The 144,179-nt window shown below is 44.4% G+C and overlaps 1 protein-coding gene and 1 pseudogene across 2 annotated transcripts; one reads left to right on the forward strand and one right to left on the reverse strand.

The window, feature by feature from the left end:
• Nucleotides 1-6,174: 6,174 nt before the first annotated feature.
• On the reverse strand, nucleotides 6,175-88,584 carry Glra1 (glycine receptor alpha 1). 2 transcript variants are annotated; one of them, XM_027426210.1, is made up of 9 exons: nucleotides 88,529-88,584; nucleotides 56,676-56,803; nucleotides 48,265-48,332; nucleotides 23,619-23,842; nucleotides 21,239-21,321; nucleotides 19,428-19,565; nucleotides 16,782-16,996; nucleotides 10,508-10,654; nucleotides 6,175-6,462 (listed from the first exon to the last, which is right to left on the reverse strand). In XM_027426210.1, exons 1-9 carry the CDS (start codon nucleotides 88,582-88,584, stop codon nucleotides 6,175-6,177), a joined length of 1,347 nt encoding a protein of 448 aa, XP_027282011.1. The 2 variants fall into 2 exon arrangements, with proteins under 2 accessions (XP_027282011.1, XP_027282010.1); XM_027426209.1 differs by having other exon boundaries at nucleotides 6,175-6,486.
• A 53,861-nt stretch (nucleotides 88,585-142,445) lies between these two features.
• On the forward strand, nucleotides 142,446-143,820 carry LOC100761726 (annotated as a pseudogene).
• Nucleotides 143,821-144,179: the final 359 nt, after the last annotated feature.

Raw genomic sequence — 144,179 nt, forward strand, 5'->3', positions numbered from 1 at the left:
TAACAGAGAAATGGATTGCCTGGGGTGTTGTGCACTTCAAGTTGTCTAGAGGACAGTTAGGCAGGAACAAGGGGATCCAGAGACAAGCATCTAACTTTGTGCTTAGGGATTTTGTTTTGCGGTGAGAGGGGAATAGAGGGAAATTGACTATCTACTTGTTTTCTCTTGTAATTCCATTTCCCCCTTTCATTTCTACATCTGGGATGAGAGTGAAGAGCTACTGGACACCCTTCTTTTCTGGAACACTGGTCAGTATTTCCATTTCAGTTGGCTCTTATTTGAAGACGGTTCCTTTTTACTTTAACACTGGCTTGGGAGAAGTAGCTGGGCAGCTGCCCTACAGGGTTAAACCATTTAACTTCTTAACAGGTAGATGAGACCACCAAATAGTGAATGGTTGCCATGGACATAGTCTTTCAAATGTGGGCTCAAATATGCTATGCACCAGAACCCTGGAGCATCCCAAGAGTGAGATGCTGTCATCACCATCTCTGCATCTCTCCCTGTTTTATTCACAGTCACACCAGGTCTCAACCTGCTCCATTTCAAGGTCAGCCCTTAGAAGTGATGCTTATCTTTGGCTCCAGTGCCTTTCATTGTTCTTCACCTTGAGTGGATGTTAAAGGAATTTTAGACTTTGGAGAGCCTCTGGAAAGGTCTTGTCCTAACTCTCCACTCCAGCCAAGTTTAAACCTTTCTGGCACAAGCATTCCCTCTTCTGCAGGATCACAAGAAAGGCATGTTGTCCACATCCTCCAGACACCACTGGTTCTCATCTGCCCTCTAGCTCACTCCTCTTTGTCTTTAAACTTCAGTAGCCACTCAGTGGCTCCATCTCAGCCAAGTCCCCGGTGTAGCAAACTGTATCAGTAGATTAGTAATCTCCAAGATGGGTTAGTGAATTTATGTTGTTTATGACTACATTTTGAGATAAGGAAGAGTGAGCATTGGTTTTTTTGTTTGCTTGTTTGGTTTTCAAGACAGGGTTACTCTGTGTAGCTCTAGCTGTCCTGGAACTTGATTTGTAGACCAGGCTGGCCTTTAACTCAGAGAGATCTGCCTGCCTCTGCCTTCTGAGTACTGGGATTCAAGGTGTGCATCACCACCTCCAAACCTTGGCTTTTGATCAAGATCTTTGATTTTTAATCTAGTTAAGGATGGTATTCACCAATATTTGAGAGGTAACTAGGATGTCAAACGATCATATACTAGGATGATCTTAAACAAAAAGATCCAAACTTCTGACTTTGCAGCTATCAACTTCATTTTAGCGCAATATTTCATCTATATTCTACTTTTAGTAACAAAACCATTGATCATTTCATTTTCTCAATTTTATGCTCATTAACAATTTGGGAAGTTAGGGTTCCTTCAAGATCATGGAAGGTGAAATAATTTGTCAAAGATTAAAAACCATTGACAGGGAAGAGGTAAATGGGCACAAGCCAGTCTCAGAACTCAGTTCCCTATCCTCTTAGGGACCTGGATACTCTCTATCAGGATTTGTCTTGGGCTAGTTATCTTTGGCTCCCATGACTCTCACTGTATGCTGTGGGTACTTTATCTTGAGTGGATGTTAAAAGAACTCTAGGCTTTTGAGTTACAATGCTTAGGGAAAACATAATTAGGTTTAGAGAGCTTCCAAAGGGTGATGGGTGAGGCCCCTTCCCTTTTTCTGCCAGGTAAGTACTCCAGCCTCCTATACTAGACCCCTCCTCAGAAAGCTTTTCTCCCCAATAAAAATCTACACTGTTGCCAGTCCCTAATCCCTTTTGTCTGTCTCTCTTTTTCACCAGGCAAGTACTCTTCCAACAGAGTTCTTTATTTCTCTGTAATTTTTGACCCACTCAAGGGTGTCCTCTCTGTCACCGGGATGTCAGAGCCCAGCAGACCAAACCCTTGCCAGGATGTGTGTTTTCCTTGCACAGACAGAGTTCTCACGGTTGAGTCATTGAAGCAAGGCACATTGTTGACTCCTCTCTTGTCATAGACTCCGGTTACTGTTTCCTAGAACTGGAGGAAAAGAAGGCGGCTCTTGCTTCAAACTTCTGAAGTAAAAACACAATTCATATTTTCTATTTTGAGAATGTGCCTCCTGCTTGCTTGCATATTTTGTTCTGGTTGATTCAAAGGGTAGAAGTCATTCACAGACTCGCTGGCCATGTATCAATCCAAAAAACAAACAAACAAACAACAACAACAACAAAAAACAACAAAAAACCCCAGCCTGGGCAGAATTAAGGGTGGAGGGTGGGTGGAAAGGGCTGAAGATGTTCCTGAAACAGATATTGATGACTTCCAGCATGGTGTTCATTTTTCTGGACTGGACTTCAGCCTGGCTGGGAAAGAGCTGTGACTCTCAGAGCCCTGAAGAAGATACGCTCTGTTTGTCATCTTCTCCAAAGGATTCAGTTGTTGCCGGAGTAGTGATAACCCCCTTTGGGTTCAGCACATTGCAATTAGGTAAGACAGAAGTCAATTATTAGTGGCAATAACAACGCTACTGGAGTGCCAACCTGCCCTGTAGTCTTGCTTGCATCATGGCGCCTCGAAAGACATTACTTCTTTTTATGACACTTGTAAAGGTGCACATGTTGGAGTAAGCGAACCAGTCTTCTTGTTTATTTGTCTTCCAAGTATGAAAAAAAAAGGCTATGGAAAATATTGGTATGTTTCTGAAATGAATTACTTTTCTATTTGTTGATAGTTAGAAAAGGAAATAATCGGGGTGAAACTTCCTTCTTTTTTCTAGAGTTAATAGAAAAATAGTTCTCTGTCTCTCTCTCTTACACACACACACACACACACATACACACACACACACACACACACACACTCCCACTGGAGCCTTTGTCAGGAAGGGTCTTGCAGGTGCTAGGAAGGTCCACCAGAGGGCAGAGTGGAGCTGTTTACGTCCGAAACCAGTGGGATCCCAGAAGCTAACAGGGTGAGTAGCAGTTGGTGTCCCCTCCTGGCTCCTAGAATAAGCTGCAGCTTTGGAGGTGAGTTGAAGTCATCTACTTCTCCATGCTCCTTTCCAAGTTTCACACTATGCATGAGCACCAGTCTGTACCAAAGAAGAGCTTCAAAACCAGTAGAACATTCTCTGCATGAACATCAGATTTCCATATACTGAACCATCCATTTTTTACACCTGCAATCCCAGGGCATAGGGCCCTTTGTGCTCATCCTAAAGGGGAAATCAGGAAAGCCTTGCCCTGTTCATTGTGTGTGTATGGGGGTCACCTAGAAGCTTTGGCCTAAATTACCTAGTTTAAAATCCTTCCTTCCTTCCTTCCTTCCTTCCTTCCTTCCTTCCTTCCTTCCTTCCTTCCTTCCTTCCTTTCTTCCTCCCTCCCTTCCTTCCCTCCCCTCCCCTTCTTCCTTTCTCCCCCTCCTCTCTCTTTCTTCCTCTCTTTTTGGGTTTTGATTACAAGTGGTACAAGAGGAAAAGCAAATTCGCAAATTTTCTGGAGAAGCAACAGGAATTGTGTGGGTCAGTGCACCTGTGCATAAGTCTACATGCTTGCACGGAGCCCTGAGAAATCAAAACAACGGTAAGCTTTGACTTGTGCAAAGTTGCTCAGTGTAAGCACAGATTCACAGCAGGTAGAGCCAGGGAGAGTTCAGATACTATCCCAGTCTCTCCACAGTACATTCAGAGAGACCAAAGCTTGCACAGTTACCCAAGAGCATTCTGTGTATTAACCGCAGGCTTGATTCAGGTTGTCTCTTTGCTTGTGGTCTGCAGGGCTTCAGTGACATTCCCCAGTATGTCTCAAGGATGTGAGTCCATTGCTTGCTGGATTTTTTCACCTAGGTCAGGCAGCTCATAATGGACCATTCCAAAATGATGACATGGGGACCTAGGAGCCCAGTTGAGACTGGGCAAATGGTCCATTGATTGTCTCAGGGTGATTCCAGATGCTTCCTGTGGAGACCATTTTGGAAGGTTCTGGGTGGTTTTGTGTGAGCGAGAGGTGTGACTCAGGACAGATTCTGATGCCTCTTGTGGTCGCTCCGTTCACCTGGACTTGAGTCAGTCTAAGTTCAGTAAGGAGAGGGTTCCATTGATTATTTTCCGTTACAAATGTTTATTACCTAAATGCAGAGAATAAAGTGCCACTAGAAAGGACTGATTGCAGCCTCTCCTAAGATGCGTAGCCCTGGAGCAACAAGATCCCTCCTCTTGTGCCTAGGAAGGGCCTCACAGCTCCACACACTAGCATTTTCATCCTGGATGCTGGCTCCTCAAGACCATCTTCACTTTTCCTGCTTTGAGCATTTTTATGGTGGGAAAAGACAAATGTTAGATGAGAGTCACCCACCCGTAAGCAAAGGTCATGTGCCCCCTCACCCAGAGCCAAAACGTGGATTGTCTTTTTGAATTTTACAGTTCAAGAGGAGGGAAGGCACAGGCTGGCTGACCTTGGACCTGACAGACTAGCAGCAGTTCAGTCTCATCCTGCTGGCTGCATAGTACATCTTCTTTATTCAGAGCTCTTGGTCTTTGTCTTGGCTTCATCTGTTTTAGACCCATCTAGACGTTAGCTTCCGTGCCACAGGGAAAGGAGGAAAACTCCCCAGGGAAAGTGCATGGCAGGAGACAGGGAAGTATCACCTCTTCATTCCACTCCTCCATCCTGCCCCTGAGCTCCCTAGCTTGAGACAAGGGTACAAACAAAGCTCCCAACTGATTGTCAGTGATGGATTACCATCCTACTTCTAACTCTGACCCAAGGCCAGGACAGTAAAGTGCTAGGACAGAAGTGCCACTCCTGTGTTCTAGCCATGGGATGCAGGACTGGGACAGGCTTCATGCCATGGTTCTGTGCATATCCCTATCTTACAGCTCAGCTCATCCAAGTCCCTGTCGCTTTCCCTGGAGTGCCCTGGCAGTCTGGGATCATTCTGGCACTTCAGAGTTAGAAGGAAAGAGAAATATTTGTCTAACTTTCCTACATGTTAAAGCTGTGCAAAGCATCTTAAAAAAAAAAGACTTACAAAAATATAATGGGGTCATTTCCCCTAAACTTTCCATGTTATGATATATGAAATGTCAAAATATAATGAGCAGACTTTCTAAATATCACTCTCTTCCCACCCGCAAACAGAATAAATACGCAGCAGCAGCACTGGCGACTTCCTCAAACTGGATTCTTGCCTGGTGTTTGGGACCTGTTTCAGCCAGGTCCATCTTCCCATAATGCACCTACTTGCAGTTCCAAAGAGACTCTCCAAAAAAAAAAAAAAAATAGACATTTGGAAAGAAGTTCATGGGTTTGCACTCAGTCTCTCCCCATATTATTTCTTGAGATTATTACTTTTTTAAACAATAAAAAAGATTGCATATTGGAAATACAACGAGAAGACCATGATGGCCATAGAGCTGGCGCTGAATTGGGCTGGCACTGAAGCACAGAAGCAAGAGGAGCAAGCTTGGTGCCCTGTGGGGGTTCCTGGATTCTCCATCCTCAGGCTTCTGCAATTAGTCATTCTCCTCAGTCACTTCCTGTTGTTGGTCCACCTTTATCCATCTCCATGACCCACGCCCGTCTCACGGGACCCTCTGGAAGCAGAGGCGGAATGGCTTTTTGGCATGTGTCGACGGGGGTCAGTTTGAAGATAGACATGGCATTTGTAAGGGTGTGATGTGGGCACATACCACAGCGAGCTTATTAGTGACCATTTCTACTCTGGGAAAAGTTGTCCATCACATTGGGGACTTTAAAAGTTTAAGCAGTTACTAGGCTGATTTAAGAGACGCATCTTTTGTTCTCGTGGGTTTTGCATTAATGGTAAGCATGGTTATATGTCCTATATTACACTGCTTTCCTGCTCTGGGGCAGGTGGCACTGACCTCCAAACAGGAGACCCCTGATCAAACCAATGGACTTGAATTTTGAAAGCTGTGATTCCCCAATCCCCCTCCCTGACCCCACCCCACCCCTCATGGTCCTCAGTTGCTGTATTCGAAAAGGCCTCCCACCACCTCATGCCCTTGGAGGCTAGATGAATATTGCCATACCCTGGAAGTATCCACCCCTGTGGTTTCTATTGCACTTGGTAGAGGGAGATGGGTGTGCGCTCCCCCTTTCTCCCTCCTCCCCTGGCTCCCAGCCTCTGTGTTCCTCCCACCACCCTCTCCCAACCCCCCACCCCACCCCTGAGCCTTCACTTGTTGTGGACATCCTCTCTTCGGACGATCTTGTAGATGATCCAGTAGAACATGTTGAAGATTAGGAAGGCCATGGGGAAACCGATGCGTGATATCTTGTCAATCTTCTTGGCTCTCTGGATGAAGAGTTTCCGCATCTCCTCCGGGGACTTGGATGGTGCAGGAGCGGGGTTAGTGGTATTATTGTTGTTGGCACCCTTGACAGAGATGCCATCCTTGGCCTGTAGACAGGCTGGGCCCATCCCATAGGCGAAGTTGAAACGGCCTTCTCCGCCATCATCATCCTGAAACAGATTCAGCATGGGGCTCTACTTAAAATAAGACAAGGGCTGGGCACCCTCCCTGCAAGGCACTCCCCTTGGGGGCCAGGCCATGCCATCTGATCCTCCCTGTCTCTCAGGCTTTGTGTCCCCAGTTGCTGGCGGCGGTCTGGCTGGCTGGGGAGTTCAGCCTTATAGAGGGGCGCCACTCACATGCTGAAACAGATGCAAGCCAGGGGATGGGAATGGGTACAGATTCTGAGGCCTGAGCGCCAGGCCAGGTTGTGGGTCTTTGCCATTTACTGAGGTCTGTGACCTCAGACCGGTAACTTCCTTCCTAGTGCCTGAGAATTATTTCAAGTTTTCTTCTCAAGGCTTTTTAACCTTTGGAGGCCTCACTGAATAGGAGACTCCAGGCTGGCCTGGGATTTGGTCAGAGTTTTGGAGGGTGGTTTGGAGACATCCCCTGCTTTGCCTCTGTTGCATCCTTCCCATCTTCCCCACCCTGTGATGGCCTGGGAAGGAGCAGAAAGTTCCTGGCTTTCCCATGTTATGAGTCAGGGAAGCCATCGCTTCTTCCTGCCTTATGTTCCCACACCATCACCTCCAACAGTCTTCCGTTTTCCATAAGTTTGTCAAAGGTTCTTTGTCATTTGGCTCCAACTTACCTTCCCAGCCCCCCCCCCCCCACTTCCCTTGTGATCTTCACTGCTGCTGGCTTTGTTGGCCTTCTCCTTCTTGGTAAAATGCTTGACCACTGATCCTAGAGGTACCTCCCTCTCCCAGTCAGTTCCATCTTGCCCTGGTTAGTCTCCTCTACCACCAGGCACATACACACATACAGGCAAAATACTCATAGACATAAAATAAAAATAAATAAATAAACTTTAAAAAATTTAAAAATGAATAAAACAGGTATGGGCTGATAAGATGGCTCAGTGGGTAAAAGTGCTTGCTGCTAAGCCTGAAAACCCGAGTTCAATCCTCCGGACCCATACAATAGAAGAAGAGAACAGATTCTTACAAGTTGTTCTCTGATCTCCATATTTCTGCACATATAGCCATACATGGACAATACATGGATACTTGTGAGTGTACACACACACACACACACACACACACACACACACACACACACACACACACGTTCAAGGCCATCCTGGCTACAAGAGACTGTCTCAAAAAGCAAATAAATAAAAGGAAAAACTTAGAAAGACCCTGTAGCACCTCATGTACATAGTTAACCTTCTCTAGACAAATGGGAGCACCGCTACAACATGGATCCCCAATGTATATAATGAGCTCTATTGGTATGGGAAACACCACATTAGCTTTCCTAGACCTTTTGGGAGGTTATACTCCACCCTCCTAATCTATTACACATTAGCAGGGAAAGAGGTTTGGGCCCATCTAGCTAGACAGTGGCCCCTTGTATCCTGGAGAAAGAAAATGTCTAAGGAATGATAGAAAAGGCTTGCTATTCCAACTATAACCAGCAGGTGACAGGACAAGTGTATTCATCTGCCTGGAGATGCTTGGTGATGGAGCTAGAAACTGGGACATAGACTATGGAACCCACCAGAGGGATCTGAGCTCCTGCTGAGTCTGGGCCCCACAGAAGCTTCCTAATGATCCTTCTAATGAGGGAGGCCAGGGACTTGGAAGACTGGATGCTTTCTGCCCAGCAAATGAGGCAACATTTGAAAACATGGAAAAACAGTGGGAGTTAGGGAGCCTGGCCCAGATCATTGGCCGAGAGAAATCCAGGCCAGAGCTGGTTCCTTGCCACTCCACTCACCATCAAGAGCTCCAAAACTTGCTTAGGCTTCTTACTCATGGGAGGTTTCTGCAGCCCAAATCTGCAGGACTCCAGTTAAGCCTTACCCAGATGCCAATGGGAGGTCTTCCATAGTGTGGGCCCAGGTAACCAACCTTGACTTCTGATGCTTGGAGCCAGTGCAGAGCCCTTGTGAATGAGGTCACATTAATTCAGCTGTGTACAGTGGGAGTGATGAAGCGAGCTGGAATTGTGGTGAGCTGGAGAATGTGTGCTCTGCCTAAGGGCAGCTCCCTTGTACAGAGACATATGGGGGGATGGGTACTCAGTTTGGCTGAAAGAGGCAAGTGTTTCAGGTGATGTCAGGAGTTCATGGTTCAAGAGGCTTTCTGTATAATTTTATTTTTTAAAAATATTTATTTTAGGGGCTGGTGAGATAACTCAGCTGTTTAAGAGCACTGACTGCTTTTCCAGAGCACCTGGGTTCAATTCCTAACACCCACATGACAGCTAGCAACTGTCTGTAACTCCAAGATCTGACACCCTCACACAGACACACATGCAGGCAAAACACTAATGCACATAAATAAAAATAAATACATTTTTAAGAATTATTTTATGTGTATGTGTGAATGTCTGCAACTATGTGTGTACCTATCGTCCTCTGAGGTCAGAAGAAGGCATTGAATCTCCTGGAGTTACCAGTGGTTATAAACTAACATGTGAACCCTCAGAACCAAACCTGTCTGAACCTGTCCTCTGCAGAAACAGCCTGTGTTCCTTTTTCTTCTCTCTCTCTCTCTCTCTCTCTCTCTCTCTCTCTCTCTCTCTCTGTTTCTCCCGAGTGCTGTTAAAGGCATGCACCACCACCATCTAGCTCAACCTGTGTTCCTAACCACTGAGCCATCTTTATCTTTATTTCTCTCCCTTTATCTCTTCCTCCCCCTTTCTATTTCTCCCCTCTCTCCTTTCTTTCTTTGTAGCCAAGGTTAGCCTTGGAATATCTACCTCAACAATGATTTTATTGGGCTTACAGAGCTTGAAGGGTAATTCATAGGAACATGGGGGAGTCCAAAGCAGCCACAGTGGGAAATCTTCACCCTAGAGGGTTTCCCTTCTTCAGTTAACCTTTCCTAGCTTTTAACCTTGAACTTTTTTGATCCTCCTGCCTCAGCTTTCAGAGTGCTGGGATTAAGGCAGAAATCACTGCATCTCATTTTATTTTAGATTTTTTTTTTTTTTTTGAGGAATGGTCTCATGTAGCTCAAGCTTCCCTTGAACTTGATACAGCAAAGGATGACTTTGAACTTCTGACTCTTCTACCTCGACCTCTAAGGGCTGGGATTATAAATGTGGTCTAATGTCTGGATTTATGCAGTGTGAGACATGGAACCGGGGGCTTCACAAAGCTAGGTGAGCTCTCTACCATTAGAGGTACATCCCTAGCCTTGGTTTTCTGTTTGTTTGTTTTTTGAGACAGACTCTTATGCTGTAGTCCGGGCTGACCTCGAACTCCCGATCCTCCTGCCTCTGCCCACCACACCTGAGTACTGGAATTGTAAATATGCACTACAGTACCTACAGATGATTACTATTTCAAAGGAGGGACCTAGTGCCTAAAGGGCAGTAGGAAAGGCTAAATGTCTAGGAGGCTCCAACTAGCCTGCTACATCTTTTCCAGTCCAAGCATAGAAAGACCTTGCTGTCTGCAACCCAAGATAGTCCTGTGGTAGATTTCTAACAGTTAAATACCATACTAATGGGAGCTGTGTGTTTGTGTGTGTGTGTGTGTGTGTGTGTGTGTGTGTGTGTGTGTGTGTGTATGTGTGTGTGTTAGTTTTATTCCTTGACACAGGTGTGACAGGGACAAAGTTTAAAGCTTCCTTGGAACCTCTGACTGACTTCATCCTCAGCAATCTTAACACCAAGCCAGTCTTTGTAGATGATGAATAAATTGAGCCCAGAGACAGGCCAGTTTGAGGTCAAACTGCAGAAAACAAGCAGCAAGCCTGTCCCAGCCTGCCCTGTCTGCAGGATAAAGCTGGTTATCATCATGACTATGGGCACTTGCTTCCTGGTGTCACAGCACTGCTGCTGTGGTTAAAGAGAGGCTCCATGTGACCAACTAAGTCATTATTCACAAGGGAAAAGTCAAGCTTTTCAGGATTCGATCTCTGACTCTTACTTGCCTTACCCACGGGGATAGCCCAATGAAGCAAGGGTCACTAGACTGCTCAAAGCTCTTCCTTTGTCCACGGGCTGCCCCTCCCTAGGCCATGCCCGAAGGCCTACCTTGTGATGTCGCCTCTTCCTCCTAAATCGAAGCAGCTCCTTGTGTTGTCGAGACACGAAGTTCACGGCCGCATATTCCAGCAGGGCCGAGAACACGAAGAGCAGACAAACAGCCATCCAAATGTCGATAGCTTTCACATAGGACACCTAGAGTGAGGGTGGGAGAGAGCATGGGGAGGTGAGTAGAGAGGAAAAGGTCCTGAAATATTGCATGGAAGATTCCAGAAATAAGCACTTTGTAAATTTTAAGCCATATAATGTTCTGAACAGTGTGATGAACTCTTGCGTCATACTTCTCCATCCTGCAAATAACAGAGGCGTATCCACTCTGTGTACACTACCCTTCTACCAGTCATGGAGTAGCCATGCGCATTATCAGATTGACTGTGGCCAAAGCTCAATTCACTTGATAATGGCTCAAAGCACAAAAACAGTGATGTTGGGGATTTGGATAAGACAAGAAAAGCTACAAAAGGCTGCTTTTAAGCAAAACTGTGAAGTTCTCAATTTAATATGGAAAGAAAAATATACTTTGCTGATATTGCTAAGATCTACATCCTCAACAAATTTTTATTTAAAGAAAATTTTAACTGTTTTATTTTACATGTTTGTTTTTTATTTTATATATTTACATAAAGGTGTTTGACCCGCGTGTATGTCTGTGCACCACATGCTTGAAGTTCCTGAAGAGGGCAGAGAAGGCACAGGATCCCTTGGAACTGCAGTTACAGATAGTTATGAGCTACCTTTGGGTGCTGGGAATTGAACCTGGGTTGTCCACAAAAGCAGCCAGTGCTTTTAACTGCTGAGTCATCTCTCTAGCCTAAGAATACATTTTTTAAAAAAGATTTATTTTTAAATTATATGTCTGTATGTATATTTGCATGTGAGTGTAGTATCTGCAGAGACCAGATGAGGTCATCAGATCCTCTGGAGCTGGAGTTAGATAATTATTAGCTGCCCAGTGTGGTGCTGGGAACCGAACTTGGTCCTCTGCAAGAGCAGCAAGCGCTCTTAACCACTGAGCCATCTGTCCAGCTCCACAGCAGAACACATGTGTCTACAAAATTATGGTACCTATAGGAAAAGATTATGGCATATAGGGTTTGGTACCACTGCCATTTTATGCAGTTGCCAAAAGGAGAGGATAGTGGTATGTCCCTAGAATATGATCCCTGTGGATAAGAGGAGCTTGTTGTATTGAGTATGGATGGGACATTGCTTGCTCTTCAGTAACTTTCCCCAATGCCCACCGCTCATCAGCTGGGATGTTTGGATGGGAGGAGCAGAGGAAGCTAGAAAAAACACATTGAACAAGCTGGGCAGACTATCAGGGAAAAGATGTGATGCTTACGGGAGAAGGGATGAGAGGAGGATGGTGCACCTCCATCGCCTCTGTTTGTGGAAAGGAGCATTGTATTTAGGTTTGAGAGGATGCTGGACTGAGCATGAAAGGATGTTGTTAGCAAACAGCACCATCAGAACCCTCGGGAACTGTCACTTCACAGAATCATTGACTACACTCACTGGCAGAAACTGCTACAGTCACATTACCTAGAAATCTGATGATTAACTACAGAGAGAATTAATTCAAGAAAAGCAGTTGATGGCTGAGCGATGGCTCTGTGGGAAAGGGCACCTGATGACAAGCCTGATAACCTGAGTTCAAACCCATGTGGTGGAAGCAAAGAACCAACTCTCCCTAGTTGTTCTCTGACCTCCACATAGACCCCTGTTTCTTACATGTGCCCACACACACACACACACACACACACACACACACACACACACACACACACACACACACACACCCACCCACACCCACACACACACACACACCCCAAATGAACAAAAAGTAATTAACAACAATAACAATAAAAGCAACTGGATTTTGGAGAGACTAGCAAGTTCATGGCATTGTTTTAAAACTGTTGAAAGCTGGTATCTTTTACCTATCACTTCTCTACTTCCCTAACCCAGAAGATCAACTAATCCATTTCATGTTTCTGCTGTGGCTTCTCTGTTCTGAACATTGCAGAATTCCACTATGAGATAATATTACAACCTGTCTCCTTCTATGCCTGGCTTCTCCCACTTATAATATTTCTGAGGTTCATCTTATTGCTGCATGCAACAACAGCAGTTTATTTACTTTTAAAGGTTTATTTTATATTTATTTATGTGTATGTGCATGCATTTGTATATGTAGATGTACATGTGTGCAGGGCCTGTGGAGGCCAGAAGAGGTCATCAGTTGCTCCTAGAGCTGGTGGTTGTGCACTACCCTACATGGGTGGTGGGAACCCAATGGCAGTCCTCAGCAAGAGAAGCAAGTGCTCTTAACCGCTGAGCTGTCTCTCTAACCCCAGCAGTTTATTTTTATGGCTTAATAATATCCTATTGTATGGACACACAGCACTGTTTTTGTCTGTTCATTGGACAGTGGATATCAATCATCTCCACCTTTTGGTGAAACAAAGAGTGATGCTGTGATCCACTGGGTAGAGTGGCTGCATACACGAATTCATTTCCCTGGGGCTTTGGGAGCTTTAACTTGCTCTGCTCCTATCCTCACCCTCTAGACCACAGTAACCTTGAAAGTCAGAAGCTGGAAAAGCACAGCAATAACTAACCACCAGGCAGCCACTGGAGAGGGCAGAGGAGCCACTTCAAGCTGGTTCCCAGGGCCCTGCCCTCCTCCTCTGGCCTCTCTAGCTGTTCCCTTAGAACTCCTACACACACGCTGCCTTTATTTGACCTGATTTGGAGTGGGCCCATTGGGAACAGTTTTCATTTGATTCTTTTTAATCTGGGGGACATTTGTTGAAAACAATTAGTGGCAATTGCTATCAGAGGCACTGAGGCAAAACAGCAGGTTAATCAAAAAACTAAAGAAGGGTCTGGGGATGTAGCTCAGTAGTGGGGCACTTGCCTGGCAAGCTCAAGGGCCTGGGTTCAAGCCTTGGCCATGTTAAATGAAAAGTCAGGAAAGTGAACTGTGTCATGAGATGTCACAGTAGGCTAATCTGTGAGTGCCCAGGGACAACCCAGGACTTCCTGACCGCTGAGCAGGAAGTAAAGGCTGAAGGCAAGCTGTAAACTGCCTGGCTAATACTGACTCTAACAGACTCTCTCAGGAGGAGATGGGGCCATTCATAGGATCTGGACATTCCATAAAAATCTGTGTGGTTTTTGGTGTGGCCACCAGGCTGAGTGAACCAGACTTCAATAGTTGACATAACAGAGAATACAAGGTTCACAGAACCAGTTCAGACAAAGTTAAGAACAAACATCAACAACAAGTCCTTAGGGGGTAGAACCAGAGTTCCAAAAATTGCCCTGTTGTATTATGTAATATGAGCAATTTATAAGGTGTGCAAAACAAACAACCAACTCAAAATAAAAAATAACTCCCCCACCAGAAAAATATGATCTGGTTACAGGAAATAAGGTAGGTAAAAGAGGTGGCACCTGAGGAAACCAGACCTCAGACTTACCAGAGACTTAATTATTTTATTTTACTTTTAGTTATGTGTATGCATTATGTCTGTGTATGGCACGTGCACAAGAGGCTAGAGACACTGGATCCTCTGGGGTTGGATTCATAGGAGGAAGCTAGAAATTGAACTCAGGCCCTCCAGAAAGAGCAGTGAGAGCTTTTAATCTCTAAACCATCTCTCTAGTCCCTTTATTTTGTTACTTTTGAAGATAGGATACCATATAACTGGCCTTGAACTTGCTGTATGGCTGAGGATGATTTAGAACTCCTGATGCTCCTGTCTCTGCCTCTAGAGGGCATGTGTGCCACTATCATACAGAGAAGAAAAGACATTAAATTAGCTGTTTTAAATGCATTCAAGCAATTGAAAGAAACTACACAGGAATCTGAGCATAGTGGCACACACCTGTAGTCCCAGAACTAAGGAGGAGGCTGAGGGTGGAGGATCACCCATGTATTCAAGGCCAGCCTGGGCTACAGAGTGGACTCTGTCTCAAATAAAATGAAACAACACAAAGAAACTAAAGGGAAGGTTGAGAACACTCTCTTGTCAAACAGAAGATGTTACTATAAAGGTAGAAATTGTAAGAGAACCAAATGAATACTCTGAAGTTGAAAGTAAGTAATTAAGATGAGAATTTCACTAGAGGAGACAACAATGAATGTGAGGAGTAGAAGAAAGCACCAGAGAACTTGGAGAAGAGTCAGAAACTTTGAGATCATGAATCTGAGGGGAAGAATGCGGGGAGAAGAGCAGAGCCACAGAGACTCATGGGAAACTGCCAAAGCCACCAACACGTGATGACCAGAGCCTCAGAAAAGACAAAAAGAGATAGAAAATTTGATCAGTTACCTACCCTATGCCTATAATCTATTTATTAATCATCTATCAATATATTAATAACCTATCATCTACCTATATATCATTGATCTTCTATAATTTCTTCCAACTGTCTACTCATCTGTCTATCCTATCTATCTATCTAAATATCTATCTATCTATCTATCTATCTATCTATCAATCATGTATGTGTGTATCATCTACCTGTCTTATCTATCTATCTATCTATCTATCTATCTATCTATCTATCTATCTATCTATCTATCTATGTAAACAAAACAAATGTGGCTAAGTACTAATAATTTGTGAATGTGGGTGAAGGTCATGGAGCGTGTCTTGGATACTCTTTCAGTGTTCCTGTGTTAAATCAGAGGTAATGTGTGGTCCTGACTGGAAACAGTACTGTGTTATTCACCAGCATGGGCCTGGCATGAATAGCAGAATACAATGCTGTGTCTGGTGCTAGTGGACAGAGTGGGAAGTGCCTTGGACAGTTAGAGTGAATGTAGCAGATGTTGGACCTGGCATTAGTGAAAAGCAGAGCAGGACAAAGCAGCAATTCACAGCAATGGGGGAGCAGCGTGGTATTTCACAGGAGGGTGTCAGGGAGTAGGGGCATGGTGGTAGTCTTATTCCTCACGAAGGGTTGTGGAGGGGTAGCAGTATGGGGAACAAAACATTATGTCTAGTGTTAAGGGTGAATTAAGCAGAGTCTGTGTTGAGTCTGGTGGGAGGACTGATGAAACAGAATGCTGAATCAGGCAAGCATGGAATAGCTTAGCAACCTGGGACTCCACGCACCCTTCTCCAAACAATGCATCTAGCAACCCAGGGCCCTGCCTGCATCATGCTGCATGCTCACTGTGGACAATGTATCCATGAAGAACTTCCCTTTTGTGGATCGTTTCTATCAAATATCTTCCTGGATGTATCTGGGTACTGGAAGGAGGGGGCTGATTCAGTCTAATTGGTTTTGGAAGTATGAGCAGTAAGGCATATTTTGTCCTCTGAACAAACTTGTAGGAAGAATTCTTTATTTACCATCTTTTGTTGTTTGTTCCTTTTTTGAGACAGTGCCTCACATTCTAGTCCTGGCCAGTTGGGAACTCACTATGTAGAACAGGTTGGTGTGACTCAGAGATCTTCCTGCCTCTGCTTGCTAAGTGCTGGGATTAAAGGCATGTGGGCCACATCTTGACCATTATTTACTGTTTTATACCTATGCGCAATTGGGTGTGCACATAATTAAAACCAGATGCATTATGGGAAAAACATGCACAGTAAAGTTTATATAACTCAAATCTGTCAATCACAATAGAGAACCACCCAGATCATATTCTTTTTTTTTTTTTAAAGATTATTTATTTATTTATTATGTAGACAACATTCTGTTTCCACGTATATCTGCACACCAGAAGAGGGCACCAGATCTCATAACAGATGGTTGTGAGCCACCATGTGGTTGCTGGGAATTGAACTCAGGACCTCTGGAAGAACAGTCAGTGCTCTTAACCTCTGAGCCATCTCTCCAGCCCCCCAGCTCATACTCTTTAGCCATCTGTGCCTCCTTCCTTCTGTCTCTATAAAAGGAGGTTCCAAACAGTAACCAGACCTTTGAGTCCTCTCTTGCTCAAGTGATCTGCTGCTGTTCTCTTTGGCAGTGTGCCTGATTTATACTCTTGATTTGCTTAGGAATAAAGTTTTCTTGCTAATTTGGAAACTGTATGCATCTTCCCTCACCCCCTTACCCCCGGTCTTTGAATAAGATGCCAAGAACCTAGAAACTGGTCCCGACAGCAACTTCTGGAAACAATACTTCATGCAATATGATTACTCACGGTGACACACTATGCTCCCCATGTCTTAAGCAGGGATGAGGGATGCTGGATTCTTCTCTGTTTGGGGGTTCAGTACTCCCCAATGGTGCTACTCACCTTGGGTAGGGAGGCTCGGGAGCCAGAGCTCTGTGTAGTCATGGTGAGCACAGTGGTGATGCCCAGACCCACACGAGCTGGTGCAGCATCCATGTTGATCCAGAAGGAGATCCAGGACAGGATGACGATGAGCAGGCTGGGAATGTACATCTGGATCAGGTAGTAGCCCATCTGCCGTTCCAGGTGGAATCGAGCCTCAATGCAGGTGAATTTACCTGCAAGGAAAGACAGCAAAGGAGCCATGGAGCATGCTAGAAAGTAGCAACGCGGTTAGGGTCAGCTTGAATGGAGTCCTGGTCCAACCCATGCTATCTGTGCTCATAGTCAAGCTCTTGAACTGTTTGTTCTGTGTCTCAGTTTCCTCAGCTAGAGCAAATGGGGCAACACAGTTTTGACCCTCCATTTGCATGGGGTCTACATCCATGATTTTAGTTAAGTGTAAGTAGAAATGTTCGGAAGTTCATCTCCCCTGATCACATAAGGCTTTGTTCCTGTCATCACACCCCAGACAATAGGTGAACATTTGTCTACATAGCATTTACACTGAGTTAGGTATTGTCAGTCATCCTGAGATAATGCATGCAGAAGGATGTGTGTATGTCACATACAAGCACTGCCCCACTCTACCAAAGGGACTTGAGCATCTTTGGCATCTTTGCATCTAGGTATCTGAGGGTGTCCTGGAGACAATCTCTTGGGAATACTGAAGGATGACAGAAATGAAACACACACACACACACACACACACACACACACACACACACACACTGCATATGGTTACTCTTTTTTTTAAATACATTTATTTATTCATTTGGTGTGTGTGTGTGTGTGTGTGTGTGTGTGTACAACTGGACATGTCATACCATGGCCCTTGTGTGGAGGACAGAGAACAATTTGTGAGAGTGGGTTTATCCTTCTACCGTTTGGGTCCTGAGGATCAACCTGTGGTTGTCAGGCTTGGTGGCAAGGACCTCTACCGTTTGAGTCCTCTTGCCGGCTCTCATATAAGTAGCTCTTAGGGTTTTTGTGGGTGATATGAGATGGTGCTTATGACAGTCCCCACACATTGTGAGTACTCAGCAGCATCATTTGCCATCAAGCCAATTATCATGATCATAATTATCATCACTAACTTCATTATCACTATCATCTCTATCACCATTTCAATCTCATTTCTATTATCATTGCCACAATCTTTGACATCAGCATCATTACCATCTTCATCAACACCACCATCACCATCACCATCATTCTAATTATCTTCATGATCATTGCTACTTTCACCACCACCACCACCACCACCACCACCACCACCACCACCACCACCACCACCACCACCACCACCACCACATTTGCTAAGAAAGAGGACTGGTAGAGTTTCCAGACCTTTTCCTCTGGTGTCCCCAAATGTGACTTGATTCTATCACTTCTTGTAAACCTTTTGTTTGATGACTTTTATTTGAGATGTTCACACCCACACTCTTGGACTTCTTTCTTCCCAAGCGTTTCCCTTTCTCTTAACTCTTGGGTTTAAAAATGACTGAATCACTCTGCTTAAGAATCCTTTTGTTCGGTCCTTCTTATTTATATGAAGCATTTCCTATTCTCTACAGGAAAGTTTCAACTCTCTAGACGTCCTACCCAATTGACCTCTGACCTGTTTTTCTAACAACTTCCCTCTTTAATTACCCTAATGGTTTCCCTCTGTCCCCTGTCCTTCTCTGAGCATGCTTATCTCTTCACCCTTCTGAGTTTTGATCTTGCCAGTGTCTAAGCTGGGAGGCCCCTCTTCCTTCCCACAGCCCAGGAAATGCCTTTCCTCATGCAGGGCAGCTTATTCACAACTGGCTGTGGCTTGGGAGGATCTCCTGTGATATTTGGATCCACAGTCAAGTGGTTGCTTGTTGGGAGTACTGTTGTCTCAGAATCAGCATGCTCAGGGGTGAAGTGCATCTTCAGACATTCAGAGACTTCTCTGTGGTGACACAGAAAGTTGTAGTTGTCCCAGGCAGACCAGAGCCCAGGCTCCCTGTCTCTCCCAGGGCCTTCCGCTTAACAGTGTCTTCTCTTGCCCCTCCCACCAGGGCTCACGTGAGCTGGCTTCCCATCTGAGATGGGCATATATGGGTTTATGGTCTAACTCCACTTCCTTCCTGAATTCAGCCTCTCCTAGCAAAGGCTAGACTAGTCATGGATGACAGAGAGCTGATCAAGCATTGGGGCTTCCCCTTCATCCACCATGGCTCCCAAGAATGGGCAGATTTTTTAAAGGTTAGTAATTACCAATTAGAACCATGGTCTCCCAGCTCCCTCTTGCTTGGGTCCATGGCAAGCACTTTACTTCTGCGCTATCAGAAACACAAGTTTCTGTGTGGCAGAGCCCACTCTCCATCTATCAACTTTCCCTCCTTGCCTCAGCAGCAGCAAGGGAATATTTACTGGCTTCCCTTGTAATTAGGTGTGGCTGAAGCTTAGGTCAACATACCAGGACTCACAGAAAGAACATCTCAGTGGCACTTTTTTTCCCTTTGTTCCAAACCTATTCCATTAACCACTGTGTAGTAAACACAAACTATGTAGTTCTGTGGCTGAATGATGTCTGCAGGGACTGGGGTCATGGAGAGCATGATGGCCACTTGCACCCACCTGTGTTGTAGTGCTTGGTGCAGTATCTCAGGTCCTTCTCCTCTTTCAGGATAAACTGAGGCAGGGTGAGTCCATCTGCCACCTGCACAGCTCCCTGTTCCTGCCACTCAAAGATGAGGTCATTCATGGTGTATCCAACTGGGAGGGATTGGAAGAAGGAATGGTTAGTAAGGCCTCTGCATTATACTTAGGGTTGGGGGCTGGTCAAATCCCCAGATCATGGTGGAGGTCAGGGGACCCCATTGTGTTTTCTTCTCTATCCTCCGTTTAAGGAGATGAAACTTGGGAAATTGTTGAAATTCGTTCCCCAGCCCTCCTTCCTAGGAGGTTTGTCCTGGGGCCCTGCCCCTCACCTCATGACGAAGGGTGATTGACACCAGCACTTCTTGCACATGCCAATCCCCAAAACCTTCCCCTTTTGTTCTCTAAAGGTTTTCCTCTGGGAGTGAATCGAGATCACCTGTGGTAGGTGGGAAATGGTTGCCCAATCAAGGCAATCAGATTTCTGCTTCAGGACCAACTCTTTTATTTTCTTGAGACATGATCTCATGTAGCCCAGGCTAACTTCACACTCACTATGCAGCTAGATCTATTTTCAAACTCCCAATTCTTCTGCCTCAGCCTCCTGTGGCATATACTACCTAGCTATGACCTACTTTGTGTGTGTGTGGTGTAACGTGTGTGTACTCATGTGGTTATGTGAATATGTGTGTGTAGGTCAGAGTTGATAATGTCATCAGTTGCTCTCAATATCATGTATTTTTAGAAAATATTTTATCGTTATTTTAAAATTGTGTGTGCGTGTGTTTGTGTGTGCGAGCACACACTCACGCATGTGTATGTGCGAGTGTCACGCGTGCAGATGGTCTCAGAGGCCAGAGGTGGTAGATTCTCCTGGAGCTTGGTTTTCAGGTGCTTGTGAGATGACCAGTATGGGAGCTGGAAACATTGCAAGAGCAATATGTGTTCTTCTTTTAAGAATGTTTTATTTATTTTTATTTCATGTGGATTGGTGTTTGGCCCGTGCACGTGTGTATGTCTATATGAGGGTGTTGGATCCACAGGAACTGGAGTTACAGACAGTTGTGAGCTGCCATTTAGGTGTTAGGAATCCAGGTCCTCTGGAAGAACAGGCTCTTAACCACAGAGCCATCTCTCCAGCAACTACCTTATATTTTGAGATATGGTTTCTCACTGAACATGGGACTCATTGATTTAGTTGGGTTGGCTGGCCAGTGAGTTCCAGAGATCTGCCCATCTCTGCACCCCTGGCCACGACTGGCTTTTACATGGGGGTAGTGATCCAAACTTAGGTTCTGATGCTTATGTGGCAGGCACTTGATTGTCTGAGCCTTTCCCGTGGCTCTGTTTCCTGCTTCCAACAATACGCTCCACTAGTTCCTTCCCCTTTGCTAGAGTGACTTGTGCAGTCAGTTGTCTGCCTCCCCCGCTGAAGTGAGCATCCTCAGACCATCATTTCTCTAGGCTATGTATGTCTCTTCCTTTCTAGCAGGCACATTCACAAGGGACTTGGCATCATGTTTCCTCCTGGGAGGATGCAGCTGACGACAAAGTCTGTGCTCCAGTGAGACAGAGCTGGGGAAGTTATATTTCTAGTGCATATTCTCAAAGGGAAGCCCCCCTCCCCAATTTGGCACTTTGAATTCTGAAAGTACTCTCCCGGGGTCCAGGGATTAGGGAATTTCTTCCTGGCAATGGGTAATAGGAGCCTGGCTCCTAAAAAAAAAAAAAAAAAAAAAAAAAAAAAGCAAGCAAGCAAACAAACAAAACGATTCAGGCAAGGGACTCACAGCTTTCCAGTTGCATGATACATGTCTGTACATCCATCGGGAAATTCTTCAGGTCCATTGGGCAGGCCAGAGTCAGGGTGATTCTGAGAAGAGAAGGGACTGGGTTGATACGGGGATTACATTCAGGGAGTGTGTGTCTCCATGCTTTTGCCAGTTGAAGTCATTGTTTTAGGTGGGGTCTGGAGACCAGGGGATCAGTGCTTATAGAATAAGTGTGTGCACATTTCCAAATTCCTGGGATGGCAGAGGAGGCTGGGTGACAGAAAGGAGGTGGCCCAAAGCCATCCGTCAGAAGGACTTCCGGATTTCTCTGGAACTAGGGACCGCTTTTTAGTGGGTTGCTAGGGTGCCAGGTGCTGTCCCAATGCCAACTCTTTCCTCAGGTAGATTCCAGGTTTTTCCATTGAGTTCTAGCCTCAGGTACTCCCGTGTTTCAGCAGAAAGTGCTGCACATGGATCTTGGCTGCTTCTATTCACACAGCAGGCCTGTCAGAAGTAAGTTCAGCCTCCTCCCCCCCCCCAACCCGGACTGCTGGCTATTCCCCCACAGCTGACTCACATCTGTGAGCTCAGGCAGGGATAAGTGGAGATCAGTGGGCCAGTTATTTATTTTGGGGCATTCAGCCTTTATAAAGGCTACAGCCCCAGAGCCAGAGGGAGCCCCCTGTAATGCCCCAGGCTGGTAGCTGAGGATCGGTGGAGTAGGCTCTGGGACTGGCTGACATGCTCCCTGCTGTCCCAAGGCCAGTCCCACTTCTTTGAGGTACCGAGGTGGAGATGTCTCCATAGAACATAGCTACTGCCATCTCAAATGCACACCTAATCCTTTGTGAACTTCCCTTCCAGCTCATACCACAGGTGTGTGTGTGTGTGTGTGTGTGTGTGTGTGTGTGTGTGTGTGTGTTCTCCTCTAAGGACATCATAAAAGCAGGGGGAGGTGGGAAGAGGGAGGAGAAGGGAGGCAGGGAAGGGGTGGGAGGAGTGAAGAGAAAACGAGCGAGCGAGGCCCATTTCTGAAGATAAAAGCTCTGAAGTGGGGCAGCTGTCAGGCTGGGTTAATTCCCAGATGTGAATGACCTTGGGACCATCACTTTCTGCTGACCTGTCCTTCTGTCAGGTTGCACTGGGACTCTGCTTCCCAGAGACATGAAACTGTCCTGGCAGCAGTGAATTCCAGGCAGAGGTGACCCTCCTTCCAGCAGCCCACCAGGGCCTTGGACCCATGTCATTCTTCATCTAGATGTGGCTGGTAGGGCGAGCTCAGTCAGCAGAGCTTCTGCTGCCCTTCAGTGGTGAGGGTCCCATGTTCCTTCCTCACAGCCTGTGGGGATTGAGTCCAGTCCCCTCTGAGGGTTAGGATCAGTGCAGCCTCTCCCCTTTCCACCCGGCCCCATCCCTGATAATTAAAGGTCCTTTCTGAATGGGAGATCAGACCTCTCTCCTACTGAGAACTGAAGGAGGGAGGGGTGGTCGGTCACTTAACACTCTGAAGCTCCTTTAAATCACAACTCATTCATTCATTATCATGTATTGATGTGCAGATGTAAGGAGATGGCCAGTGGCCACTCTGATTCTCCAGAAGTCCTGGGACCCAAGCGGATAGCTGTGGTTCTTTGATTCTCCAGAATCATTGGCACTAGTACCCCATCAGAACCTACTTTATGACATGAAAGTACTTTCCCATGAAAATTGGGAAAGTTTCCTAAATTCCCACACCCATACTTTTTGGATGTTCATAACAGGGATCATCAAACCTGGTTCATGATATAATGCATATAATGATATAATACATGAAAAGTGTTCACGTCATCTGCTCTCCAAATTGCTGATGTTGTGAGTGTGAGCCTATTTCTCCACTTGCATTGTCCATTATTCCTGTGCCCCGGGGTAGGAGATTTTGTGTGCGTGCGTGCGTGCGTGCGCGCGCGTGTGTGTGTGTGTGTGTGTGTGTGTGTGTGTGTGTGTGTGTGTGTGTGTGTGTGTATAGAACTGTGTCACATGCCACTCTGAAAGCTTAGCACCTAACTATTGTCTACAGGCTACAGGACTGGGGAGGGGTCCTGCCTCCCAAGGCTTAATACCAGGCAAGTGGGATTCAAAGTGGGGAGGCAGCAACCCTGGCTCATCCTCTCCGACTGTGCCATTTACCTGGTGGTCTCATTTACCACCAAGATGCTGTGTCTTGGCAAGTTTTGTTCCTCTACGCTTGCTAGTGATCATGTACGAGAAATCTATTTTTGTGGACTCCATTATAATCGTCCAGTACACAGGGTGACTTGAATTCCACCTTCCCTTGCAAGCCTTTCCCACACTCTCTCTGAGCTTGTGATGAAACCCATTCCTAGGACTCCCTGACCTTGTTGTTGGCTCTGGAACTCACCTGATGCTGTAGAGGACATTGCCATTACGGGAGATTCTCAGCAGTTTGTTGTCAGTGGTGATCTCATGGAAGTGGGCTCCCTTCTCATTGGCAAAGAACAGGTCAGGCTTCCAGATGGAATCCAACATGGACGGGTCGAGGTCCAGGGAGTCGTCAGGGTATTCATTGTAGGCCAGACGGGGGTCATTCCACTGTTGCCTCAGGAAGATGTTGACCCTGTAGTCCTGCAGCCCCGAGACAGCATGGGGGTGGGGTTAGGCACCCAGAGCCAATTCCCAGAGGACTCTGGTGCTTATGGCTCATGGACCCCAAAACTTATCCTGGAGGAGGCTGAGTGTGGCTGCCTCCCCTGGTGTGCCTGGGCACCAGAGGACCAACAATCCCTCCTCTCTATCCTCAGCTAAGTATACTCAAATCTGAACTTTAGAAGAAATGTTTTGTTTTGAAGGAATTTTAACTAGGCGTGGTAGCTCATGCCTGTAATTCCAGCATAGGAGGTTGAGGCAGCAGTACTACCATGAATTTGAGACCAGCCTAAGTTACATAGCAAATACAGGGCAGAGCACAGCCCTGCCTTAAAACAATAAACAAACAAAACAAAATAAAAAAATTAAAAATAAATTTCAAAGGCTAATGTAATAGATCTGTTTTCTTTTTCTTTAAAATTAAAAAGCTCTCTTTCCTTCCTTCCCTTCTTTTCCTTCCTTCCTTCATTTCTTTCTTTCTTTCTTTCTTTCTTTCTTTCTTTCTTTCTTTCTTTCTTTCTTTCTTTCTTTCTTTCTTTTGTGTGTGCAGCATACATGTGATGGTCAGAGGACAACTTGTGGGTCCAGGGGATTGAACTCGGGTCATCAGGCTTGATGGCAAGCACTTTACCTGCTGAGCCATCTCTCCGCAGTCCCCTGTTTTTATCTTCCTGCTAACATTTTGTTATATTTACTTGCTGTTTTGTTTTGTTTTGTTTTAGACAGGATTTCTCTGCATAGCATTGGCTGCCCTGGAACTCACTCTGTAGATCAGGCTGGCCTCTGAACTTTAGAGATCTGCCTGCCTCTGCCTCCTGAGTGCTGGGATTAAAGGTGTGTATTGATACATCCACCTTACTTCTCTACATTGTAAATAAGTAAGTGTAAAAAGAGAAGTTCATGGTCATTCATAGCTGTATAGTTTGAGGGCTTGCTGGGATACAAGAGACTCACTCTTTTGAGCCAGGCTTTTGTTCAGGCTGCTCTCACTGAATGTAGAGTTACACAGAGGCTATTTTATTTCCATTCACACTTGGGAAAGCTGTCCCAAGACACTGGGCAGATGTAGCTAAGGAATATTCCATAAAAACAATATTTCAGTAGGAAGTCTTTTACATGCTGGAGAGAGGGCTCAGTGGTTAAGAGCACTTGCTGCTCTTCCAGAGGACCCAGGTTCAATTCCCAGTGACCACATTGCATCTCACCTGTGACTCCAGCTTTAGGGCAATCTGACACCTTCTTCTGGCTTCTACCAGCACTGCACACACCCAATCATACACACACAAACACATATAAAAACAAAATAAAACTTAAAAAAAGGCAAGTGTTTAAATTTTGCTGGCGAGGTACTGTTAACTTGGGGGTGCATGAAATGTAGTAGCATTGTAGATAGAATTTGGGGTACATTTGTGTTTCCCAAGGCGGAAAGGCATATCATCAGTGTTGGGCCCCACAAAGGGCATGACTTTCCCACAGTTAATGACCCCAAGTCTGACTTTTGGTACCAACCTTCAAGAAAAAATAGACACACACATATATACAAACATAGATACACATACACACACACACATACCCATGCATACGCCCACATGTGTACATACACACATATACCCCTATACCCATGCACACACACCCACACCCATGCACCCACCCACTCACCCCCACATACCCCCACACTCATGCACATCCATATGCATGTGTGTACATACACACATGCACACACCCATGTGTGTACACACTCACACAACACACACACACACCCATGCACATCCCCCCATACTCATGCACCACCCACTCACCCACGCATACACCCACACCCATGTTTGTGCTCCAGCACACACACACACACACACACACACACACACACACACTCATGCGCACACTCAGTATATCACCCTTTCCCCGAGGGTGCCATAAAAATGAGGCCACACTGTATTTTTTTTTGGGGTGCTGCTTCTGAGCCCTCATTAGTCTTGATCAATCACTGGTAGGGATGAATGAAAACAAATGGTCTTCCCATGCTCACTCCACGCCTGTCCACTGCCTCTCACGTGCTTCATTCTGGTGGAAATATCAATAGCTTCATAAAACGTTTCAAAGCATTTTATAGGATTTTCCTATAATTTAACTGCAGCCTGTCCCTCAAGGCCCATAGAAAATGACATTTGGTCTCATAATCTCAGGTCTTATGAGTCCCATGATGGGGGCTAGCGCTGGATATTGTTTAAAAACTCCAGTTCCAGGGGATCTGACACCTCTTCTAGCCCCCGAAGGCACTGCATGAACAGATATATGAGGTGAAATACTTATACATATCAAATAAAAATAAAGACAAATAGAACATTTCTAACTGTATTTGTGTAGTCTCTCCATGTTTGTATGTGTTCATACACAAGCGTATAAGCGAAGATGTGGAGGTCAGAGGACAACTTTCAGAGGCAAATTCTTTCCTTCCCCTATGTAGGATTCTGGTCTCCATCGAACTCTGGTTGTTAGGCTTAGTGGCCAGTACCTTTACCCACTGAGCCATCTCACCAATGCTGGATGTTGGGTTTTGTTTTTCGTGCATTGGTGGTGGCATCTCTGAAGGTAGCCCCTGCTCCTTTTCCTTTGGAGCATACACAGACAGTGTGTGTTAGGATGGGTTCTTGGAAACTCACCTGCAAGTGAACAGACTATGAATGGTTGGGTAGAAAAAGCCTCCAGTCCCCAAATCCCAGTCATACTTTTGATGTTCTTGCTAGTGACATGTCAAGACTGTGCATATAGCTTCGAGGAAGAAAAGGAAGTGACATTTCTTAAAATGTTTTCCATACTGTCACACACATTTAATTCTCAAAAAAGCTCTGCAAACAAACACCCAGATTGCTACAACAAGGGAGAGAAATGGGCTTGGAAAGGCTGAGAGATGTGTCCAAGAACAGGGTTTATGGGTTGGAGAATCTAGGGCTGCTAGTCAGTGAACACTTGACTTGGATGGAAGAAGTTTGTTCTTGCTTTGGATGCTCTGACCCTTGTTGCCTGGCAAATTCTGGGAACTCAACTTAAGCCCCAGCCACTTTAGGAGCTAGATGCACTAGGTATGCCCTGGTTTTCTTGCTGAGCTCTCAGTACAATGGAATCTTCAGAAACACCCATCTGAGTGCTTCCTTGAGAGTGGCTCCTCTCCCAAGTGTGATTGACAACATTTGGAAAGCTGAACTAGTGTTTTTCCTGCAGCATCTCTTGCTTCCCCTAATAGCCCTCTCCTATTTTCATGTCTTATTTTTTCTTTTTGCAGAAGTAATGCATGCAAACAAATAGAATGGTGAATCATTTGAAAGAAGCAAAGAGACCCCATAGGATCTCATTATAAAACGACTAATGAGAGTCAGAGCAAGAGACTGGGACAGCCTATTGTAGAGTCCCCGATGCCTGACTTCTTCTCTGGCCCCTGGCCTCCAGCTCCTGACAGCTTTCCTGGCTCCTGAGTTCTCCCCATGACCATTGGCTCCTCTTGGAATCTGTTTCTCAGACATGTTCTCATTATGGAGTTTTTCTCCGAGGATTGGTAAACGGTTGGGAATGAAGCTCCGAAGGGATCAAAATGAGTGATTCAGTGGGCTGAAAGCCAAATGCTTCTTCAGCTTCTTAGCCTTACACTTTGCTGGCTTGGTGTTTGACATATGTGGAGTCCACGTGCAAGTTCAAGAGCCAGACAGGCAACAGTGGAATTCTCCAACCAAGGACTTAAGGACCTACTTTCTCAACGGCAACTCAAACCCCCCAAAGTGGGGCACTCAGATAGTTCAACTATATTCAGCATCAACTCACCCATCCATCCGTCCGTCCGTCTGTCTGTCTGTCTATCCATCCATCCCATCATTCATCCATCCATCAGGTATTCAATATCTGTCCATTTATCCATCCATCCACCATCCATACATCATCCATCTGTCCATCCATCCCATCATTCATCCATCCATCCATCATCTATCCATCCATTTATCCCTCCATACACCTATCCATTCATTCATCCGTCCATAACTAAACATGTGAGAGTTTCCTATTTGTCACTTATAGTTGGATTTCTCCTTCTTTCCTTCCTATGGCATCTAATTTAACATTCTAATATCTAATAAGCCCCTTTAAATTTATAATTGGGGTGAAATGGAAGCTCAAAAAGTTTGAACAGGAAAGATCTCAGAGCTCGGAAGGGTGTGTTATTGGAAAGGAGATGTGGAAGACAAGAGGCCCACTTGCTGTTGTCAGAAGCAAGAGACACGGCAATAAGGGGTAGATGCAAATCATGTTCTTATTTTTCTTTTAATGTGTAGCCCAGGCTGTCCTCAAACTCTCCATCCTCCTGCTCCAGCCTCCTGAGTGCTGAATTGTGTGTGCCATCATACTTGACTCATGCACTTTTTAAAAAGCAGTGGTTTATTACTTTTTTGGGGGTGTGTATGTGATTGTATGTGTGTGCACATGCTATGGCATGGGTGCCGAGGTCAGAAAACAACTTGCAGGAGTAGGTTTTCTCCTTCTGTTTTGTAGGTTCTGGGACTCTAACTCAGTTTGTGAGGTGTTGTGGCATTTGCTTTTACCAGTTGAGCCATCTGCAGGCCCCTGAGCACATTTTGAAGTCTTAGCTTCCAGCTCTCAAGGAGAGTTTGTTCAATTCAAATAGACTCAGCATTGATGGGGCTGCATTGGATACAGACAAGCAGAAGCAGAAGCAGAGGCAGAAGGTTTTGGTTTCTGGACTTGGGGAACTCAGATTATCTAGCACACAAGGCAAGCTGTGGTCACCAATATCCACTATAGAAAACTCAGAGTTATCAGTGGTCTTGGGATATACTAACAAACTGTTATCAGATGCAGCCCTTAAACCACAGGGGCTTGCTTCCAGCAAGGTTAGATGAGAAGGTGACACCTGGGATGCCCATTTCAGTTTGTCTTTCCTCCTGAAGCTAGCATCCCAGAGCAGCTTTTGCACGGAGATACAGACAGCAACTGCTTATGGTATCTGCTTAGCTGGGAAAGGAGCCAACAGTGTGTGAGGACAGAGGTGATGTGTGAATGCTTAGAGCAGCCATGAGGAATGGGGGCATAGCTTCAGGTGTTTAAAATTAGAATGAGGAGAGTCAGGGGTAAAAATAGTCCCATGTAGAAAAAACCCAGCACAGACAGATCTGTGTAGGCAGGGGCATTCGTGTTTACTCAGCCTAGCATAACAACAGCTTCCCCTTACCGAGCACCTACTGTGAGCCAGGCATTGTGCCTAAGTGTGCCACACAACTTGGCCTTTTCTTTTCCTCCTTTTTATCTTGAGAATCGTCCCATGGTATATTCTTCAATCTGATTTTAAAAAAGTGTGTACATATTGGTGTATGTGTTTATGGGTGCATATGTGTGGTTATTTGGATGACAATCATCCTCCACAGACTCTTGTGTTTAAACACCTGGTCCCCAGCTGGTGGTGCTCTCTGGGAAGGTTATGGAACCTTTAGGAGGAGAGACCTTGCTGGAAAAAGTGTATCACTGGGCTTTGAGGGTTTATAGCCTGACTTTACTTCCTGTTTTCTCTGATGAGTATGGATCTACTATTAGCATCCAGCTTCCTGACCTTGCTACCATACCTTCCCCTCTGTGATGGACTCCATATCTCTAGAACTGTGGGCCAAGATACATTTTTCTCTCTTAAATTGCTTCTAGTCAGGTTATTTTTGTCACAGCAACAGAAAAGAAACTAATACTGTGTGTGTGTGTGTGTGTGTGTGTGTGTGTGTGTGTGTGTGTGTGTGTAAGAGCAACTGTGTGTGGAAGCCAAAGACAACTACCATGTATGTGGAATATTAGTTTAAGATGTGTTACATTTGTTTAGGCTGTGGAATATTTGTTTAATGATGCCAAAATGTGTTGCTTCTTTTATGTTGCATTTGCTTAACTCTGTGAAGCTGTGTTACTTTGCTTGCCTAAAACACTTGATTGATTTAATAAAGAGCTGAATGGCCAGTAGCTAGGCAGAAGAGAAATATAGGCATGTCTGGAAGGCAGAGAGAATAAATAGGAGGAGAAATATAGGATCTAGAGCAGAGCAAGGAGCAAGAAAAGGAGAAGGAGGGGAAGATGCCAAGGGACAGCCACACAGCCAGCCATGGAGTAATAAGAAAAGAAATATATATATATATATATATATATATATATATATATATATATATATCCCAGAGACAAAATGTAGTTAAAGATAGAGGGGTTAATTAAGTTAGAAAAGCTGGCTAGAACAAACCAGAACAGTTGTTAAGTATGATCAAAACAAACACAATGGTTGACACCACCATCTCTTTGGTAGTTGAGTTGGTGACTCCTCCCTGTCATTTGCATTGACAATGTATCATTGTCAACTTCTCTACAATCACAGTATTCCCAATTGGCTCAAATACAATTTGAAATGACAATTATACTTCAACAAAAACAAGCCTTCTCCAACAAGAAAAAAATAAATCATTCAAAAGTGGAAAAAAAAAAAGAAAAGCTGACTAGAACAAGTCAAGCTAAGGCTGGGCATTCATAAGTAAGACTAAGTCTCCATGTATTTATTTGGGAGCTGGGTGGCAGGCCCTCAAAGTGCAAAAAGAAAGATCCTTCCAAAACAAAAATCTCAACAACAGCCATGTTGATCCTTAGGTGTTATCCACATCTCTCTCTCTCTCTCTCTCTCTCTCTCTCTCTCTCTCTCTCTCTCTCTCTCTCTCTTTCTCTCTCTGTGTATGTGTGTATGCATGTTTGTCTCCTTATCTCTCCTCTGTCCTTCTATCCCAATCTTTTACATTCTTTGAGACAGGATCTCTCACTGGTCTAGGCCAGGTTGGCTTACCAGTAAGTCCTAGGGATTCACCTGTCTCTGTTTCTGGCTTGCAAAATGTGTTCTGGGGACCACACTCAGGTCTATGCTTGTAATGCAAACACTCTGCCAAGTGATCCATCTTAGCCCTCAATCTGATTTCAAAGACAGAGAATACTCAAGGAGATAAGTATGCTCAAATCACATGGTTGATAAAGAAGGGTTGAGGGGTTGGAGTTTGAACCTAATTTGTCTATAAAATTCACATTCTCATTGGACAAGAGAAAGAAATACAAGGCATAAGAATTAGAAAGTTCAATTGTGCCTGTTTGCAGATGATGTGATTCTATATATGAAAAACTAAAAAATGCCAACAAAGGTTATTGGAGGTGATAAATGAATTCAGTACCAGGATACAAAAGTACCAGAATGAAAAACCACTAGTTTTCCTATGTAGTAATATTGAATTTGAGAAAAAAAATCAGGACAGCATCATATTCACAATAGCTATAAAACAAAACAAAACAAAAAACATAACCTGGGAGCTGGGGAAGTAACTCAGCAGACTGCTTGCCTAGCATACATGAAGCTCTGGGTTCCATTTTCGCACCATATAAACCAGGTATGGTGGGCACAGCTCTAATTTCAGCACTAAGGAGACAGGGGCAGGATGATCAGCAGTTCAAGGTTGGAGAGATGGCTCAGGAGTTCAGAGCACTGACTGATCATGTAGAGGATTCCCGGAACCTGCAGGGTGGGTAGCAATGGGCTACCACTGGTTACGGGGTTCTGATGCTCTCTTCTGACCTCCTAGGGTACAGCACACATGTGATGCCTAGACATACCTTTGACAAACATAAAATGAATTAATCATACAATAAAATAAATTAATTAAAAATCCAAAGAATTTCAAGGTCATCTTTGCTACATATAGAGTTTGATGACAGTCTGGGCTGTATGAGACCCTGTCTCAAATATAAAACCTGCCCCCATAAACTTAATTAAGGACGTGAAAGAACTCCTCAATGAAAATTACACAACTTTAAAGAAGATCTGAGGATACTGAGAGGTGCAAGGACCTTCCATGTTCACAGATCAAAAATAACTATTGTTAAAAGACTCCCACCACACAAAGCCTTCATAGATGCAATGTAGCCTTCATGGGAGACACGCTCCACAGAACTAAAAAAAACCCCCAAATTTATATGGAAACATGATTGTCCAAACATCTTGAGTGGAAAGGACAAAGCTGGAGAGTAATGGCACCTGATTTCAAGACATCCTGCTGAGCAATAGTTAAAAATGGTGCAATACAAGAACAGATGCTCAGATCTGTGAGGTAGAACACAGTACCAGAAATAAGTTCAGCATCTCCAGCCAACTGCATTTGAAGGTGCCAAAAACATACACTGGAGAAAAGACAGCTTCATCACCAAATAGTGCCAGGAAATACTGGACATTCAGATACAGAAGATTAAAATCTCATTGTCTATCTCTCACCCTGCCCCCCCCCCCCAAATTAGCTCAAAATAGGAAAGAGACCTTAATGTAAACCCTGAAACTTTGAAACTACTGGAGGAATTGGGGGAATATGTTGAGAAGGTGGCACAGGATGTGATTTCCTGAACAACTCCAAAAACTCAGGAAACAAAAGCAAGATCTGACAAACTATTAAAATAAAAAGGCTTCTGCACAGCAAGAAAAGTGCCAACAGAATGAAGAGACAGCCACAGCATGGGAAGCGCCATTGCTAACCACTGAGCAACCTCTCAAGCTCTTGGAGATCTTTAAAAACCATCGCCATCATTTGCACACACGTCACTGCTAGAAAGAGCTGTAGAGACTCCAGTTTCAACTACATATTACACATAGTCCTGGGAAGCTAAGCAGATCTCCCAGGATGCCAAGCCATTCCATGACTAAGGCAAGGCTTCCACCATGTGATGGTTAGTGTTAATTGTTATCTGGACAGAATCTAGAATCATTTGAGAGAGGGGCCTCTGGACTTGCCTGTTGGGTATCATCGTGATGTGTTAATTGAGTGGGGAAGACCTTCCCACCGTGGGTGGCACCATTCTCTGGGGAGAGCATCCTTGACTGTATTAAGTGGAGAAAAGGGTCTGAGCAGCAGCTTGCTTTCACTGCTCTCTGCTGCTGCTTCTGTTTGTGATTATTTATTTTTAATGTGTATGCATATGTGCCTGTGCGTGTATCTGTATATGCACCATGTGTGTGCAGGTGCCCATGGAGGCCAGGAGAGGGCATCAGATCCCTTGGAACTAGGTTTACAGGTGGTTATGAACTTCCATGTAGGTACTGGGAGCCGAGCCTGGGTCCTCTGTAGGGCCAGTAAGTTCTCTTAACTACTGAGTCATCTCTGTAGCCCCCCTTTCTTTCTTTCTTTCTTTCTTTCTTTCTTTCTTTCTTTCTTTCTTTCTTTCTTTCTTTCTTCCTTCCTTCCTTCCTTCCTCCCTCCCTCCTCCCTCCTTCCTTCCTTCCTTCCTTCCTTCCTTCCTTTCTTTCTTTCTTTCTTTCTTTCTTTCTTTCTTTCTTTCTTTCTTTCTTTCTTTCTTTCTTAATTATGTATACAGTGTTCTGCCTGCATGTATGCCTGCATGCCAGAAGAGGACACTAGATCTCATTACAAATGGTTGTGAGCCACCATGTGGTTGCTAGGAATTGAACTCAGGACCTCTGGAAGAGCAGCCAGTGCTCTTAACTGCTGAGCCAGCTCTTGAGTCCCCCTTTTCTGCTTCATGACTGTGGCTGTATTGTGACTAGGTGTTTCAAGCTCTTATTGCCTTCGTTTCCCCACCATAGCAGACTGCACTTTTGAAGTGTGATCCAGAATAGACCCTTTCTTTCTCCCTTAAGTTGTTTCTGCCAGAGTATTTTATCATAGCAATGAGAAAGTAGCTAAGATACACGGCCATTTGGCTTCCACCTCACTTCATTTCCTTCTTTGTGTTGTGTAACATTAGAAGTTGTCTCATGGTCAGCAGAGCTTGTTCCAGTCAGTGGCAGGGTTGGTATTTGAACCCAGGAAGTTAGCGCCATCCAAGCATTTAACCAGGCTCTCTCTGAGTTCAATGGCAGGAAAGTGACACAGAGTTCCCTGTCCTGACTCTTAGTGTTCACTTTCTGATTTGGTGGAAGAACCTGGCCCATCCCGTGAGCTTCCTTCAAGTCTAGAGCTGGTGGGTGCCCCATCCTTTCCTGGTTTCACTTAGCCTTCTGGATAGTGTACATTCAAGAGTGTTAGAGGCACATCCCACTGTTGTGTCTTGTGCTATCTCCCTTTTGGATGCCCTTTGTGAACCTTAACCTTCCCTGGGTGCTATCGTAGTGGGATAGCACACACTCAGCATTACTTTTTCTGTCAAGAGCCAAGAGGGTGGTTTGGATAAGTTGAGCTAAGGATCCTTGCTTGTCTCTATGGGATCAAGAAATCCTGGTATGACTCCAACAATCATATAAAAATGCTGACAGCATGTACTTTGATTGGATGTTGAATATTTGTTAGAACTTTAGATGATACCCATTTCACAGGGAAGAAACAAATCCATTGGATTAAAGCAGAGGTCAAGTTCTTATCTATTTTTTAAAAATACTTATTTGTGTGTGTGTGTGTGTGTGTGTGTGTGTGTGTGTGTGTATTTACATGTGTGTGAGCATTTGTGTGACACAGCACATATGTGGATGCCAGAGGACAACTTGGGAGTTGATTCTCTTTTTCTGCCACATGGGTTTAGGAGATTGAACTCAGCCTGTCAGACTTACCTGCAGACACCTTGAGCCATCTCACCATCATGAGGTCAGGTTCTTACCTGAAGCCACACAGCTGGTAAGCACTAGGCTGTATATATGGGGTTTGAGATTTTTGGTTTTCAGTTCCACACTATTTTGATAATTGTATAATGTATTTTAATTTCTGTTTCATAAAAGTAAAATTGCCAGGCATGGTGGCACATATTTTTAAAACCAGCATTTGGGCTACACGATAAGACCTTATCTCCAAAATATTTTTTAAAAATGGCTTTTCAAGACAGAGTTTCTCTTTGTAGCCCTGGCTGTCCTGGAACTCACTCTGTTTAGACCAGGCTGGCCTCAAACTCACAGTGATCCACCTGCCTTTGCCTCCCCAGTGTTGGGATTAAAGGCATGTGACACTACTGCCTGGCTCCCAAACAGTTTTTTAAAGCCAAAAAGTTCCATCTACTTTATCTTAAGTCTATTTTCAATATTGATTATTACATTAAAAACATTTAAGTGTTTTAAAATTAAATATTTGCTATTTAAATATTAAATATCCTGTTCAATATTTTAAAATGTTACTCAATATGAAATGGATGTAAATTTTTTTTTTAAATTCTCTGCCAGAAATGAAGGAGGGAGAGGAGTAGGCAGGACCGATCAAGACCCCGCTGAGCTGTGTCAAAGTTGGGACACAGTGTCTGATTGTCAGTGTCAGGACTCTGGTTTGGGAGATAATTGAAAATATGGGTGAATTCCTAGCTGGCTGTTGAAGGGTTTAGACTGAAGGATTGTTAACCTTGAAAGACAGCCCACAATGGCAAGACGTGCCACTGAAGTGCTTGGAAAGGCAATCACCAAGAAGACTGAATGGAGGCTGGGGAGGTTGCTCGGTAGGTAGGGTGCTTGCTTCACAAGCATGAAGACTTAAATTTGGGTGCTCAGCATCCATGTAAAAGCCAGGCACTATGGTGTACATCTACAAGCCTAAGGTTGGAAGGGTGGAGACAGAAAGATTCTGGGGACTCACTGACCAGCAAGTCTAATTCTACTGGCAAGTTACAAGGGCAGTAAGAGATCCTGTCTCAAAAAAAAGTGGAGTGGAATAGAGGAAGACGCCTGGTCACCTGTGGTGATCTCTGAACTTCACAGGCACTCACACCAGTGAGCACACATGTGGGTGCTGCCCATTCCTCAAAGGCAGACCAGAAATGTCTAGCATTCTTCTCTTCTATGAAGAAGGACCAAGACATATTTGCTTTTGTAAGAAGGAACACTGGAATGAAGCAGGGGACCAATTAGTCTTGAGAGCCATGGAAACTCAGGTTGACAGTCTAGAGAGGTGGTAACAATGCCCTGTGACCCTGGTTTCTCAGCCAGGGTTAGCTTGGAGCCAGGGGGAAGCCATGGTGCAGGGCCACAGCCAGCAGATCTCTAGAAGTGGCTCCTAGCTACAGGGGAGCTTTGGACCACAGTCCTCAGCTTTGAGGTTAGTTTAGGGAGCTCCTGGAGTCTATGCACAGCACAGCCTCCCTTGGGCTTGAGCTGCTATGTTCCAGCATCATATTGAAAATGGAGCCACTATTATGTGTGCCTCCACTGTGACAACACCTCTCCATTCCCAAGGCTCCACCAGTATCCCACTATGCTCACACAGAATCTGCCAGACAGGCCCAAGAGGATATTTGTGACTGTGGAACTCAAGCCTATATGACACTGCACTTTCCAATAGACAGGTGGTCCAGTCCAGCACCAACACTCTCACAAGACTGTGGAATCTCTATATCCAAGGTCTGAGGCCCACTTCAGCTAGCTGCTCCCACTCCCAACAGAGCTGCACAGCAATGCCCCCAGTCATCTGGAGCCCAGGCTCTTGAAGAACTCACAAATCTCAGTTATTCTTTGTGTTGTTTTGAGACAAAATAATGTTGCTCGGGCTTGAATCCAACTGGTTGTGTAGCTGATGATAATTCCATAGTACAAGAAAAGGAAGGTCATGGAGCAGGGATTTGGCAGTTAGTGATGCTGTATCATCTGAGGGTCAGGGTTTCCATGTCCCAATGGATACTGACTTATGTATGTTTACAATGAATATATGTGTGTACATGTTCACGAGGGTACATGCATGTAGATGTGCACCTGTGTAACCATGTATGAGGAGGCATGAGGTTGGCATCTGGTGTCTGTAGGCCTCGGCTTTCAGCAGGATCTGTGGCTTCCCCTGGCCTCAGTGGCTGTAAAGTCACGTCTCTTTCAGTGGTTGAGGCCACAAGGCAGTACACTCTCTAAGCTAAGCGCAGCCGCCTTTGTGACCTCTCTCCACTGCTGCCACCATCTTGCCTGACCAACCGCTGCCAAAAACCGTGCAGACTAAGTGAATGCCTACGCCACCTGCTGGTCTAAGATAGTTACTGCATCTGGAGTAGAAATCAGGTAAAATCATGGCAGAATATTAATCATTTGCTAAAATTGGTAATATTTTTGCTTATTACATGAATTCAATGTTTGAGGAGGATGCTAATCTGCAAATTACCAGTCTATATGCAGTAATGGCAGTTAGCTTGCTGGTACAAATAACATTCCTAGCCAGAGACCTCAGGAACAGGGACAAAGATAACCTCACTACCTGCTTGCAGGAAATAACAGCTTTATGCAATGAGGTTTTGAAGAACAGATTAGGTCAGGCCACAATTGTGCAGCAAGTGGAACAGAAATTGGATGATAAGCTTGGCTCTGTGTCCAATATGCTAAAGACAGAGCTGTCTGTTACCCAAGATGAGATGCAGCATATTTATGATAAGATAAACACAGAGAGATCCTCCATGTCTGAGGCATTAGAGGCTAGGCTGTCAGAAGACCATGATAAACTAAAGAATATCTGTAGCCAGTTAGAAACTCAGATAGGCTCTGTGACCCAGAAACTAGATGGAAAGGTGCAAAATACCCAGGATAGGGTTGAATAATTGGACAATGCCATTCAAGCAATTATTGAAGCATCTAAGGTAGCAGATCACAAATTTGAGTCTAGATTCAAATGTTTGGAAGATAATTTATAGAACAGGGCTGACAGATTAAATAGGTCCATATGGTCAGTTGCTGAGGACTCAAAATCAGCAAATCATGACCTCGAATCTAGACTCCAATACCTAGAAGGCAGTTTCCATACCATCCAGATGCTATCTAAAGATGAGAGTATTAAAGACCTAGAAAAACGTATAGAGGAGCAGTTAGAGCAATTTACAGATTCACTAATATGCTTGGAATCTTTTATGATGCAGGAAATTGAAACTTTTCATGAGGATATCATTACTAGGCTTAAAGATCATTGGGATGCCTCAGAGGCAGAATCACTCCTATCCGAGGCACCGACTCCACCCAGGTATCATGACTATTCTTCTAAGGTTGTTACTCGAACACCATTAGTCTACCCAGCTACCATGGTAGAAAAGCCATCTTCTAAGAAACACCCTCAGGGACAGATGGCTTATGTACGGCAACCTATACAGCTGATGGATCTTAAGAATATTAAAGAATCACTTGTCTCATATGGTCTCCATAGCCCATACGTAAAACAGCTATTACATTCATGGGCAACCTTTAACAGGGTGATGCCCACAGATTGGGAACTATTGGTGGCAGCTGTACTTGAGAATTCATGCCAAATCCAGTGGAAGGCATTGGTCAGGGAGGAAGCGAAGCTCCTTGAGCATCAAGGCATAAAGGAAGGTTATAAAGCCCCCCTAGATAAGATTCTTGGTGAGGGTATTTATGCTAACCCACAGACTCAGGTTGAATATGACGACCATATACTGTCCCTATGGAGGAAAGCAACATTAAATGCCTGGGATAAGGTTCTTGAGCCAGGAGAACACCTAAAAGCTTATACCAGAATAGAACAGGGACCTACAGAACAGTTCCAGGACTTCTTACAAAGGTTAACTAGGGCAGTAGAATTACAGGTAACAGATCCAGAAACAAGACAATCAATTATACATACAATAGCTTATGAAAATGCAAACCCAATATGCAAAAGAATACTTTTGCCTTTAAAGATCAGCTCAGCTCAGCTAGAAGAATGGGTTTTGCATGCAGCCAATATTGACTATAATGTGTAAGATACTGGAGACTGGGTAGGAGAAGCCATCTGGATAGGTTTAAAAAGGCAACAGGAGATTAAAAGTTCTAGAGGTGAGGACACAAGGGCTTGGGAAGGAGAAGCACCTTACAGAGGTCAACATAGGTACCAAGAGGCTAGAGGTTACTACTACTATGAACCAGAACCTTGGGTAGGAAGAGCCTTCCCCAGGAGACCACTAAGGTGCCAGGAACCTAGATGTTTCAGCTGTGGTAGAATGGGACATACCAAGAGAAATTTTAGACAAACAAGTTCTAACAATGCTTCATAGGAAGGCCACTGCCTTCTGGATTGTGTAGAAGATGTGGTAAAGGCAGACACTGGACCAATGAATGTAGATCCACCAGGGACATGCAAGGAAACCCGTTAAGGCCGGAAAACCCCAAGGCGGGGACTCAAGAAGTCCCCCGCATCAAGAAAGGTCCAGTCATTCCCAGTAGCAGTGGAAGACAATCTCTCACAGTAAGAATAGATAGTTCTTTGCCTATTGTGAAAAATGATACTGCTATAGATGGCAGTTTGAATAGTGATGAAGAATCAAATGTGACAGGACAAAATGAGAAACGCATATTTTGGCAAACTTCTATTAATGATAAAAGGCCTCAGTGAAAATTAATAATAAAGTTATTACTGGCTTAGTAGACACTGGGGCAAATGTGAGTATTATTACCCAAAAGTCTTGGTCTAAGAAATGTCCTCTTAGAGAGGCGAATGTACAATTTTTAGGAATTGGAACTCTATCTAGAGTTTGACAGAGTGTTAACTTGGTGGTCTGCATTGGACTGGAAGGACAGAAAGGGAGACTGAAACCATACGTGGCAGATATAGCTATAAATCTCTGGGGTCGTGATCTCTTACAGCAATGGAATACTCAGATTAATATTCCTCCAGTGTGGGATACAAATTATGTACAATCTTTAGATAGTAGAAAAGATCTGGTAAGACGCAATGGAAAACAGTTACCAACCATCCAGGCTGTACAGAAAGTAGGTACAAATGATAGACCTTCGGAGGAGCCAAAGGCCCTGCCATTGAAGTGGCTTACAGATGAACCTGTTTGGTAGGACAATGGCCTATGACCTCTGAGAAGCTAGAGGCTTTAGAAAAGTTAGTTAAGGAACAGCTAGAGGCTGGACACATAGAGGAATCTACCAGCACTTAGAATTCTCCTGTATTTGTTATCAAAAAGAAGTCAGGTAAGTGGAGAATGCTGACAGATCTGAAAGTCATAAATAAGGTAATTCAACCAATGGACTCTCTGCAACCTGGAATGCCGTTGCCTTCCTTGATACCTAAAGGATGGCCAATCATAGTCATTGATCTGAAAGACTGTTTTTTCACAATAATGTTACAGGAAAATGATAGAGAAAAATTTGCATTTACTGTACCAACTCTTAATAACTCACAGCCAGTTAGGAGATATCAGTGGAGGGTTTTGCCACAAGGAATGCTAAGTAGTCCTACTTTGTGTCAGCACTTTGTACAGCAACCTTTGGAAGTAATTCATAAGAAATTTTCACAATCTTTTGTTTATCATTACATGGATGACATTCTTTTATCAGATTCTAATAAGAAACTTTGAAATGTATGTTTGAAATGGTGAAGGAAGTTCTGCCTCATTGGGGGTTACAGATTGCCCCAGAAAAAATACAAAGAGGAGATTCTATTAACTATTTAGGTTACAAGATAGCCTTACAAAAAATCAGACCTCAAAAGGTACAAATTAGAAGGGATTGTTATTAAACTCTTAATTCTCTTCAGAAATTATTAGGGGAAAATTTTCAACTACAGACTATTATTGGTGTAGAAGGACAAGACTTAAAGCATTTAAAAATGGCCCTTAAAGGTGATAAGGACCTAAAAAGTCTGAGAATATTATCCGCTGAGGCAGAAAAAGAATTACAATGCATAGAAAACAGAATATTGGATGCACATGTAGATAGGATAAACCTTGATTTAGATTGTATTCTGGTTATCTTGCCATCCAGAGAATACCCTTCTGGGATTCTGATGCAGAGGGAAGACACAATATTGGAGTGGATATTTCTGCCACATAAACAGAATAAAAAGTTAAAGACATATATAGAAAAGATTTCTGATTTGATTTTAAAGGGCAAATTAAGACTTCATCAACTGACTGGAAAAGATCCAGCAGAAATGATAGTACCTTTAACTAATGAAGAAATTTCATCTTTATGGAAGGATAATGAATATTGGCAAACAGCTCTTACTAACTTTTTGGGAACAATTAGCAACAATTATCCCCAAACTGACAGAATTAAATTCATAAAAAGACAGTCTGGATTTTTCCACGTATTGTAAGACAAACTCCCATTTCTAGAGTTCTTACCTTCTACATTGATGTCAACAAATCAGGTAAGGCAGGTTATAAAGCAGGTGAGGTAAGTAAAGTACCATATACATCTGTACCATATACCATATTCAAAGTACATATACATCTGTACAGAAGGCAGAATTATATGCAGTTCTCATGGTACTTATGGATTTTACAGAACCTTTTAATATAGTTACTGATTCTCAATATGCAGAGAGAGAGTCGTGTTACACATTGAGACTGCAGAGTTCGTTCCTGATAATACAGAATTAACTTCTCTGTTTATACAATTACAGGAAACTATCAGAAACAGAAGTAATCCTGTATACAGTACACATATCAGATCCGATACGGGTCTGCCAGGCCCACTAGCACAAGGCAATGATGAGACTGATTGTTTATTAATTGGAAGTATGCAAGAAGCCTCACAATTTCATAAGAAACATCATGTAAATAGCAAAGGTTTGAAAAAAGAGTTCTCCATCACTTGGCAACAAGCCAAGGAGATAGTGAGAAACTGTCCTACTTGTTCCTTTTATAATCAAACTCCATTGGCAGCAGGTTGTAATCCTAAGGGCATTCAGAGAAATGAGGTTTGGCAGATGGATGTCTTTCACTTTGCAGAATTTGGAAATATGAAATATGTGCATCATACTATAGACACATTCTCAGGGTTCCAATGGGCTACTGCTCTTAACTCTGAAAAAGCTGATTCTGTTATTACACACCTGCTAGAGGTGATGGCAGTTATGGGTGTACCTGCACAAATAAAAACTGACAATGCTCCAGCATATGTCTCCACAAAAACAGTTTTTCAAATATTATAACATAAAGCATGTCACCGGTATACCACACAATCCTACGGGACAAGCAGTGGTTGAGAGATCTAATAGAACACTTAAGGAGATGCTCCACAGACAGGCTTGGAAAACAAAACCCCCAAACAGAGGTTGCATAATGCTTTATTAACACTCAACTTTCTTAATGCCAATGAGAAAGGACAAACAGCCACAGAAAGACACTGGACTATGGAAAAAATTGCTGAACTGAATTAGCTGGTATACTTCAAAGATGTACTAACCTCTGTATGGAAACCAGGACATGTGTTACGTTGGGGTAGGGGTTTTGCATTGGTTTCTACAGGAGAAGAAAAACTTTGGATAACATCAAAGTTGATCAAGATTCGAGTTGAAAAGGAAAAACCTCTCGATGAGGAGAAATGACAGGTATTCTACTAAGGTACATCTTATAAACTAAGTAGAAACCTCTCAAAGGAAAGGGAAGTGTTTTGCTTTTATCTTCATAGGAAAACTCGTCTTCAGAAGGCAAAGGATACTACATGGGTAGATACTTAAGAAGAGAAGGTAGCTATAACCATCAAACAAAAGGAACGTGCCATACGGTAAACATTTCAGCTGTCTCTCAGAGAACTCTATTTCTCTTTATTTCCTAGTCCCTATTCAATTAAACCAATGCTGGATTTAGAGGTGGATTTGGCTTTCCTCCTCTAAAATTCAAGCACGTTGTTTAACTGAACTTTAGAGTTTCTGTATTGTATCAAGAAGCCAATTGATGTAATACAGAATAAGAGAAGAATTTGGGGACTGTCTTTGTCTTTTCTTGGCTCTTTCTTTCAAGGTATACACTCTCTCATAATCATTATTCTCCCATGGTTGCCTTTTCTAGTATGCATACTTACACAAGCAAACATTTCTCTGCTAACATTTATGTTTGAGTCCTACACAGCCAATGAAGACCTGCCTGACAGCAATCCCTGGACACCCCAGAAAGAAAATGGGCCACACCTACTTGACTGCCCTGGATCCAACTTGCTCCATTTCAACTGACACTCCAGCCAGAGCTTCGAGTACTGACTTCAATTAAGTTGAGGATTCCAACCTAGATCTTCAATCAAGTGGATCCCATCTAACATGGACTGGATACAATTCATTCAAGACTTTCACTATACTAACATTTTCTTCCTACAGGACCCCATGAGGCTATCATCGTCCCATTTCAGCAGGAAGTAACTTGGAGGATGTTATGCCTCCTTTCCCCCATTGTTGTCACTTAGGATAGTATGTATACCTAGTTAGGGATAGCTTCCTATTGTTTATGGTTGGGATTGGAAGGAGGTGTTCAGGCTTAGACACCTCTTTCAGATGACTTTAGGGTTTAGTTAAAATAGATAGTTAGGATGTGACATAAGCAGATTGTTGTATCTTCTTATATCTCACCTTTATGATTGTTAATTTCGGATACTTTACACTGTTAAGTTTTAATCCTCTTTTAGACTAAACTGGAATTGTAGGGGATGTTGTAGCCATACCTGCTTAGGGGCTGGCTACAGGTGTGCCTGACCACGCCTGTGAGGACGTGGTCAAGGTGATGTAGGGAGGTGGAAGAGTGAGGGCTGCTCACGTGGCGGCCCTGCTTTCGCTTTCATCTTCGGCTTGCTGTACTTACTGCTGCCCACCGGCTGGCTAGGTCACTCTGTAAGTAAGGCCTTTCCCTATTAAATTCCCTTGTATTTTTACCTGGCTCCACATTGCTAATTTCCCACATTAGGTGTCTTTCTTGGTTGCTCTCCACCTTATCATTTTGAGACAGTGTCTCTTACTGAGACCTGAGACTTCCCAACTAGCTGGCCAACAAGTCTCAGGGATCCTCCTATGACCACCTAAACAGTACTGGGATTATAGGTGTGTTATATCTATCTTTTTATGTGGATGCTGAGGATTGGAACTCAAGTCAACATGCTTACAAAGCAAGCATTTTACCTACTGTCTCCATACACTTATTCGTTTATTTTCATGTGTATGTGCATGTGCTTGCATGAGTTCATGTGCTGATATCACGCATGTGCCTGGTGTCCCCAGAGACCAGAAAAAGGGTATAGGATTACATGGAACCACAATGCAGGCAGTTGTGAGCTGCCATGTGGGTGTTTGGAATTGAACCTGGGTCCTTTAGAAGATTGGCCAGGGCTTTTAACCATGGAGCCATCTCTCCTTTTAGTCATTGGAAAAGCATGGTAATGCATGTGTGTGCATGCTCTCTCTATCTCATACACACATTCATACACAGTCACTAAATAAATAATGTAATAAAGTTTCCTAAAAGGGAAGGAGACACTGGCTGACTCTCTTTCATTCCCTTCCTCTCTCACTCTGTAAAGGCAAGGCCTGAGAGGATGCTGTAGAAGATAGCTTTGTCTACAAGCCAGGAAGCCTGTCTCACTGGAAACCAATCCTGACAGCACCTTGACCTTAGATTCTAGTTTCCAGAATTGTGATGAAGTCAATTGTTAACGTTTGGGCAGCCCACTCTGCTGAGGAATACAGCAATGCTCAGCCTTGCAATGCATCACATCTCCCTGGCTACATGTGTTGATATGGAAACCGAGTGCTGAGCTGGTATTCGAGGACCAGAGCCCTGGAGAACCCTCTGCTTCACAGCAGAGTCTGGATGAGGGAGAAATGCACCTTTTTTGTTGGAAGACACATTGTTAGCTTCCTCATCCTGGGGAAGTCTAACCTAAGAGAAGTCAAGCAGAACCAGTCAGAGCCCTAGAGCTCCATGTCACATTTAGCATACACAGGGCTATAAATAGGGGGGAAAGAACACAGAAGGCCAGATCAGCAAACAAAAATAAGCAGGAAGGCATCCTCTTGTGCTTCTGTGTTGGAGTCCTTGGTTGATAGCTCAGTGGTTAATGAGTCTTGTACTTCTGTAGCAGTCAGAGAAGGCTCACATGTGTGAGCCTGTGCCTCTTGTAGAATATTGTTTTAACTAGGCAAATATGTGTTATATTTGCTTATGCTGCAGAATATTACTTTAACTGTGTAAAGGTGTGTTGCATTTGTTTATGCCATACCTGCTTAACAATACAAGGATGTGTTACACTTGTCTGTGCTGCCTTAGTTCAATTATGAAAAGGTGTGTTGCATTTGTTTCACCTTGCCTGCCTAAGGCACCTGATTGGTCTAATGAAAAGCTGAATGGCCAGGGAAAGGATAGGCAGGGCTGGCAGGCACAGAGAATGAATAGGAGGAGAAATGTAGAAAGAGAGGAAAGGAAAAGAAATGAGAGACAAAGAAGGAGCAGAGAACGAGGGAGACACCTGGTGCCAGAAGCAAGGCAGATGCCAGTCAGCCATAGAGAAGCAATGAAAGTAAGATATACAGAAGTAAGAAAGGTAATTATCCCCGAGGCAAAGGTAGACAAGCAGCTTAATTTAATTTTAAAGAGCTAGGCCGAACATTCAAAACTAATAATAAGTCCCTGTGTCATGAATTGGGAGCTGGTGGGTAGCCTGTGAACAAAACCAGGTCCCCTGAGGGAAGAAAAGGGAGAAGGAGGGAGGAACAGAGGGAAAGGAGGGAGGGAAGGGATGGCTTAACCAATTGCTTCTAGGGCTACAATAGTCTCCTGTTGTTCTGCAGAACCAACAGAGCCTGAAAAAGTTCTGACAGGGTGACTTCGTCTATACTGCTATAACCCCTTGGTGCCCAGGCAGCTCTTTGTGTGGAGCCATGGGGATCTGTGGTCAAGAACAGATGTGGCCTCTTTCTGCCCCCCCCCCCATTCATTGCCTGTCAGTCAGTGAGCTTCCTCTCAGCACAGATGCCCTTAATGAAACAAGACAAGCAAGTCTGGATGATCCCAAAAGCATAGGAAGGTTGAGAACTGCCGTTAAAAGGGAGAAGAAAGTCCAATGAGACAAGCTTTGGTTACTGTACAGAAATCCTTCTGGGTTTCTGGAACACTGTTTTGTGCCATGTGACCTTGCCTAAGTATACTCAAACTCACAGAGATCCTCCTGCCTCTGCCTCCAAAGTGCTGGGACTAAAGGTGTGTACTACCATGGTAAGTAATTTCTACATTTTTTCCCTCTAGGTCTGAGATTTTAGATTTCTTTCAAAGTCATATACAAAGTAAATTAGGCAAATATATATAGGAAGATAATGAAAACATGTCATAGTATCTTAGAGTATGTGGGCTGGAAGTGGGCTGCCTCTGTTCTGCTTGACAGGCAGCAAAGCCTGTGTCCTATAGGTCTTCCCAAGGGAAATGTATTGTTAGTCCTTCATTCTCTGAAAATTGACATTTCCTTGGACTCTTCCTGTGGGCTGTCCCCAGAGTCATCATCTGCTGTTTCCCCCTTAGGTACTCCGAGCTTGGTGCTATGGTTGGGTTTCCACCTTGCACCTGGGCTCCAGGGACCTGCTTGTCTCCACTTCCTCCACACTGAGATGTGTGTGCTAACATGCCCAGTTTTTAATGTGGGCTTTGGGGAACTGAATTCAGGTCCTCATGTTTGTGTGGCCAACATTTTTACCAGCTGAGCCACAGTCTCCCCACACTACACCTTGGCCCTGTCAAGATAAGTTTCTTTGCAAGGGGACAGATTTTGGTCTCTTTGCCCCAAGAAGAGTTTAGTGATTTTGCAAGTCAACAATGGGAGGAATAGGTCCAGTGTGTGTAAATGTTGAGGACCAAGCAACAGCTGGGCTCAGTGAGCAGTGCATCTGCTTTGGCTTGTTTATTTAATAGAATGATTGAGTTTCTGCAGCTGCATCGCTGTTTTGGCTGCTGAGGTTGGGCACTTCAGGAAACGAGACAAGACTTCAGCTGGCCATGAACTCCCAGTACAGTTCTGGGAGGGACAAACAAATAGACTGGTACAGTGATAAGTGTGACTGGGAACTGTACCAGAGTAGAGATCTGAGACTCCAGTGAGGGGCTCCTTGAGGTGCTTGGCTGGCTTTGAACCTGCTATGTAGCCAAGGATGACCTTGGACTTCTGATCTTCTTGCCTCCATCTCCTAAGTTCTGGAATTAGAGGTATGAAATGGCACACACAGTTTATGTGGTGCTGGGGGATCAAATCCAGGGCATCTTACATGCTAGATAGGCACTGCACCAATTAAATTGTATCTTTAGCCCCACATACAAAGTTTTCTAGTCCTGCAGACATTCATGGTGTAATTGAAGAAAATGAAGACAGTATTTTCTACTATAATTTTTGAGTGTGCATATTTCAAATCAGTATCTTTGTGTTGCACTCTGTTGGAATGTTTGATTTTGCAAATTGCTATTTAGACTGCTGAATTGAGTTTCATTAAAAAAACAATTGAATGTGTTTTGGTTTGGGATTAGGGCAGAATTTCCAACAATTTCTCAAAATGTTTTAAACACACACCTGCCACTTTGGTACTGTGTGTTGGTGTGATGTATATTGATGGCTTCTGGCACTGATGGTTCTGAATCACAATATTGACCTACTCTGGAAAATGCTGACAGTGCCTTGTATCCTACAGTGTAAAGTATCTGGTCAGAATTAAGTTTTGGGGGCTGGGGAAGAGTGATTCCCGTGCAAGCATGGCCTTTAAGTCATTATCCCCCTGCCTCAGTTTCTTGAGGATTACAACTTGCTATCATTACAGGTGTGCATTTCCACAGCTGAACATATTTTCCTTTAATCTAGACACCCTGTTGTTTGCTCTCTGTGTGCGTGTGTGTGTGTGTGTGTGTGTGTGTGTGTGTATGTGTGTGTGTAAATATGTGCATGTATTTGCATACACTCACACAAGTGTATGGAGGCAAGAGGTCAACCCTGGGTGTTGTTTCAGAGCCATCCAGCTTATTCTTGAGACAGACTCACAAGAACCTGGTGCTCCCCGTTAGGCTAGTCTGGCTGGCCAGCATGCCCCAGGCATCCATCTGCCTGTCTCCACGCTCTTGGTTGTCAGTGCTGGGATTAGAAGTCTATGTCACCACACCATCCTTTTATTTCTTTAAGTGGATTCTGGGGATTGAACTCAGGTCTTTATGGCCGAGCGGCAAACACTTCAATGACTGATCCACTTCCTGAGCCTTGTTGTTTAATTTTTTTTTTTCGAGACAGGATTTCTCTGTGGCTTTGGAGGCTGTTCTGGAACTAGCTCTTGTAGAGCAGGGTGGCCTGGAACTCACAGAGGTCTGCCTGCCTCTACCTCCTGAGTGCTGGGATTAAAGGCGTGTGCCACCAACATCCGGCCAGTTTTTTTTTTTTTTTAACTTTTAAAACTTTTTTGTGTAATTTTTTTTTTTTGTTGTTTTGAGATAGGGTCTGGATGGTCTTGAACTTACTCCATAGAGTAGGCTGGCCTCAAACTCATAGAGATCACCCTGCCTCTGCCTCCTGAGCCTGGGATTGTTGGCATGTACCACCATGCACAGCTTCCATTGTGACATTTTCATACACACAGATATAAGGTACTTCTTGTGGCAGCGATACACAGAGTAGAGGAGAAACATTCTCAGGGCAGCGACACCTACTGCAGGAACAGTAGTTGCTATAACGTACTCACCATGGTTGTCTCAGCAATGGAGCCAAAGCTGTTGATGAAGATGTTGCAACTCACGTTCACAGGGGGACCTGACAATCAAGAGAGAGAGAGTCCCACTGAGTTTCAGGCTGCAGAGAAACTAAAATCAAGGGTAGCCTCATGACAGGGTCTAGGAGCACCCTGCTTGTTCTCTACCCCACCCCTAAGTGCCTGGGATCCCCAGCTTGCATTTAGCATCTCTGCCAGACTAGACTCCCCAGCTTCCAGGTGAGGGCCAGGTACACCTCAGAGGAGGCTGAGCCAAGCTGTGCATTCATTAACACGGTGTGATTCATCATTCTTCCATCTGGCTGAAATCCCTTCCCCAAGCCCCATCGGTGCCTTCTAATCTGTGTCTGAGATATATTTATGGCTACAGCATTTGGAGGCCATCTCAGGAATTGCAAGGGACAGCAGGTTCTTTGCCTTGAACTTGTGAACTGAGGATGAAGGGGTGGTGATGGGGATTACCAGGTGAGGGATCTGGAGGGAGCCTGACAGACAGTCCACAAGCCTTTGTTAAGTACTTTGTGGACAAGTTGTTTTTCTTTTTCAGTCTTGCTATGTCCAGAAAAGAAGGAAGGGAATGCTGCTGCCTTGGTACTTGTTTCTGGGTGACACTCTTCCTGGCTGAAGCTGGGGCTTTTCATTTTCACACTGTGAATGACAGTAGTTACCAACCTCTGAGCTGCTTCAGTAGACCTTGACTGTAATGGTCTCACCGTGTCCTCCCAATGGCTCGGTGAGAAGGCTGCAATGTTATCACCTACATTGTGCAGAGTAGGAAACTGAGGGCCAGAGAGGCCAAATTATTCATCTCTGGCCACACTGCTTGAGAATGATGGAACTAGGGTTCCAGTTATGATTTGACTAATTCTTAACAGCAGGTTGAGGGGAGGAAGAAGCGGGGTTATGTAGCCAGAGGCAGAATCTCTCTCTCTCCCTCTCTCCCTCTCTCTCTCTCTTTCTCTCTCTCTCTCTCTCTCTCTCTCTCTCTCTCTCTCTCTCTCTCTCTCTGTGTGTGTGTGTGTGTGTGTGTGTGTGTGTGTGGTGTGTGTGTGTGTGTATGTGTGTACATGCACAGATGGAGGTCAGATTGCCATCTGGGCAGTACACACTCATTATTTCTTAGGTACCACCCACCTTGCTTTTGGGGATAGAGTCCCTCAATGTATTAGCCACTTTTCTGTTGCTTTGATGGAACACCATGATCAAAAGCAACTTTAGGATAAAAGAGCTTTTTAAGGCTTATGGTTCCAGTCACATAAGAGTCCAACATGGCAGAGGGGACATGGCATCAAGGGGTAAGCATGACAGCATGGGAGCAGGAGCAGAAAAGCCAAAAGATCACATCTTTAACCTCAAGTATGAAGACAGAGAGACAGGGAGAGAGAGAGAGAGAGAGAGAGAGAGAGAGAGAGAGAGAGAGAGAGAGAGAGAAAGCTAGGAGTAGGGCAAGACTATATGCTCTTAAAGTTGTCTCCCAGTGACACACTTCAACAAGGCTCAACTTCCTACACCTTCCCAAACAGCACCACCCACTATGTTAAAGCCCTACGGCGGGGGGGGGGGTTCTCATTCAAACCACCAAAGTAGGCTAGGCTAGCTGGCCATCAGGCTCCAAGGACCCACCTGCCTCTACCTTCTAGCATTAGAATGATGTAATCTGACTGGTTTTCACCCTGGTTCTGGGAATTGAACTCAGGTCCTCAGGCTTGCAAGGCAAGTACTTTACCAATTTAGTTATCTACCCAGCTTTCCCCACCACCTTTATGGCACAAGTCTTATCCTGTAGCCCAGGCTGATGTGGAACTACTGTGATCCTCTGCCTCTCCCTTCTGAGGGCTAGGATTTCCAGGCATGTTCTATCATGTCTGGAAGAATATAGGAGATTAAACATGGGGTTTCCATATAAGCAAGCATAAAACAGCTAGAGAAAGGCATAGCACCATGAGCAAGAGGGGTCAAAGGAAGAGAGCCCAGCTGAGAAAGGGTCTGAAGACAAAGACAAGAAGACTTCAGAGAGGAGGTGACCTTAGTTTGACCTTGAAGGTGCTTAGGACTCAGATAGATCTTAGACCTTCACTTGAAGGGTAATAATTGTGAATGTCTCCAGGGCTTATCTCTTGTTGATCCCAGGAGGTGCTGAGGCACCAAGAGCATAATTGTCCCCACTTCTCAAAGGTACACAGGGGTTTTAGTCACTTATCTGGGCTCACTGGGTAGAAGGCAATTAGAGCCAGGACTTGAACCGAAGTTTTCTGATTGTGGAAAGAAGAGAGTGGACAGCTTTATGTCCTCTGGTTCCCAATCCATCATGTCCATCTTCAAAAGGTAACCCATAGCTTGCACATAAACTTAGCTAAGATTCTCTTTCTCTTGGAAGGCTTGGTGGATAGGAGGAAGCCTTCTCTTGGGGTGAGAATCCAGGTCTTCCCTCAAAGCAGTGAGTGTCAACCTCTGGGGTATGCGTGCTGAAGGGACCAGCTCCCTATTTCAGCAGCCATAACAGCTGAACATGTGCTTGCCTGACCTTGTCTTGGTCACTAGGAGGTCAGATGCCTGCCCATTTCGGCATCCATGACAGTAACACGTGCTTGTCTGACCTTGCCTTGGTCACTAGGAGGTCAGATGCCTGCCTCATGGCAAGGAACCAATCAGAAGTTAGCTGGTGGTGCTATGCTTTACAGCTCTGGGTGTGCTTTACGGACAAGTGCACAGCAATGATGCACAGAGCATAGCAACCACCCTGGGAGGGCCTATGGGCCATAACAACCAGTTGACCAATCAACACAGGGCAAACCCTCCAAGCCTGGAGGCACACCAATCCTGAGCCTGTGCGTACCCCTAGACACTCCCCTTACGCTGCCCTATAAAATCTCTATGCAGTAACTTCGAAGTGTCTTTCCTAGCCACCTGCCATGGTGGATGGGTGAAAGGCCTGAGCTAACATGGGGTTAGCTCGTTAAACAACTACAATAAAGCCTCTTGCTGTTTGCATCAAGTTTCTGTCTCTTCATGGTGATTGGGGTGGCCGAGGTCCTGGGCTGAGATCCTGGGGTCCTGAGCCTCTGGGGGTCTTACAGTACAACCCCAGCCTCACCTGCTCTTGGGGAAAAGGACAGACTCTTCTATTTTCTGAATCTCAGTGCCCCCAACAGTTTGGAGGGAAGGCTGGACATTATTATTAAAATCATTATTAATTATCATTATCTTTCTCATTGTCCTCCTAATCTTCTTTTTTGGAAGCAAATTTATTCAACACTGGTTTAGAGGAATATTAAGGAAATCTGCATCTCAAATATCTATCTTCAAGGGCTCAGGGAGTATCAAGAGCTTTTAGGGATACAGGGGTTTCGGTTAGACAGTGGGTGGGAAATCCCACAAGTGGGTGAGTATTTATCATTGAAGGGCCTCCCTTCTCCTCCTACTTCTCCTTTCCCCTGATACCCAGTGCTGAGGATGGAACTCAGTAAAATAGCCCATGCTAGGCAAGAACTCTGCCACTGAGCAGCCTGGACCCCCCCCCCCCAACTTCTTCTTGAAGAGGCCTCTGGCCTCCTGGGACATCTGCATTTCCTTTTTAGATGAACCAGTTGGTAAGAAGAAGAAAAGGCCTGGGAGTGTGTGTGGGGGGAGGAGGGCATTCCAGAGAATATTATATATGAAGGACGGACAGGACAGTTAAAGGATAAGGGAGGGGTGGTAATGAAAGGGTCAGTGGACAGCCTGTGTGAGGCAGAAATTGGTGAGGGAAGCTAGCTGGCCTGTCTTATCTCTAATGGTTTAGCATCCTCTCAGGGAAGCTAGCCTATAGTCTAGATTATGGGTTAGTGGGACCCCGGTTCTTTCCATCACTTCACCAATTGCTTTCCAGACTTGTGTGTGGCTGAGGCCATCTGAAAAATTTTAATGGCAGATCCCTTGAGTTGTGGTGGCCCATGCCTGTAATCTTAACACCCTAGAGGCTGATACAGGAAGGCCTGAAATCTGAGGTCAGCATGGGCTCCAGAGTAAGACTCCTGTCTCAAAAAAACCCAAACCAAATCAAAACAGAACAAAAATTGCAAGGCCCTTGGCTCAGACCTTAGTGGTGCCTCTTAACCGAAGGTCTATTGTCTAACAAGCCACCTGGGTGATTCAAATGCATAGCTAGCTTTGGGGGTTGCTGGGAAGGATCACACCTCCCCCCATTCAAAACCCAGTGCCTTCATCACTGGATAGCTCTGCATATTAAAAGTATTGTTTGCCTGTGCTGGGCGACAATTTGTGGTTTGTTAGGGTCACATAAACAGAGGCTTGTTTCCCTCAGCCATTTAGCCCCAGATCCAGGTTTTTCTTTTTATTTAGCCTTGTATCGTTTAGATGCCCCAAAGAGTTACTGCTCATGCCTTGAGGTGACGCACATAGTGCTGCGAGCATCCAGCACTGTGACTTCCATATAAATGAGATGCTGATGTATGAGTGTGAGAGGGCACCAGCCAAAAAGACCCCATGGGGAGGTTTGGTTCATGGATATAAATCTGAAATTAAATTATTTTGAGAAAATTACAATCCGGTTGCCATTGGCAGCAGGATAATGTATATATTTCATTAAATATTAAAGTTTAATTTTGCTTTTGTGTATGTGTTTGCATTGGGCTATGCCCCTGGTCCTGGAAGTCACTGCAGCATACAGAACCTTAGTCCAGGCAAAGCCTCAGAGCTGGGAGGGTCTGGTTCTTCTCTTTGCATTCCTCTTTGGATGCTAAGACAGAGGCTCAGGCCCAAGAAGGGATCTCTCAGGGTTGGGGGGTGCTGGGGGGGTGGGGGTGTATGGGGTGGGGGGGGTGGGGTGGGTAGATGGGTGGGAACATAGGCTGGATAAGTAGTCTTAGTGTTATTTACATCCATATTAGAGTATGAATTGACTTTGGGCTCTGCAGACCAAGTGTCTGTAGTTCTTGGCCACCTCAGACTTCAGGCTGGCCAGAGAAGTTTGCTCATGTTGTATAGGAAAGCTGCAGAGGGAATAACTACTAAGGCTTCAAACTGTGTGTGTGCATTCGAGCACGTGTGTGTGTGTGTGTGTGTGTGTGTGTGCGTGCGTGCGTGTGTGTGTGTGTGTGTGTGTGTGTGTGTGTGTGTGTGTGTGTGTGTGTGGGCTTTGGACTCTGAGCTGCAAGGTCATTTTAGGAAGGCTGGGGTTTTTCTGGGCTTTGGAAGTCTTGTTTGAGTCTGAAGTGAGATAAGGAGAGGAGGTGGGTGCAGTAGGTTTACCTTTCTGCTTTAGTCTTAAAGGGAGGAGCAAAACCCTACTCCTAGCTCCTGGGTTAGAGCTGCACCTGAGATGACCTTGCTTCTAGCCAGCATGGGCTGAAGGGGGAGCCAGTGGGGAGGAGGAAGATGGCGAAGAGATTATGTAGCCCTATAGATTTGGGACTCAAATGTTCTAAGTAAGATTTTCAGAGGGACACAGAGGTGCATGCTGTAATCTCAGCACTCAGGCCTCTGAGGCAGGAGGATTTTGACTTTGAGCTCAGCTTAGGCTACACAAGCTTTTTGAGGGCCTTCTGTGTGTGAAGTATGGTTGCATGCACAAAGAATAGCCCTTGAACCTCGGAGGTAACTCTTTGGAGCATCTGTATAGTATGAGGCTCAATGCAGGAGGAAAATAAGCTCCTGTTTAGGTGACCCTACCATTCCGACAAAATGAATCCTTGACAGACAAGTCCTTGATATGGTGAAGTTCTGAAAGAATCCACCAGGGGGCGTTGTGGACTGAATTCCTAAAAACATCTAGCTAGGGGCAATTGGTGCCACCTTGGTGGCTAAGGTCGGTACTCTCCTCTGCCAGAATTGGTTTGGCTTAGTCAATGGTATTATTAAAAGATGTTATTTAGTGTCAGTTTCAGGGATTTTGACATAGAACCTCAGACTTAAGTCCTTCTTACCACAGTTTTTACTCCTTCCTGGAAGCCCCGAGCAAGAACTGAGGAGGACTGGATCTTGGAGGGACTCGTGTTTTCTATATTTTAATTATTTATTTGGATGAAGAGAAGACAGAAGGGAGAGGTAGAGGTTGGATATCTCTAACTATTGCTCTAAACCTTATCTTTTGAGGCAAGTTCTCTCACAGAACCCAAATCTCATCAATGGAGTGCTGGGGGGCCAGAGACCTGCCTGTGTCTGCTTTCCCGGTGTTACAGTCATGTGTGGATATGCCTGGCTTTTACGTTGGTGATGGAAATCTGAACTGCAGGTACTTTTAACTCACTGAACTGTCTCTCTAGCCCCCAAGTTCTCTCTATTTTTCTTATCTTCATCCTGTTCCAGCTGTATAGCTGATCTGCCCCTCCAGACATCTGAGATTTTAACTTGGGGAAGTACTCCAGCCAACTCTACTAACAAGTGTCCTGCTCCTAGGAGAACCAGGGTGTGCAGGCTAGTTGTCTGTCAACTTGACACAAGCTAGAGACATTTGGTGACTTCAGTTGAGAAAATGCCCCCACCAGATTGGCCTGCGATGTACTTTCCTAATTAGTCATTGATGTAGCTGGGCCTAGCTCACTGTGGGTGATGCTACCTTTGGAATGTAGTTTTGGGATGTTTAAGAAAGCAAACTGAGCAAGCCAGTAAGCAGCATCCCTCCCTGGCCTCTGCATCAGTTTCTGTTTCTAGGTTCCTTCCTGGAGTTCTGTTCAACTCTTTCTTCACTGATGGACTATGATGTGAAAGTGTAAGCTAAACCAAATTCCTTTCCCTCCAAGTGTTTTTTTTTTTTTTTTTTTTTTTTTTTTGGTTATAGTGTTTATCACAGCAACAGAAACTCCAAGAAACAAGGCTGTGCTAATGCTGATGGAAGGGTGGTGGGGGGACCAATGAAGGTGCTGGTAGGGAACCAAGGCTAGGAGGTAGGCATCCACACAACTCCCCAGGCATCTCCCAGATCACTTTCTGTCTGCAGAGACTTGTGAACAAAGTGGTCAGAGATGGGGTATAGGGAATGGAATGGGTGGGTGTGTGGGTATGTGGAGGTAATATAAGAGCAGTCAGAGGAGGGGGTGTGGGGAATGGGATGGGGTGGCATGTGGAGGCAATATAGGCACTCAATAGATAACTGTTCCCAGATGTCAAATCCATCTTTGCTCTTGGACTTGAGCCACACGAGTGACCAGAAGAAACACCCAGAACCAAGGATTGATCTTACTATTGCTGTCTCTTAGAATAAGATTTTTATAGGGTGCTGTGTAGAAGATGTGGGTACATGGGGTCCTAAGAGGTTTTTAAGGCCATGTCTGCAGATTCAGGTTACTTAAGACAGCATTCAAAGTTGTCAGAGAACACAGAGCCCTGATCTCCTCTTGTTAGTGGTAGTAAGGTTCCAATGGGACTATGATTGAAGAGAACTTTGTCCAGCTGCCTGGACCAGCATGTATACTTTGGCAGTGATGGACCCTGAACATGTTTTGTTTGAATTTACATGATTTAAGAATGAGAAATTTCTTGTAGGGCTCAGTTTTGGGTCTTTCTGGACTATTGGCTCATCTGGCCACATGGGGCTCACATTCCCACAGGGGACCTACTGTCATTCATAGGATCCTGTGACTCTTTTTATCCACTGTATCTACCTGGTGGTGCCTGACCTTTGGCTGGAAAGACCCATCCTGAATGTGGGCAGCCCCATGTCATGGGCTTCCATCCTGGACTGAACAAAGAGGAGAAAGGGAGATGAATCACAGAGATCAACCTTGCTTCTGGGTCTTCACCACCAGATGGACTGTGTCTCCCCAGACTATGAGCCAAAACACCCCCTTCTTCCTCAGGTTGCTTTGTGTCACAGCAAGAAGGGAAATCAGAACTCTCCCAGCTTCATGAGGCATGTGAAATGGTGAGTCTCATTTAGACAAGGAACTTGCAGAATTGTTTGTTAGTCTGTGGAGCCTCCTGCAGGTGGGTTTGAGCAGGACAAACAGAAGTGGTGCTCTTTGGGTGAAGGCTGAGGTGGACCCAGTCCTCACCCATGCCTTCTCAGGACTCCTGGTGGAAACCTAAAACCCCAAGAATCCTGCCTCACGACTATACATGCAACCAAGTTTGCATTGCAGAAATGTGAAAACTGAGACCCAGCTCACAGAGGGTCTTGTGCTTCAGCCAAAACTTGACCCACATTCCTTGTTCTACTGTCTATGATACTAGACAGTAAAATAGACCTTAATTCACTTACTGACTCCCAGAAACCAGATATACTATTGAGTTGAATTCTCTGAGGCTCTGTCTGGACTTGTTGGGAAAAGAGATTGCATCGATTAGCAATGTCTGCCTTGGGTGGAGAAGGAAGTGTGTGTGGGGTCACAGCATGTGTAGATCATGGGAGAATTTTTCCTGTGACTCTGAAAGAAATGTTTTCTTACCTTTAAAGTTGGGCCTGATCCTGGCATCATATCCAGAAGTCCTCCCCATGAGCTTATCCAGGAAGTCCGATGGTGACATAGGCTTGGGTGCAGAGCGTGCAGCTTCAGCCTCCTTGGAAGCAGCAAGGCTAAGAAGAGAGAAAGAAGCACAAGGTTGATACTGGCTCTTCTCCATGCTCTGATCAGACACCAGCCTTGTCCATCCATGTAAGACCCCGGTAGTGTTTTGAACTTGAGCTGATCTGGAAGGCACAGGCCATACTGTTTACGCAGCTCCAGTGAAAGCCAGCCTGGAGCCTGGCAGACAGCCAGTATCTGACAGCTTGAGAAGTCTCGGACTCCTCACAGTGTCTGAGATCATGAGTCATCACAGTGGCTGCTGGGTCTCCTTGAGAGAGGAGGCTAAGGGGTTGGGTCTGTGTCTCCATTAAGGAGGAGTGTGAGGGGGTCAGTCTGGCTGGCTCAGCTCTGCTTTGGGTACCTGAGCTCTCACAGGTGTGTGGGCAGTTAAAGGATTTCAGAAATAACATAACCATTTCCTTTCAAGTCCTTCTCAGAATCCGCTATTGTAAAAACAAGTAAATAGATAAATAAAAGTTGCTACAGTCAAATGCATATGGAAATACAAATTCAACAAGCTTGATATACTTCTGCACATGGGTGCAGAAGAAATCCACCATTAGAAACTGGAGTTGGTTCATATCTGTAACCCCAGCACTCCAGAGTCTGAGGCAAGAGGATTACTGTAAGTTTGAAACCAACCTGTGCTACGTAGCAAACACTACCCCCAAACCCCCAAAGTCAAAGAAAAAATGTGATTTCATGGACGTCTTTCCTTCTGAGCACTTCTCTTTTTCTTAACCCTGTGCTTAAAGTCTGTACCAAAATATCTTCAATGACTCACAACACTGCTTACAAAAAGGGGGTAGGGTGGGCAAAGTTGAGGCAGGGTAGTGGAAGGTGCAACACAGGTACCAGAGTTGATCAATTAATGCTGGGGACCAAGAGTTGGGAGGTTGGAAACCAAGTGTCTGGTGGTGTTCTAAGGTATTGCTGTCAGGTCTCTTTTTCCCTAATAAGGTAGGTTAGTAATGTTTAAGCAAAGTCCCAAAGGTGCCCAGATTTCAATGCAAGTCACAGTTGGAGGCCTAAGAGTTGAAGAGCAATCACTTGGGTTGCTCTGGGTCCCTAAGAGGCCTGAAGTCTACAGCTATACTCAGATGGAGGAATCCATGTGCTGCCCTGGCAGAATCATGTGGGTCTTCAAAGATGAAGGAAACAGAAACAGAGTGAGGTGTGTGTGTGTGTGTATGTGTGTGTGTGTGTGTGTGTGTGTGTGTGTGTGTGTGTGTACGCACGTGTGCGTGCACATGATAGCCATGTGTACCCCAAGGGTCCGTACTGAACTTGACTCCTTCTGTGCTTGCCTTCTTTCTTGAACCTTTGTCTTCATTGATGGAGACTGACCCCAGGGTTCTGCATACATTAGGTAGGCATTCCATCACTGACCAATTCATGCCTTACCCTTGCTCAACTCCTTCTCTATTGGCATCTTTGCTAATTGTCTAATGATCTGCTGTAATGGCTGCTCAACTCTGCACCTCACCAAGTCAGGGCATGTACCTTTTCCTTCATGTCCCGCTGCAGCCCAAGTTTACCCACCAAATTCCAGGCCACTGATTCCTTCCAGACCCTACCAATATCCCTGCTTCCTAGGACTTCCAGTCAGTGTCTCCTGTGTTCCCATCTTCTTCTCTCCCTCACTCTCCATGTCCTGTTAATCCATGAGACGGCTGGTATACTTTTATTTGTGGGGTTGTTTCTTGTCTCAGTTTTCTGTATGACAGGATCTCAGATGTGCACAGTTACACTGACTTTAAAATTTTTAAATTACATCTGTCTGTCTGTCTGTCTGTCTGCCTGTCTGTGTGTGTATGTATGTGCATATATACATGCATGATGATCAGAGAACAACTCAAAGGATTCATTTTTTTGTCTGTCCACTGTGTGGGTCCTGGGGATCAAACTCAGGCTATCACTCTTGATGGCCAGCACCTTTACCCAGCGAACCACTTGCCAGTCCCAACTGTTTGTTTTTGAAGCTGTATCTGTTTATATCCCAGGGCAGGGATCATATAATTTTCTTTTATTTATTCCCTATTTGTTCTCTAATCCCCCAGGTGTCTACCCTGCTGTCTCAAACTTAATTGGTGCTCAGCCATTGTGTGGTGACTGAATGATGATCAAGCCACTCATTAATTAATCAAGTATACCGGCTAATAGGAAGTGTTCGTAAATATTGGTACATGGGTTAACAATTTAACAATAATTAGACTATTATACACAGTAATAAAAACACAGACACAGTCTGGTGTTTCTTAGGAGATTTGTAAGGTATGCTGGGATTTCCTGGATGTCCTTGCTCAGGCTCTAAGAATGCCCTATTTATGTCTCAAGGAGCTGTACTGGACTGATGAAGGACATTGCCGTTGTATATGGCTAGTGGTGTAGCTGGGGTCCTGTGATGGGATGGGCTTCTGCATATATTGATGGGGGTGTCTTGTATCCCAAAGGAGGGTGTGTAACAGCTGGGCACAGAGACTAGAGCGTGGATATGGAGCAGATAATGTCACAGAGATTGGTGTGTACAAACATGAGGGTGCCTGTATCTGTGGCAGGTCAGGGCCATTTATAGTTAAGTGGGGTGTAATGTGTACAGGGATGGATGAATGCTGACAACTATTTATGTATTTATTATACATGTTTGTTTGCTATGCATTGTAACACATAGTGTAGCAATGGCTCCCATTGGTATTGCCTGTGTCATCCCACTAGGGAGAGGAAAGAACTGAGGGAGAGCCACAGAAGAACAATGCTTAGTGGCTTGCTCCCCATGGCTTGATCAGTTTACTTTCTTATACACTCCAGGACCATCTGCCTAGGGGTTGCACTGCCTATCGTGTGCTGGACCCTCCCATATCAATCATTAAGCAAGAAAACGTCCCACAGGCTTGCTTACAGGCCAATCTGAGGGAGGCAATGCCTCAGGTGAGATTCTCTCTTATTGAGTGACTCTAGGTTGTGTCAAGTTGACAATGAGACCTAACCGGGATAGGGACCATATCAGCCAGTATAATGACAACTAGATGTAAAGGGAGAGCTTCGTGCACCAGTGCCTCTGCTGTTTGTCAGTGTCTACAGCCTGAGGTTGTTCTCACGGATGGGGAAAGAGCTGTGTTGGAAACATTATAGATACACTCAGACTTAGTGATGACTGTCTCTGAGACGAGGAGGGCAGCTGAGACAGAACTGATTCAACAATGATTCAAGCTGGGGATGGTGGTATATGCCTACTATCTCTGGACTTGAGTGGCTGAGGCAGGGGGATTGTTACAAGTTTGGGTCCAGTTTGGGATACATAGTGATATCCTTTCTGGGGAAAAAATAGAATGGGGGCTAGAGCTGGCTCAGCAGTTAAAGCAATTTACTGCTCTATCAGAGGGCCTAAGTTCAGATACTAACGTCCACATCAGGTGTCTCACAACTGCCTGTAACTCCAACTCCTAGGGATCTAACATCCTCTACTGGCCTCTGTGGACACACATACAAGTAAAATAAATCTTGAAAATCTGCTTTCTCCCAAAACAAAAAAGACACACACAAACAAACCAACAAACCCTAAATTCAACATTATTGTGTATGTTCAACAACAACATCCAAATCTCCAAGGTTTCCTAATAGTCTCCAGAAACAAAGGCTCCATCTTGATGTCAAAGTGGCCATTTTCCTGCACCTGACAATTCTCATTCATTTCTGCCTCTGTTTGGACGGTGCGCTTTGTACAGGATTATTTTAAGCCTCTCCCCCATCTTCAGTGGATCTGTGCTCTGGGCATCTGTGGACAGTAAACACACTATATTATATTTGGCGTCACTGCCCCTGGGGACTTTACAGATGCTGAATGAGTCTGGAAATGAGGTACCTGGCCATGTATAAGTACTAGGAAGCAAGGCAAATTACTTCACTTAAAAGAAGGATTTATTTTATTTTAGATTGTGTGTGTGTGTGTGTGTGTGTGTGTGTGAGAGAGAGAGAGAGAGAGAGAGAGAGAGAGAGAGAGAGAGAGAGAGAGAGAGAGCACAGGTGTCCATGGAATCCAGAAGAGGATGTTGGATCCCCTAGAGCTAGGGTTATAGGCTTTGAGATGCCTGACAGGGTTCTTGAAACTGAACTAGGGTCCTCTTCGAGAGCAGTAAGTGCTTTTTAACTCTGAGCCATCTCTCCAGCCCCCAGATAGATTTGATGAATACTAATTGACAGGAGGTGAGGGGACCTCTGTCCCATGGAAGGTTTTTGGCAGTAGATGCATCTTTGAACAGTACATGGAGAATCTATCATCTTTTGCTAAGGGCATGTATCCCACCAGGGGTCTTAAGGAACCTTAGGGCTGGACATCAGTTGTGCATGCCTTTAATCCCAGCACTCGGGAGGCAGGGGCAGGTGGATCTCTGTGAGTTCCAGGCTAGCCTGGTCTCCAGAGTGAGTGCCAGGATAGGCTCCAAAGCTACACAGAGAAACCCTGTCTCGAAAAATCAAAAAAAAAAAAAAAAAAAAAGAAGGAACCTTAGTTATGACTCTGAATAGCAGATATCATGGGCATCTGTTTGGTTTGTTTTTGTCAACTTCACACAAACCAGAGTCAACCGAAGAAAGAGAATCTTTTTTTTTCTTCAGATTTTTTTAATTTGAATTAGAAACAAGATTGATTTACATGACAATCCCATCCCCCCCCCAAACTAAAATTCTACCTATCAAATATCCTTTCTGCTCCCCCTGGATGGTAATGCCTTCCATAGGGTGTTATCAGAGTCTATCATAACCTTTGGGATAGGGCCTAGGCCCACCTGGTGTGTCTTGGCTCAGGGAGTATTTTGAGTATTCCTCTATATGGAATGGGCTCCCAAAGTCCACACCTATGCTAGGGATAAGTACTGAACTACTACAGGAGGTCCTGTAGATTTCCAAGGTTGAGGAAAGAGAATCTTAATTGAGGAATTGCCTCTCTCATATTGGCCTGTAGGCATGTTTGTGGGGGCGTTTTCTTGATTAATGATTAATGTGGGAGGGCCCAGCTTATTGTGGGTAGTGCCACATCTGGGCAGATGATCCTGGGTTGTGTAAGAAAGCAGGCTGAGACAGTCAGAGGGAATAAGCCATTAAGTGTTCCTCTATGGGCCCTGCTTCAATTCTTGCCTCCATGTTCCTGCCTTGAGTGCCGCCCTGGTTTCCCTTGCTGATAGACTGTAATTTTGTAAGTCAAATAAGTCATTTCTTTTCTCAAATTAATTATGGTCATAGTTGTTTATCACAGCAGCAGAAAGAAAACTAGGACCTCAACACTGAACTGAACTGGAATCTAGTTGCAGAGAAGGAGGAGTGATGAGCAAACGGGTCCATACCAGGCTGGTGAAACCCACAGAAACAGCAGACCTGAACAACGGGGGAACTCTTGGTTCCCAGACTGATAGCTGGGAAACCAGCATGGGACTGATCCAGACCCCATGAACATGGTGTCAGTGAGGAGACCTCGGAAATCTATGGGGCCTTTTGTGGTAGATCAGTACTTATCCCTAGCATAGGAATATGCTTTGGGAGCCCATTCCACATAGAGGGACATTCCCTGAGCCTAAACACAAGGGGGTGGGCCTAGGCCCTATCTCAAAGGATATGACAGACCCGGAAGCCTCCCTATGGAAAGCCTCATACTCTCTAGGGAGCAGAAAGGGTATGGGATAGGTAGGGTGTTAGTTGCAGCGGTGGGTGGGGGGCAGGGGAGGAGGGGAAGCAGAGGGAACTGGGATTGACATGTAATATAATCTTGTTTCTAATTTAAATAAAAATGGAGAGAAAGAAAAAAAAGAAAACTAGGCCCTCATGGAAAGGGTTGGGCACAGTGTTCAAGCTGCAAGGCAGGGCAATGGGAAAACATGGGGACTGTGGGACCTTGGGTGAGTTACTTCTCCTGGTTTTCAGGTCCCCATGATCTGAAATGAGTGGCTTGGTATAATCTGAGAGGAGCCTGGAGCCCAAAAGCACCTTGCAACTGGTCCTAGGTGGGAGCTGGTCCTGACTCCTTTGGGGGATGCACACATACTTGTCCTGGTTCTTTCCTATTCAGTGTCAAGATGTCTGCTCAGTGAGCCAACTCATTTCTTGGGGATTTTTTTTATGAGAAAGGCTGGACTGATGTCCAGAATCTCATTCTCCAGGCATAGGGAATAAAGAGTATGGCTCTGCATTTTAGATAAGCCAGGGTTGGTTAGGACATGGCAACCTCCACTACATCATATGTAGCACCACGCCACCAAGAACCACTCAGGATTAGTGTGTGTGTGGGGTCCTCACAGGGCTCCATGTGTTCCACTCTTCTAACTCACTATAGGCAGAGGAAGCCTAGTGGTAAGGACAGGCAAAGTGATAAGGATGAGAGATAGTGCAGGAAGTAGCTTAGAGGGGGATTCTGGGAACTAGAGGAGAAAAGGGAAGCAGGAAGGGTGCAAAGAAGAGGAGAGCCCAAGGGAGGAAGCATTTGAGGGTGATTAATGGCTGCTATCAAGGGACTGGCTAATGTAGAGGAGTGGTTCTCAACCTTCCTTCCTAATGCTGGGACCCTTTAACACAGTTCCTCTTGTTGTGGTGACTCCCAACCATAAAATTACTTTGTTGCTACTTCATAACTGTGATTTTGCTACTGTTGTGAATCATAATAAAAATACCCATGTTTTCTGATGGTCTTAGGTGACCCTTGTGAAAGGGCAGTTTGACCTCAGGGCTGGTGATCTACAGGTTGAGAAACACTGGTGTAGAGGTTGAACACACAATGAAATTGTTGGAGTTGGGGCAGGCAAGAGGGAGTGTAGATGGAATGACATGTGTGCTCAAACTCCTAGGCGGGTGTGGGGCTGCCCTGAAGACACAGGGGAGGAAGAGTGTGGGCAGAAGGATCAGCTTATTTAAAGTCTAGAGGAGAGAGAGAACTTGAGAAACAGAAAGAAGTTTTTTTTTTTTTTTGTGTGTGTATGTGAGAAAGAGAGGGGAGATAAAGAGAGGGAGAAAAAGAGAAAGCATAGTGGCAAGAGGATAAGAGATATGAGGGCGGAACACAACACGGGTTGGAGTTGCATGGATGGGATCTATGGTCTCTGTCCTTATGGTGGCTCTAAAGTTAAGGGACGTGGGGGCTGGGGATATGGCTCAGTGGGTAAAGTGCTTGCTATGCAAAGATGAGGACCTGAGTTGGAATTCCTAGAACTTGTGGAAATCAGGACACATAAGCCAGGCATGGTGGAGCATACCTTCGATCTCAGCACTTGGGAGGCAGAGGCAGAGGCAGAGGCAGAGGCAGAGGCAGAGGCAGAGGCAGAGGCAGAGGCAGAGGCAGAGGCAGAGGCAGAGGCAGAGGCAGAGGCAGAGGCAGAGGCAGAGGCAGATGGATCTCTATGAATTGGAAGCGAGCTTGGTTTACCTTCTGGTTTACTAGTACATACTCACTGTATGCATTAGGTATGCGCTTGTGGTGTGTGCAAATAAAAATGTTAGTGCCAACCAGAATAATTTCCAATATGGATGTCTCCTTCAGTTCCTGGCACAAAGCAATGGCCCTTTGTCACCAAATGGAACAGACTTTGCCTTCTGTTTTTGTTTGTGTGTGTGTGTGTGTGTGTGTGGGGGTACATGCGCACATGTGTCCATGGGTATATGCAAACCCAGCATTGCTGTCATCCTCAATTGCTCTGCACTTGTTCTTTTGAGACAGGGTCTCTCACTAGTGAACTTAGAGCTCATTAATGAGGCTATCATGATTGGCCAGTGAGCCTCAAGTATCTTCCAGTCTCCTCTTACCCTGGGATTATAGTTGTATATCTCCACTCTCAACTTTTTAGTGTGACTTCTGGGGATTGGACTCAGGCTTGCAATGCAAACACTTTAACCACTGAACCATCTCTCCAGCGTGGCTTTTGTCTATTGATTGCTCAAAGAACAGAACTGGTGTAGCTTTTAGTAGAGGAAGTTGCCATCTGGCTTAGATGGCACCATCAGACCCCTGTGGCAGGCTGGAAGAGGAAGGCAGTATTTGGATGATCAGAGACACTGTCTGAGTTTTTAGCCATTTGAACCTCTGTGCACTTTTAGAAAGACCCGACAGACATCTGCCACTGAACAAGCTGTGCTTTTGAATGAAGGGTATGGCAGATGGTAGGGAGGTGCTGTCTCCAGAACTCTGGGAAAGAGGTGCCCGAGCCAAGCTGGTGTTCTTAACTTGATGGACTGAACTGATTTCTGTTCCTGCTTTTGGCCCTAGCAGGTTTGAAGGTTGTCATAAGCAAGGGTATGACTGGTCACCCTCAGCTTCTCCTGAGTTGCATCATCAGGTCAACATCTGGCTTCCCCTGGCCAGCTGTGCAGTTCTGATTTTATTTGATTGCAGTAAGGGGCTTAAGCTGGTGGGGGAGAGCCTGACATTTTATTACTTTCACTTCGTGATCTGCTAAGCAGTTCCAGGGAGCAGAATGCTATAGTCATGTGCATTAAGTTCCTCTCCCCAGGGTCTTAGGGAACAAGATGCCCTTGCTGCATCCTGATTTCCATGGCTGCTTGTGGGAAAGAAGCACACTTATTTCAACGTGATTCTCTTCTGCTATCGAGATAAAAGTCTATGCCCAGGGAGATGCAAAGAACATCGGAATCCTTCTGGTTCTGGTCATGCTCTCTGTTGTCAATTCTAGTCTGGTGCGCTCACTAGCATTTCCCAGCCTTTCCTTCTTTCTTTCAGTGTCTGCACAGAGAAGGACCAGCCACAGAATGGTTCAATGAGAGGGCTAGCAAAATTTAAGGGGGGTCTTCTTCTCAGGGTTGTGGAAGTGCCAGGCTTTGACTGGCAGGGACCTCAGAAAGAAAGTGCCTCATTGCTCACCTCACCCTCATCCTGGCATTTTGTAGCATATTGGATCCTCCATCCTGGTCTACTCAGGTCTTCATTTCTTGTCCACTGTCGAGTGTATTCACCTGAAGAGTGTGTGTCTGTCTCTCAAATTCCATCTGATTTTCAGAAAGCTTCTCTTGGCGGCAGGAAACATCATGAGCCGAACCCTGATTGTAACCAACATGCACCCTGGACATACTATATCTTATTTTGTAGAAAAGTCCATTTCATTTTACACAGGAGGAAACTGAGGCTTAAACATGTGACTTGATCAGCCCAGCTTGTGACCCTCCATTGGGGATTTGCTAAACAATGTTCATGCTTTTCCTTTATTCTCAACTCCTCCCACCTCACAGGCACGTGTCAAGGCTTGGAGCAGGGAAGTCCTCATTCTTTGGTGGTTGGAGACCGACCCTCAGCTCCATAGCTTTCCTTCCCTGAGGAAAAGGAACAATTGGGTCTTGTGCAGAAAGACTCAGAATAGTCTCACAGGTTAGTGGACATGGCTTTCATGAAACAGAGAGCGTAGTGCATGGAAAGGGCCCCAGTGATACTTGTTAAAAGAACAGTATGCACTTGAGATCCTGGATAAAGCTCAATTTACCTGTGTAGTCCTATTTCATTAGGGATTCAATCAGTCTGAAATCCCCAAACCTCTAGGTTCATGGCTGTAATTCCAGCACTTGGGAGACTGAGGCAGGAAGATTGCTATGAATTTGGGGCTTCATAGTGGGTTTGAGGCCCATCTAGGTGACAGAGTGACACACTGTCTCAAACTAATCAACCAACCCATGCCCAAATTCTGGCCTTGGTGTATTTAATCAGACCCTTGGGAAGATTCTTTGTGTGTGTTTGTGTGCATGTGTGTATTTGTGTACATGTAGAGGCTGAAGGTTAATAATGAGTGTCTTCTTCAATTGCTTTCCACCCTATTTTTGAGACAGGGTCTCTCACTGAACTTGGAGCTCATTACTTTGCCTAGAATGACTGGATTCTCCTGTGTCTGCCTCCCTGTCATTGGGGTTACAAGGGTGTGCCATAGCATTTGGGATTTCTCATGGGTGCTGGGAGTCAAATTCAGACTCTTACTCTTTCGTGTCAAGTACATTACCACCAAGTCATCTCTGCAGTCCAAATTCTTTATGTTCTCTGGGAGGATCCAGGGCAATGAAGTAGAAGCCATTTCTTTTTATTTCTGGAACATTCATGAACAGTCCATGGAATGACAGGGCAGTTTGCCATGGTCAAACCCATGTCTGTGCATAGGCCCCATATTCCTGATACCTTTTGTCACTAACCACAATTCTACATCAACTACTTCTCTTGGCTCTGACTTTCCCTGTGTATCTCACTGGATGGGGGTGGGGTGTGGTACTGGGTGGGGTGGGTGTTAACTTCTCCTGGATGAGACAGGGACAAGGGGATTCAGGGAACTCTTTAGAGGCTTTTGTGTTGGGGCACAGATCTGGTGTGTTGCTGTAGCAGAGTCCAAGCTCTCAGCAGGCCTGGTATCATCAGCATGCATACCACGAGTCAGCCTCAGCCGGGAGAGAGGACGGCTCTTATTACCTTCAGTGCGGCTTTCTGTTTAATCAGATAAATCTCACTGGAGAGATGTGTGTGTGTGTGTGTGTGTGTGTGTGCAGAGAATGGAGCTCAGGGCTTCTGAATAGAAAGTTTAGGGAAAAAAGATTGAACAGATGGGTAGAGATTGGTCATTTGAGGTCACAGGTGGAGGAATATAAACATAGAGGACAAATAAGACTGAAATGAAGATGTGGTTTGAAGAGCTTGGGATGGTGGTGGCTCCTATTCACTAGGCACTTTGCATATATTAGCATATTCAGTCTCCTTAATGACCCTACAAAGATGACATCATCACCCCATTTTATTGAGGCAGAAGCTGACACATTCCCTTTTAGATATTTAGCCAAGATTGCACCTATAGTGAACAGCAAGCCTAGGAGCACAGTCACCTCTTCTACCCACACTGTGATGTCCATGCTTCTGATAACAGTGGCTTCTTTCTTTCTTTCTTTCTTTCTTTCTTCCTTCCTTCCTTCCTTCCTTCCTTTCTTCTCTCTCTCTCTTTCAAAAGATGTATTTATTTATTATGAATACAACATTCTGCCTCTATATATGCCTACACACCAGGAGAGGGCGCCATATCTCATTACAGATGGTTGTGAGCCACCATGTGGTTGCTGGGAATTGAACTCAGGACCTCTGGAAAAACAGCCAGTGCTCTTAACCTCTGAGCCATCTCTCCAGCCCATGGCTACTCTTTCATGTTAAGCTTTCCACAACTCTTTGGAACTGTAGGTGAGAACCTGAGATACTTGACATTGAAAAACATGGTTTGAGAACAACATGGACACATTCTTGACCCATGACCACTTTGGATTCCCATAGCAGCATCACCAGCAAAGAGGCTTGTTCATGGCCCTAGATAGTAGGGCTGTAAGGCACTGAAGGGTCCCTGGATCTGATGTGGGACGTTTGAAGATTTGCTCATTCTCAAAAGATAGTAAAGGGATGGATGAAATTTTTCTTCATTACTCATGAAATAATCTCTACCAAAACTTGTCTCAAGTAAATCAGCAGTGGGTGGGCGTGGTGGTGGGGTTGGAATTCACTGTAATCCCAGATCTTGGCATGTGGAGACAAGAAGATTGTGAGTTCAAGGCCAGCAGGAGCTACAGAGTGAGAGCCTTTCTCAAAATGCCAAGGGCCAGACATGGGGTTCAGTAGTAGAGTGCCTTTTTGGCATATGCAGAAAAGAAAAATAATCAAGACAGCCTTCCCCTCATCTTTGCTATTCATCTTACCCCTTCCATCCAGTTCACTCACTGTCAATGGTCTGTTCCCTTTACAAACTCTAGCTCTTGAATGGTGAAAGGGCCCAGTTTTTTTTTTTTTTTTTTTTTTAACCAATGTTGTGGAAACAAATGTTAATTTCTTAGATTAGTCAAGGGTTTTCTTTATTAGGCACTTCAAGTTAATAATCATCAAATTTGAGATAGTGTCAAGTTCATTAGTTCATTTATTTACTTACTGAAAATAATTACAGAATACTTATTACATGTCTGAATACTCCTTGTTGGAGCAGAGTTTAAAAACAACAATATCCGCTAGTCCTTATTGAGTGGTTATAAAATACCAGACATGAAATTAATTATGTTCTAGCTGGAGAGATGACTCAGGGAGTAGAAGTACTTGCTGTACTGGTGTGAGAACCCACACGAAGCTAAGCATGGTTGAGCTCATCTGGGACATGAGTGCCCCTGTCACAGAATGGGAGGTGGAGACAGGAGACTCCCTGGAAGCATGTGGGCCAGTTGGTCTGGTGCAAGAAGTAGCAAAACAGAAAGAGGCTGTCTCAAGCAAGGTAGAAGGCAAGGACCAACACTTGAGGTTGTCCTCTGACCTTCACACATGCTCTGTAGCAAGTCTGTGCCGGCACTCCACACACTAGAACAAGTCCATGAATGTATACATTGCACACACACACACACACACACACACACACACACACACACACACACACACACTTGTTGAAGACAACATAATATGCTACAAATAAAAGCTAGTTTTCGAGTAGAACACACTTTATTTCTCTTACTGCTTCTGTCTTTCATCCTCTAGAGCTATGAAAACCAAATGCGTATTGTGTAAGTATGCAGCTCGGGGTACTTTGTTATAGCAGTTCAAGGTGACTAACATACCATAGGTAGACCATGATCTCTCCCACCCCTCATGAGTGTGGTATGTATACTTGCTGTTAACTGGGGTGGGTTTTACAGAACAAATAATCTTTTTACATCTCACATTATCGTTATTAGAGTGTTCCTGTGTTGTCAGTATTAAATAGCTTTCATTGACTCAGAGTTGGTTGATCTGGGCTCTGTGATGGTGAAGCATGGAGGACCTTCTAGAAATTTCTGGAAGCTTTTCTTTTCTTTTTTTTTTACACTGGGATCTACTAGGGCAACTCATACTTCCATCTAGAAGTATCATGCATCTCTCAGGCGATTATTCTGCCACACTCTTAGTAATTTCTCTATAGTAAATTAATAGCCTTGCATTAGCATTTTGATAAAAAGAACTAGGATTTGATGGTAAGAGGGCAGTCATTGTACCCACACAGATGGATGCTCTCCAGTGGCAAAAATGTCTAGCCACTAGCTGGCTGCTGGCCTTCAGACAAGAGCTGTGTAGCACTCTAAAAAAACAACATTTTCTCCCAGTGATGGAGGCAATAGATGCAGATTGGAAAAGTCCAATGAGGATTCAGTAAAGATGAAAGCCATCAGCATCCCGTTACTCGGATCCTATCAGGAATCCTTTTGCTCTTTTGATGAAATACTGATCAAGTTTCTTCTAGGGTTTTTATTTATTTTGAGACAGGGTTTTTCTGTGTAACACTCCTGGCTGTCCTGGAACTCATTTTGTAGACCAGGCTGGCCTTGAACTCACAATAGAGACCTGTCTGCTTCTGTCTTAGGTAGTTTTGTTTCTTCGGTTTTTGTGGAGGATTCTGAATAAGCATTTTTTCCCTCATTATTAAATTTTTAGAAACATGGTTTTAACTGACAGCACATGCCAGTGTGTTTGTTTTCACCCAGTAGCCCTTCGGTGGATGGACATGGACAGTGGTTCCCAGGGCCACTCCATTTTGTAAAGCGCTTCCATTTTGGATAAGCTGTGACAATTCCTGTAGCTATCCTAATGACTTAGGTTTTTAGTTAGAGTAAGTTGTTTCTCTGGATTCTTGCCTCCCTTGGCCTGTGGACTCCCAGTAATGGTAAGCTGGGAAAGATGCCTGTCAGTCATCTGACTGTCTTTAACTGACTGCTTATTGGTTAACCTCGGCAATGGCTGATGTGGGCTAAAGAGGGAGAGTTCAACCTACTCCCCCTCCCCTTTTCTCTAAAGTGTACCTACAGGAAGGGACCCCCCCTCTGTCATATGGACCTGGGCTCACCTCAGAGCCCCCACCATGCTGCTATTGTCTGTCCATCCACAGCTTTAATGACTTTTGACAAACCTGTTACTCAAATATACACCTGCCTCAATATCCCCCCTTGAACTGCAAACCAAAACCTTCTTGGCAGTAATTTCAACTTTGTCCTAAGTCATGCTGAAAGTTCCCCTGTGACAAATCTCTGCTCCTGTCATAGAAGTAAAAGCTGCCAAGTCCAAGGCTGGGAATGTTTCTGAGGTAGATGGCTGTGACAGGCTGTGACAGTGAGAAGGAACCCCCTACCCCATCTGACCTGTTACAGGACCATCACCACAGAAAAACAGAAATGACATCTTTATAATGCAGGGTGTGAGCAGCTGACAAGTAGGGAAATGGTCCCCTACCTTCCATTCTCTGGCACTGGCTCCCACTGCCCAGGTAGCCACAGTCACTGACGCATGCTGGTGGGAGCTGGATGGCCTCTGAGGCAGATGGTTCGGATGCCCATGTGGTGTGGCACATTGTATTGCTTTCTCTACTGAATCACTCTGCTTGTGTTTGTTGTCATTTTCATCCTGACAGTCATCGTGTCCTTGGATGCTTAAGACACAGGAAGATCATGGGCAGAACCCAACACAGATCCTGCCTTTTATCACCCAGTGACCTTGGGCAAGTTCCTTGAGTCTCATAGGACTGTTTATTAGGAGTAAAAGAAAGATGCTAGCAGAGCACCCTCCAGGATTGCTGGGGTTAATAAGAAAAGACATCTGAGGTGCTGACTGCACTGCCCAGCACAGGCACAGAGAACTTGTTTTGTATGATAGCCATCAAAACAAGTTCAGATTCCTGCAGAAGGTATAGGTGGCCTTCATGGCAATTTGATTCCAGTCTAGATTAAGACTCTTCATTCTTCGAACCCAGAAGACTCTAAAGCCTGTAAGAGGCAGGGAGGGCAAGGACTGGGGGATGTGGGCTGCACTTCAAACCTTGGCTAATTTATTGTGTTCGGTTGTAGGCCCTGCATTTTAAGAGGGATATTAGCATCTGGACCAGGTCCAGAAAGGAACAACTGGGCTGGTAAACAAACTTGAAATTGACCTATAAGGAATAATTAAGGACTCTGGGTGTTTGGCTGAGAGAAGATTTCGGCAAAAGGGACCAGTGTGCTGGGCTGTTGTGGGGAGACAGGGACCTGACTTAATGAAACAATGGTCTGGAAATCTTTTTCTATTTTTCCAGGCACTGAGCTAAGCCGTTTGCAAATATTAGCTATTTTTCTTCTGCAAAATGCTCCGTGAGGTATGTATTTTGTATTCCTCTTATAGAAAGGAGGTGGCTAAGCTTCAGGAGGCAGAAGTGATGTGTCAGGAAGTTACATGGCCTGTAGGTGGCAGGGTAGGAGCAGGACCAGATGTGTGTGTGTGTGTGTGTGTGTGTGTGTGTGTGTGTGCGCGCGCGCGCGCGCGCGTGCGTGCATGTGCCCGCACGCGTGCATGTGTGTGTTTTCTCATGATAGTATTTGTTTATGTGTATGTTTCACATGTAGGTGTAAGTTCACATGTGTGTGGAGGCCAGAGGTCAGCCTCAGTCACCGAGCCTCAGGCACTATCTACTTTTTTTTTTTTTTTTTTTGGGACAAGGTCTTATTGGCTTGGAGTTGAACCAGTAGGTAAGGCTAGCTGGCCAGTGAGCCCTAGGGATCTGCTTTTCCCAGCATCTTCAGTGCTGGAATTACAAGTTTGTGCCATTACACCAGGCTTTTTATACGGATTGTCTGTATCACACTCTAGGCCCCTATGCTTTGTAGGCACTTTACTGACTGTGCTGTTTCCCCAACCCTGAGTTTTCTGCTTCTGTAGTTTTGTAGGCTTGTTTCAAGCAACCAGGCAAAGTGAGTAGGGCTTTCAGAGTGTGGCTGCTCTGTGTACATGAGGATGGGCTATTCTGACCATCAGAGCTTTCTTGTAATGGAAGAGGCTGCCTGAGGCAGGATGAGTTCCTGGCCAATGTTCAAGTAGAAGTTGGACTTTTACTTGGCCCTGTGATCTACAGGGCACAGCTGGGATGGTGGGTGCTGGGACCAGGACTCTATTATGCACTTGTGTATTTTTCTAATAAATCAATTAAAAGTTACTTCTTGAGGGGCTGGAGAGATGGTTTTGTGGTTAGAGGTGCTTACTGCTTTTCCAGGGGACCCAACTTCAACTTCCAGAAGCCACATGGTGTCTTCTTACAACTGCCTGCAATTCCAGTTCCAGGGAGCCACCCACCTCTGACCTCCTCAACTACCCACACTCATGTGCTCATACTGTCTCCCCCTAAATATGCATAATTAGGAATGAAGTAAATCTTTTAAAAATATAAACTGAAGAATAGGTTTTGAGACAGAGGCTCAGGTAGCTCATCCTGGCTTCAGACACGCTATGTAGCTAAGGATGACCTTGAGCATTTGACCCTCTTTTTTTACCTCCCCAGTATTGGGGTTATAGGTACTTGGTCTATGTGGTGCTGGGGATCCAACCCAGGGACCTTTGTATGCTGGGAAAGCACTCTACCAACTGAGCCACGTCATCGACCCTCCTTTATTTTTTTATGAGTTTTTTTAAAATAAAATTTTATTTGATATGTGTGTTTTGCTTGCATGTATATCTGTGCACCATGTGCATAACTAGTGCCCAGGGAGGCCAGAAGAGGGCACTGTGTCCCTTGGAACTGGAGGTACAGATGGATGAGAGCTGCTATGTGGGTGAAGGGAACTTAACCTTGTGGAGCTATTATAAAGAGGAAAACTGGACTGTGTTGCAGCAGGATTGGTTGTGGGGGAAAGTCTGTCACCTCCTTCCTTTCCCTACAGACAAGTCTGTGATTTGGGGTGAGCCATTTACCTTTCTTCTTCAGGGTCTTTCCCTTCTTCCATCCTGCATATGAAGAAACACCAGATTCTGAAGGAAAATGGCTGTTCCACATGAACACTTAGAATTTGGATTAGGCAAGATGACCTTAAGGAGTCTCATGTTGGTTAAGATCCCAGCTTTAGGCTCTGCACCCAAAAAATGGGGGTGATCGTGGTACCTACTTCATGGGGTTGCTATTGAATCAAATAGTTGTATACCCAGACTTCTTATCTTTTTAGGGGACAAGGAATTGAACCCAGGGCTTTGCAATGCCTAGTTAGGTGCTCTATCACCTAATTGCACCTGTATCTCTTCATGTGGAACATTTAAAAATTTCCTGACATATGGCAGGCTGTGAGCACGTGTTATTTGCTAATGCTACTAATTATGAGAATTCTTATTCAGAGGAATTCTTGTCCATAAGGCAAAGTTGTCATTCTAGAGTGAAATTTGTGATGATGAAAACAAAATTATCCCATACCTTTGCTATTTATCTGCACGCCACCAGCAGAAACCTCATTCGATGCTGGGGAATGTTTTCATGGGAATGAGCCATGGAGTTCTAGGCTCTAATCTGGTCTGGACACTAATCTATTGTGACTTTGGAGAAAGCTCTTTTCCTGTGGCCTCAGTTCTCCTTTGGAAATGGAATCACTAGGCTAGAGAATTCCTTCCGTCTCCATTCAGTTTTCATTCTACTCCCAGTCTCCCCTCTTTTTGACAGTTTTCTGAAATAGCCCTCCATCTAGGGTAAGACTCCAGTTGCCCTGTTGAAAATGTGTCTCGGCCATCACTTTCTTCTAAAATATCAAGTCAGTCTAGTGTTGGGGAGATGGCTGAGTTGGTAATGTGCTTGTCGTGCAGGTATGGGGACTGGAGTTGGACTCCAGAACCTATACCAAAAAAAGATGGCTGTTCTGGCATGTGCTTGTCATCATAGCCCTGGGGAAGTGAGGCAGGAGGATCCCTGGGGCTCTGTAGCCAGCCAGCCTAGCCTAATTGGGTAGTCCAAGGTAGATGAGAGAATCTGTCTCAGATTCCCATAGGCCCTGAGGAACTACAACTAAGGTTGTCCTCTGGCTTCCACATACGTGCACAGACATATGCACACATATTCTCCCCTACCCCACTCATATGTACACATCTACACTAACACATAAAATAAACAAATTAAAAATCTAAGTCTACAGTTTAACTCTGGCCTTCCATCTTCCAATGACTTTGTACTTCCAGCGTAATGATTTCAATGGGGGAAAACATCTTCTAGTTGCTCAGAAAATCCCAGAAAACATACCAAAGGGTCTCAACCTTTAGGCTTATTTATTCCAGGGTAAAATGCAGTCAGCTCAACCATCAGCATTTTGCATCTACCTTTCCCCTATGTGGCTCAGGGTGTCTTGTCCCTCATAAGGTGGGCTCCCACCTTTATCATGCTTCTCTAAGCTTGTACTCCCTGGCATTGTCTTCCTTTAAAAACATTTTATTTTCACACTTAAAAGGGCTTTGTATTATTGTGAAACATCCAAGAATTGCAGAACCATTTAATGCCAGAAATAAGAGTCCCCCACAGTCTCATTCTCAAGAGATGGTGACTATAAACAGTTTTGGGTCCATATTTCTGCACTCCCTTCCCCCATCACATGAGAACACTTATCCACATTAAAAAATGAAATTGTTTTCTACCAAATACATGTCTTTGGTGCTTGAGTTTCCCTAACCCATTCAATCTCATCATTTACCTTGGATATTAAAAGATGTTCTCATTATATTTCATTTGTTTATGTGTGCATGGAGGCATGTATAGAGATCAGAGGGTAACTTGTGGAATCAGTTTTCTCCTTCCACCATATGGGTCCTGAGGATCAAACTCATATGGGCGGGCTTGGCATCAAGTGTCTTTACTCACAGAGCCATCTCATTGGTCCCTAACTTGGATATTTTTGACTTTCCTCCATGGAATAGGATCACTTTGTGCCTCTTTCTGGTCATATAACACTGGTAACTTAGAACAATGACTGGCCTCAGTGGGAACTGGTATTTTTTGCAGAGTGAAGAACTGACCCACTTTAAGCTGAATAGAAGGTCACTGGGAGGGGATAGGCAGAGTGTGAGCAGGCTGAGCCTGGGTGACAAGACCTAGAACTGTCCATCCTTGTCCTTGGGCTCAGGGTCATTCTTTTCCTTTTATTTGCCCCACTCTCTCTATAGCCATTGGTCCCTGTGAATTAGTCATTTCCTGTGACCCAGTTTAATTATCCTGCATCTCATGAAACTGTCTTCATCTCCAGACCGCCAGTCCGGCTCCTCTATGCTCTGCCTTCCCTTGGCACCCAGCCCTCTTTAAATGGCCATTGTGATGACTTTCTTGCTTTGCATGATGTCTAGGTACCAAAGGCAGTACTTACACTATGCTAGCCACCTGTCATTCAACATAAATGGTGACCTGTCAGGGAAGGATTATTACTATTTCCATGTCACAGAGGAGGACAATGGTGGCTTCAGAATCCTCCAAACAATCTTGCTCTAAGGCTTACATCTAACACATGGCATTACCAGGATTCCAGAAAAATGAGATTCCAACCCCAAGATCTCCTGCTAACCGGCTTAAATGAAGCCTTATGCATGGCAGCTGGAAGCACCATCATCTTTATGTAGTCCCATCTCATCCTAGACATGGAAAACCTGAGACTCACTTACAACCCTCTGTGAAGCAGAGGGATGGCGAGATAGATGGCTCAGTAGGCAGAGTGTTTGCCTCACAACATGAAGACCTGAATTTCATCCTGAGAACCCACGTTAAGAAAAAGTGGGGTGTGGTGGCCTGTGCTTATAATCCTATCACTGAGGAGGTGGAGATAGGAGGATCCCTGGCCAGCTAGTCTAGTCTACTTGTTGAGTTCCTATCGCATGAGAGACCCTGTCTTCAAGAGAGGATAGACCCCAGCTTTTACACACACACACACACACACACACACACACACACACACACACACACACACACACACACCAGATCTTGCTGGTGGAGGAAGACCTGGCTAGCTCTGAATTCCAGTTTATGCAACCTGACAGAGTGTGGGACATCCCATCTTTTACTTGCTTTGTTATAATCTTTCAGGAGGTATAGCTTTTTATGTGTTGAAACCAACAAAGGCTCTTTCCAGACTTGTGACCCTTCTCATTGAGAAGTTGGTTTTTTTTTTCCTAGTAGCACAGAGAAAGTCACCTCCAAATGAAGTCCATGCCTTCTTCACAAATAAAACCATTTCTGATGAGGTCACATGGCTTCAGGGTAGTATGGCCATAGGAAAAAAACCACCTTAGAAAATTTGTCTTATTCCAGCCAGGCAGTGGTGGTGGTGCACGCCTTTAAGTCCAGCAACTTGGGAGGCAGAGGCAGGAAAATCTCTGTGAGTTAGAGGCCAGCCTGGTCTACAGAGTGAGCTCCAGGACAGCCAGGACTGTTACACAGAGAAATGCTGTCTTGAAAAACCGAGAGAGAGAGAGAGAGAGAGAGAGAGAGAGAGAGAGAGAGAGAGAGAGAGAGAGAAAAGAAAAAGAAAATTTATCCTATTTCATGGAAGGGACTTTACTGCAGGCCTGGTGGCATGCTGGGAAGCATCCTTATCTTATCTGCAATGGCTCATATATTTGGGGAGGCCCAGAGCTCAGACATGCCCTGGCAGGCTGTGTGGATAAGGCTGAGCGACTTCCCGCAGCTGTGTCAGAGCCAGGACAGAGCCACCACTTTTAAGTCATGCTCTTCCTGTGACTTATTTATTGGAGCAGAAAGGGGTCATGGTGAGACACAGCAGTGCTTCAGGCTTGGTTGGGCGGAATCCTCTAGGATTCCTGGGCTTCTGCATAGCCAGTGACAGGAGGCTGTGAACAGGCATACAGGGACAGAGCAACAAACACTGTGTTCAGTGTACCTGAAGCACAAGGATAGTACAGCTTGTGAAGGGCAAGAAGGGCTGGTTGAAACCTTGGGAGGCACCAAGGGAGACAGCTTGACTTTTGAGGGCTTTATAGTCCAGTGAGGGAGCTAGAAGGCTCTGTGTGCAGGTAAGCCACTTTGCTCAATCTGAGGGCTGAGGGTGAAGCCAACATTTCCAAGGACTTTAGAAAAAAGATTTATTTCTATTTTTTACTTTTATTATTTTTCATTAAGTGTTTTTGTCACTGTGTGTTGGGGTATTCACAGAAGCCAAAGCATCAGGTCCCCCTGGTTACAGGTGACTATGAAACCCTTGATCTGGGTGCTGGGTCCTGAACTCAAGTCCTTTGGAGAAGTGGTGTGTGCCCTTCCAACAAGCTAAGCTATCTCTCCAGCCTGAAAGGAGACTTTGAAAGGAGAATTCAGGCTCAGTTGGTGGTAGGGATAGTGCTTACCCAAGGGATGCTCTTGAAAGAAGTGAAGCTAGAGTTGGGACTGGAGATGTGTGTAGGATCTCAGCTGTGGAGAGGGAATTACTGTCTGTTAAGGGTTTGTATTCTCCCATGTAAAGGAGTTTAAAGTGTGGACCTCAGTCCCTCTTCCTAGATTTAAAACTTGTTTTTGAGATAGTGTCTCATGAAGCTCAGTCTGTTCTGGAACTCATCATGTAGCCCAGGATGACTTTGAACTCCTGATCTTCCTGCCTCTACTTCCTGAGTGCTGGGATGACAAGTTTGGGCTCCAAGGCCAGGTTTGTGCAGTGCTGGGATCAAACTCAGAGCTTTGTTATGGCGGGCGGACACTCGACCAATTGAACTACATCCCCCAGCTCTTTAAAGACAGGTCTCTTGAGATGGAGAAAGGCTGAGAAGGTCCTTCAACAGGGAAAGCAGGGTCCAAACAGATGCACTCTAGCACAGAGATGGCTAGTTCTGAGTGTCTCTGAGGTGGGTGCAGTTCCCAGCTTTGTGAGGGAGGTCGGGTGCCACCGACAGTACATAGCAGGGACTCATGGACACCTTTGGCTTGGGATTTGGATTGTGTGATGTAAAGGAGATAGAAATAGAGGTGGGGGCTTCATGGGGGAAAGCTGGGAGGTTAAATGTCAGGCCAAGACATGGTGTGCTCAAGAGAAAGCCAGCATAGCTGCTGGAACCATGGTGGTCCTATACATCACTGACTGGGCTTGAGACTAACCCCATCACTGGCACAAATAGCATCACCATAGCAGGAAAAGGGTTTCTGAAGGCAGACCACTTCCATCCATGTCTAATATTGCCTGGTCCAGATTGGGTGGTCCTAGGAAGACTCTTTATGCTCATCCATACAATGGGATGAATAAATAACAGGTTTTGCTTAACACCATATGTCTGAGGAGCCCACACACTTACTTATATTCATCATTGAGAATAAGGCCAGGTACAAATGCACTAAATTTTAGTGACTGTTATGGTATAAAATTCATCTGAAAGGATGGATATCAAACTGCTAAATGACTCACCCTAGGGAATAAGATGCCTGTGTGTTTTGGCCCTGAATGTTTCTTCTTATGTTGCTTAACTCAAGTCAATTATAATGTTTATAACATAAAGAGATAAAGGAAATGAAAGGAACCCAGTAACAGGTCTGTCTCAAAAGTGGATTGCCAGAGACTTGGTGTTTAATGACTTTTTTCCCTCTACTGGCATTGGCCTGCTAGAGGCACATGGGGGATGTCTCTGTGTCACTTGGAGAAATGCTGAGAACAGGTGGCAGAACAAAGGTGACTCAGGAATGTCACCCATGGCACCTGGTCATCCAGCATCCCAGTCTAGAGAGGCTCTGAGGAGATTTTCCCCTCTGTTTCCTGGCAGCACTGTGGGAGGCATGAGGTGAGGGGGCCAGTGCCTGAGACAGAACTTCCTCTCCAAACTCTCATACAGAAGGTAAAGGTATATATACTAAGACACCCATGCTGGGGTGAGACTGTGTGACTGCACAGTCAGTTGGTACAGGGGACCAATAGTTCTAATATTCTGTCCCTGGACCAGAGTGTGTACTGCCCTGCACAACCAGGAATGTGCTCTCATCATCTAGATAGCTCTTCCACTCAGATGCTTTGGGGACAAACAAGAAAAAGTGCAGTGGGGAAAGCGAAAGAACTATAGCCTTAGTCCTTCATGTGAAGCCAGAGGGTAGCCAGCTTGCCCCTGTGGAAGAGATGAAGGTTGGAAACTCGTGTGTGTGTGTGTGTGTGTGTGTGTGTGTGTGTGTGTGTGTGTGTGTGTGTGTGTGTAACGGCCCTGACTATCTACATCCACCTTCTAGTAATTATCTCTTGATTCTTTTGAGAGATAAACTTGCCTCCTCCATATTCTCATCTGCTTCAGTGTCTCCTTGTGAGTGTGGGAGGATCAAAGGTAGTATAATAATTCTGAGGGCCTCCTCTCCTCTCCTCTCCTCTCCTCTCCTCTCCTCTCCTCTCCTCTCCTCTCCTCTCTCCTCTCCTCTCCTCTCCTCTCCTCTCCTCTCTCTCTCTCTCTCTCCTCTCCTCTCCTCTCCTCCCCCTCCTCTCTTTTCCTCTCCTTTCCTCCTCTTTCTTTTTCTCACCTTTTCCTCCCCTCTTCTTTTTCTCACCTTTTCCTCCCCTCTTCTTTTTCTCACCTTTTCCTCTTCTCTCCCTCTACACCCTAGGCTGTCCTGGAACTCACTATGTAGTCCAGGGTGGACTACACATTTCATGGTAATGCTCCTGCCTCAGCTTTCCAAATGCTGGGATTACAGGCTTTCTCTCTTGTGGTTCCTGGTAGAGAGGAAAGGCTGCTAGCTTGATAACCACAACAGCTCCCCAGGGATGTGACTTTGAGAGATTAAAAAGTCACTGTGGTGATTTATAAGCAAGGAGAGCTGGCTTCTCCCTGGTATTAGAATGTCTAAAAAAGAGAATGTGTGCATATATCATATGATTAAAATGATTAAGAGGGTCCAGTGAGATGGCTGAGGTAGTGAAAGTGCTCACCACCAAACCTGGAAACTTGAGTCTGATCCATGAGACCCACATGGTGTATGGAGAGAACAAATTCTTGCAAGTTGTCCTACAACCTCTACACCCTGTTCTGTGGCATATGCACATTTGCATACATGTATGTGCACACAAAATGGTTTTGAACTCATGTCACTTCTTTTTCAGCCTCCCCAGTGCTGAGATTATAGACATACATCACAGAACCTGGCTTTCACAGAATGGAAGGACTACCAGCTTGATACCATCTTGGAGATGTGAACCAGTGAGGTGACTTAGCAGCTAGGGGTTGAACCTCGGCTTTATCCTGTGATTATCAGCCGGGTTTCTTGCATCACCCAAAGACTCACAGTATTTTTCCTCTAAGCCTCAGTTCTCTCAACTCCGGAATGGGGATAGGTACCATTGTCCTAAGTATTTTTAAGGAGATTGGATGATCGGGCAGCTTACTCTGCAAACTGAAGCGCTACTGCAGGAGCAGGGTGACTTGCCGCAGTCCTCTGAAGCTGGGGAGGGTTGCAGAATGTTTATTACATAGCAATAAACACCCACTCTCAAAAACCAGAAGAACAGAACAGTGTGGCTCTCATGGGTATGAGGTAACAACAGATTCCCTGAAAAGATGGGCAAGTCAAAGGGGTGCAGAAGGAAGGACATAGTCCTGAAGTCAAAACAACTCTGGGAGTCCCAAGAAAGGCTCTAGTTAATGCCAGATTGAGAGTATCAGGCACTCAGGAAGATGGGTGAGTGAGATTTTAAAGAAACCCTCTTCTCTGGAGTCTCTTCTGACATCAGATCCAGTCCTCTCTCAGTCCCCACGATGCTCATTACTGTCTCCTAAGGTCTGTGGATCCAGGATAGCATTCCCATCCATTGATTCTTCTCTGTCCGCTTTCTCTTGCAGTACAGGTCTGGTGTGTGAGTGAGAGCTTATGGTGCACCAGGACTTAGGGACTGCATTGACATCTCAAGGTGTGGCTGGATGCCCAGGGGAGGAGCTACCTTCGGGAATGATTATGTTTAGGAGAAGGAGACAGAACTTGCAAGGAATAAATGGGAACACAGTGGCATCATCAGGACACACAGGCTTTGCAGACAACACACAGTGAATAAGTTTGGGGAAGATGTGTGACTGATGGTTTGGGGAGCCCTGTCCCCCTGTAAGCAACTTGTTTATATTTTCTTTTTTATCTGTAAAGTGAAAGAGCTTTTCCACGCATGGCCTCAGTCAGGATGACCTAGGTAGGTGGGGCCTTGCTACTCCCACTTCCTTTCCATGTAAGCCTCTGTGTTGTGAGAGGGCTGGCAGAGAGACTGACTCTCATGCTCTGAATCTCAGAAACTGCATTTCCACAAGACCCTTGGCACTTGCTACGCACCACAAGTTTGAAAAACTTTAACTTACGAGCATTTTTGAGCTGGTCCCATCTCAGGAGAGCCTGATTCTGTAGTATGGTCGGGTATCGTATTTTACTATTAAAATATGGCTACTTTGCAACACTAGGGACTCTATCCAGCATCTCATTCTAGGTAGGTACTCTACCACTGAGCCACTTTCCACCCCCAACTATTTATTTTTAAAACTATCTTTAATCATGTTTGATTGTCATATGTAAAACTTACATATGTATTCATCTGTGTGCCCTTGTGAGGTTATCTCCACCATCAACCCACTGAGTCTCTATATCACCCCCATCATTGACTGTTGCTCTTCACATGTTATTATTTAGTAATAAGACACTTTATGTAAGCTTGAACCTCTCAAATTCTTGGTATCTGTCTCTGGCAAGCCCTTTTCAACTAGATTTGACAGGTAGATCTGCTCAGAGCTCATGCTGCTTTGGACTCTTTGACTCAGAGGGACAGTGTGGACCATCCCCCCTCCCCCATTGAGTGGGTGGCAGATCTGAGGATGCAGCATCAGAGGATGGGGTGGGGTGTCCTGTGGGACACCCTCACTCATGAGGCAAGAGAGGACTGCTGCCCTCTTCATGGCTGGGATTCCCAATCGTCAGCAGCATCCCGTTAAGACGGTAAACTCATTTAGTAATAGATCCTACAAAACAGGCGGATTCAAAGGCTGAGAGTGGTAATCTAATTGTGCTGAATTAGCTTCAGACAATATCAACTTCAGAAAGGCAACAAAAGGATCTTTAAACACCATTTCTAAAGCTTTGGTGCCGGGGGCACCCGGCACCCCTCCTAAGGGATCACATTCCAAAGCCTGGGCTCTGTGTGGCTAAACTCCTTCTCCTATCATCCAGCAGCTGTTCTCTTCTAAATGCTTTCTCAATGAAGTTGCTGGCACCCCGTTGTGTCTTTGGTTGTGTGTTAGGCTTAACAGGGAATGGGTCTGTGGGAGACAGTTGGACAGAGAGGCCATAAGGGCCAGGAACAGCAACCGTGACTGTGGCTATATTTGTAGACTGTTAAATTTTCTGCTAGGTCCTTCTGGTGTATTCTGAAGCCCCTTTCCTTCCTTAAATGAAGGTTTTTTTTTTTATATATATAACTAAGGTGGCTTCCTTTTAATAATCCTTTGCTACATTGTGTGTGTAGATTCATTGCTCAATTTAGTTATTTTCCGATCTGTTTTGAAGAAAGAGAAAAATACCACTGAGTATGTGCTCTTGGCCTGATTTAGAGCCCACAAACTTCAGGTGGAAATTTAGGAGTCAGGGCAAGAGGGGGGTGTAAGCATTGTCAAGGTTGCATCTGACCTGCATTCCATTTATTCTTCTGCAGGAAATAACTCACAAACTCATAATCTATAGCATAAGTAGGAATTTCTATATCACTCTGGCAGGTAGATTTCCACTCCCTGCTTAAACCCCTCTTCTGACTTTCATGACCACTGTGGCAGCTTCTGCACCACTCAAAAAAGATTCCAGAAAGTTCATAGTTCCTTTGAGCCAGAATTTCTGTGTGCATTAAAAATAAATCTATTCTTCTTTTGCAGTCACATAGGCTAAATCAAATCTAGTGTTTCCCAATGTGGAGGCCATGGGTACCTCAGAGGTACAGGCGATAGCCAGGAAGACTTGGAATCTACTTAAAATGCTTCAAATACTGTAGCCAATTGCGTATTTACTTCTTCCAAAACCATATGGGATGACTAGGAAGCACTACAGTCCTTAGCAGAGCTTCATCTTAAGCAGACTCAGTGAGGGCATTGCTTGTGCTGTAGTAGTCGTGGTGGGGGTAGGGGGGTGTTTCTGACAGTTGTGTATTCTTTTGACTAATGACAATGGGTGGATAAGGCAAGTATGGGTTCAGTAAACAGCTAAAAAATAGGCTTTATTGTGTGTACTCGTGGGGGTTGGGGTAAATGTTAAACAGTTGTTGACAGGAAGTAGAGAACCTTTGACTTTCTCACATAAGTTTTCAGATGAAGACAGTGGTGGAACATCACGTTGTCTCACCACTCTGAACATTTCTTAGGATGGGAAGGAAGGAAAGACATTTATAGTCTTTGTCAGTCTTCACGTCCACCTTAGGGGAACTGTTCAAAGAGAGAACTAGCTGGGTGAGGTCCTCAATTCTTTCTGACTTGTGAGTCTGGGAGTAGCTGGGAACAGCTGTTATTATTATTATTTTGGTAATAGCTGAGATGCACTGCAATCACTTTAACCCAGTCTGTACTGTTATGGCAAAGATTGGGAAAAGGTCATTGCAAACAGCAATGGCTAAAAAATAATTCTCTCGAGTGTGATTGGTAGAGTCCTTTAATTTTACAGGTGGGCAAAGTGAGACCCAGAAGGGTCACAGAGTCTTCTCAAGGTCATGCTACTGTAGTTAAATTCCAGATCCCAGATTTGCTGCAGCTGAGGCCACACTATCTAAAGCACACTAAAAAACCTGCAGAAGAGCCTTGAGATGGGTAGACAGGAGACAGTACTATCCATCTTAAAAATCATTTTGGCTTCTGCCAGTTGATGAAGGAAATAAAGTTAATGACACCCACATCAGTGTGATGCTGCTGTAGGCTCTGTACACAGGCTGCCTGGAGGCAAGCACTGCAGACCCTCTGATGCAGGAGAAAAGGTTTCTTTCTGCAGGAATGGCATGTGTTTCTACAGAGTGCCTGGCTTTGAAAAGGACACACAATAACATAATTAGTTAATACCTGGTGAAGGGATGAAGGCAGCAGAGCCACCAGGGCTGGTTCATCCAGAAGAGCCTTTGTGCAAATGGGGTCCTGTCTTTGCAGATGGGTTGCTCAGAGGCTGAATGGAACTTACAAGAGTTGGGTTTAGCCATTTGAGTTGAAACTAGAGTAGCCACATGGAAGAAGCCCTGTTATGGCGGTGCCGCAGGAGGAGAGCAGAGTTGACTCTGGAAGTCAGAACCCGTGGACCATAGCTGGTCCTCTCTCTTCATTGCCCTACATTGCTGTGGCCTTTTACAAGGCCATCTCAAAGATAAATTTCCCATGTGTCCCCAGTAGGTCATTTCCAGTTTTATAAATATGCAGAAGTTATATGTGGATTTATAATTTCATTTGTTGGCTTTGGGTCCCTGTCCAAACTGCCCCTTGGGAATAAAAACATGACATTTCTTTCCCATCTTTCCTAAGCCTCCAGATGACATTTTGGTTGACCCTGAGGCAGAGTTGCCCCCTGGGCTTAATTCTTTAGGAAAAAGTCCTTGGGCCATTTCAGAAACTTCTAGATGTATTCTGCAGTGCCCTGAAATACAGTGGTTAGGACTCAGGCAGAACATAGCTGTTACCAGGGAGAAAGACCAAGGTGGTTGTCTGCCCTTCTTGGTAAGCTTGGGAAACTTTCCAAGAGGGACTGTCTCAGGAAAACACTCATTTATCTGTCCACAATGATAGAAATATTAAACAATATTAAACATGGTATTTACCATGTTCTTTCTTGTCCTCGAATTGATTGAAACATTTGCATTTTGAAGTTGTAATCAGCTTCCTTGGCAAGTGATTGACATACATGGTCTAAAACCTTAACACAAGGCTTTATCTACTGGGGCGGGAAACAGAAGAGGTTCGTAAGGAAAAGGTGGTGATCTTTTGGGAAAACTGCTTGGTTCATGTCCTTTTATATTTATTTCCTGCTAAAGCACAAGCTAGATCCCTTTTTGTCTCAGTGGGACGTGCTGTGTATTCTACTAGGAACTGTTTCCCCAGGAAAACTCGACTTTTTCATTATTATGATTAGTGCCTCAAAGCAGCTGATTAAAAATTTGGTTATTTTTATTGTCACTCAAAACTTGGACAATTCTGCCCCTTCTCACTGTACCCTGGGTTAGTTTGCAGTGTTTGGAGACATTTTTGTTTGTCATGATCAGGGAGAAAAGATGCTACTGGCACCAGACAGGCTGCTACAATGCACAGGGCAGACATCATGACAAAGAATTACAAAGATCAAAATGCCAATAGTGCAGAGGCCTAGAAGAATCCTTATAGGTCATGTCTGTCAGAGTTATTAAGAAGGAAAGAAACTGTTGGGGGTCATACTAGTCCCATCCTTGCTGGCCTCTGTAAGGACTAAGGGGGCTCAAAGCCATGTTGCCTTTAGTTTAAAGGTGGGTTGAAAGGAATGCGTTTTCAGTATTAAATAAATAAAAATTGAATATTAGTTTTAGCCCAAGTGGATATAAGGCTCCAGCCTCCAAATGATGCAAAGTTTATGTTATTGGATCACAGGGTGTCATGTATTAAATTTAAGAATGTCAGGCTGCTTAACGTGAGAGCAGGAACTTCAGCTAAATAGCTTCCATGTATCTGTGACGACATGGCTGGTGAGCACTGCAGTGCTGCTGGTCTCGTAGGACCCCAGTCTGCTTTCCTGATGCCTCCATTCACTCCCCGAATTAGTAGCATGTGAGGCTCCAGCATGGCTCACTCCAGTTGTTTTTGTTTGTTTTGCTGTTTCACTGGTTGCGCACAGATTCGATACAGCAGCTCGTTGGGTAATGCTCTGGTGGCTCTCAAGATTTTCAGTACTTTGAAACAGGTGAGTAGCAGGCCTTACTTAACCTAAGAAGGGCTCAGGGCCCTGGGAATATACAATGGCTCATCCAACCCTCAGCCTGTCTCTTGGTGAGAATGGCTGGTTATTCTACTGTAACCTGCAAGGGAGCTGCTAGCCTCTGTTTACCCTAGATTATAAGGCTGTTACATGTCTTACCTAAAATTTGAAAGATGAAAGTATTAGAGATGCACGTACCATTTGAGCAAGGACAAATTGCTTGGTTAACCCCCTTTGCTTCATCCATCTGGGAAACTGCAAAGGGTGTGAAAGTTAACCCCTGAAATGAAGCAGCCTTCCTCCCGTTTTGAGAGTGTCGCAGCACCATTGTGATCCAGATCTCTCTCGTCATGCCTCTTGCTTTCTCACAAGCACAGTGAGTTCTCAATCATGTCTACTGCTGCTCATATGTGCCTTCACCCATGGAGGGGAAGGGGGACACAATGAGACTCTCTGTTGGGTCACCACCAGTTCACTTTCGGAATCAACACAGCGGAGTCTCACCCTTATCTAAGCGGTTACAATGCAGACTTTTTAGACCGATTCTCCCTTTTATGAAAGCTCATGTCTGGGAGAGGAAAATCAAGGAATGAGTCAAGAAAAAAGGATTATGGGTGTGTAGAGTGATGAGACACTTCTTGCCTCCCCCCATGAAGTAGGTAAATCTCACAAGGCCCTGGAATGTTGAACTTAAGAAAATACTTGGCTACTTGCATTCTAAGCTGTGACTGGGACAGTGGAATGATAAAGAATTATTTTAAGAGGGCATTAAAAGCTTTAGCAGTGGGTAACCCTGGGAAGGGAGGGAGTGTCTTTTCTTCATCATCTCAAGGGGGAAAACACAAAGAGAGGCTCAAATTCAGAAACTGGCACTTGGGAGAGGAGGCCTCATCCATATCACCAACCAATGGATGCGCCTTCACCATTAGTCAAACCAACTCTTTGCAGTGTAATGAAATCACAAGTATGTGCTATTTTAGGATCAGAGAAGATCTTATTTGGTGGTCATTTTTTTTTTTAGAACAACCTGAGTGGGTTTTTTTTTTTTTCAAATGCCTATTAACTTACTACAGTGGTAAAACATGAGAAGCAGACACGCCAGAGCGAGGAAGATTAACGATCTCTGCAGAGCCGGGAAGAATATTTTTCAATTCATATAGATGGAATTTATCATCACCACCTCTGAAGATGGCATGATTTGCCCACTTACAAAAGGCCTATCTGTTTCAATACTTCCTAAAGACGTGATTTTTCACTTTTCACTTGGACTAACACACGGATGCTAAGCCCGTAAGCAGAGAATTAGGAGTCAATGGGTGGGTGTGGGGAGCCTAGCTACTGGCAGCAGAGATAGGCATTCATTCATAAATAAGAACTGCCCTTTGGAGTAGGGGAGGGTCTGCTGTAACAGAGTTTAGAAAGAAGTGTGTGTATCGGGGAGGATGGAGTCAAAGTTTTAAAAGGAACATATTTCTCAGTGTCTATTCGTAAGTAGGCCTGATCTGTACTTAAGTTAGGGCTTTGCAAGCTGAGGTCATAACTGCATTATCCCCTAGCTCCAAGCCACAGGAACCCCGATACCCCCGCCCCCAAGCAAAACAACAAAAAAGGGAGACAGAATGCTCTGTTTTGTGCCTAGCCAGTCCAACTGCAACCTTCCGCGTCACCGCTAGTTGTCACTTCGCTTCCAGACGGGAGACCCGGGGTTTCCAGCACTGCGGTTTGAGAGAATGCGGTCCCAATTAAACTAAAAAACTCGTAAAGCTTCCCCTTAAGTCCTCAGCCGAGTGAAGGGTAACCAGCAGAAGGGCCAGGGGCCAGCATCAGGGGAGTGTAGCAGTCAGACAGTCAGACAAACCGCAAGAAACAGGCAAACCACTGCCGGAGTAGCCACTGTCTGGGACCTACACGCACCAGCCAGACACCCTGCGGGTGAGGGTGGGGGGAGGAGGGGAATGGAAAGGCCTTCAGCACACAGCACCCCCTCCCCAATTGATGAGGCCGCGGCAGAGTCAGCCTCTTTACTCCATCTGAACCCCATTTGCACCTTAAAGATAGTTGTGGTCAGTATAGAAAATCGCGTACCTGAAGAATACAATGGTTTCCCAAAGGTAGAATCGCAGAGTGTTGAAGCTGTACATTTTCCAGATTCTTGTGCTGTAAAGTCCACGAGTTATGGGGGTGCAAAAATGTTTCCGATGGGCACCTACGAAGCCAGAGAGTTCCACTGGGGAAAATAATCCAGATGTTTGAGGGAGCTGGGGAGTAGAGGGACGAGGTGGCAGAGCAGAGGGAGAATTGCAGCCAGGCGGCTTGGGTACAGCGGAAAGCAGCGGCCGTGCAGGTTCAGCACCACGGAGAGCGTCCAGCCAGGCTGCGGGCGGGAAGAGCGCTGCTGATGCTCAACTCGCTGGAGGCTCCCTGCAGCGCTGGGAGGCACTCTTGGGGGTGGGTATATTTTCTTCTTTTCTTTTCTTTCTTTCTCTTTTTTAATCCTTGTTTTTATGTTGAGAGGCCAGCTTCAAGCAATCAAGAAATCCGTGGGTATTAGAGCCCTGGCCTCGGACCCTTAGACCCGGCTGGCCCGAGGGGTTTTAGTGTGTGTGTGTGTGTGTGTGTGTGTGTGTGTGTGTGTGTGTGTGTGTGTAGGAGGGTGGTGGAGCAGGTGACGGTGCTGGCTTCAGTTAGATGTCGGAGAGTGTGCCAGGCTGGTGCATCGCAACCCAGTCCCGGAATCTCGTTCCCCTGCCTCCGTTCCAGTCTGTTGTCGCCTTGCGGTCCACGTTCTCTGGTCCCCGCCGAATAAGTTGGGATTGCTGCAGGAAAGGCATCCCATTGCTTGGGGCTGCAGGCGCAATAGAGCCCACCACAACTTTCAGGGGCTACTGGGGTCCATGGCTTCCCAGCAGGGCTCAGGAGCCCAGGCTTTCAGAGGCATGTCGGGTTTCTGAGCTCGCCCATCTTCTGGCCAGACTCCCTCAGATCTTCAGACTTTCTTGCTGCATTAATTTAACAAACTGGCTGCGTAGAGGATGGGGGGGGGGGCGGCAAGGGCAGACGGGAGGGGGCGGAGAGGGGAAAAATGGGGGGAAAAACTCCTTAGAAGCTTCAAACCCTCCCACTCGAGGTGTTCATTGGCCCGCGGCTGCAAAAACCATATCTTCTCTCCAGGTTCGGCCAATTGTGTGTTAGGCTCTGGGTTGAGTTTAACCCTTGAAGTGCTGGCAGAGACCAGCTTCCTGCACTTCCCAGGCCCCAGTGTCTTTGCAGGTCTTCTGTCGCTCCAGAGAGGTCATAGAATCTTTTGAAGTCTTTTAAAATCTTAACCTTGATTTTTTAAAAAAGAAAAATAGTTGTATGTAAGTGAAACTCCAGTCCAGATGTGCTTGGGAGGGACTCAGTTTATCATTTTATATGGGTCATGTAGAACCAGATCCCTCAAATTCTTTTTTTTTTTTTTTCGAGACAGGGTTTCTCTGTGGCTTTGGAGGCTGTCCTGGAACTAGCTCTTGTAGACCAGGTTGGTCTTGAACTCACAGAGATCTGCCTGCCTCTGCCTCCCGAGTGCTGGGATTAAAGGTGTGCGCCACCAATGCCCGGCTAGATCCCTCAAATTCTTTCAAGTGCTGAAGCTATACTATTTGGGCTCAGAAGACTTAGAAAAAAGTCTTGTGGACAGAGTAAGTCTCCTTTCAGGGTCACTGTGGTAGGGAAATTCAGGAAGAACAAACAAAAACCACAGTTTCTAGCGTCAAAGGGGAGCTGATCTGCCTAGTTCACTTTTGAGAGAGACAGAAGACACACTCCTCCATCTGAACAGAGGAAGTGAGTCACATCATACAGTTGGGGAAACTGGGCTGCAAATGAATGACAGAGCCAAGGAGTGCACACATATATCTTGTTCCTATAGTTCTTCCCACCTCCTCTTTTTCTTTCACCTGCCTTCCTCTGTTTCTCTACCTTATCTGACTCTCAGCAATGAGATATCCATTTCACTGTTAAGCCCATCTGGGGAGGTAGAGTTAATCAGATTTTCTCCCAGCCAGGGGACTTTAGTGGATTAATAGCCTCTGCAGGATTTCCTGGCCCACTGGAACTGGCTGGGACTCTGGGGGCTCTCCCTTCCCAAGCTTCTAAGAGAGGACAAGCCTTCTACTTACCCAGCATATTCAGGAGTCCTTTCTTGGGGCAATAGTTCCACATCTCTGTTCTCTGCTAGTTAAGATCTTTTCCGAGCGAGGCTTCCTTTCCAAGCTCAGGACCAGACCAGCAGATCCCCCTCTCCTGTGCTGCAGAAGCATGTCCCAGATGGACTTTAATGGCTTCCCTGCACCAGGCTCCCAAAATGTTTTCAGCAGTGAAAAGGAGATTTGCTATCCATAGTGGGTGCTCACAAATCTGATGCAAATGTCTATGTAGATGCACCATATTGAATACATGCATGTAAATATGTAGCGTATGTAATCAAAAGCACACCAGCACACACCCCATATGACCTCATTCCTCTCCAGTCACACCTTAAACATCATTATCTTTGCTCATGTGTTTGTGTGCATAGAACTTTCTCTCCCTTCCTCTCCCCCCCCCTCTCTCTCTCTCTCCCTCCCTTTTAAGACAGTCTCATTATGTTGCCCTGATTGGCATAGAACTGGAACTATCTCTAGACAAGACTGACTTCAGACTCACAGAGATCTACCTGTTTCTGCCTCCTGAGTACTGGGATAAAAAACTTGCACCATCATGCCTGGCCTAATAAGTGCTGTACTCCTGTGTGTATCATTTTTGATCTTTGTTTTACATTAATCCTGAAGTGAACCTGAAGTCTATTTGTATTTGTATATTTCTGTTTGCAATTGGTTTCTGTCCACATAGGCATATATGTTGATATCTTCCTGTACATGTGTATGTGCCACATATATGCATCAACATGTGTTAGTGTGGTGCCCCAGATACCTTACAACAAGTACAAGTTGGTGACTATATCCTGGCTAGGAAACACTTGTACAGTTAGATACAAATGCAATATCTAGCATTTTCTTTTACTCCTCCCACAACAAAAGAGTGTGTGTGTGTGTGTGTGTGTGTGTGTGTATGTGTGTGTGTATGTATGTATGTATGTATGAATGTATGTATGTATATGTTTCTGCTGCTGGTGAGTGTGAATTTTCCCAGCTTATGGTAAGAGAAAAGAATGACTATGTCACAAAAGAGGAGCACTGTGTTTTAACAGGTTTCTATTTGTGTGAGGGTGACACTTTCATTCAGTCCACACACATGAACTGAGTATGTCTCAGCATGGGATAAAGGTGGTCTGAACTCTTGGGATACACAGCTGCTTCAGAGACTAGTGAGAAAAGCCAGATAGCTAAGGGTCTGTCCAGTTTATTAACTTCTTCAAAGAATCAACTCTTTGGTTGGTTTTGTGTATTTTTTTAATCCTCAATTTCATTAATTTCTTCCAAAGCATAAGTGGATGGGACAACATGAAAATAAAAATTTCTGTGCAGCCAAGGAAATGATTGGCAGAGTTCACAGACAATCCACAGAATGGTGGAAAATCTTTACCATCAACACTGAAGACAAGAAGCTACTATCCAGAATTTACAAAGATTGCAGAAAATAAATCCAAAGGAAATAAAACTACTAATCAACAGATGGAGAATGACTGACTAGGCTGCTTTGGAAAACAGGAACACAAATGGCCAATAGCTGTTTCAAAAGGTATTGAGTATCCCTAACTGTCAAGGATATGTAAATTAAAACTACTTTGAGATACTACCTCAACCCAGTCAGAATAGCTGTCATCAACAACCCTGACAACAAATGTTGGAAAGGATGTGGAGAAAAAAGAACCCTTATTCACTCTTGTTGAGGTTGTGAATTAATACAGCTATTGTAGAAATAATTTTTGAAATATTTCAAAAATTAAAAATAGAACCATCATATGACTCAGCTATTTCACCCTTGGACATACACCCAGAGAATTTTATACCCTACCACAGAGATATGTGAACCCCTGTGTTTATTGCTGCTCTATTCACTATAGCCAAGAATTGGAATCAACCTAGATGCCCATCAACAGAAGAGTGATTAATGAAAATTCTATCTATCTATCTATCTATCTATCTATCTATCTATCTATCTGTGTATCTCAAAAGTTGTTCACTGACCACTATGTGTGAACTATACCAGCGCACACTCACGCACCTCCCCTACACAAATAAATGAATAGATATGTATTACAATTTTAAAAGAAGAAGAAAGTTAAGGGGTATATAGTAACATGGAGATATGCTATTACATGGGGGCAGTGAAGAGCTGTCAAAGGAAGTGGGGACTGAGACAGAGGAGAGATTTCCAGGTGAAGATAAAAGCTGCAGGGAGACAGAGGAAGGAAGAATATATTGGAGTGTGCAAACCCCTGGTCCAGTGTGCCTGAGGGGAGGAGAGGTAGACTCCCTGGGGCTTAGTATTACCTCCAGGATAAGGACTGTTAGTTTTACTCAAGTGAGGCAGGGAGTCACTGAGAGAGAGAGAGAGAGAGAGAGAGAGAGAGAGAGAGAGAGAGAGAGAGAGAGAGAGCCCATACACGTGTGCATGTGCATATATTTTTGTGTGTATGTATGTGATGTATTTGTGAGTGTCTACACAAATTAAAGCAGGAGAAACTCATCAGGAACAGCTGAAAATATTCTTAGTGACTGGCCTTTTGTTCAAATGTTTATGTACAGAAGGGAAAAATTAATCCGGAGAGATTAATCAACTTCCCTTTAGACCAGTAGCAGTTGGCAGAAGAACACGGAGATCTTCATTATAGCTAAAAAGTCTTTCCACTGCTTTTGCTTCTACTAAGAGGAAGGACATACAGAAAAAGGATCAAGGCAATCTAGAAGGGAAGGGATTCTACCTGGATTGTTAATGATATAGATAAATGCTATGTATTTAGAAAATGCACTTAATACTCTTACCATAGCAGACAGCTTAGTTTAGCCTGGCTTACATTAAGCATGTGCAGAACTCTTACATTTGCTACAGTTAGGATACATCATTAAGCACAATGCTCATTTGATTGTAGCTGTCTACACACACACACACACACACACACACACACACACACACACACACACACACCCATACGAGGTGCTCAGTAAATATTTCTTGCAGGAATGAGTGAATAAATAATTGAAAGAAAAATGAAAAAGTTTCAGGCAGAGGGCTTAAAGAGAAAGGAAACAAGAGTGTTAATCAGGTGAGATTTACCATCACATGACACCTGGTATTAGCATTGGGGGGTGTGGAGGGTGAAGGGGTGGGGATTGGGGAGTGGGGGGTGAGGAGTGGCTGTTCCCACACTGCTCTGAAATGTATCAGTTATGCTCTGTTAATAAAAAATGAACCGAAATAGGGCCTAGGAAGGTGATCTGGAGGTTAAGAGTGCTTGCGGCTCTTATAGGGGACCTGAGTTCAGTTCCCTGCACCCACATTCAGTGGCTCATAACCACCTGTAACTCTAGCTCCAGAGTATCTGCTGCCCTGTTTTTGCCTCTGAGGGCACCCACATGAATTGGCCACATACAAACAAGCAGGCACACATATCTATGCATTTATATACACATTTAAAAAAAGGTGTGGTGATGAATGACTTTATTTATTTTTTGATTTTCCAAGACAGAGTTTCTCTGTGTAGCTTTGTAGACCAGGCTGGCCTTGAACTCACGCAGATCTGCCTGCCTCTGCCTCCCAAAAACTGGGATTAAAGTTGTGTGCTACCACCTGATGACTTTAATCCCAACACTCTGGAAGTAGAGGCCTGAACTCTATGAGTTCAGGGCCAGCTTGGTCTACACATGAGTTCATGCTAGCCAGGGCTACAAAGTGATACCCTGTCTTAAAAAAAAAAAAAGACGGGACCCCAGGACTCCTCAGAAACTCTCAGTGGCACCAGCTCTCTGTTCTGAGGAACAACGATTTACAGTACTAAGAATGCGCCGATTAGGTGCTCACAGCCCAGGAGAGCAGAACGACTGACTTGTCTTGATCTCAGAACTCGAGTCTGCAGGGATGTATCTGAAGCCTGCACACCGAAGCCTACAGTGAAAGAAGAGAAGGAGGCTCTGCGAGGAGGAAATGAATGCCTGCTATCAATGCAGATCAGACCCCAGCTTCCTGCCCCAGCAGCTTGACATCCACATGAGACCCTGCATTATCTTCCGAGACCTCATTTCCATGCTTCCCTTCAGCTGCCTCTCTCTTTTCTTCTCAGCCTGGCTTTAACTCTTATTTCATCTTTATTCAGTCAGTTCTTCTTGCTTAGCCTCTTATCTCTTAGAGCTTCCACAAGGACTTTGGGTATTACCGAATCTTGGCAGAGGATACAGTTATTTATTTTTTTTCCTGAGTCTGTTCTTTTACTTGAGTTCCTTCATTTGTTTTGAAAAAATCATGTATGTATTGAGCTTCAGCTGGGTGTGGTGCTGTATTGAGGTTCTTTCCCTCTTTAGTCAGTGTTTACTGAGGTATTTTTGTTTGTTTTTGTTTTTGGTATGTGCCAGGAACTATGTGAAATGATAGCAGGAGAGTGTTCATCTACTCCAAAAGAGGAGGGTTCAAAAAGAAGCACTTGTAATTCATATTTTAAAATGACTCAGAGGCTAGGCATGGTAATACTTGACCACAATCCCAGCACTGTGGATGCTGACACAGAACTGTTAGTTCAAGGCTAGCCTGTGCTACTGTATTAGTTACTTCTCTAGTCACTCTAAATACCTGAAAGGAAGCAGCTTAAGGGAGGAAGGGCTTGCCTGAGTCACAGTTTAAGAAGGGATGCAGTGGGTGTGGTTGTGAATACAGAGGCAGGTAGAGGACAGTGGGTGTACTACTTTGTTACTCTCTCCAGACAGGGTCTCTTACTGAACCTAGAGCTAGGCTGGTAATGGGCAAGTCCCATCGATCCTCCTCCTATCTCTAGCTCCTGCCCCCAGCACTGGGTTACAGGCACATATACAGTCATGCCCATCTTTTTATGTGGCACTCAGATCCAAACTTAGACCTTCATGCTTGTGCAATAAGTGCTGTTACTAACTAACTGGGCAAACTTTTTTTTTTTTTTTTGTGCTAGAGTTTAGAACCTGATGCATGCCAGGCAAGTGTTCTACCTCTGAGCTACACTCCCAGCCTTTCTTTCTGTTCTTTATTATTATCTATGCAAGATTGGTGTTATGGGGCTAGAGAGATGTCTTAGTGGTTAAGAGGGTTGCTGTTCTTCCAGAGGACCCAAGTTCAGTTCCCAGCACCCATGTCTGGCAGCTCATAATCAGCTGTAATTTCAGCTCTAGGGGATCTGGCACATTCTCTTATCCTTTTGTCATTCTTATGCTTGTGGCATATACTCACATACTCATTAAAGAAAACTTTTGCGGTCTTGTCATTTTTTCTTCCAATGTGTCCACGGTGAAATTCTCTGGATGTGCAGGTTTCTCTGTGGAAGACTTTTACTTTCAGGCTTTCACCTTTTCTAATTTTTAAAAAGCAGATTATTCCAGTTTCATCTTTTCTAGTAACTATCTTAATAAGCAGTGTATTTCTAAGCATCCATCCATTTGATGTGAGATAGCCAGTACCCTACTGGGAACTCACCCAGCTTTGTGAACATGGGTCTTGGTGCATTTTCACAATGGCTTTTCTTCACCTCCTTTCATTCTCTCTGGACTCTCCATCTGGGAGTTGATTATATGTGTGTTAGACCTTATTACTCTCTGATCATCTGGCATGTTTTATTTTCTCTTTCCGTCTTTATGCATCAGTCAGAATCATTGCTCCTTTTCCACCCAGTAACATGTTTTGCTGTTTTTAATCGATTTACACTTATCTGTCAAGTTAATTTCAGTTGTTTTAGCTTTTAGCCCTAGCATTGTCACTTGGTCTGTTCCTTCCTTTCCTTCATTCTTCCCTTCCTCCATTCCTTCCTTTCTTCCTCCTTCCATTCCTCTTCTCTTCTCCTCCCTTCCCTCCTCTTCCATCTAGATTTACTTTTATTTTCACTTATATCTCTCTGTGTGCCATGCATGTATGATGCTGACAGAGGCCAGAATTAGATCCTCTGGAGCTAGAGTTACAGGCGGTTGTGAGCCTCCCAACATGGGTGCTTGGAACTGAACTCAGGTTCTTGGCAAGAACAGCATGTGCTCTTAGCCACTGACCCATCCAGCACCCACTTCTACTTCATACTCAATTCCTAGTCTGTTCTTCAAGGAGTGGTGAGAGTAATTTCCTCCTCTTTTTTTGTGTATATATTCAAGTGTGAATGTGGATGTGTTCATACCATTGAACATGTGTGGAGGTCCAGGGATCATTTTAAAAGTCACTCTTCACCTTTAACCTTATTTGGGGCATGGTCTCTTTGCTGATTTTCTATTGCTTATGCCAGTATAACTATCCAGGATTCTCCTGTTCCTAAGCCCACTGCGCCCCATGTCTTCATAGGATCACTAGAATTACAGACATTTGCTATTGTGCTTTATATGGGCTCTGGGCATTCAAACTCAGGGGCTCCTGCTCTTGAAGCAAGAGCTTTTACCCACTGAGCTATTTCCTAGTCATAAGAGTAACATTTGTATATCCAGTTTTAATATTTTCACTGCATCCCTTGTGCACACAGAATGAAATACAGACCTGCATGACTGGCACTGTACTTCTCTCCGACTGTACCTCTGTTGCTCTATACCAAGCTACAGATCTTTGGTTACTCTTGTTTGAGTGCAGATATTTACCTGGTTGGTTCTTTCCAGAATGCAGATCTCAGACAAAATATGACCTCTCTTCCGACCACTCTTCACAAAGGGTCTGCTCCAACTGCTGCCATTTGCTGTCTTATTTTTTCTCTATAGTGATCGCCCTTATTTAACTTTTTGTGAACTTATGCATTTCTTTTGTATTTAAGGATATAAACAGCACAATAGTAGACATTTTATCACTCCAAATTTATTGTTCATTTATTTCCTGCTGCTGTGATAAAATGCTCCAACAAAAGCAACTTAAGCGAGAAAGGTTGTTTTGGTTCACAGTCAATCACGGCAGGGAAATCACAGCACTAGGAGCTTGAGAGGTTAGGTCATGGTAAGTCCATAGTCAAGAGCAGAGTGTAATGAATGAATCTATGCATACTTGTGTTCAAACTTTCCTTCTCCATTTTACACAGTCCAGGATCCTCTGCTCAGGGAGTGGTCCTGCCCACGGTTAAGATGGGTCTTCTCACTGAAATTCACTCAAGATAGTTTTGCACAGACATTCTCAGAGACTGACCTTGATGTACACAATCCCTTACTGAGGCTCCTTTCTCAGTTGGATCTAGGTTATCAAGCTGACAAAACAACACACCATGGCTATAGTAGATCATAAACATACCAGGCATTAAGTGGATGAATGGACCCTCACAATATTTACTTCCATGTTGACATATGTTTTGAGACTCTGATCATAATGACCATATAGCACAGAATTGTCTCCTGTTTACAGAAGAATAGTTTTGAAGGTGCAGAGAGACCAGTTTCCTTTAGTTGTAGCAGGAAAATGGTGGAGCTGAAAGTTCAACTCCACCTTTAACCTTTAATGTCAGGTTTTAGACTCATGGTCTGTGTCATACATTGTGAACTATTTGTTATAATCAATTAGGTTTGCTCTCTGACATTTTCATGGGGCCTCTTTTCTCAATGCAAGGATGGCTTCATGTAAGATACGTTGGTGTGTGACTATAATATCAGCACTTGTAAGGCTGAGTTAGGAAGGTCGTGAGTTTGAGGCTAGCCTGGGCTACACAGGAAGACCTGCTTAGAAGAATTCTTTCCTTGTTAACAAAAAATGTGGCTTTCTCATGTTTTTTTTCTTCTTTTTTTGGTTTTTCGAGACAGGATTTCTCTGTGGCTTTGGAGGCTGTCTGGAACTAGCTCTTGTAGACCAGGCTGGTCTCGAACTCACAGAGATCCACCTGTCTCTGTCTCCCAAGTGCTGGGATTAAAGGTGTGCGACACCAACGCCCGGCTTCTCATGTTTTTTTCCCCCTATGTCCCTAAATACAGTTTTGTTGGAAGAGATTTGAGTAGAGATATCTGCTCTTTTTCTTACCCGTAATACATGTCACTCTTCTGGGACTCCCACTAGGGTTCTCCATGAGCAATACTTCTCTCTCACTCACTGTCACTGTGATCTGTGTGTTATAATGCTCACAGTGCTCAGTTCTGTGACTGAGGAGCCATTTAAGGGAGGGAAGATTTGGTTTGGATCAGAGTTTGAGGGTGTGGTCCATCATGGCCAAAACTGCTGGTCTACAGGTGGAGGCCACAGCTGTGGTGACAAGCTTGTGAGCCTGTCAGCTCACATGTGGATGCATCAGGAATCAGAGAAGGTGGGATTGTGGAACTCATCCATTTTTCCTCTTCTTTTCAATTTGGGTTTGGATGCTAGTCTGTGGGATGGTGCCACCCCTATCCTGGGTTAGGGTCATCTCCTGATTTTAACCTGTCTGGAAATGTCCTCACAGGCACACACAAAATGTACCTCACTAATAACCTAGTTATTTCTTAATCAAACCAAGTTTATAATACAAATTAACCACCACATAGAAGGTTAGCCAGAGATTCCAGGATAGGAGGACACAGGAATGTCAACCAATAGACCCCAGTTTCTAACAGGTGCTTAGTAAGTATAAACACATAAGCCATCCACTCACTGTTTTAGATGTGAGTCTTTCACTGAAAGAGACTCACTTTAAAATGCTTTTCTTAACTATTTCTTTTTTGACACAAGATTGGCTTCAAGCTCAATATCTTCCAACCTCAGCTCTCAGGTGCTGAGATTGTAGGCAAAGTGCCACCTCACACAGTTCCTTAGCTCTTAACTCTTAGAACATATACATAGGAGAACCCAATGCACCCTGTTCCACAACTAAAACAAAATAAAAAGAAGCCAATACCGAAGAAATGAAAACTCAGAGCTCTAGAGAGTTAGATTCCTCGCAGTGTGCTGGAAATGCTTGTTTCTAGCTAGTCTCAAATCATCATCTCCCCTGGCCTTTTCAGTTAAACGGACCAACTAATTTATCTCGAGCTCAAGCCAGTTTTAGTTGGATTTTTCTTTCCATTACATTGTAGAGTCCCAATTTATAATGTTCTCTAAAGGTTGCTGATGGTTGATTGACTGTGGGTGTAGACTTTTGCCTAACCTAGGAGTCTATAGCCCGATTTGAGGCATTGGGGGTTCTGAATAACCTTGAGGAAGCCTTGCCCTGCCTCCCCTTCCACAGCTCTCTGCTGTGCTTTTCTGTCTCTGGTATCTCAGTGGAGGGGCTGCTGATGTTTGGATGTTGATTAAGCAGAAATGAGGATATTAAGGTGACATCCTTCAATACAAGATCCCACATGGCCAAATCTGCTGGAAGGTGAAGGCGATGTCTTCTAGAAAAACTGAGGTATGTGTCACTGATGTTAAGAAAGCAGATACTGAATCCTCGAGGCACAATTTGGAAGTTGGGAGATGTCAGAGCTTTAAGTCTCCTAGGACAGAGTATGCTTCCATGCTCCTTTCCTACTCGCAAACAGCATGTAGGAGCCCTTTTGTGTAGCTGGCTTTTGCTGATCTTGGAATCAAAGCTTATACTTAGAAGGTAAGTCCCTTCTCATTTGCTGTGCGTAAGGCAGTAGGGGCAAAGTATGTGTGTGTGTGTGGAGCTTTTGAGACCAAATTTGGGCTTTCCTACTTACTAATGGTGACCTTGGTAAAGTTACTTACCACATCTGTACTTTCGTTGTCCTATGTAGAAGATGGTGGTGACAGTAACGAATACTTTATTAAGCTATGAAGTTTAAGACACTTAGAATAGCCACATAGACATGTGCAAATATTATCAATGTCTCTACTTCACCTTCACATACTAGGCAGTCCTTGGTCTGTGTGCTGGATAGTTTTTATGTCAACTTGACACAAGCTAGAGTCATCAGAGAGGAAAGTGTCTCAAATGAGAGAATGACTCCATAAGATAGGGTTGTAGGCAAGCCTGTAGAACATTTTCTTAATTAGTGATTGATGGGAGGAGGACTCAGCTCATTGTAGGTGGTGCCATCCTTGGGCTGGTGGTGCTGAGTTCTATAAGAAACAGACTGAGCAAGACATGAAGAGCAAGCCAGGAAGTAGTACTCCTCCATGGCTCCTGCATCAGCTCCTGCCTCCAGGTCCCTGCTCTGCTTGAGTTCCTGTTCTGACTTTCTTTGATCATGAACTGTGATGTGTACTTGTCAGCTGAACAAACTCTTTCCTCCCCAAGTTTCTTTGGTCTTGGTGTTTCATCACAGCAGTAGTAACCTTAACTAAGACAGTCTGTGTCCTGCATTTTTTGGTACTGCCTTGATCAGTCCTTCCTGGTAGCATCATGAGTTTCAGACTGGAGGTCAGGGTAGGTCCTCCTGAGGCTCTAAAGTCTATTGCACAGTTAACAGATAACTGTGAGACTGGGGATCTGAGCCATCAAGGCCTCTGGCCACCTCCCAAAGCCAACAATATTAGATGGAAATTTCAGTATCTTCTCTCTAGTGTCTTTTGGGTTCCTGGCTGCTGGTGCTCATTAAAGGCAGTTTTCTCCAGATTTGAGACAGTGTTTTAAAAGCTTAGAGTCAAACACTGGTCTCCCAAAGGGCTGGATGCAGTTTCTTCAGTTTTCCCCCAAATCCCTGACCTGAATTTCCAGCAGCTCAGTTATTAGTGCGTCAACAAAACATGTGCCCGGGGGATAGAAAATCCATTCTTGTCCTTTGGTCATTTAGAAAACATCAAGAAGAGAGAGTTCCTGCTTCCAGCACATTCTGGGATTGAGAGCACAGTCACACCCAGAGCCATGCTCTGTCCTACGGTTATGGGATTTAATGAGAGTGCAATCAAATTTACTCTGAAACTCTCTTCTGTACACCTTTCTTCTGCATGAAGTCATCAAGGAGACATCCTTAGACATTGTTATCATCTTAATTAGCATTCAAAGTGATGGGTTTCATGTCTCTTGATCATATGTATTCCCAAATCTCCACCCACAACTGCACTTATGTATACAACCTGCCCCTCCCATGTACATATTCAAAACTAACAAAGCATATTTAGAAAGCCATCCTCATCACACATCTTCCGTAACTACATTCAAAGCACTTTCAGTGGTCCTTTCAAAGTCTATCAGTGATACAAGCTTGGGAATATGGACTTCAGGATTTTGCTTACAGCCTGGGAGGTTCATCTAGTGTCCAACAGTGAGGCACCCAGCCAACCAGAGTCCACCTGTCTCAGTCGTGTGAAGTCCAATCTTAGCTCTTTTCCAATCTCCCTTCCATCCCTCCATCACTCTCTATCTATAGCTATAACATTTATGTCTCTATTTGCTGTGCCTCATCTTTTCAAAATTCCTAAGACCTTAAGCTTCTGTGGCTGCTCAGCTTCCACTCTGGTGCCTTCTGTTCCTTCTTGGCCATTGTTCCAGTTTGATTTCCATTTCTGTGATAAAATATCCTGGCAAAAAGCAACTGAAGGCAGAAAGATTTGATGTGGCTTCCAATTTCGGGTTACTGTCCATCACTTCGAAGAAGTCAAGGCAGGAACCTGAAGCATCATTTTCCGTAGTCTGCAGGTGGAGAAGAAGCACCCCAACTCTCGCTCATTTGCTTGTTTTATATTCAGTCAGTTTTCTTCAGTCTTACACAGTTCAGGGGCCAGCCTGTGAAAGAGTTGATTGCACAACGTAGGGCTGAGGTCACTTACATCAATTAACAATCAAGACAGTCTCCCACAGACACGCCCACAGGTCAGCCTGATGTAAGCAGTTCCTCACTAAGATTCTCTTACTAGGTGACTCTAAGTTGTGCCAAGTTGACAGTTAAAATGAATCAGCACAGAATTCATTCAGCTATTTTGCTGTATGCCAGGCACTATAGTCACCAATGGATAAAAGAATTCATCTGAAAGCCAGTTCTCTGAACCCTGTGGTATTCCATCATCCCCAACTCCCCTCCACTGGTGCCTATGCCACTCTTCACTCTCCTCAGCTCATAAGCTAATTGTCTCTTACCGACGTTTCTGGTAGCCTTAAGTGTTACCTTTTATGGAACAAGATCAACATCAGGTTGTCAGACAAGAAGAGCCTGACATGGAGATTCAGAAGTCTTTGGGGTCAGACTGGATGTGTTTAAGGGTCTGTTTTTTCCCTTGTTAGACAGGTGATCTTGGGAAAGCCCATGAACTACCTTTTGGTCTTGACTTTCTAATCAGTTAAATGACATAACTTCTAGGGTTGCTGTGATGATCCCAGGAGATAGTTAAGCAGGTGTTTAGCAGAATGTGTATGGTGTTTGGGTATTGATTGGAATGGCAAGTAGGCTCAATATTTTATTTCACTTTCATTAAAGGTTTTATTTTATTTTAAATTGTATGTGTGTGTGTGTGTGTGTGTGTGTGTGTGTGTGTGTGTGTGTGCACGCGCACGTGCATGCATGTGGATGCAATACCCACAGAAGCAGTCAGAGTGCATCAGATCCCTATGGAGCTAGAATTGCAGGTGGTTGCGAGCCATGCAACATAGGTACTGGGAACATAACTCAGGTCCTTTGCAAGGGCATTATAATCTCAACCTCTGAGCAACCTACCCAGTCCCTAATTTATTTACTTAATTTTAATTACATTTTATTTATTTATTTATTTTTGTGCGTGTGCATGTGTGCACATATGTGCATATATGTGAACACACAAATGACTTATCATGCATGTTTAGGTAGGAGGGTAATTTGTGGGATCTAGTTCTCTCCTTCCACCATGTGGCTCCATTAGGTTTGACATCAGGCACCTTTGTCAACTGAGTCCTCTTACTAGCTCCAAGATCCTACATTTTTTTGCTGTATTTTTTTATCATTTAAAAAATTTATTTTACATACCAACCACAGTTTTCCCCCTCTCTTCTCCTCCAGTTCCCTACCCCACCTCCCTTCTATGTCCCCATCCACTCTTCCTCTATCTCCATTCAGATGGGATAAGGCCTCCCATGGCAATCAACAGAGCATGGCATATCAAGTTGAAGCAGGACCAAGCTCCTCCCCTCTACATCAAGGCTAAACAAGACCTCCCACCATAGGGATTAGGTTCCAAAGACCAGCTCATGCATCAGGGACAGGTCCTGGTCCCACTGCTAGGGGTCCCACAAAAGACCAAGCTACACAATTGTCACCCAGATGCAGAGGGCCTAGGTCAGTCTCATGCCAGCTCCTTAGCTGTCTGTCCAGAGTCCATGATCTCCCGCAAGCTCAGGTCAGCTGTCTCTGTGAGTTTCCTCATCATGATCTTGACCCCCTCTTTGCTCATACAATCCCTTTACCCTCTCTTCGGCAAGACTCTGGGGTTCAACCCTGTGCTTGGCTATGGATCTCTGCATCTGCTTCCATCAGGTACTGGATGAAGGCTCTATGATGACATTTAGGGTAGTCACCAAACTGATTACAGGGGAAGGCCAGTTCAGGCACCCTCTCCACTATTGCTAGGAATCTCAGAATCATTGTGGATTCTTGGGAGTTTCTCTGGCACCAATTTTCTCCCTAACCCCATAATTGCCCACTCTTTCAAGATATCTCTTTCATTGCTCTCCCTCTCTGTGCTGCCCTCACTTGGCTATCCGGATCTCTCATGTCCCCTCCCCTCTACCCCCATTTTGCCCAGGACATCTCATCTATTTCCTCTTCCTAGGGAGAACCATTATTAAAGGGAGATTTTTGTGACTTTCTTTTCTTGTTCTTGTTCTTCTTCTTGTTCATGTCCTTCTTGTTCATGTCGTCATCATCATCGTTCTTCTTCTTCTCTTCCTCCTCCTCTTACTCCTCCTCCTCCTCCTCCTCCTCCTCCTCCTCCTCCTCTTCCTACTTCTTCTTCCCTTTTCATTTTGGTTTTTCTAGACAGGATTTCTCTTTGTAGCCATGGCTGTCCTGGGACTCTCTCTGTAGACCACTCTGGCCCCAAACCCACAGAGATTCTACTGCCTCTGTCTTTTGAGTGCTGGGATTAAAGGTGTGTGTCAGCAATGCCTGGCTTGAGATTTTTGTTTTAATAGTTTTGATTTGTGGTTTTTGAAAGATGCTAGGTGCTCATTCATGTGCATTGGTTTTGGTCTTCATAACTTTTTTCAAAAAGATTATTTTTAATTATGTGTACATGTATGCCTGTGTGGAGGTGTGCACACCTGTAAGTGCATGTGCTCATGGAAGCTATTAGAGGATGTTGGATCCCATAGAGCTGGAATTATAGGTGACTATGAGTCACTTGATGTGGGTGCTAAACTCACAGCCTGTGTAAGAGCAGTAGGTGCTCTTAACTCTCCCAGTCATCTCTCCAGCTCCATCTTCATATTTTCTGATGAACTCTGGAAACTGCTTCTATTTTTAAACCAAGGACTGAGTTTTTCCTTTTAATTTTTTTGCAACCAATACCTCACTGCTTTCCACTAGATTCTGTTTTTCCTTTACTGGGGGTTACAAATCATTCCTTTAATGCTTCAGGGCTCCTCCATTTTCTTGAATGTTTTCATCTTCAACACTGGACCAAACTCCAACCTCTACCCAGCGAGTCCCTCCTCAAGAACAAATCATATTTCAGGAACCAGTTTATACCCAAAGCAATCAGAACATTCCACCCCAGACTCCTCTGGACTTCTGTGTTAGGAGAACTCCTCTGTGCCTTCTCTAGCCAGGATTAGCTGAGGTTGTGAAAGGGATGCTGGCATGAATGTTCAAATACGGTGACAAGACCTCAGACAATAGGAGCTGAAGAAGTCACTGGGCATTTGTTAAGCACTTACTGGGTACCAGACATTGTGCTGGGATTTTTTAAAAAAGATTTTATTTATTTATTATGTATACAACATTCTGCTCCCATATATATCTGCACACCAGAAGAGGGCACTAAATATCATTAAAGGTGGTTGTGAGCCACCATGTGGTTGCTGGGAATTGAATTTAAGACCTCTGGAAGAGCAGTCAGTGCTCTTAACCTCTGAGCCATCTCTCCAGCCTGTGCTGGGATGTTTTATGCTCATTTTCCCTTTTAGATTTTGTTTCTGTTGTCATATAAAATACCTTAACAAAAGCATCTTACTGGGGAAAGGGCTTATTCTGCGCACAGTCCAAGGGCACAGTCCACCAAGGCAACAGGAGCCTGAAGCATCTGCTCACATCTTACCCACACTGAAAAAACAGCATGAAATGCTTCCTAGTGATCAGCTTGCTTTCTTCATCTTGTGCATTCTGGATTGCCCTGCCTCCGGAATAGTCCTTACTATGGTCCAGTTAACACCATCAAGTATGACTCCGAACAGGCTGCCCAGAGGCCCTGCATCCAGGTGATTCTAGATGCCATCAAGTTTACAGTGAACACTAAAATTCTCTGTGTCTCATTGGATTCTCTCAGCACTGTGAAAGAGGGAGATGGGGTTATCCACATTTAAAAATCTCCCAGCAGGAAAGTGATGGTGATGAGATGGTCTCTACTCACAGCTCTTCAGGAGCACACAGGTATAACTATAATCCTAAATATCCTATCTTGCATGGTATATTTCCCCCAACTTAATACCCTCCCTGTTTCTAGTGTCATATGGTTCCTTGTGCAGTGTTTATGACACTCCTCTCCAGCTGTTGGTGTTGTCATTTGTCTCCTCAGCTAGACCCTGTCTTCTTGCTCTTTGCACACTGTATCTCTTGCTAAGGACTGGTACTGAGAGGGGGGCTGCAAGTGTTTATGGATGAATGAATGATGGAGCTTAATGAGCATAGGTACCTCCTGGAGCACTCACGTGGAATCCAGGGGGAATGAGAATGATTTACTTCTTACAAGCCACAAATTCCTCTTCCACTAGCAAAGCCTTGGGAAAAGAAAGGGATGGGAAAATGGGAAGAGTCAGAGCATTCATTTACATTGGAAAAACAAGGCAGCAAGATTTATTATTTAATTTGAGAAAGACGTAGGAAAGAAGTTGCCTGCCATGTATTTCTTTCCAATTAATCCAGAGTTTCTCCAATTTTAGCTTTTCATATTTCATCCTAATGATCTCATATCTGAGATACAAATCTAATATGATTTCCTTAATATCTTCCTTAAAAACATCTTGCCTTTTAAAACATGTGTGTATTTATTGTGAAGGGAATCTTTATAACATGCTGATAATCATGAAGCCATTATCACTCGCTTTACAATGTGGGTGAGAAGAAAATAGGTGAAGCAATAGCAGAAAAGTAATTATACTTTAGAATATTACCATTTGACCACTAAGGGACTTGAGTCAGGGCTGGTTTTGTTATCTAAGAACGATAACCTAGGAGTGACACAACAGTGTGTGTGTGTGTGTGTGTGTGTGTGTGTGTGTGTGTGTGTGTGTGTACATGTGCCCACATGTGTTCTTGGGAGAGATGACTCAGTTTTTAAAAGCTGTTGCTGCTCTTTAATAGGACCTGAGTTCGGTTTCCAGCATCCACATCAGGTAATTCATACTAACAAGCTTCTCAGGGCATCTGATGCCCTCTTCTTGTCTCCAAAGGCACCTGCACACACACACACACACACACACACAGACATGCATGCACAAATAAGAATTAAAAAATCCTTAAAAAGCAGTTGTATGTTTGTGTGTGTGAGTGGGTACACATGTGTGGGGGTACTTGTGGATGTGTGTGCTCATGCATGTGAAGGCCAGAGGACTACTTTGTGTGTCATTCCTCAGGAATTGTTCACTTTGGATTTTGACACATGGTCTCTTATTGTTCTAGAACTGGATGAATTATACTAGGCTGGCTGCCCAGCAAGCCTTAGGGACCTACCAGTCTCTGCCTCCTGAGCAGTAGGGTTACAAGTGCATGCCACCATGTCTGGAATTTTGAGGTGGATTCTGGGGACTGGACTCAGGTTTTTATATGTGCAAGGCCAGTACTTTTCCAACATCTTCTAAGCCCCCTTGTGTTAGACACACTATTACCACACTACAGCTTTTGCTTTAGTTAGAGGCATTTGGAACCAGTGGTCTCACCAAATGACTCACTATTCTGTAGTGTCATGCCTGAAACCTTCCTAAACACACACACACACACACACACACACACACACGCACGCACGCACGCACGCACGCACGCACGCACGCACGCACGCACGCACGCACGCACGCGCACACACACAATGTTAAGTTCATGTTATATTGATTAGAAAGCACTCAACCAGTGGATGTGGCCCTTGTCTCTTCTTCAGTGTGACATCTTAGACTAGTAAAAACTATCTTCCCCATAAACACCTAGGATGCTTTTGTTTCTTCCTGCCTTCCCCCATAGCCTCATTCTCAGAGGGCACACTGCCTGTGGTCAGGCCCTCATGTCTAAAGCCACCTCTGCTCCCAGATTTCGGGGGTTCAATCAGGCCACAATGGAGACCCCTAAGATAAGCATTGCCCCAGGGGGAGCAGGTGAACTGAGCCCATCTGGGAACTTCTGCAAAGAAGCAAACCTACTTGAAGTCACCTTTTCAGCCCAGAACATTTTGTTCTGGTGAAATCTTTTTCCTGCCCCAATTCACTCACTGCAAAAACTAACATAATTTATCTTGGATGCGGACATCGGCTTGGTGTTGGCTTTTTTTTTTTTTTTTTTTTTTTTTTTTTTTTTTTTTTTTTTGACTTGAGTTACAGCTAAGCCCATATCACTTGAGGAAAAAGAGGAGAAAAAACCCACATCATGTTGCCAATTTGCAATCTGGAAATAAAAATTAATGTGCACATTACCTCAAGGGCCGAGAAGAGTTGCAGTCACAGACAGGTTTGGGTTTTTTAGGGTCAGGAGACCTTAGGCTCCTGGGTGCTCCCCACTGGAAGGGAAGGCACTTGGAATGAGACAGGGGGGAGAGAGAGAGGCCTGTGTCTCCTCTCTATTGTTCCCATAATAACTCAGGAGACTGGTCCGGTAAGCTTCCTTCTGCAGGTCAGATACACCTTCAAGGTCATACACATCCTCCGACTAGCAGAGTGAGGGTTGGATAAAGACAGGCAGATCTAATATTATGCTACTTATGGCTACCTTATAGGACTGGAAGACTGGAGGTGAACCTGCGGCCTCTGTTTCATGCTGTCTCCACATAGGACTGGCCACAGAGTCCCCAGAAGACTGGGCCTCCTTCTTGACTCATTGTCTTGGGGAATCAACCCATTCCATAGAAGAACATTAGTGGAGTGCTGCAGTAAAAATGGCTTCTCCTGGGGCTGGGGAGATGTCTAGTTGATAAAAAATACTTGTCAGGTAAGCATGAGGACCTGAACTCCCCACTGTTCATGTCAAAGCTGGCCTGGGCAGCGAGCATGTGTCATCCAGAACCAAGAAAACAGGGACAGGAAGATCCTTGGTGCCTGAGGCTTGCTGGCCAGGTCTCTGAGCAGATCCAGTGAGTTCCATGGACCTGGTCTCAGGAAACAAGGTGGGGAGTGATTGAATAGGACACCTGATACTCTCCTCTGGCCTCCCTGTGAACACACACATGCATCCCCCCAAATCAAAGTAAAACAAAGCAAAATAAGAAATGACCCCTATTTTTCTCCTTTCACATGACCTCTTTGGGAATCTCACCAAAAACCTTTGGAGTGGAAGCCCCTTTCTCAACTTCTGTAGGAAGAGATGCCACAGAAAACAGTCATTTCTTTCATCTTGTACAAATATAGATAAAGGCAATATAACTTTTCTTCCATCCTTAAACAAGTGTTCAGTGCTCAACCCTAAATGGACATCTACTCCAGTCATTTACGGCTCAGGTAAGATCGCAGAAGGTGCAGGCCTGGGGACAGAAAGACTGCAAGAGCAGAGGGGGCTGGGACTCAGTACTATTGTAGAGCTCTGTCTTTTGGACATGGCATGTTTGTGACATCCACAAACTCACAACAGTGGCCACCTAAGACCTGCACAAGATTGAGCCCGCCAATATTCCATCATGGACAGGGGAGAGGCCCATAAGGCCCTGGCTCTAGGCCAGTGGTTCTCAACCTTCCTAACGCTGCCACCCTTTAATACAGTTCTTCATGCTGTGGTGGCCCCCAACCAGAAAATTATTTCATTGCTACTTCATAGCTGTAATTTTGTTAGTTATGAATCATAGTGTAAATGAATCATATCTGCATTTTCCAATGGTCTTAGGTGATCCCCATGGCAAGGTCACTTCACCTCAAGGGGTCTTGACCCACAGGTTGGGAACCTCTGCCCCAGGAGTTATATCCCACACTTTCCTGCCTTCAGGGTTAAAACAATTTTTTTTCCATGAGCGAGGAAGCTGCTCATTATGGAGCAGATAGAAGACTCCAAGGTGATTTATTCAGGCCAAGCAGGGCAGAAGGCCTGTGTAGGTCAGGCCAGTAGGGCTCCCTCCCCAGGATGGACAAACAGCTTGGCCAAGACCCCAAGATATTGCAGACCCTTATTAAAAGCTGTGTGCAGATGGTGGCCCTGCCTTCCCTGCCTGTGATGCATTTGTCTGCAGGGCTGGGAGCATGCTGGGACAGGAGCAGATGGCTGGGGTTTCCCAGGCTGCCTGTCCAGTGAGTAATGGTCCCCTGTCAGCAGCTGCTGGGTGCTACTGAGGATGCTTCTGCTAAAGAGAGGCTAAAGCCAGGATATGTGTGTGTGTGTGTGTGTGTGTGTGTGTGTGTGTGTGTGTGTGTGTGTGTGTGTGTGTATCCTTTATAACTGCATACACACATACAATGTTCTTTGACCAAAGAATTATTATTCTCTTATTATCCTTATTATTCTCTTTCCATCCTACCAAATCTTCTCTTCTCCCAAAGCCTCCCACCTACGTTCATGACCTTTTTTTGTGACATACTGCATTTAATTAGGGGTTGCCTGCATGAGCATGGCTGTGGGGTTATTGCTTTAGTGGCAGCAATGAAGTAACACATATACTACTCAGGGATATGACCTCCTTCCCTGAAACTGTCTGTAGATCACCTGAGAGGGCTGGGGCCTTATGGACTCTTTCTCTGTCCATGCTGCAATGCTGGTGTACACAGTCTTGTGCTGGTCTTGGCACCCTGCTCTTCCATTGTTTCCAGCCCCTCTTCTGTGATGTTCCCTGAGCCTTAAAGGGGTGGAAGAGATGTCCCATGTAGGGTTGAGCACTAAACAATCACCTTCTCTTAGCACTTTGACCAGCCACAAATTTCTGCATTGCCACTTACTACAAAGAGAAGCTTCTCTGATTGAGGGTGGCAGCAGCACTAATCTATGGATAGAAGCACACACATTTAGAGAACTTTTAGGTATCATGTTCATGGCCCTCTCCTCCTAGGGCCTATGACCTCCCAGCTATGAGCTTTTGTGCAGGTTTACAATGTCAGATATGAATGTAGCAGAACTTAAATTCAAGCAGAAACGGTTGGTTTCCCCCATAACCATCATGCCACTATTGTACCAGTGGGCACATCTTTCCAGGCATGTTGGTATTGAGATTCACAGAGTTCACAGCTAGGGGAGATGATTGTCAACTTTTCTCTCCCAGCAGCCTGAACACAGCCTTCTAGATCTTTGAAATCTTGATAAAGATTTTCTTCTGTGTGGGTCTTTAGCTCATTTTCCTCAGGAGGAACTTAGAGTACCAATCCTTCCAGATCTTTCAGTCCCTGGGGAAGAAAAATATTCAGTAGGTCTTCAATCTTTGCTGGAATTTTACCATTCATGTGCCTGGATGGATGGGCACAGAGGCCACCTATCTTCTGCCACGGGGAGGGAACAGGCAGCATTCCTCTCCTAGAGCTCCCCAGCATGTCTTCTCTGCAGCCTGGTTATTGGCCACTGTCTTATGTATTCCCTGTCTCTGATTATGGCCCCTCACTCCAGTTCTTGAGTGCCAGCCATGCCATTTCAGGGACTTGTTGGATGCCTCAAGCTGTCACACCTGGAGCCCTGGGATCATTTCCTGGTGCAATCGGTTCTGCCAATTTCAAAGCTGTCTTTTAGGATACCATTCTTTTCACATTGAAAGGTGGTTGTGAACCTCTGCAAAAGCAGCCAGAGCTCTTAACTTCTGGGCTAATATTCCAACCCCTTAAGTACATGTTTTTGGAGCTTATATATAAGTGTGGGGTGCTGATGTGGTCTGAGTGTTTACTCCAAATTCTCATGTTGAAACTATTCCTCAACATGGAAATATTAAAAGCTGTGGTATTCTGAGATTAAGTCATGGGGGTTCTGTCCTCACTAATGTGCTTGGTGCCTTAAAAAGGCTGCAGGGAGGTTGTGGGCCTTCCCTATGCAGGGACAGCTAGAAGACATCATCTGGGAGGCAGAAAAATGGTCCTTCAAACTCTGAGACTATCATTGCTTTGACCTTGGCCTTCCCACCTTCCAGAGCTGTGAGGTGTACATTTCTGTTGCTCTGAATGACCTCATCTATGCCTTTTAGTTACAGCAGCTCACAGGTGCTGAGACTAGTGATGCTTTCGTGTTTTTGCCAAGCTGTCCCTGGTCATATTTGAGGGTAAATGTGGAAGAGGAAGAAAGCTGGGGCTTCAAGTTTGACCTGTTTGGAATCCTGTCTTTGGTTCTCAATGTCTGAAGGATTCTGAAATAAAGATTTAACCTCAAGTCTCAGTTTCTCACTTGGGGAAATGCTTAGATTATGTCAGTGAAGGCCCCTGCTTCTATTGTCTTCTCCCTTTCCTTGTCCTTACCTCTGGTACAGTGTCCAGGAGCTGGTCCTATAGGGGAGCATCTATAGTACTGCTGAAGCAAGGGGAATTTCAAAGAGCCAGAAGTGTCCCCAGTAGCTCTGCAGTAGGGATAGTAAGTAGCTTGTGAGAGTCTCACTCTGTATTGGTTGTTGAACCCTCCCAGCTTTATGCTGATGACCTCATGAACAGCTTAGCACCACTGTCCTGGACCTGCCTGCTATACACCTAAGTAGACTGCTTGTATGAGCCACTTTCACACCATCAGACTGTGTGTATCCTGATCTTGCTCTTCCTTCTTAGAGACAACAGGGCAAGGGAATGGAAATGGTGCTGGGTTGCTGGCCCAACTGGTGAAGTGCTTACCTTTTAATCACAGGGACTGGAGTTTGGACACCCTGAGAACTGATGTACAAAAGCCATGTATAGAGTAATGCACCTATAATTTCAGTGCAGGGGAGGCAGAGACAGGCAGATCTCTGGGGCTCTCTGGTCAGCCAGCCCAGCCTAATCAGTGAGCTGACTAGAGGACTATAAGAGATCCTTGTCTCAAAGAACAAAGTACAGAGGGCCTGGAAAGATGGCTTAGCAGTTAAGAGCATTTGTTGCTTTGCCAGAAGACCTTGGTTTGATTTCCAGAACCCACATGGCAGCTCACAACTGTCTGTAAGTCCAGTTTAAGAGGACCCAGTGCTCTCTTCTGGTCTCTAAGAGGCACCAGGTATGCACATGGTGCACAGACAAACATACAGGCAAAGCTCCCATACATATAAAATAAGATAACATAATTAAAACAAAAGAATAGGATCAGAATGTCTGAGGAATGAGAGCCGAGATTAATCTCTGGTATCTGCATGCATGCATATATATGTGTGCTCTTGTATATATACACACACATACATACATACAGCTGAGATTGATCTTTGGTATCCACATACATGCATGCATGCACACATATGCACTAGTACACAAACAAACACACACAGAAAAGAACACAAGTGGCTTTTCCAAGGTCACACAGTGGCTTGGATACAGTCTCGTCTGAGCTTGCTCCCCATGAAGGGGGTGGGGTATAAAGTCTCAGGACAGGTAAGTATTTCCTATGAGGAAAAGGGGAACTTTTTTCCTAGGGAGTTTGATTTTCTCTAGATTGTTTTGACTATTTACTCCATAAAATTCCCTTCTGGATCTTGTTTATGTAGCATCCTGCAGATTGGCTGTTTCTTATTGTCCTTTTACAATCGATGAAAAAGATTAAACACACACACACACACACACACACACACACACACACACACACACACACACACACACACACACACAATTTCCTTCAGAACCTGTGGCTTGGCTTCTCTGCCTCTTTCAGGGCCCCTCCCATGGGTAGGGTTTTAAATATGATGAATTACTGTGGTCAGCCGCGGCAGCGGGATATGCCCAGGGGAGCGGGCCCTTGGCTCCTTGATCAGCCTGGATCTCTCCAGCAGGCTGACCAGCCTGCTGCATTTGCAGAGTGTTGCTGCTGATGTGGTCATTGATGCCGCATTCCCCATATTCCAACAGAGACATCACAAATCACAAAGAGGACATGTCCAGTCCCTGGCCTGGCAGAGCAGAGAGGAGAGGTAGGTGTCATGGCCAACTGGCTAAAATGCTTCTGGTCATCTGGGGGTTGGATCCCCTGCCCTGGACCTGCCAGGCTTTGCAGTGTCTCTTTCAGGACAAACTCAAGTGGCTCCTGTGGAGTGGATGTCCCCAGGGTGCTAGAACTCTGACTCATAGAGTGATGCTATGCTGTTGTTTGTGCTTTTCCACATGCATTTGCAGAATAAAACATTTGCATGTGTACTATGCAGGATCTAGAACAGGAGGGCAAGTTTCCGACTTCTGGTTTGCATTCTAGTAGAGTTGCAATCTGCCGGGAGAGATATCACCACACAGCATATTAATCCAAACAGCCAATGCTTCAGACGACTGGTGGGCTTCAGGTATTGGCTGATCATGGTTGTGGGTCACTGGCCAATGAGCTCTGGACCTGGAAGATGGGGAAACCTTTGCAGGGTCTGAAGGTTAGGAAGTAACACTTGTTTGTTGCCCACTTTGTGTGGGAAACAAGTCTTCCCCTGTGAAGGAGACCTGAGTCTGGCCCCACTCTGTAGACCAGCCTCAGACATAGAGAACCCAAAGGGCTCCTCAAGGCTGGCAAGTGTTAAGGCTAGCAGTGAGCCCCAGGTTTTCTCGACTGTAACTCCCAATGGCTTGGTGACTCTGGTGAGTTTCTGCTGCAACTGGGTAACAGACTGGGAAGGAAGACAGAATATTTGTGTTGAACATCATTGTCAAAGGTCTGGACTTAGATGTTTCAAGGCTCCTTCCTATCTTCAAGTTAAATGAAAGGAGAACCCACATGAGTCTTTTCTAGACTGCCCAGCTGTTCAAAGCAAGGGTTCTGGCCTCTCTGCCATTAAACAGACTCCTGAGGAGGAACAAAAAAGTGATTCTGCTTCTCAGGGCTTTTTTCTCCTTCTGCCATTTGTGGCTCAGGCAGTTGGGATCCCGCATTGACTACCTGCATGGTTCAGGTGACCTACTTGACTCTCCTGAGACTCAGTTTCTTTATACATGGGCAAGATAATAGTAGCCACATTTGAGAGTGTTGAGGGATTAAATAAGATAGTAGTGCATTGGTGGTCCCTTGATGGATTAAATTCTAGGAAGAATTAGCTTTGCTTTTTAATATGTGAGTGCATGTAGGGGTGCATGTGTGTGCAATTGCACGTGCACAAGTCTGTCTAGGCATGTGGTTCCTCAGGGACCATCTACTTTCTTTTTAAAGACAGTGTCTTTCACTGGCCTAGAATTTGCCACATAGGCCAGGCTGGATGGCTGCAAAGCCCCATATATCCTTCTGTTTTCACCTCTCCAATGCTGGGATTACAGGCTCACACTGCCACACCTGGCTTTTTTATGTGGGTTTTGGGGATTGAACTCAGGTCCTTATGCATGCAGGGCTAGCATGTTACTGAAACAACCATCATCCTCATTTCTCATGCATATTTTACTTAACTATGTAACCATAGTTCAACATTGCTATGTTTATCTAATTATTACTATGTACATTATATTTTGTTTAGTAGACTTTCTAGAAAGTCTGTGATATGACACAAGAGAGGCTGATGAGAGGCTTGCATGCTCACATGGGCATGGCTTCAAACTTGCTATCCCCCTGCCTCAGCCACTCTAGTTCTGGGAATACAGGTGTTTACCACCACACTCAGTTGGAATTTCTCTTTTGATTATATTGGACATATAACAACAAGTTGTCCTAACATCTTTGTCATTGTCCTGGTCCCACAGTAACTGGGTTCTTCATCAACCTTCCACTTAATAGGACAAAATGTTGTCCAATTCATGTTTTCAAGTTAGTCTCTCCCTTCCCTCCCTCTGCATGAGCACACACACACCACAGTTCCCACGTGAAGGCCAGAGGAAAACTACAGGTGTTGGTCCTCACCTCCCACATTGTTTGGAGACAGGGTCTCTGTTGTTTTTCTGCTGTGTGCACCAGGCAAGCTGGCCCTTGAGCTTCCAGGGACTTTCTTGTCTCTCTCTCCCATCTCACTGTAGGACTACTAGGATTATAGATGCATGCCATCATCTTTGGCTTTACACAGACTCTGAGGAGTCTGGACTTGGGTCTTCCCGCCCCCCCTTCCTCCCTTTTTGAGAAAGTGTTTCTCTGTGTAGCTTTTGCTGTCCTGGAATTTGCTCTGTATACCAAGCTGGCCTCAAATTCAGAGATCCACCTGCCTCTGCCTCCCAAGTGCTGGGATTCAAGGTGTGCACCACCACTGCCTGGACATAGATCTTCATGCCTGTATGACTTTGTCTACTGAGCCATCACTCTAGCCCAATTGTCTAATTCTTCTGCTCCTTCTTAAAATGTCGACTTTCTTTCTCTCCACCCTCATCTCCTTCTCCCTCAATGTTTTAAAATAGCACCAGGACCCTTCAATATGGACACGTGTGGAGGTTCCCAAATTTAGTTGCTATAATAATTTGGAGCTGGACTGACAGCATGAAAATCAATGGAGATCTTTATAAAAATATAGATTCCAGAGTTCCACTCCTGTGAATTCTGATTTAAGAGGTCTGCAGAAAGATATCGGGAAGCTTCTCAGTTTTAAATCGAGTTGCTAAGCGCAGCCAGTTCAAGGAGAAAGTGTCTTTCAAGCCATTGTCACTTAATGGGGCAAGAGATGAAGTTCGCACTGCTGTATGTCCTTTCCGGGTGGGATGGCACACTGGAAAGAGCAGGGAAGAGAAAAGGAGAAATGAGCTCTGGGTGTTCATGGAGTTGAGCCTCTTTCTCACTGCCCTCACTTGGAATTAGAACTGAGTTCTGCTTGCTGATCCTGGTCTCCCCCACTGTTGCACACCCAGAACTATCACCTCTTGGCTTCCTTTGTGGCAATTCTCAGTGCAATCTAATTACAGTGATTCATGGGTGCTACAGCTGGACAACAGAGTATTTCCAGGGATTTTGCTCAGCAGGCACATTCAGTTCCCATTCCCCAGGAGGCTGGGTAGCTGGCAGAGCTGGAGGAATGGTTAGGCTTTCTAGGTATGGTCTGTGAGGACCTCAGTTTCCCTAGACTCTAGAGTCACCTGCCTAAACTTTAGTGACAGCTTGATAGATAGCAACTCCAGAGAGCCTAGAGACAGATTTCAGGCAGAAGCAGGTGGATCACTGTGAATTTGAGGTCAACTTGTTCTACATAGAGGGTTCCAGGACAGCCAGGGCTACATGGAGAGACCCTGATTGCCATCCCCCCCACTGCAAAAAAAGAAAGAAAAAAAATCAGAATAGGCTATCTCTCTCCATGTCCTCCCTCCCTCCTCCCTACCTCCCCCCCCCCCTCTCTCTCTCTCTCTGTGTGTGTGTGTGTGTGTGTGTGTTTGTGTGCGTGCATGTGTGTGTGTGTGAATATGGAGGTTAGATGACTTAGGTCCTAAGCTGGTTGTATCAGAACCCTGAGAACATTCTTCCAAAGCTATATTTCTTCTAGTCCAGAACAAGGCCTGGGAGTAGGCCTTCGATTTAAGATTGTAGTTCAGACTATGCAATCTCAATATTTAAGTGATTCATATGGGAGTTTCTCAGGTGGAAATGGAATACCAGGTTGGCTCACTAATTTCCCTGTATATGTCTCTGCCTCCTACAACTACATACAACCCTAGACTTCTATAGAAGCATTATTAACTGTAACAATTACATCATTATTTTGTGTGTGTGTGTGGGGTGGGGGGGCAAGATGTGGTGTGCATATGGAGGTCAGGCTCTCTTCTTCCACCATGTGGATCCTGGGAATGGAACCCAGGTCATCAGGCTTGGCAACAGGCACCTTTACCTCCTGAGCTATCTCTATGGTCCTTTGTAGACCATTTTGAAAACCACTGGACTTGGTGGTGATGGAGAGACTCTGCACTCTGACATTCAGTGATTCTGAGTTTAAATCTTTTCATTCCCATGCAAACCTACATCCTGGGAGCCTCTTTCAAAGAACAGAGGCTGAGAATTCTGTCAGGCATCTCATCTCCCACCCCTAGAAGTGCTAATCTCAAAGCCTGTCTTCTGGTGATGGGTGGTGAGATGAGGTGGGTCTTTCTGAATTCCTATAGAAAATTCTAGAAAACCATTGCCTGAATTGGAAATGTACAATTCCATAAGTAAAACAGCATACCAGTTACTTAGAAGGCATTTCAGTACAACATGTATTATAAGTCACCTAGAACCTAGTCAAATATATGGAAGGGTACACACAGCTAGCCATGCGAGTCCTCTGACATTTTATCTTTTAAGTACTTAAAAACGTTTTTATTTCAAGTGTTTTGGTTGTTTTTTTTGTAGGCATAAATTAAATTTACATACCATTAAAACACTTATTTTTATGTGTATGAGTGTTTTGTCTTTATGTATATATGTGCACTGTATGTGTAGTATCTCAGAAGATCAAAAGAGGGATCCCTTGGAGCTGGGGTTACAGACAGTTGTGAGCTGCCATGTGGGTGCTAGAATAGAACCTGGGCTCTCTGAAAGAGCAACCAGTGCTCTGAGCTGCTGATCTGCCTCTCCAGTCCTCCTTTTCATAATTTTGTTATTATGTATTCATAGCATGCAACATTTTATTACTGTAGATGTTCTTTGATTATATCTATCCTCATTGACTCATCCTTTTTTTTTTTTTCTCATCACCTCTAATCTTCACTTCAACTATCCCCTGTCTTCTGATTTTACATCATTACTTTTCTGGATCTGCTGAAAGACTTTTGAATCTGATAATTTAGTAAGGTGCATCACCATACATCAATAACAAGCCTGCAGAGAAAGGAACTGGAAAAATAAAACTGTTTACAATAGCCCCCCCAGGAATAAAATACCCAGAAATACATCTAAATTAAAAAATTTGAAGAAGCTACTAAAGATGGAGGGAACTCCCATGTTTGTGGATTGGCAGAATTAATATGGCTTAATGACAATATTATTGAAAATGACTCAGATTCATTTCAATCCTCATTAACATTACTAATGACATTTTTGACAGATATAAAAATATAACTCTAAAATTCACAGAAAACATAAAGTCCCCAAGTAGACAAAAACAATAAGATGTAGTATGCATAGCTATAAAAATTCACTTCGAATTATTTTTGCTATTCCTCACATATTTTTGTTTTCATTTGATTCTAGAAAATTTAACTTCATCTTTGATTTAATAATCTAGAGATCATTTAATATTATATTGCTTAATCTTCATGTGTTTGTGTAGTTTATCTTGCTGTTGATTTATGGTTTTATCCTATAGTGATCAGATGAAATGCAAAAAATTGTCTTATTTTTCCTATTTATTAAAACTTGCTTAGTGTTATAAATGTGACCTATTTTATGAACTGTTGAAAAGTGTATTATTCAGTTGTTGGGTAAAATATTCAATCCATCTCTGTTAAGTCCATTTGATCTATAATGTAATTTGATATTTCCTTGTTGATTCCCTCCCTCCTATGACTTATCATCTATTGAGATGGCAGAGTGGAATCACCTGGGGCTATTATTATTTTGGGAATCTGTCCCTTTATGTTTATAGTATTTGTATTTTACATTTGTGCAGAATGACATTTGTTGCATGTATTATCGTGTGTCCCTTAAAATGTGCAGTGATCATCTTTGTCTCTTCTCATTCATTTTGACTTGAAATCTGATTTGTCATATGTGAGTACAAACACTATGTTTGTATTTAATTTTCATAGAAGACCATACTTCACTTCTCACTTGTGGTTTATATGTCTTCGCTGGTAAGATGTATTTCTTACAAGTGGGAAAGAACTGGTTTACAAATTGATTTTTAATTAAGTGTATGTGTGTGTGAACATTTATGCAGATGTTTATAGAGACTGGAAGAGAGTGTTGGATTTCCAAGAGCTGGTGTTAAAGTCATTTTTGAAACACCCTAAATAGGTACTGGGAACTGAACCCTGATCCTCTGGAAGAGCAGTAAATATTTTTAACCACTAAGCCATCTCTCCAGCCCCTTGATTTTTTTTAAACCCAACAGCCAGGCTGTGTGTTTAATTGAATAATTGTGACTATTTACATTCAAGGCTACACTTCAAAGGTGTGCACTACTTCCTAATATTTTATTTTTGTAATGTTGATTCTTTCCTTATTGTCATTTCAACAGTGTTTCCTCTTTCCTATGTGCTTTTGCTTATTTCCTTTTTTCTTTTATTTTGATACAAGGTCTCATGTAGCTCAGGTTAGTCTCACACTTGCTGTGTTGGATGATCTTGAACTCCTGATCTTCACAGGGCACATATTACACAGGTGTACCACTGTGTCAAGCATTTCCTGTGTATGTGGTGTTTGTATTTAGCTTCTCTTCACTGTCCAGCATTCATTCAAGTATCTTATGCCATGCTGGATTAGTTGGCACAATTCTCTTGGTCTATACTCATTGGTCTATTTCTCCATTGGTTCTGAAGGCTAACTACCTGAGTATAGTAATTTGGTTTGGTGATCATTTTAATTTAGATCCTGAAATACTTTACTGCAAATTCTTCTGTTCTTCAGTGTTTCTGTTGAGCAATCTGCTGTCCCAAGTTTGCCTTTGTAAACTCTTCAGCACTTTTCCCTTGTAGCCTTTGCCATTCTTTCTTTGTCCTATACTCTTAGCATTTTAAGTAGGATTTGGCCAGTGTTCTTTTCTGGTAAGTCTATTTGGAGTTCTAAATGTTTTCTGTGTCTGGATATCTGTGATTTTTCTCCCCAAATTTGGGGCAAATTTCTGCTGTTATTTCACTGGATATGTTTTATGTACTTGTCATTGAACCCTTAGTACATATTTTGATCCTGTCCCACAAGTGTTGCATATTCTCTTCATATTTTATTTTTTAAAAATGTTTTACTTTTATATTTAATTATATGTATATGTATATGTATATGTATATGTATATGTATATGTATATGTATATGTATGTTTGTGTCTATGCATGTGACTGCAGTTGCCTGTGGAGGTCGGAAAAGGGTATTAGATCCCCTGAAGTTGGAGTTATAGGCATTGTGAATCACCTGACATGGGTGCTAGGAACCACACTCAGGTCCTCTGGAAGAGCAGAAGTGCTGTGAATTACTGAGCTTCTCTGAAACCCATGTCTTATTTTTCTTTAGGCCTTCTGCATCTTCTATTGCACCAGGCTTGTCTGTATGTCCTGAGAGTCTTTCTTGGTGAGACCATGGTGAATTTTTTATGTGACTTATTGAACTTTCATTCTGAGATTTCTGTTAGGCTCATTGTCAAGATCTCTGTTTCCTTATTCAAATCCTGCCTTGTCTTCTTTAATTCATTCAGTTGTTTTTCCTTACTTCCTTAGAATTAATTGATTTTTTGACCATTCTTTTGAATTCCCCATTCTGCATTGCATCTACTTCAATGACTGGGGAGCTTGTTACCAGAGAATTAGGAATGTTTTGATCAGTTATGATGCCCTTTTTCATATTTCCTCTGCTTCTGTGTTGAGGTTGGTGCTTCTGTGGGAACAGATATCTTACTCTCCATGTGAGAGCCTTTTTAGGGATCAGTGTTCTCTTGAAAAAGTCTTCTGGGCTACACACTGCTTTGAAGCAGTGACTGTCTTTCCAAAAAGATCTTTGTTGTATAGCTACCCTGTTACTTTCTTGTTTGTTATTCTGTTTTGGCAGTATGTTCTTCCAGGAGGTGGAGGGTTCTGGCTTTTGTGTGAGTCTTCCACAGGCACAACACTTCCAGTGGATAGGGAAGCTGTGATGTAGACAGTGGTATTTCTGGGCTATGTCTTTTCTGTTTACTTCTCTAGTCATTGACAAAGGATATGGAATCAACACAGAAACTGTTTTGTACCCATTGTAGGTATAGGGGCCACAGTTCTTGTCTTCTCTCTGCTGTAACTGTAGGGGTAGACACCCAGGAGTGTGTTTTCAGACCACTCCTAGCCATGACTAATTGAATCCTGATTGTCATGATGATGGGCATTTTCATCTTCTCTGTTCTTTGAGATAAAGCACTCACTGCAGTTTGAACAGGAGTGAGCTGTATGTTGAGCAAGATGACTGACTTTAAGTTGAACCAAATGTAGCTCAATAACAACACTCAAGTTCTGTGTAGAAAGGAGAAAACAGCTGTCAGTTACAGTGCCAAATATACAGCCAGGCACAGAAACTAAGTAAAAAGTAATGACAACTCTGATATTTACAAACTTAAAAGCACCAGTACAAGATTGATCAGAACAAGATTAATATAAACCAAGAAGATTTTAAAAGTAAAAAAAAAAACAACAAGGAGGACCCTAAGAGAGACATACATGGTCCCCCGGAGAAGGGGAAAGGGACAAGATCTCCTGAGCAAATTGGGAACATGGGGTAAGGGGAGAGGGAGCTAGGAGAATGAGAAGGGGAGAAGAGGAGGGGAGAGGAAGACATGAGGGAGCAGGAATATTGAGTCAGGGGAAGAATAGAGGAGAACAAGAAAAGAGATACCATAATAGAGGGAGCCATTATAGGTTTAAAGAGAAATCTGGCACTAGAGAAATGTCCATAGATCTACAAGGATGACCCCATTTAACAATGTAAGCAATAGTAAGCAAAAGAGAGGCTACCTTAAATGCCCTTTCCCAATAATGAGATTGATAACTATCTTGTATGCCATCCCAGAGCCTTCATCCAGTAGCTGATGGAAGCAGAAGCAGAGATTCACAGCTAAGCACTGAGCTGACCTTGTGGAATCCAGTTGCAGAGAGGGAGGAGTGATGAGCAAAGGGGTCAAGACCGGGCTGGAGAAACCCACAGAAACAGTTGACCTGAGCAAATGGGAGCTCATGGAACCCAGACTGATAGCTTAGAAACCAACATAGAACAACCTAGATCCCCCTGAACAAGGATGTCAGTTAGGAGGCCTGGGCAATCTATGGGGCCTCTGATAGTGGATCAGTATTTATCCCTAGTATACAAATGGACTTTGGGAGCCCATTCCACATAAAGGGATACTTTCTTAACCTAGACACTTGGGGGAGGGCCTAGGCCCTGCTCCAAACGATATGACAGACTTTGAAGATTCTCCATGGAAGGCCTCACCCTCCCTGGGGAGCAAAAAGGGGATGGGATAGGGGGTTGGTGGTGGGCAGGGGAGGAGGGGAGGGAGAAAGAACTGGGACTGACATGTAAAACAAGCTTATTTCTAATTTAAATAAAAGAGATATATGAGATGAAAAGTCTACAAAAAAGTAAAAAGAAGAATGATAGTAAGTTAGAATATTGAATAATGAAAAGGGGGAAGACAAGAAATGGTAAGCAGTGGAAGAATGGATAATGAAAAGGAAAAAAATGATCCCAAGAAAACAAGAGGACAAAATATATGTATATGAACCATTTAGCAAATGTAAAGGAAAGTCTTGAAAAGAAAAAGAAGGTGGCTGGAGAGATGGCTCAATGTTAAGAGCACTTGCTGCTCTTGCAGAGGACCAGGGTTCAGTTCTCAGCACCCATGCCAGACAGCTCACAGCCATCTGTAACTCCAGCTACAGAGATCTGATGCCCTCTTTAGGCCTCAACACTCACAGCACTCTCATGTGCACATATTAACATGCATAACAAACACATAAATACATTTAGAAAGGTAAACCTAAAAAGAAAAGAAGGGAAGAAAAAAGAAAGCATTGCATCCATTGGGGCAGTTGTGAGGACAAGTGTGTACCTCTTTACCCCTTCCTAGTTTCCCTTCTTTTTATTTTTGGTATATAAGCAAAGATCATAGCTGTACATTCCTTTTGAGGGTGTTACTCACACCTGAGTCAGTAGGAGTGCTCTGGGGCCTGGGCTGGTTGGAAAAGCTCCGTTTCTCTGCTCATACGCAATCAAAATTCTTTTGACTGGAGTTTATTGCAGCCAGATTAGCTTCATGAATTTAGGTTTCTCTGGCATGAGCTCTACTCTGTGTTAGGATCCCTGGGGCCCTGGTGATGCTCACTGAGAGACTGGGGCTGAAAACCATCCTGGGTAGAGGGGATATGATCCTTGCACTGCCTAAGACTGTGGTTCTGAGGCCAGGTCCCTACTTGCATCTGTGTAATACTCTCTTTTCAGTCATCTACCTAAGCTGTCAGACTTCTAATTTTCCTTTTCTTTCTTTTCTTTTTGAGATGGAGTTGCATGTAGCTCAGGTTGGCCTCAAACTTATTTGCAGGGTGACCTTGAACTACCCACCCTTCTGTCTCTACTCTTGAATGCTGGGAATGCAGGGTTGCATTGACACATACTGTTTATTTGCTGTTAGAGAAGGAGCCCAGGCTTTGTGCATGCCAGGCAATCACTCTACTATGCAAGCCACAGTGACAGCCTAAGCTGCCAGAAAGGGAAAAGAAGCTGTACTCAGCTGTGTCTCTGACCTGGATCTCATTGCAAAAATTCTCTAAGGAGGTGTTTCCACGGTATTGTGTTGGAGGTACCTGGGCCAGTGTAGGTGTGGCTGGGGCAGTGACAATACATTTCTTGTGAGTTCCTGGAGAAGGCAAAAATTTCCAAAGTAGCCAGCTTTGCAGTGGTAACCTTCTGAAGATGACTCAGGTGACCATCTCAAGATGGCTCTCTCATGCCAGCCTCCCAAGAGGTCTTCTCACACACCAGCAAGCAGCATGGCTTCGAGCTCAGCTATTGTTCTGCATCTCACTCTATGCCCATTCTGTCCATCATGGCTGTCCCTCTTATCTTCTATGTCACCCCTCCCCCCTGCCATGTGGCTGGCAGGGAGTGAGCTCATTATTGGTGGTTTCTTTAGATCCAGACTCTCTGGGTCCCTCTAAGTTTCTGTCTGCAGAGTCTTAAAGTCCCCATGTTCCCTCAGTCACCCTTCCCCAGCAACTGTTTTTTTGCCCTTTCTAATCCATGTAGAGGTGAAGTGACAAAGGCTGTGTGCTTCTGATGATGTAAAAACACAATTCTTACCTCAAAAGGAATAATTATTCTGGATCCAAATATGAGTGACCATAGCCTGGGAACACAAATTTCAATTACCTCAAGTTCTATGTCCCCACATGGAAGCAGTTTCATGAAGTTTTTGTAGTGACGGAACAAAGAAAGTTATAAATCAAGACACTTTTCAAATACATGGGTGAAGATATCAGAAACAGTTTACAACCAAGCAGAGAAAACTCCGCTGTAAATCTTAGTGGTTATCTACAGCAGTCTCAGCCCTTTAATTGGTAGAAACCAGGGTTTGCTAAATTAATACATTCTAAAATATATATACATTTAAATCTGATGGTCACAGGATGTGAGGTCCGACTTCATCTGCTACTTATAGGATGTTAGGCCTGTCACAGAGGTGGACTGTTTAATAGACTAATCATAGCTCCTAATAAATTGCAAATTAGGCTCTGGAGCAGCAATCATTTTGGCCTCTCCATTGGTCAACGTTCTGACCTGTTAATCAGCTTTTGCAGACAGAGCTTCTTCCCAGAAATTCTCATTCATACCTCTAAGCTTGCCATCTCAAGACCTTTCTTTCTATGCTGCTCAGTGTGGTGGACATGGGCAGCTACAGTGTTTTGTATCCTGAGACTCCTGGAACCAGCTCTCTATGGATTCAAGGAGACAGCTGTATAGGACTGGGTGGAGTAGAGAGTCAGTGCTGTGAGCAAAGAAGATTACTTTAACTGATATGCTGATACAGTTGAAGAGTGGATTTGGTTTATCATTCATAAAAATATGTGTGTATGTGTTTGTATTTGACATGGTATGAGCATGTAGTTTTCTGAAATTATAGGTGCTTGTAATCCCAGCACCATGAAAGTGGAGAGAGGCAAATCTCCAGGGCTCACAGACCAGCTAGATTTACAAACCTGGCCTATTTGACCAGCTTTAGTTTCAGTGAGAGATATTGTTTCAAAAAAAAAAAAATAAGGTGGACAGTGTCTTAGGAACAACAGCTGAGGTTGGCACCTATATTTTGAACATTTGTACAGAAACATGCATGTTCCTCCCCTGTGAACACACATACGCACAGGAAGTGTATATGTTACATTTACATGTACATACACGATACACATTGAATATATGGCTATGAGATATACTGTCTATGTTGACCATCAGGCCTGCCACCCCCGTCATTACAAATCCTTCCCAGGGCTATGTAGGGTTGTCCGGGTGTGGGATGATTCCATTGGTTCCTGGGCTTGGTCACAAGATCCTGTCATTGGTAGGGCAGGCACCTAGAATGGATCTCCCAGGTGTCCCCTCTTCCAAAGGAACATAGGCTCTCAGGTCCCAGGCAAGCTTTCAGGGCTGAGTGGGACCCTCAGGCAGTAGGGACTTGCTGGCTTCTTTGATGGGGACTTCCAGGCCCGAGCATTTCTACATAGGCTTTGTCCCAGCAGCATTGGGTGTAGCTGGCATTTTGGGGGTCAAAGCAGAAAAGACCACAGGCTAGTAAAATCTTCAGGAATGAGTTGGTTGGATTGGGTTGCCCTAAAGCTGAGGCTGGGACTGGTCTCAGCTCTGACTTGATATGACCCAAGAGCAGCTCCTGGGAGGAGGAACCACTGTGGAGATGGATGTAGATGGAGTGCATGGGAGGGGAGGCGTGCAGCCCCACTTTGGGCTCTGAAGAAGCTGGGCTGGCCTTGGCAGTGGTTCCAGCTGTTGGCCAGTGGTTCTTTCAGGCACTGTGCCAGAACATCAGAGGGTATAGCTTTGGTGGCCCCCATTTGACATCCTCTATTAGGACATAAAACCAGAAGCTCCAAATGGAGGGATGATGGGCTTGAGGCATTGTTCTACCATCCCACAGGCTGTAGTGCCTTTCTAAGGTGGATAAGGGGTGATAGCTGGGACTTTGGGACGTTATCATTGTGCAGCTCTTTGAAGCAGCTTGGCCATCCAATTATGTATGTCAGTTTGTCCAGGTGCCAGGGCTCTGTGGAACATATTTGAGAGTCTTCTATGTGGAATTTGTGTGTGTTCTGGGAAAAGAAAGCACCCTAGTAGGCTGTGGTAGAAACAGGATGTTCTGAGTCCTGCCTTATAGGCTGGTCTTTGCCTTAACCTTGCCTTGAGATTGTGCACTGTCGTTTGTCTAGACTTCAGTTTTCCTACTTGTATAATGGAGTCTTCAATGGCTGCTTTCGATTTCCAGGAGCTTAGGGGAGAGCAGGGGGACACTAACAGTAACCTGCTTTGCTAGGATGCTCTTTAAGGGCTCTTGCAACTCTGTCTTTTCATAGTGTCAGGGGCTATGCACACATTATGACCTAGGTGGGTCATCCCATCCCAATAGAAAAGAGCAAAGTCAGACTCAAGGACTTAAACACTGAGTCCAGAGAGCAGCAGCTGGAGTTTAGGCAGTGGGTCCAGAGAGCAGCAGTTGGGGTTCAGGCAGTGGGTCCGGAGAGAAACAGCTGGGCCTTAGGCTAGATATCCAGAGAGCAGTAGCTTAGCTGTAGTCTCAGTATGGGTCACCAAATTCCCTGCCTCCGAGCCTGTGGATCATTGTACTTCACTGTGTGACCTGCACAGACATTAGGTGATGTATTTTATAAAACAGGATAGTCACAGGCCAGGTGAATTTAATGTTCCTGCTAAGCTACCTCTCTGAAAAATCACCATCTCCCTGTGCTCCCATGAGGAAAGGGCAGAGAGATATCTAGTTTTCATTTGGCCTTCCTGTTGCCTCCCATCATGGGCTGTGACTCTTGCATGCTCCCATTTTCCATAGATATTTAGTTAGTGTACAATTGATGATTTTAGCATACAAAATTATGGGTCTCATTATGACATCATCATACAGGTATGTCATTGTACATTGTACATATGACTTCCTCCTCCTACACTTCTTCCTTACCTCAAATAGTCTTCCTTCTACTTTCATGCCATGTCTCCCCAACTCACCCACACTCATTCACCCCCCCTATATATTCCCCACCCACCTGAAGCACACAAACCCCTACATACCTACACAGCCCCACTCACCCACACAGTTAAATCTAGATTCAGTGTTTGAGGTTAATGTGCCATGCTTTGTTTTTCTCCTCTCTCCATTATACTCTCTTGTATCTCATTCACTTTAAAACACTTATTTTCACCCTCAGATGGGTGGCTTAGCAGGAACATTAAATTTGCCTGGCCTATGGCCTGTGACTGCCACCTTTTATAAAATGCATCATCTAATGGCCACTCAGAACAAGCAGGAGAGTGCAATGAGCCACAGGCTAGGAGGCAGGGAGTCTGATGATGCATACTGAGACTCCAGCCCAGCTCCTGCTCTCTGGAATTTCTATTTTCTTTCTTGTTTTTTTTTTTTTAAGGTTAGGAAAAAAGTGTGTGTGTGTGTGTGTGTGTGTGTGTGTGTGTGTGTGTGTGTGTGTGTGTTACCTATGGAGCCCCGAAGAGGGCATCAGATTCACTGGAGCTGAAATTCCAGGCAGTTGTGAGCTATATGATATGGGTGCTCAGAATAAAATATGGATATTCTGTAAGAGCAGTGAGTGCTCTTAACTCCTGAGCCATCTTTTCAGCACCCTTTCCTTTTACATATAATATATAGATTTATATATACCAATGTATGATACATATATCTCCATATATCATATATCCATATATGACCTATCTGTCTATCTGTATCTACATATATCATATACATATATACTGAAATCTAGACTTCACTTATGAGAGAAATCATGCAGTATTATCTTTCTGTCTGGTTTATTTTGCTTAATATGATCTTAAGTTCTATCCATTTTCCTTCAAATAGCATAATTTAATTCTTTGTGACTGAATAAAACTCCACTGTGTATATACCACATTTTCTTTATCCTCTCATCTGTTGATGGGCATCTGGGCTAGTTTCCTAGGGTTTTTAAAAATTATTATTATTATTATTATTATTATTATTATTATTTTAATTTAAGACACATTTTATTAATTAATGAGAAGCTTTATAAGATTGTTTTTATGAATCAAAACCAAACAATACAAACAGAAAAGTTAAAGTTTATTATTAGTGTGTGAAAATTTTATTTATTATTTATTTTATATCCTGACTGCAGTTTCCTTTCCCTCTTTTCCTCCAGGTCTCTCCCTGAACCTCCTCACTGCCCTCCCATCTACTTGTCCTCCATTTCTATTCAGAAAAAGGCAGGACTCCAATGGATAGCAACAAAATAGAGCATATCAAGTTAGGGTATGACTACACACCTTGCCTTGTATTAAGGCAGGGCAAGGCAACCCAGTATGAAGAGTAGGGTCCCAAATGCCAGCTAAAGAGTCAGAGAGAGCCCCTGCTGCCACTGTTAGGAGTCCTACAGGTAGACAAAACAACACAACTGACACATATGCAGAGGGTCTAGGTCAGTCCTATGTAGGCTCTCTGGTTGTCAGTTCAGTCTCTGTGAGCTCCTATGGCCATCTTACCAAAAGCAATCTACAGATTCATACAATCTCCATTAAAATACCAACACAACTCTGCCGACCTTGAAAAAACAATACTCAACTTCATATGGAAAAACAAAAAACAAAAAACCCAAACAATAGCTAAAACAATCCTGTGCAATAAAAGAACTTCTGGATCACTATCCTTGACTTCAAGCACAGAGCCATAGTAATATAAAACCTCATGGTATTGGCATCAAAACAGACATGTGAATCAATGGAATTGAATCAAAGACCCAGACATAAATCCACACACATATGGACACCTGATTTTCAATAAAGAAGCTAGAATTATACAGTAAAAAAGAGATCATCTTTAACAAATGGTGCTGGCATAACTGAATGTTTGTATGTAGAAGAATGCAAATAGATCTACATCTATCATCCTGCAAAAAACTCAAGTCAAAGTGGATCAAAGACCTCGATATAAACCCAGATACACTGAACCTGATAGAAGAAACAGTGGGGGATAGCCTTGAATGCATTGGCACAGGAAACTGCTTCCTGAATAGAACACTGATAGCACAGACACTAAAATTGATTAATAAATGGGACCTCATGAAACTGAAAAGCTTCTGTAAGGCAAAAGATACCATATATAGGACCAAAGGGCAGACTACAGAATGGTTCCTTATCTTGTTGGCTGTGATCAGTGTTGTGATGAACACGGATGGGCAGGTATTAAGCTGTTCCTTGTCTCTCCTCTTCCAGGTCTCTGGGAAGCCTGTGATAGTCAGTCAAGGAAACGGATAAGTGGTCTCAGATACCCATGAGACCAACACAAGAAAGCCTTGAGTTCGGTGGCCATTGTGTTGTGGTGGGAAAAATGTGAATTTAGGTATCTCAGAGCTGAACTTAAATTCACCCTTGGTACTTACAGGAGAGAGAGAGAGAGAGAGAGAGAGAGAGAGAGAGAGAGAGAGAGAGAGAGAGAGAATCAAGGTACTTGTGACATTTTGGGGAGACCACCAAACTCCCCTGTGCCTCATCTGGGAACAAATAAATAACCCAAACTTGCAGGATTGTTACAGGGTTTGGATAATTAGCTTGCTTGGTGTGGGTATTAGGGTTGTTGGTCAAAATGGCATTTAAAAATTGTTAATGTGAAAGTATTTTATAAAAGTAGGGCCAAGGGCTTAGGGATTGTTTATGTTAGAGAAGGTTTGTTCTTTGTTCTCCATTTTGAACCTGTTCCCTTCAGTGCATCCTGATGATGTAATCCCGAAGCCTGTGGCCAATGGGAATGTTTTTCATTGTTTCTTCCTCATTAATTTAGCTCCTCTCCTTGAATTGATGGCCATTTTTTCTTTTGTTTGCTAAGCAGAAGTTCATGAATGTTCCTTAACCCACTCCAGCTATCAATCCGAATCATATTCATTTGGCACTGGGTGAGAAGATGGGGGGCGTCTGATGATGGTGTGAGCCCCACTTGAGAATTCATCTTTTTAGTATTCATAAGCAACATTTTCTTAGGTTCCTGATTTAGTGATAACTCCTCCTCACCTAGGTCAGACAAAGATTTAAGAGAAACAACAGGGAGGAGGATGATAGAATTTTAGAGCCAGAAGGACTCTTACTAGCCTGGGATTTATGGTCAAGAATTTGGTCTTGGGAGTTCTGGGTCCTAGGGTGTTTGCGAACATCTGAAAGCTGGAATGTGTCTCCTCTCACTGCCCCAGCGCTTGAAGTGTTCAATGGCTGCAGCAGGCTGCCTCTTGTCCCCCACTGTCTAGCCTGAACTGAACAAATGTTCAACCTGAGAGAAGCTCAGACCTATAAGTTGCCTGTGTAATGATAATTTTTCTTTCCTCACATGTGTTTGAGGAAGCAGAGTATATTATACATGAAGCAATAACTATTTAGCTCACACCCAGTAGGTACAGAAATAGTTGAAGTTTGTTACTATTGGATGCATTTGTTTGCTGGTATTGGGGATGGACCCTAGGGCCTTGCACACTCTGAGGAAGTGCTCTGCCACTGAGCAGCAACCCCAGTGCATTGATGAGAGTTTTATTTCTCTGAGCACATCTCCATGCGGGGCACGCATTGAGCCCTGCAGCTCTGTGAGGTTGAGAGCATCATATATAACATTTATTTCCCCATTCCTGTCTTATTTGCTGTCTCCCTAGCCTCACATATTTCCTACAGGAATTAACACTGCAAACCTTGAAACAGAACATTCTGGGCTATTTCAGAAAGCAGAGACAACTCTGGGTTGGATGCATGTACAGCATGAGGTGGGGCTTAGAAGCCATGAGGAGTCAAGGAGATCAGGATGGATTACTATGGACCGTGGGGAAGGTTTTGAGGAATTGTATCTCACACCAGTGTTTCTGGTGTTCTCTGGGCATTGTGTGATGATATTTGAAGAATTTTGACTTGTCACAGCTGGGAGAATGGGTGAGCCTGCCATTGGCATTGGAGGATAGGGATCAGACGTGCTGCTACACACCATAAAGTGTGCAGGGTACTTACTCCCCACCAGATTTGTACTGCATGACATCAGAGGTGCTTCCTGTTTGGGTTTCCCACCTGCCCCGTAGTCTGGTCTTTGGTTTTCATAACAATGTGGAGGAGGAGGAGGAGGAGGAAGAGGAAGAGGAAGGCAGCTGATTCTTAATTTTGCAATGGAGCCTGTTCTGTGACCACCATTGTACTGGGAATGCGTGTTTCATCTGCTTGACAAATTGGTGCTCTTGAACCATTCTGTGAAGGACTGTAGGCTTACCAGGATAATGGACACTTTTAGCCATAACACTGCAGTGACTTAACCTTTCTCTGCCTCAGTTCTCCTGTCCATCCAGGGATAACAATAGAAATCCCTCTCACTGGGTTGCCATAAGGTCAGATTAACAGGGCTGAGGAGCTTAGAGTGGGGCTAGCATGGGGAACCACCACACAATCACATCCATTGTTAGGGGTGGAATGATCTGGCTGTGTATGTGCCATTCATCTTGTCCTTTATTCAAATTCTATAGACTAGTTAACAGTTACATAGGCAAGGCAGGTAGAACTGGCTACACTTTTAGGGCAGGAAGCCATGCTTCAGGATGGTTTGGAGAGAAATCAGCCCATGTTAGTCTGGTGGTGAGTGTTGGTGGAGAGGTCTGTTTTGGTTCTTGTCCTGTTCTTCAGCTAGTGTCCCTGACTGACCCTGCAGAGCCCCCAGCATCTCTAGTTCCTGTCTTCACTGCACTTCTGTGTTACTCAGGCTTGTCCCAAGCTTGTTTTTGCTGTCAGGTGATCAAGGACACCTTTGTCTTTACTGATGTACATAAGGACTTTTGGGAAAAGATGTAGAATCACTGAAACTGAAGGTTCACACTTAAGCATATGCCATGGAGCAGTTTATGGTGCTATTTGGTATATGTATCATGCATGTGTGCATGTGTTTGTATGTGTGTGTACATGAGGAGGCCAGAGGTAAACCTCAGATGACATTCCTTAGTAACTCTGTCCACCTTGCTTTTGAGACAGGATCTCTCAGCCTGAGTTTTGCTCAGTAGGCTAGGCTGGCTGGCCATCGAGCCAGCCCGCCCCCCAGGATCTGCCTGTTACTGCCTCCCCAATTCTGGGATTTTAGGTATTCAATGCCATGTTTTTTGTTTTGTTTTTTGTTTTTGTTTGTTTGTTTTTTTTTTTTTGGTGTGTGTGGGTTATAGGGATAGAATTCTGGTCCTTATGAGTGCAAGACATACACTTCACTGACTGAACTCTCTCTCTCCCAAGAGAGTGTGTGTGTGTGTGTGTGTGTGTGTGTGTGTGTGTGTGTGTGTGTGTGTGTATTTCTATTGGGTTTATTGTTGTCTGGTTTCTGCAAAGCTATGGCAAGTTCTGTTTGCCATCTTTTCTTTGGAGCGGGGATGAGATGTGGCTCGTGCTGGGGTGGGGAGGGGGATAGGAGAAACAAATGGCAAGTTTCTCAGAATACTGGCATTTGAGTGACATGTGAAAATGGTTGAGTCTTGATCCCATGCAGAACTTGGTTCTTTCAGGATAATTTCCAATGAAATGTTGGATATGGCTTCACAGCCTTCCTACCTGAGGGTCACAGGTGCTGAGGGATGTCCATTCTCAGCCAGTCTCTTTTCTCTCCTTTGGACACAGTGTTTCTGCCCTTCATTCCCCATCTGCTCTGTGGTTTCTGTTTCAGTCAGGCCCTTTCTCCCCTCACATATGCTTCCTTCATGATGTAATTTCTGGATCTCATCCCCTAGGGGCTCCAGCCTCAGCTTATCCCAATTTACTCCGTTAAAATGTGTTATTAAGTGTCTTCTGTGTGTTGAGCATTGTGGGTACTGGAGCAGAGTGTCAAGGAGACCTGGAGATGAGGTGAACTCTACTTCAGCTTTGTCACTTACCACTGGGCAACCTCTGGCAAACTGTTAGACCATTGGAGTTATATGGGGTGGATGAGAGGAGGGTGCTGCATTACTGGGGCTATTAGTAGCTAATAAACAAATGGCAGGCACTTAGACCAAACCTAGCACTGCACATTGTTAGCACTGAGGAACTGTGAGCAGGTGTCACCCTAGCAATGGGATGACAATGCTCAGGTGCCTGGATGTGGAAGTTTGGACTCATGGAAGTCTAAGGAAGTAACATTTGAGCAGATGTGCAAGGTGACTGGGCACTGGCCAGGTGATAGGACTGAATATGGAAGTAGTCAAGGCAGAGGGAACAGCATTGGCTTTTGGCAGGGGAGGAACTTAGCTAGTGGTGGGCCATGGAGCCAGAGTGGTCAGCAGGGTGGTATAGTAGAAGACTTCATAGGTCATGTGAAGGAGACTTGGGTCAGTTGAGAGCAATGTCCAGGCACTAAAAGGCTTCAGGTGAGAGGGTTACAGGGTTTGTTGCTTAAGACCATTGTGGCTGACCCTTATGATATCATTGTCCCCTTTACCTTTGTTGGTACAGGAGATTGAACCCAGGACCTTATGAGTGGGAAGCATCCACCTTTTCCAATGAGCTGTACCTGAGCTCCAGCACCTCTCTTAACTTTTTCGTTTCTACCGCCTTCCTCACCAGCATCACTTGGGAGTACTCTGGCTTTTAAAGTAGCTTAAAAAACCCAACAGTTCCTGTCCACATTCTCATCCCGTGAGGCAACACTTCCACCTACTGATCTTCAAGCCCCCAAGGAATTACACAATAAGAGCTTAAAGTATTATCCCACACAGAAGAATGAAAATCTTTTAGGCCGGAAAGCATTTGATTACAACAGCACACAGGCTACAGTTGTACAATGCCAGGCATAATAACATGTTGGATGGGGCAGCTCAGGGCAGCTCAGGGGAGGGAGTTCTTCAAGCAGGGCAAGGGGCAGTCAAGGCATCCCAAGGCAATCCTAGACATTTTCTCTCCAGCTGCAGCCATATGAGAGACAGGCTGCAGCAAGTCCCTTGAGCCAAGTAAGGTCTCTTTGCTGACCCCTCTCTCCCCAGAGGCTCCTGGCCCATGGCTAGCATCTCTGCCTCTCTTTATCCACAGACTGAAATAACAGGGTGAGAGTTGGCAGACTGGGAGTGACCTGCTGACATTAGAGTGACAGATCAAATAATTTATTTTCTTCTAAATCCGGATTATGCTGTGTAGCTTCCGGGAACTATTTTCGTACCCATCAGTCTTATTCTCATTGGTGTGTGTGTGTGTGTGTGTGTGTGTGTGTGTGTGTGTGTGTGTGTGTGTGTGCGTGCTCACATTTCTTTGCATGTGTGATGAGGATGTACACACACACACACACACACACACACACACACACACACACACACACACAAACTCATCACTACCAAAACACACTCATGGGACACTTCATCAATAAGAGTGCCCCCACCCTTACATTATACCCAGTTTACTTGTATACCCTCACACATGACTTTTCCAGCTTTGTTGAGGTTTGATCCACCAGGTGGATTTGGAGTACATATGTAAATATACATACCTATACACACATCATGAGATGATAGCAGTCCCCAGGCTAGTTGGTACACTATCCTTTTGCCCAGGGACTCTTCTCCATGATGAGAATACACACGGACTGTCCTCTGAACAAGGACACAGAACAGTGCTCTGAAGTGCAATACAATAGATCCATGTTGCACTCCTGTTTTCATGACCAAATCCTCCTGTCCTTTACCATCTTCTCCCTATACAGCCCCCAACCCCAGGTCCCCACAGTTGCACTTCTGTGGTGATATATTATTTATTATTTATTAAAGTTTGCCTGAGGGTTCAGAATGCAAATCTAGCCACAAGCCATAGAGGTCAGGCAATGGTGAAACACACCTTTAATCCCAGCAACCATACTAGCAAACCATAAACCAGGCAGCAGTAGCATGCACCTTTAGTCCCAGGACTGGGGAGACAGGCAGATGGATTTCTCTGAGTCCAAGGCTGCCCTGGCCTACACAAGAGTGAAGAGTAACAGAGCTCATGCTATTGATCCTAGCACTTGGGATTATATGCCTTTAATCCCAGCACTAGGGAGGTGGAGATAGGAGTTATATGGCTGGGCAGAGAAAGGAATATAAAGAGGAAGAGACAGGAATTAAGAGCTTTTGCCTCTGAGGATTCCTGGAGACAGGATTGCCATTTCAGCTTGGTAGAGGTAAGATCTACTAGCTTGGCTGCTTTGCTTCTCTGATCTTCAGCTTGAAGCTTGAACCATAATATCTGTCTGAATATTTTATCTTTTTGTGTGACACATTTCTACCTTCTGGTCATATATTTGTCATTCAGTGCCTTGCTTATTTCACAATGGGACATCCATGCTCACCTATGTTGTCATACATGGTGGAGTTTTCTTTACTTAGGGCTGAATACTATCCCATTCTTCATATATGTGTGTGTATGTATGTATGTATACATTATTTTTAAAATATAGAGTCTCACTCAATGACTCAGTCTGGCCTTGAGCTCATGAGAATCCTTCTGTCACAGTTTCTCAAGTGCTGGGATTACAGGCATGAGCCATCAGACTCCTCTAGATAGGAGTTTATTGATCCAGTTGTTTAAGGGGAAAATGGTTAGCTTTGCATATTTAAATAGTTTTAACTGTTACCTAACCTCAATCTCAAGTCACCAGGGAAGAGTCTTAATGAGGAACTGTCTAGATTAGATGGTCTATAGGTATGACATTAAGGGAGTTTCATAACAGGGTGAATTGGGGTGGAAAAAATCACCCTCACTGTGGCCATCACCATTTTATGGGCCGGACCCTGAAAAATGTAAAAGTAGAGCAATCAAGCTGAGCATTAAGATTGTATGCTTCCATTCTCCTTCTGCCCTTAAATGTGCATGTGACATGACAGCGGCTTTAATCTCCTGCCACTGTGACTTCCCTGCAAGGATAGGCCTGGAACTGTGAGCCAAAATAAGCCCTTTCTCTCCTGAGTTGCTTTTTTTTGGGTCAGGATGTTTTATCACAGTGACAGAAACGAAGCTAGAGCACATACCAAGGCTACAATGACCAATACTGCTGTGAACACAGGAAGGAAAACATTTCTTTGAGAACCTAATTTAATTTTCTAAATAAACACACCCAGAGTGGGGTGGCTGAATTCCATGATGGTTCTACTTTTAATTTTTTGAGAATGTCTATGTTTCTATCTGTAATGGTTGTGCAATTTCCATTACTGTTAGCAGAGTGTGAATCTCAACACCATTTGCTGTGGCATCTGTTTTTGATCATAGTCACCCCTAACAGGACTCTGTCCACTTCCTTCAGTATGGCCCTGGCACTGGCTTCCCTCTGGGTTGGAGAGGGCATTTTTCTCACCCTCTGGTTTCTCTTGGGTTTTAATTAATGTCTAAGAAGGTTCTGGGACCTTCTGCTCTGAGTGTTGTTGGTACTTCAGCAACAGTGGGGGCTGTCAGAAGGGCAGATGTTCACCAGACAGTGATTCAAATTTAGTCAAGTTGACAGTGAAAATTCACCATCACAAATGAGCGAAGAAACCTGCATAAGGAGAGTATGTGATCATTCATTCATTCATTCATCCATTCAGAAATGTTCCTGGATACCTACAAGGTATCAGGCAGTATGCTGGATCTTGGGAACACACACAGTTTGGTGTAGCAGGGAGAGATAGTCACATGAAGCTTGGGGAGCAGTGGGGAGCCCTTTCCAGTTACTTTGAAACAAAAAGCAGTGCGCCATTACCTGGTTCCTGGGATGGTTTGCTAACAACCCAAGTGGGGCTCTGGGATCACCGACACCCTATATTTTAGGGATTTTTCTCAAGTTGAATTTTTGGCTTAACAGGGAGGACAGTGGAAATCTTTATTTGGATCTTTTTCTTAATTTGGGGTAATGTGGGTACATTTCTCAGGCATGGACATTGATTTCTTAAAGAATAAATCTTCATGATTTGACTTTACTTCTACACAATCTTCCTCCACTTCAATCTGATGTGGATGGAGTCCGATCCATCACCCTTGCTAAAGGTCAGACGGAGGATGCAGCCAACGATGAAGACAAACAGAGCAGGGCAGAACCTGCACTTTCTTTCCCTCTGTCCCTCATGCTATCATTTCTGGCTTCCTCCTTCTGTTCTGCACTCTCTGCCTTCCTTCTCTCCTTCGTCACATGCAGGGGTTCAGGATAGACTGTTGCATGACATGCTTACTTTACCACCTAATGGAGCAGACAGATGAATGAGCCATCACAGCAAAATATAAGAGAGACTGACGGGAAAGACGTTGCCATGGACACTCAGAGCAGACAACAGTCCTTACCTAGAACTGGGAAGCTTCTTGGCATGGGGACATTGACCTCGAGAGCTGGGGGTGAATAAAAGAAGGGTGAAAGCCAGAGGCTAGTGGGTGAAGGGAAGGGGAAAGTCAGGATGGGGCCCTGGCCCCATGGATGCAGTGTGTTCAAAGATCCAGAATTTAACAGATGTGTTTGTTTGGGATGCTGAGAGAAGGTCAGGTGGGAATGGGGCACACAACTTGGAGAGAGGAGGTTTGGGGTGAGGGACAGAAGGTACCCCCTCACCACTCATGACCCTTTAAGTAGTTTAGACTTGATTTTGGGTATGGAGGGTCATGGCTGATAAAAGATGGTAAGGTATGGAGGGACATGCGCAGACTGAATGATGAGTTGATCACTGGTGCTCCTGGGATGAGTCTGAAGGCAGTGGAAGGAGTAAGAGGAGGCTGTCTTCAGGTCTCAGGTCAAGCTAACATCGTCCTGCCATCTCACCTATAGCTCAGAGCAGGATGCGTGTTCCTATAGGTCGGGCCAGGCAGTGCCAAAGCCACCCTGACTCTGACAGCACCCAAAGCCTGTGTTTGCTCAGTGACCCAGAAGTTCATTTTAGTCCAACACTGGGACAGAGGTCCTTGCCCAATGTATCTGTAGGATGACTGGTGACCACCAATTTCAGATGCTGCTGAGGAGGAATTTGAAGTGTGCAGGCTGTCCTCAGGAGGATGATTTAACCTGAGAAGTGAGTGAATAACTTCCTGTGACCCTGGGTCACTCTAGAGGAGGTGTTAAAATGTCACATAGTGGGACCTCAGACTTAAGAAAGGCCCTTTGCTCCAAGGGCCTTCCCTGCCACCCTGCAGATATTAAACAGGAACAATGATGACTCAAGCTGCATCCCTGAAAAGTCTACCCCAACACAGGTGGCAACTTATGACAGCTGCAACCTGAAGCTCTCTGCAGGGCCCACACACAGCTGGACAGGAGGGACATTCTCCTCCAGGCAGCTCTCATCCTGACAGTGGCTGCTGGAGAACCTCATAGGCTCCAGCTCTGCAGGACCTGCAAGGCTGTTTATCTCCTGGGTCTCATGAGCTTCGCTTCGGATAGTGTTTTAACTCAGAGGCAATGGCTATACCAGAAGCTGAGGCAAAAAGATTGCTGTGAGTTCAAGGCCAGTCGGGGCTACATAGCGAGTTCCAGGCTAGCCTGTTTCAACGAGCAAACAAACCCTCAAAACAAGGCATTCTGAGCACCCAGCTCTTGTCCTCCCTTCTTCCTTTATTATGCCATTGCCCTTGGGAGGTGTTTAGTGGAACATTGGAAATTGCTTCCATGGAGAGACAACTTTTTGTGAACTCGGTGCTGTGCTGAGGCTGGAATGCAGCCTGTCATTTAATCTGTGCAGTAGTCCCCTCAGGAGAAGTCTATCATTTCTCTTTTCAGATGACAGCACAGACAGAGGTTCAGAGAAGTCAGTGTACTTGTGGAGTAAGCCCAGCGGGCAAGAGCTTCCCTGTGGACCTGGCTGTCTCTCCAACTCTTTGTTGATAACGTCTCAGTCTAGGCATCAGTCTTCTACCATACTGTTGAAAACATGCAGCCCTTTGTCCCTAATACCAGGGCTCTCTGCCTCTGCTCCAGGGGATCTGGGCGAGCACTAGTACACTGGGCATGATGACTTGAGCCTGTACTCTTGGCAGCAGAGGCTGAGGCAGAGGATCCAGAGTTTGAGACCAGCCCAGGATACATAGATAGTGTTTCAAATACTAACAAACATCACTGAGGTCATTAGTCTGTGGGAGGAGAGTGGCTAGTCTGGCTTTGGAGACTTAATGATGATATAAACATTATCCTTAGTGATTTATTTGATTGCATGTATACGTGAACATATGAACATGTGTATGTCTGGCCCACGATAGCTTTGGCAATCGAGGTTCTTTTGTGTTTCTATATTTAGGATTGTTTTGTTAGTTCCATGAAGACTATAATTGAAATTGTGGTGGGGATTGCATTGAATCTGTACAGGGCTTTTGGTGACATGGTAGGTTTTTGGGGGCATATGATTTCAGTCTTCATTTCCCTATCATGGATGGAACATGTTTGCATGGCACATCCCCAGCTTCCACCTTTGCACTGGCTTAGAAGGTAAGAGGTGAGGCTCCAGGGTGCAGGGAGATGGGGGTGGCTCAAGATACTTTTTAACAACTGACCTTAAGTACTTGGGCTCTAATGACTACTTTTTCCCCCTGTCATTGAAGATTCTGTGTATAAACAATGGTTATGCAGTAGGTCCTGGAACAAGCAACCCTCCAGAGAGTTCTTATTTCATTAGGATAAACTCCTGTAAGTAGAAATACCTGGTTAAAGAATCTTTTCACTTTGAGGGGTTGGTGAGACGGCTTTGTGTGTATAGGTGCTTGCCACCAAGGCTGATGACCTGAGTTTGATCCCTGGAACCTGTATGATGGAAGGAGAGAGCTCACTCCTGTAAGTTGTTCTCTGACCCACATATCCACTGTGGCTGTATGCCCTTTCCCATAAATAAATAGATGACAGACAGGGAGATAGATCGATAGATAATGTTAAAAAAGATTGTATACTCTGAAGTTCTTGATGTGAACAGCCAAATTGCCTCCCAGAAGGCATTAAACAAAGCTTGAACAACATTATGCCTGAGAGTATGACTTAGTGGCAGAGCATTTGCCTAGAATGCATAAGGCCCTAGGTTCCATGCTGGGTACCACCAGAAACAAACACACAACAGAAAACAACTTTCATATTTCTCTTCTGCAGGCAGCTTCAATTTTTCCTTTCTTTTGCCACCATGTTGTTATCAGTTTTCCCCCACTAATTTAGATAATTTTCATTAGAATTTGTATCAGTTACTTTTCCGTTACTGATAGACTATTTTGACAAAAGTGACATTAAGAAGGAAGAGTTTGTTTTGGCTGATGGTCCAGAAGAAGAGTCCACAATGGCAGCATCAGGAAGATGGTTGATTGTATTTCACCCACATACAGGAAGCAGCAAGATAGAACAGGAAGTGAGCTGAGGCCACAAACCCTCAATGTTCACCCCTAGTGATGTACTTCCTCTAGCAAGGCTCCACTTCCTGATGGTTCCATGACCTCCTTACATAGTACCACCAACTGGGAAGCAAGTCTTCAAATGTGAGACTATGGGGACAGTTCCATTCAGATTACAATAGTATCAATGACTTTTTTATTGCTTAGGTTAAGGTTATTACTTTTCCTATCTTGGGTATTGCAATAATTTCTTCCAATTTTAAATTTTCTCATCCAAGATGTGGGGCTTCAGTAATTCAGATCTGTAGATTATTTTTTCCCTTTGTAGATTCTGCAACTGATATCTATGTATAAGAGATCTTAAAGCCTCAAGTTAAACATTTACATATATTTGATTTTATTTCTTTTAATAACTGGATTTTTAAATGTAATTCTTTGACACATAGCAAATTAAGTTTTGGCACATAGAACAAGATGGCTGAGTTTTTTTAAATGAATATCTCCCTGGGTCCTTCAGAGATTCAAGTATTCTACATCTGTGTGAGCAAACTTTGTTAATTTATTTTTTTCTAGAAAATAATCGATTTCAATGGGATTTCTCAAATGCTATTAGCCTTGAGCTGTACACAATGTTCTTCATACTAAAATAGAAAGACTCTCATTTCTAATAGCTTTTATTAGATATGGCTTTCCCCTCAGCTATCTTAGAAGTTAAAACAGTTTTTTTGCACTTATTTTCTCTATGTGTTCACCCACAGATGTGCCCCAGTGAATGTGCAAAGAAAGTGCAGAGTCAGTTTGTGGGCATTAGTTCTCTTCTTCCCTCATGTAGGTTCCAAGGACTAAACTCAGGGTTTTAGGTTTGGTAACAAGCGCCCTTCACTGTTGAACCATCTTGCTGCCCTCCAAAAACATTAAAAATTTAACAATCATATGAGCTGAGGAGATGGCTCAACAGTTAAGAGCACTTGTTGCCCTTTTAGAGGATTCAGGTCCAGTTCTCAGCAACCATGTGATGGTTCACAACAGTCCCTAACTCCAGTTACAGGGAATGTGATGCCGTCTTCTGACCACTGCAGTCACCAGACACACACATGGGTTGCAGACAGACATATGTGCAGGCAAAACATCCACACACATAAAATAAAATAAATAAATTTAAAATAAAAGTTAATGAGCCCTTAGAAGCTTTATTAATTACACTCATTAAACTTTGTCTCTGGATTGGTCTGTATGTCTGTCTTACTTTTTTTTTCTCAAAATCTTGTCTTTAGTGCTTAATCTACTTTCCCCATACTTCTTGCTGGATAACAGTGCATGAGAAATTACTGATTTTAATACCACACAGCTATGGTTACCTCCCATGAATTTTGTTATTCAATGGCCTCAAATTTTATAAAGAATTTTATTTTATAAAGAATTTGTGGACACTGCTTCTCCCCGGGACTCCTTGGTAGTTTGCTAATGGGAGGTCCTCGTCACCCTCTCTTAACTCAGACTTCGCGGATCACTTCCAAGACAATATGTGTGAGTGCATCTCCATCCACGTTGGCCAGACTGGTGTCCAGATCAGCAATGCCTGCTGGGAGCTCTACTGCCTGGAACATGGCATCCAGCCTGACGGCCAGATGCCAAGTGACAAGACCATTGGGGGAGGAGATGACTCCTTCAACACCTTCTTTAGTGAGACAGGCGCTGGCAAGCATGTGCCCCAGGCTGTGTTTGTAGATCTGGAACCTACAGTTATCGATGAAGTTTGCACTGGTACCTACCGACAACTCTTCCACCCTGAGCAGCTCATCACAGGCAAGGAGCATGCTGCCAATAACTATGCCCGTTGCCACTACACCATTGGCAAGGAGATCATTGATCTTGTCTTGGACAGAATTCGTAAGCTGGCTGACCAGTGCACAGGTCTTCAGGGCTTCTTGGTTTTCCACAGCTTTGGTGGGGGAACTGGCTCTGGGTTCACCTCCCTGCTGATGGAGCGGCTCTCTGTCGATTATGGAAAGAAGTCCAAGCTGGAGTTCTCCATCTACCCAGCCCCCCAGGTTTCCACTGCTGTGGTTGAGCCCTACAACTCCATCCTCACCACCCACACCACCCTGGAGCACTCTGATTGTTCCTTCATGGTAGACAATGAGGCCATTTATGACATCTGTCGTAGAAACCTCGACATTAAGCGTCCCACCTTACTACACTAACCTTAACTGCCTCATTAGCCAGATTGTGTCTTCCATCACTGCTTCCCTCAGATTTGATGGAGCCCTGAATGTTGACCTGACAGAATTCCAGACCAACCTGGTACCCTACCCTCGCATCCATTTCCCTCTGGCCACATATGCCCCTGCCATCTCTGCTGAGAAAGCCTACCATGAGCAGTTCACAATAGCAGAGATCACCAATGCTTGCTTTGAGCCAGCCAACCAGATGGTGAAATGTGACCTTCGCCATGGTAAATACATGGCTTGCTGTCTGCTGTACCATGGGGATGTGGTTCCCAAAGATGTCAATGCTGCCATTGCCACCATCAAGACCAAGCATACCATCCAGTTTGTGGACTGGTGGCCCACTGGCTTCAAGGTTGGCATTAATTACCAGCCTCCCACTGTGGTACCTGGTAGAGACCTGGCCAAGGTCCAGAGAGCTGTGTGCATGCTGAGCAACACCACAGCCATCGTTGAGGCCTGGGCTCGCCTAGATCACAAGTTTGATCTGATATATGCCAAGCGTGCCTTTGTGCACTGGTATGTGGATGAGGGAATGGAGGATGGGGAGTTCTCTGAGGCCTGTGAGGACATGGCTGCCCTAGAGAAGGATTATGAAGAAGTTGGGGCAGACAGTGCTGAAGGAGATGATGAGGGTGAAGAATATTAGCCCATGTGCTGCAATTTTACACTTCATTGTCTTGTGTTTGTCTTTATATGTATATGACCATCTTACACTATCAATAAAAGTGTTTCCATTTTAAGTGGGAAAAAAAGAATTTGTGATACAATGAGTTTAATCTCTGTTTTCACTCAACAATGATTTGGAAGAATTTAGTAGTTTCTGAGAGGCTGGAATGTGAAACCTGTAAGTCTAATTTCAAATGTTATTGCTACGGGCTCTGAAATAGTACTGACATTCTTATCTTGACACTTGATCAAGATGTTCACTGCAGCCTCATAAATGATTGGTTCTTATGATTCCTAAGGCTATTTAGAAAAAAAACTGTATCTGTGTTGTCAAAAACCAGTTTAAACCAACAC

Source organism: Cricetulus griseus, chromosome 7 (assembly GCF_003668045.3).
Source record: "Cricetulus griseus strain 17A/GY chromosome 7, alternate assembly CriGri-PICRH-1.0, whole genome shotgun sequence".
Lineage (NCBI taxonomy): Eukaryota > Metazoa > Chordata > Mammalia > Rodentia > Cricetidae > Cricetulus > Cricetulus griseus.

What these genes read in the sequence shown, in the direction of transcription:
- Glra1 (XM_027426209.1), bottom strand. Translation starts at nt 88,584, where the DNA reads ATGTACAGCTTCAACACTCTGCGATTCTACCTTTGGGAAACCATTGTA. An exon ending in CCATTGCTGAGACAACCATG is followed by an intron (nt 23,843 to 48,264) that starts GTGAGTACGTTA and finishes TCGGGGCTGCAG; the next exon opens with GACTACAGGGTCAACATCTT. An exon ending in AATGTCCTCTACAGCATCAG is followed by an intron (nt 21,322 to 23,618) that starts GTGAGTTCCAGA and finishes TTCTCTTCTCAG; the next exon opens with AATCACCCTGACTCTGGCCT.